The sequence below is a fragment of the Physcomitrium patens genome, chromosome 8 (assembly GCF_059467195.1).
Source record: "Physcomitrium patens ecotype Gransden chromosome 8, ASM5946719v1, whole genome shotgun sequence".
Classification (NCBI taxonomy): Eukaryota; Viridiplantae; Streptophyta; class Bryopsida; order Funariales; family Funariaceae; genus Physcomitrium; species Physcomitrium patens.
In genome coordinates, this window is record NC_143417.1 from 2,345,971 (window position 1) to 2,490,149 (window position 144,179).

The following is a 144,179-nucleotide window of genomic DNA, read 5'->3' on the forward strand; positions in this document are numbered from 1 at the left end:
TGTGATTTCTTGCTCAAGATGGCTCCAAAGTGTTCCATAGCTGCTCCTTTTTCACTGCACGCGTGAGGTAGTACTTCCACACATTTTAGTTAGAGGAACCTAAAAGCTTGACTTCATCGGGAATTGGATTGTTTTTGTTCATTTTGAAGGAAGACTAGCGGTAGATAATGCAAGATATATATTCACAAGGGTTCTATGATAGGACACTACTACAGATATATGTGAGGTGATCGAGAGAATGAGGAGTCAGAGGTTCTGACTAGTAGTAGTACAGTTTCACAAGCTCTGATACCATGATGAAATAGAACTAATGTGTCATATATTGATAAGAAAATACACGTCTTACACGTGAACTAACACTTGATTCTGTGGTTACAACAAGATGAATAGTAATTGGTTCCTAGTGAAACTACTTAGAGGTAAAAGCTAACTTTGTTAACATCCAATGCTTTCCAAAATTATGTGCTCGAATTGGCAATCCCATGCATGTGCCGCTACTTCCATCGATCCTCGCTTCGCAATTGACAACCTTGCCGCAGAGGTTTGCCACAGGGATTTGCCGTTGACTGTCGTGTCGTGATCTTGCGTCAGCGGCGGCGGTTATTACGACGCTCCATCGCCACAGTACATTGTTAGCTCACAATGAGGCTGGGATGGCCTAAACGATCTATTATGGTTAAATGATGCAATGTATTTGTTTGCAATAGAGAACTCTAAACGTGATCCCATTTGGAACTTTGAAGTTGGAATTATTCTAATCAAGAATATATTATATATCCATGTATAAAAGGTTATTACTTGGAAAATAGCCGTTGAAAGATTTTGATTATTAATCCAAGACATTAATTTTTTTTTTAAATATCACAACTATGATTTAATTAAATTAGTTATTTTTCTTAGACAAGGACCAAAGTCATTACAATTAGTGACTTGATTGGATTGTATAAAGGAGAAGATAGTTGGTAGCCATTTTTTATCTTCCAAATCTTATTGGACTGTGCAATAGAAAAAGATAGAAAATTTTAAAATCTTTCTAACTAAAAAAATCTTAAAGAATCTAATTTGAATGCAAGATATATGTATTCTTATCAAAATTACTTGTGTTAATATCATTTTCTAACACGAAGTAAAGATTGGATCTTCAAATTCTATTAACTTCTAGTATTAGATTGTAGCATAGTAAGCTAATCAAATTTATATATATATATATATATATATATTCATCTTCTTTAATTCTATTGAGTTATAAATATATATATATATATATATATATATATCAGTCTTTTTATTACCAAAATTGTGAAATTTTTAAAAAAATACCAAAAAAATTAATAATAAAAGAAAATTAAAAAATAGAATTATATTTTTGATCTCCAATATTAACTAAATTTTTTTAAAATACAGATCAAAAATTTTAAAATAGTTCTTTAAAGATTTTGGGACTATTAAGATGTAAAAAAGACTCCACAATGTCGCATCAACATATTACACAATTTTATTTTAAAATAGCCATGGAAAAACTATAGGTGATTTTTACACTACATCAAATCATTTCAGAAAAGGCCTTAGTTAAGTAAGTGATGTGAAAATGTTGTAAATATAAATTATGTATTTTTTATATTATATAATATCATGATTTTTTAAGAAGAGATTTGGGTCAATTTAAAAAAACACAATAGATTAATTTGAATATAATAAAGCTTATTATTACAAACTTGTAATTATAAATATAAAATTTTATTAATTTTTTATTTTAATATATTTTTTTTAATATAAATCATCTAATTTTTGTATATTTCATTATTTACCAAAATTATGATATAGAGACCTTAAGTCCAAAGTACCAAAAACTATTTCTTATAAATTTTAAAAAAGTATTTAGTTTTTAAACATTAATATAATAATACTACCAATAATAAATGTCTATAAAAATATTATTATTATTAATTATTATATTTTTTGAAAACACCCCATATTTTCCTTCTATGAGAAGAACAAGATCCTCCCTCCTTTCCTCCCCTTCTTTGGCATGACAAAATTGTTGTTTTTTCGGTCTCAGTAGACATGGAGTTTTTCCTCTTCAGCTTCTCCCAATTTTTTTGGCCCCTTTGTTGCTGCTCTCAATTGTAGTACAAGCACTATGGCTAGTGGTGGCAAGCTCTGTTCTCAGTCAAACTTGTTTTTTTCATGACAAATAACAAATTCCAGGATCAACAAATCCTAGGGCTTTGTTTTCCAAAACGTATATTCTCTCATGGACAATTATATGCTAAAATAATAATTTAATATATTTAAATTAATAATTTAATATATTTAAAGCTAAAATAATAATTTAATATATTTAAAATATATGTATATATATATATATATAGAGAGAGAGAGAGAGAGAGAGAGAGAGAGAGAGAATTATTGGTGAGTCATTGCAGTATCTGTGAATTGGTGGATGATACTTTTATAGTGACACTATAGTACCAAGGTTACACCAATCTCAATAGAACCAAGTTTTTTCTATTACTTAAGCAAATCAATTTTCATTTCTTCATATACTAAATGCTTGCGAGACTTATTGAAATTAACAATGTATCAAGTGCTATAATATAGACTATCAAACATCCAAGTTTTTTTACAATCTATGAATAAATTTATTTATTTTAATCTATTTCTACATACTCATATTATTTAAGTAATTATTTGAATAAAAATGTATATTTTTGATAATTAGACAAGAGAATCAATTCATAATTCTTATTTTGTTTTAGAAATGAATGGATAACTCTATTTTTTTTTGTTGTGCTTTAAAGATTATTGTTCATTTACCTTCAAACTACCATTCTTTGTTTTCTAATATTGATTTTTTTCTTAAACCAAATAGATTACATTTATTTATAGAAATTTATATTTAATATTAAAATTTATTGATTATTTTCTTCTAATTTGACTTGTTGATTTATTGAAGTCATCTATTATAGAAATAGAAGGAAAAATTATGTACGCTACTATTAATGTTTAAATTATACTTATAAAATAAAATAATTTAAATTCTTTAAAGAAGAATAATTTTAATATTTTATATTTTTTGAGAGAAATAATTTTATTTTTTTATAAATTAAAAAAATAAAATAATTGATATATAAAGAAATTAAAAATAAGAAGAAAAAACAATGAAAAGAAGAACAATAATCTTTATATAAAAAGAAGAGAAGAAGAGAAGACTTGGTATAAAAGAAATTTTAAAGAAAATTAGTATAAATAGGATTAAATAAAGAAAAGTTAGTATAAAAAGATATATTATTAGAAGTTAGCAAACCATGTGTTAAAAAAATAAGGTGGTTAAAACCACCTTAGGTAGTTAAAGTAATTAAAAATAAAGTAATTTTACTAAGTTCAAATAGTATTAAATAAAATTTACTATAAAATAACTATAAATAGCTATAAATTTATATTATATATTATAAGAGAATTTATAATAAAAAGTTTCTATTATGTCATTTCATTCCATAATAGACATTTTATTATGACATTCTATTATGACATTTCATTATTCTTCTTTGATTTATTAACAAATCATAAATATTATAATGAAGTTTTCATAAAGATCTTTAGATTTCTCAACACAAGAAGGAAAAAAAAATTACAAGACTAGAAAAATGATAAGATAAGATTCATCAAGTGAAAGATATGTTCTAATTCAAAGTAAGAAACATCAATGGACTACTTCAACTTTGACAAAGACATGAAAGAATATAAAGCAGAGATTAAAGAAAAAAGATGTCAAAGATGGGTTTAGAGTTTAATAACTAAATAATTAACCTTGACTTTGATATTATCTTCAATTCCAAAAACTTATATCAAAGCCACAACCATTAAAAGACAAAGTATGATCTTTATTAAGCATTGATGTGAAAAAAAAAGATAATTCATATGTAGAAATATAATAGGAATAACTTACAATTTTTAGGAGCAAAAATCTAGGTGTTTAGCTATACTTGACAAAAATAAGAATAGATTTGCAACTATTATAAATCTTTATGAGCTTGTTAACTTTCTTAGGATAGAAATTTCATGTATTACTATTATCAACCATAGAAGTATTATTCCTATATATATATGGAAGAAGTAAAAAATAAAATCCAATGTTTGTCTCAAAAAATTGTCGAATTGACCAAAGCAAGTAGATTAACTTTATATTTGAATTTTAAATGTCTTACTACTAAAAGTACAAGAAAGTTAAAGATTGGTATGCCTAAAAAATTTGATGAAATAAGATCAAAATTTTGAAGACTTTTTCAACAAGTTAAGTTCTATCTAAAATAATATCCTTCTCAATATCTTGATGGATTTATTCAAATTGGATATATAAATACACTTCTAGTTAAAAGTATTCTTTTTTGATTTATACTTTTGATAGAAAAGACTTCATGACTCATATATGATCTAAATTTATTCTTATATGTATTTAAGCTTCTTTTATAGAAAGTAATTGAAAAAAAGAAGCAAAGACCAAATTTCTATTTTTATAGTAAGAATCACAATCAACTACAAGATATGCTATTAAATTCCAAAATATTATTTATACTATGGATTAAAATAATAAATTCCTTATTAATCAATTTTAATATAAATTAAAATATAATATCAAGTATTTATTATTGATAATTTAAACAATATATTTATTATAAAGATTTATTGCTCAAGCCATTGTGTCTGACAATCAATTTTTTAAATAATGCCAAGAATAAACATTTGGATTTAAAAGAATACATCAAGTCATGATGATAATTTCTAAATTTTAAAAAATTATTTATTAAAGCCAAAATCTATACAAATTGATATAAAATATTTTAAACCTCTCACTAAGCAAAAAAAATTGAATGTTATTAAAGAAGATTGTACTTATATTATAGAAAATCTAAACATATTGCTCAATATTTTCCAAAGAAGCAATACAATTCCAAAATCAAGAGCATGATTATCCAAGAAGATAATGTATTAAAAAATAATTTTGTCTAACTATAATAAGAGTTGTGTAGTTAGAATCCTATGCAATACTAAGTGAAGGTTCAATTTTTTCTTCAAATCTTTTATCTTACTTTATAATAGACATCTATTTAGAACCAAAAATTTACAAAGTCTTTGTCTTATTAGATTTAGGAGCCTCAACTTGTTTTATACACAAAGACTTTATTAAGTAAAAAAAATATCTTTAATCAAGAAACTAAGCTTATACATGTAGAAGTTAAAGATGATTTTTTTATTATTTTTTAGAAATATTATCTATTAAATTATTCATATAAATATAGAAATTAATAGTCATAATAGCTTAATAATATTTAGTATTATTAGATCTCTTTTTAATCCAATTATTTTAGATTTTTTTTGGCTATAAAAGTATAAACCTTGAATAGATTGGATTTCTTATAATCTTAATTTTTTTTATAGTATAATCTAAATTTTTATTATGTAAATAGAAAGTCATAAGTCTAGTACAACCACAACCTTATTGGTAGGTGTAAGAGCTTTCATGCATAATACAAAAGAATAGTAATCTTTAGTTATTTATGTTACATCCATTTTTGATGGTAGAAAGTCTTTTAGTGGCATTTTAAGCCAATATATAGCTTATCAAGACATTTTTGACAAGAAGAAAGTAGATATTTTTTTGAAGCAATGTCAATATCACTGTTTAATTGATCTTTAAGAAAAACTTCAACCACCAATTGGACTAATCTAGCTTTTTACAAAATGAGTTGATTTTATTTAATGCATACAATCATAAGAATCTAGTAAAAAACTTATGCTATTCAAAATCTCTATCAAGAGCACCTATCCAATTTGTAAAAAAAAAAGATAGATTGATACATATAGAAATAAATTATCAAAGACTTAATAATATCAGCATTAAGAATAAATATTTTCTATTATTATTATCAAGAATTTTTAATTAATTTAATAATATATTATCTTCTTTGAGAATGCATGAGGCACTTGGCTATGGAAGATAAGCTAGAAATTGCAAAAAAAAGGTCCTAAAAACTTTAATAAAATCCTAAATAAATCTCATTTGAATCTTAATAATCTTAATTAAATTTTAATTAATTCTAAAAAAATATTTAAATTTTTCTAATAGAAATTTTTAAAAAATTATAAAGAAAAATTTTAAATATTTTTAAATAATGAAAATAAAATATTTAAAAAATAAAAAAATATCTTTAAATATACTATAGAAAGAAATCATGGGTAAATCTTAAGAAAATCCTAAATAAATCCTAAGAAAATATTTAATAAATTTTTAAAAAAAATAATTAAATTTTAACTAAATCTTGAAAAAAAATTAATCAAATCTTAAAAAATCATGATCAAATATCTATAGCAATCTTAAAATCCCAGTATCTATTAAAATTAAAAAGTAATTCAAATCATTTTAAAATAATATTTAAATAAAGATTCTTTTCTAACTTTATTCTTCAATTAAAAAAAAATCTAAAATTACAATATATGCATAATTTTATACTTTTGGATTTGATTTTGACCTTGATTTATAATAAATTCTCTTTAAATATAAATTTTTATTTTTTTAATGTAATAATTCTTATAAAATATTTTTAATTTTTTTTCTAAAGATGTCTTTATTAATATTTTTATTTACTTTGTATTATCTTATTTTTGGTTGTACAAAGTAAGTAGAAGCTCTTTTTACAAAAAGCACCATTAGCACTTAATATTTTTATTACCTTCCTATCTTTTATATAAATTTTACTACTATATTTTTTAATTAGAATCTTTTTAAATAAAATATATTCACCATATAGTTTATTTTATAAGAAAATAATGCATATAACCTTATCTTAAATACAATATTATTATATATACAAATGGATAACAAACTTCATCCAGTGGCTTTTCATTCAAAATATTTTTTAAGATTTTAGATCAATTACAAGATCCACAACATAAGATTCCTTTTATATGTGAATTCATTTCAAGAATAGCACTATTGTCAAGATAACACTTTAAGCTCAATAATTATTTATACAAATCATAAGAACCTCAAGTATTTTATATCAGCACACATTTAAAATTATTGACAAGTTCAATAGACCATGTGCTTATTAAGATTTAAATTCAAAATTACTTATTAATTAAAAAAATAAAAATATTTATAAGATTTTCTTTTAAAAAGTTCTTATTTTATATCAAATGATAAAAATATATTTTTTAATTAACAATAAATATCTTTTTTGAAGCTAGAGCAATTTCATCTTTGAACAATAAAATCAACATTGACTATTAATTCTATCTTTTTTAATCTAGTTAAATCAAAATATCATCACATCTTTTTATGCATAATATTAAGAATAATCTACCTAAATCTCATGATACTTCTAAATGTGAACTTAAAAATAATATTTTTTTTTTGAAGATTACTTATATATTTTAGAAAATAAAGCACAATTACATGCTCTGTAAACTTCTCATAATTTGCCAACTATAAGACATTTTGGATTCAACAAGATTTTAGAGTTACTATCAAGAGCTTTTTGATGGCTCCAAATATAGAGGGTAGTTAAAAATAACTTTGTACAATTATTTCATATTATTTTAAGATCAAAAATTCCTTTTCATCAAACTTATAGACTTCTTTAACCATTTTCTATACCAAAACAACCATGATCTTTTATTTCTATAGATTTTATTATAAATCTTTAAATTTTAATTTTATATGACTCTATATTTGTGATAATATATTATTTCATCAAGATAGCATGTTTTATGACATATACAAAATCTATCATATGTAAAAAAATAGCTAAATTTTTCCATGACAATATTTATTGCTATTATTGATTTTCAAAAAATATTATATTCGATAGAAGATTTCAATTTGTATCAAGGTTTTAGACAAAAAAAATTTAAGACATTAAAGATGAATATAAAAGTATCTTTGGCTTTCTATTGTTAAACTAATGGACAATCAATACAATTAAATTAAATTTTTGGAGCAGTATTTGAAATATACCATTAACTACCATGACGATAATTGAATAATTTTTTTGCCATTGGAAGTATTTGCCAATATTAATACAATACATTTTTTTACTTAATAAACACCTTTCTATGTTAATTATGATTATTATCTATAATTTGATAATTTTAAGTTCTAAAAAGTTCATGATCATGCAGCAAAAAATTTGGCCAATTATTTATTCGAGTTACATACAACAATGAAGGTAAAATTAAAGAAAGCTAAAAAAAGATATAAAATTAATACAAATACCTATTAAAAGGAACAACCTCCATTTTGTGTTGATGACAAGATATAGTTATTTTATCATAATATCAAGATGTCAAGGACAAAAATCACAAATTACCAAAGGATCAATACACTCTTTTGATATTAAAAAATAGTAGATATTTTTTAAAAAATAATATAATACTAAGATTATAATAATTATTTTCAAAAAAAAAATATTAAAAACTCATGAAATAAGACCAAAAATAAGACGACATTGATAAGAGTGAAGAAGGCTTTATTCTTGATTATATATATATAAGAGCTATGTAGCAACATTTTATAAGACTTTTAATACAATTTAATTTATAATAAATTTGTCTAATTTATAAGAGAAGTTTTGTACATGTAGGCCATATTGCACACTAATATCACAAGTCACCAACATATACAAGACATTGTCGTATTATATAAAATCTTGCTTTAAAATGCACTTGATATTTTTTTTAGAAGGTAAATTAAAAATTGAAATAATAAGATCCTAATTATTTTAAGAGAATCTTAAATAAGTTCCAATTAAAGTTTAATAATCCTAATCAAATCTTAATCAAATCCAAAAGAAGTCTTAAAAAAATTACAAAAGAAATATAAAGAAATTTAAAGAATTTTTAAAAACTTTACAAAAATATTATGAAAATTTTATAAAAATATTATGAAAAAAAAAATTAAAAAAACTCCTAAAAAAAATAAAAAAACAAAAAAATCAAAAAATACAAAAAATATAAATTTTAAACAAATCTTAATTAAGTCTTAATGTAATCTTTAAAAATTCTTAAAAAAATCTCAATCAAACTCTAAATAAATAAATAAAATCTTAATAATACCTTAAATAAATCCTAAATAAATTCTAATATAATCCTAAACATATCTTAATAAAATCTTAAATAAATCTTTAAAAAAATTTTAATTAAATTCAAATCAAATTCTAATAAAATCTTAATAAAATTCTAAGTGAATCCAATAAAATTCTAATATAATTATAATCAAAATCTAATAAATTTTTAAATAAATCCTAAATAAACTCTATTCAAATTTTAATAAATTTTCAATATAATCTATAACAAGGTATAGATAAGATATATATTTTGTTGGCATATAACGATAGATAGTTGGAATGATATTTGAGAAAATATGGAAGTTTATAGAATTGGGATTAGGTTAGTAGACTATATAGGATACATTATAGAATATTCTAAAAAAACTTAAGTAGATTGTTTAAGTAGGGCCTACCATGGAACCTTTTAAAAAGAGTTTAGGATGGTTATCTAAGTAAGATCCATCATCTAAGAATATTCTAAAAAGTCTAAGGTAGTAGAATAAAATATAAATATGACTAGCCAAGGTCTTTTGGAGTATCTGGTCAAGTATAGCTTTATACCTTTTTTCTTAGTAAAATTTGATTTTATATTTTTTTATTCAGTTCTATTCTATTTTAGTTTTGTTTGTTCAATTTTGTCTTTTGTATCCTATTCCCTTCAATTTTAATCAATTTTGTTCTAGTCTATTTTGTCTTACTTTGTGATGAGATTTTATATAGCTATAGATTATAAGAGTCTTAGATTCTCGAGAGAGATTGGTCCTATTTCATTTATATCAAAGCAAGTATTAGACTATTCTTTAGTAGTGTGTTGATAGTCATCATCTAGATTAAGATTAGTTATTGTCGTTATACTAAGTACTTTTTTGAGGCTACCACAAGCTACTCTTAAAAAGACAACCGAAAGGTGAGAAAATATTATAATAATGGAGTCTAATTGAAAATAACAACACGGAAGATAGATGGAGCAATCCTGGATGGAGGCTCAATTAAAACACCTCTTAGATCAGATAGCTACTTTATAAGGACAAATAGAAGCCTCTAGGATAAGGGAGTCAACATCTACTAGGCTAAAATTGAGTAAGTCTAGTACATACTTTGGGACTTCAAGGCAAGAAGATGCATGTCAATGGTTCTTCAACATGCGACAATACCTCCAACTATCTAAGGCAAATACCACTAAAGGAATTATGTATATAGTTAGGTATTTGAAAGATATGGCATCCATTTGGTGGAGACATTAAATTCAAAGCTATGGAGCTCAAGGTAGATTTTGTGCTTGGAAGAAATTTGAGACCGAGTTTAAGAATTAATTTTGATCTATGCATATGGTGAAGATAGCATACTATTAGTTGAAAAATCTTACACAATTTAGGTCACGGCAAGATTATGTCTTTTGATTCAAATCACTATGTCTCTAAATTGATAATGTTTTAGAGGTGAAGATGATGGATCAATATCTACGAGGTTTGAAACTTGAGATCTAATGAGAGGTGGAACTAAAAGATCCACAAATGTTTCAAGAAGCAATTAGGATTGCAAAGAGGGTTGATGATATAGATTTCAAAAATTGTGAAGCACAACCTATAGCACAAAGTCCTATGCTGCTATTTAATATTATAGCATAAAAATCAACACCAATAGAAATTAATGCCCTATAAGGATCATTGACACCACAAAGACAATAAATATTGGTGCAAAAGAAATTATATTTTTATTTTTGGGAGCCAAGCCATCAGATCAAAGGTTGTCCAAAATATCAAAATTCAAGTACCAATAAAATAAGACAGATTCATAGTCTCAAAATTCACAAAGTCAATAATAAGACAGAGCAGAGAAACGAGGCTCTATAGTAAAGGCGTTAAGGACCAATATTGAGAATAGCTATTGTTTCTCAATATAAGTAAAATATAGGTAAAAGTAGCTATATTGAAAAAAGCTACTTTTACTTATATTGCAAAAAAAGACTCTATAACAGATTTCAAGGATATGTTTTTTGATCATGATGTTTGAACTTTTGTACACTCTTGCAAGTCATATCAATAAAATTAAGCATGCAATGCAATGTCTCTTGGATCATTGTAGGCAATTCTACTACCTACGGCACATTGGGAGTAAGTGACTATAGATCTCATTATGTGTTTATCATAGACACCTTATAATCGTATTGCGGTTGCTATCTTTGTGGATTGACTATTGAAGCAACTTCACTTTACTATGATATACTCGGATATTGATGCCTCAACACTTGTATGGGTCTTCTTTAATATTGTCTTTTATCACTATAGATTAACTTGTGTCATTGTTTCAAATTGAGATCCATGCTTCACAAGAAGCTTTTGGTAAGCCTTGTTTAAGCTACTAGACAAATGACTTGCCATGTCTACAACCTTCTATTTTCAAACAGATAGACCAATAAAGCATGTAAATTGGACCTTTGAAGATATGTTATAGGTATTTATAGTAGGTCATAATAATGATTGGATGAATACTTGACGTCTTTGGAATTTGCTTATAATAATAGTATTCAAGTAAGTACTGATCATTCACCATTTTTTCTTAACATCAATTAACATCCAATTATGCCAAGAACTCTCTATTGTTTCATTAATACCAATAATTCAATAATGAAAGAGTTTATACAATGGCCTTACAAGAAGCATGACATCACCTCTTTACTACACAAAATTGACAAAAGTAATATGCAAATAACCACCAACAACACAAGACCTCCTAAGAGGGTGATTAGGTATTACTCTCTAATTCCAACTTATCACTTGCTACATCAACTCAAAATTGTAAACTGGCACGTCAATGGCTTAGACATTTTTACATTTCTGCAATGATTTCTAATGTCGTATATCATCTCGAGCTTTTGCCACATACTTGGATCTATTAAATCTTCCATATTTTGTAATTGAAAGAATTTTATACCAAGCCAAAGAGCTTTCCGGATCAACATCAATTACCATTACCACCAATTGTACTTGATAATCAACAAGAATATGAAGTAGACATCATTTTGGAGCATCACTACCTTTGTTGTGGTAGTAGACATCCACAACTTTAGTACCAAGTTTTTTGGAAAGGTTATTCCATTTATGATGCAACATGAGAACCTGCACAAAATCTCACCTATTACCAAGAGACAATTTGGAAATACCATGGGAAGTAAAACAAGGACGTTTTGCATTAGTAGAAGAGGATTAATTATTAGAAGGTATAGATAAGATATTTGTATTGTTGACACATAGAGATAGATAATTTGAACCATACTTGAAAAAATATAGAAGTTTTTAAAATTTGGATTAAGTTAATGGATTATATAAGATCTATTATAGAATATTCTAAAAAGAGCTTAGAGTAGTTATCTAAATAAGGCCCACCATAGAACCTTCTAAATAGAATTTAGGATGGTTATTTAAGAGAGGTCCATCATCTAAAAACATTCAAGAAAGTCCAAGGTAGTAGAAAAAAGTATGAATAGGACTGACCAGGGTCTTTTGGGGCATTTTGTCAGGTATGACTTCATACCTTTTTTCTTAGTAAAATTTGATTTTGTATCTTCTTGTTTAGTTTAATTTTTTTCTATTTTTATTTACTCAATTTTATCTTTTGTATTCTATTCTATTTAGTTTTGTTCAATTTTGTTTTGATCCATTTTTTCCTACATTATAATGAGATTTTATGTGGTTGTAGATTCGAAAGATCTTAGATTCTTAAAACAAACCAGTCTTGTTTCATAATCCTAAAAAAATCTTAAATAAATCTAATCAAATCCTTGTATAATTCTATAAAAATCTTAAATAAATTTTAATCATATCCTTATTAAATCCTAATAAAATCTTAAATCCTAAAAAAAATCTTAATCAATCTTATAGTAAATTAAAATCTCAACATATAAAAATTTAATTATACATTTTAATTAAAAAAAATTTATACCTCTTAATTATTTAATTAAAAATAAATACAAAGAATTTTAAAAAGTTCAAATTTGCTAAATAAAAGATAAACTCTATAATTTCTTTAGATATTGGTTGGAGACATTTTTCAACATTGATGTTGATTGCTTAGCACTAATATCTCTTGATTTTTACAATTATTGAAAATAAATTATATTATTAGTATGCAAGATTTTAATTCAATCTAATCAACAAATTGATTCAAATCTTAAAAATCTTCATTAGTCCTCTAAACTTTGATTCTTAAGATTTCAAAACTTTTAAATTTCATTAATTTTTAAATAAATTTTATGATTATGATTAATCTTGCAATATATATTCAATACAACAATAATCAACTAATCACAAAATTTTACTCACAAATCATCTATCACTTTCACAAAAAAATTCAAAATATAAATTCTTTATATTTTTTAAAAATCCAAAAGTCACTTAAAAATAATCATGACTTTGCAAAGCCTTTGAAAAGCCTTTATAAAGTCATTACAAACTTAAATTACTTAAAATCAATACTTAATAAATTTCTTCTAGCCTACTCTCAAACCTTGCTCTTTGATCAGCCAAAGAACCTCAGAATTGCTATGAGTGTGCAATTTTATACCTTAGGATTTGATTTCAATCTTGATTCATAAGTAGTCTTCTCTAAGTATCAATTCTTGGTTTTTAAAGATAATTTTTGCTACAAAATATTCTTAATTATTTTCTAAAAATATTTATATTTTTTCTTATTTATTTTATTTTCATGCATTTATGCTTGTACAAAGTAGGTAGAAGCCTATTTTGCAAGGACACAATATTAGAACTTACTAGGTTTACCACCTCTTTGACTATTATCTATATTTTTAAAGTAATTTGCTAAAATATTTTTAATTTAGCTTTTTTATAATACAATCATTTTTTTCTCTTTCACTTAATAATTATATTACAACATGACATCCATCTTCCATACATATGTACATCTCCTAATATATATATATCAATTATTCTTCAATATATTGATGTAGGATGTTCTTCAATTGAGTCAAATTCTTGGTCTTCAATTTACTCGTCTACTTCCATTTCAATATCACTTAATAGATTTTATTCTTCATCAAAATAAGTACATATGCTTCTTTATTTAAATAACTTGACTTGCTTATCTACTACAAATGCCTTCAATTTTGTTTTATAAAGTTCTTGTAACAACTATGTACCATTGTCATAGACTTTTATCATAACATATAATCTAAATAAATATTTATAATTTTTTTTAGTATATTATATTAGTGATCTAAACTATTATCATAGATTAAGACCCAATCACCTTCTTCAATTATCTTAGGCTATAGTTTTTGTGTTTTATTGAATCTTTCTTTATTTTTTTTCTTTATTGCTTTTAACTTTCCTTTTGCTACTTCAATATCCTTATATCTCCTTTCTAATTTTTGAATCTATAATGCTAAAAAAATATTTTATATTAAGATCATTCTTCTAAGGTAATATCCTCAATCTATGCACTATATCTTCTATTGGCATTATTGGCTTTTATCTAAATATTAATTCAAAAAATATGTAATATATCATTATACTATAAATTATGCAATCTATCCATAATACAAATAATAATAGCATATTTCATTAGTGTACTTTGTCATTACATGTCTTTATTAATGTCTTAATAATAAGTAAATTTTCATGTTCACTCTTTTTATTACCCTTTGGATTATATATTGTTGTCAAAAAAAATTAATTTCCATCCTATCTAAAAAAAATTGTTTTTTTTTAATCCAATTTATCTCTATTTGCAATGATTTTTCTAATACAATTATAGTAACAAATAATGTCTTTTAAAAAAAATGATCTATACTTTAGTACTTTTTATTTTTAATTTTCATTCTTCAATCATACTCTATAAATATTCTTATGCAAGTACCAAATACTTCATTAGTTTGAATCTTATAGATATTAGTACTAAATCCACCACCAACTTATAATGTAGTATAAAAGGATATGTTGGGTATAATCTATCTTGATGCCGAATATTAGTCTAAAGTTGAAAATTTTCATATGATCCTATAAATTCAGCCTCATCTTTGGACATGCCTTTCCACTAATACTTCTCCTTCAATTTAGAAAAAATTGCCCAAATTCCTCTATGCCATGCCTACAAACTCTCATGGAATTCTTTGATAATTTTTTTTTTAACTTCTAAACCACATATTATCTATTGTAGTATTTTTTTCCCTCTTCTTTGGATGCTTCCATAAATATTCACCATGTACAAAATACCCATAAGCCTTCTTACAAAAAAATTTAAATTTTTGATCTTTTCAACCATCCTATTGTTTTAATGTGTTTAGATACTTTCCAATATCTTTTCATTTACCTTCAAATAAATCTCTTATAAGTAATTCTAATAGTGTATTTAAACATAAACCTTCTTCTTTTAATAATGCATTAAGAAAAAAAATTGCACCTACATATTTCAAATCAATCATATCTTTTTTATCATGATACCTTATACTTGATAATATATCTACAATTAAAATATCTTTTCTTACAATATGCTTAAATTCTGAATTTATAGATTTGATAAATATTATCTACCTTAATATAGAAATATCAAATATTGAACTTATAATCATGTCTAATAAAGATATACAATCTATTTTTATAACTACTAAAATATCAATCAATTTTTTTTTTCATAGCTATTATTATACTTTATAGTTTTATTTTTTATTTTTGTATATCTATGGTTTTGTATTCAAAAACTTGATCTAAATCTTATTTTATATCTATTTTTATATTTACTATCTTATCTAAGTTTTCAAACTATTATAATTGGACTTACATCAAATATTAATATCACAAGCCTTTCACATTTATAATTCACTTCTTTCAAAAATAAAGGTGAAGAAAGATTTATTTTATTTTTTTTATCAATAAAAATTTTATATTTATCCTAAGTAATCCATATAGTAGATCTACTACATGTGCAAAATGAAGTATCTATATGATAAAAAATACATACACTTAAAAATCTTTTGACTTTTGTTGAGTTTGCTCATCCTTTTATTTTTTTAATTATATCATTTTTTTTTTCAATACTTAGCTTGCATCCATATGATCCATACATATATTCAACAATAAGAATACTTTATATTCCAAACATAGATTTTACATTGAACAAGGTCAAATGTACTTCTTTCAATTGTAGTACAATTTTTTCACAATCCAGAATATGATTTGCAATAAATATTTGACATCTATTTTAATTCAATATCTCATCTTTCTTTTTTTTTATATATCCTTTAATTGAAACATCACCTAAAAATGATATAATCTTTTTTGATATAAAATCCATTAATACTATATTCATTCCTTTTATCATATGAATCATTGAATTAATAGTCTCTTCAAGCAATTTATACATTTTAATTAAATCCAATAGAATCTTTATAATAATTAAATTTGTAATTTTTAATTCCAATTAAAATTGATTTTTTTTTAAACATAGATCATCTATTGAATAGATTGCTCTTTAAGCAAATTATTTTGTAAAAAATCATCAATAATTGGATTTAAATTCATATTTTTAATAGTAATTTTATTCACAAATTACATATCTTAAATAAATCTCATTCTTCGATTTTTTTTAATATAATGAACCACCAATTAGAATAAGGTGTGATAGATAGTTTCAAAATTCTTATTTTAATCTTTTCATTGAATAAGTCCACTAATTTTGATAAATATGCTCTTGATATTAGAATTAGTCATAAATTCCATGACTCATGAAGAATAGTAAAAATAACCATAGATGCTATAATAATTTGATTGATACATCCAATTTCATATGCTTCAAATAAAAAAGCCTTTTTATCTCATAAAAGCATGTCTTTAAAACATTTTTTCTCAAATTTTGTTAAAAATCATTTATATTCCACCATTAATCTATCTAATTTAGCATTTGTAAATTCATGCCTTATCTTTTTAGGATCTTTTAAATTTGATTGCATAGATGATCCACTCATCATTTCTTTACAATCAAATGGTAGTGATAAAGCCATTGATTTAACCTTCTTTATCATTGATTTATACTTAGTTTCAACATGAATCTCTTAGTCACTTGAAATTTCTATAATTCTTTAAATTTTATCATAAAATATTTTAGAACATACATTAATGATTTTATTTCTTCTTTTTAATTTATATTTTAATAAATTATTTAATTTTATTATAATATTTTAAAATTATATTTCTTCAAATATTACTGAAATAAATTCATTACAATCAATTCTCTGTTTTTTTTTTAAAGTTTTATTCAATATATTTAATATAACATTTATTCATTCTTTTTATCTTGTCAATAGTCTTAAATGACAATAGATAATTTTATATCAATCCAATAAGTCCAGTAAATAATAGCTTCTCTTTTAAACTAAGCAAGAGCCTTTTTGTTTAAATCATTGCAATCTTACTTTATAATGGTATGTAGTTGAAATCCTCAAGGTCTTCAAATTTTTCATTTGATAATGGCTATTCTTTTAATTTATAGAAATTTTTTTAATTTTTATAAACAATTAAAAACTTAACTTCTTTCTTTTCATCTTGGTTTTTTATCCTTGCATAAGCTAAATCATCATTCATAATATTTTTTCCCATTTGTGTGGCAGTAATATATGGTTGTTCTAATATAATAAAATATTTAGACCTATCTTATACAAAGAAATTTTGTTTATAAATAACATCTTTTGTCATCATCTTGATATTTGAACAAGCTCCATATAAATCTTTTTTTGAATTACTTGTTGATCTTATTATCTATCCATATTTAGTATCAATAGATTATTTTCTATTTTTATATAATTCTTTTGATATCAAATTGATTTTAGAACCATGATCAATCATGCTACAATTGATTCTTCTAATTTTTTTAATTTTATTCAAGTTTTAATAGTAGCTTTTGTCCTATAATTTTGAAAATAATGACTAACGTTTGAATTGCATCTTTTCTTTTGTAAATCTAACTCATAAAACATTTCCAAAAAATTGCATCTCAATCACTTCATTTAAATTTTTTCTATTATCTTTATTTTTTTTACATTTGATGTCATAATATCTCTTAAATTTTTTTTTCTTTATAAAGTCAATAATAACTTCATAAAAATTTTAGTTTGTAATTCTTAGAAATTCACCAACTATAAATTTAAAATTTTTATCTAAAATCTATTCTTTTAATATCCTTTGTAAATCTATAGTGGCCTCAATTTTAATTATATTTTATAAGTAGGAGCCTTTATCTTTTGATTTTCAATTTTCTATTTATTTATAGAAATATTCTCCATTATTCTCTTGTATATAAGATTTTTTTAGTGTTGTTCTTTCTCTTCTCTTTTAATTTTTTTTTATAGCCCTTCATAATTTTCATCTCTCATATGTTTTTTCTTCTATTAATGCTTTATGATAACTCCTTGTCATATGAGCATGAAAAAATTAACTATCTATTGGATTCTTCCATTTAATAATTAATTGAATATTGTTGCCAAAATGTTCAAGTTTATTTCTTATAAATTTTTAAATTACAGCATAATTCATTGCATTTGACCACAAGAAACTAGATTCTTCCTAAAATTTAAGATTTTTCTTAAGCATTTTTTTTGGATTTGCTTCCATCTAATATATTGATGCTTCACTGCTTGAGATTGTATGTACTTTAAATGCATCCCTTATAAATACCTTCATTCTTTCTTTTTCAAAGTTTGTTTCTATTTTTATTCTACTTTCTTTTAAGTATATTATACCATCTTTGAAAAAAAATAACCCCTTTGCATAGTACTTTTGTAAAATCCTTACACTCTCTTCTTAAATGATCTATGCCATCATACTACATGCATCTATATACTACATCTTCTATTGGTCCCAATTTTTTTCTTGTTAATATTCTTAATGATTGACCTTTTTTTTCAAGTTTTGCATATTTTATTAGCAAATCTCTCATTTAACATATGAATTTATCAATGTTCATTTCTCATTTCTTTAATGTAGCTATGAAGCTTGAATCATACATATAGGATGGATAATAGGTATTTTTATCTTAGCTGCTTACAATAGTCTTTAAATATCCATCCTATCTTTTTTTCCTATCTCTTTTTGTAGCCAATTCTATTATCTCTTCTACTTCCTTCCAATTTATTATTCATTCTTCATCTTCTTATTTAAATTTAAGCAAAAAAATTAACTTCTCTCATAACTTTCTATCAATGGCTTAAAGAAAAAACTCTACTTTCATTCGATCTAATAATTGTCTCTCTTTCTTTAATAAATAAGAATATTTTCTTTCAAACTCCTTCAATAATTTTGTTGTTTGAAGATCCTTCTTAAATCTTTCAATCCAATCAAAGAATGACTTCTTTGTAACATAGTTACTATCTTCTAAAAAAATTCATTCTTCAATGCTTAAGAAAATTTCTTCCATGAACCTCTTATATGTCCTATGATAGACTTGGCATGATTTCTTATTTTTAGAACAAAAGCTAATTCAAATAATTAAACCATCTTTTTCTTAAAAATATACTGTAATTTTATTTTTTTATTATAACAACTTAAATACTTTGTAATATTCTTCTTTTTAAAATATCCAATTTTATCTACAACCGCTTATAAAGCTTTATTTGACACACTTTCTTTGTAATATTTAATTTTTTGTTATTATATAAAAAAGGCAAAGGCTTTAATCATATTTGTAGAGTTAGGATCAAAATACATACCATGCCTTCTACTAATAGCTTCTCTTCCAATTCTATTCAAAGCTTTAATTTAAGTACCACCCAAAGCTTAATTTTCAATTTTCATGTCTTTCTTCTCCATAATTCAAACAAACAAAGAAAAAAAAAACAAAACACCTTCTACCTCAAGCATTTCATGTCAAATTCACCAAATGTATTGTATTATGTGAAGTCTTGCTTGAAAATAAACCAAGCACTTATTTATAGAAGGTAAACAAGGAATTTCAACAAAAATATCTTAAAATTTTAATAGAATAAAAATAAATTCTAATTAAATCTTTAAATTTCTAATCAAATCTTAGTATAATTGAAATGAAGTTTCTTTAAAAATTATAAAAGAAATATGAAGAAATTTTAAAGAATTTTTTAAAAAATCTTAAAGAACTTTACAAAAAAATTCTAAAGATATAATAAAATAAAATTTAAAGAAATAATACAAAAAAAATATTAAAAATATTAAAAATAAAAATTCTAATATAATCCTAAATAAATTCTAATAAAACCATAAATTTTTTTAAATAAATCCTAAATAAATCTTAATAAAATCCTAATCAAGTCCTAACCAAATCTTAAGACAAATAAAATCTTAAACATTAAAATTTCAACTATTGATTTTAACTTAAAATTTACACAGATTTTAATTTATTAATTAAAAACAAGAAAGAATTTTTGGAAGATGATCAAATATACCAAATTAGAGAAAATCTTCATAATTAGCTCAAGTATTGATTGGCTTCCTTTTCCAATCTTGATGTCAATCTTTCAATGCCAATATTTTTTTATTTTTTTATTTCTTTTAAAATTTTCAAAGCTATAGAAAAATAAGTTTTTATTTATGTGAAAAAATTTATATCAATCCAAACAAAAAATTGATGTAAATTTCAAAAATCTTCATTGATTTTTCAAACTCTAATTATCAAGACTCCAATAAACTTTAATTTCAAAAATTATTGACTAAGCTTTTTAATTAAGCTCAAACTTACAATATATATTTGACACAAAAATAATCATTTAATTTAAAAAAATTATCTGTAGATCTACTACCGCTCTCTCAAAAGTCTTCAAGGTATAAACCCTTTTTATTTCTCAAAAAAATAAAGTCACTACAAAACAATCCCAACTTTACAAAGCTTTTACAAAGTTATTACAAACTTAAATCAATCAAAATTAATGCTCAAATAATATTTCTTTTGCTTGCTCTTAAATTCTACTCTTTTATCAACTAAAAAATCTCAAAGTTTTTGTGAGAGTGTAGTTTTTTACTTTAGATTTTAACTTTGATCCTAGTTCACAAGAAGTCCTTTTTTATATTATTTTTTTATTTTTTAAAGTAGTTTTTGCTATAAATTATTCCTAATTTTTTTCTAAAGATGCTTAAATTAGTTATCTTTCTTATCTATTTTATTTTATTTATTTATAGCTATAAAAAAATAAATAGAATCTTATTTTGTAAATAAGTAATAGTAGTACTTACTAGTTTTACTAACTCTTGAACTATTATCTATACTTTTTAGATAATTTGCTATAAAAAATTTAATTAATATTTTATATAATAAAATATTTTTTTCTTTTATCTAATAGCTATATTATGACATAACATTGAATGAAGCATTGGAATTATCATAGCCTTCAAAATGACATAATAGAAATAAAGACCTTCAAGAACAACATATTCTTCCTCAAATAGATGGTGGGATACAATATATATGATATCATGACCTTGAAAGAAACTCTAGATTTTTGGTGATATTATTGGAGGTAAAAATCATACCTAATTATATTCTATTTGAAGGAAGTTATAAAGCCTCATTATAGATCAAATATCAAAGTGGTCTTCTTATCTTAGTATAGGATACTATCAATGGCATAGAAGACCTATCAAATACCTTCAAAGAGAAAAAAAAAAATATCACATTATGTAATGAATATAATTTGTCACATCTTTGGCTTCCTTAATATAAGATCATTGCTCTTTGTAGAACTTGGCGTAGAAAAAAAGACAATTCTATAAATATGCATAATTTTCTAAATAATAAAAATTAGATAGTAAATAAAAGTATGTAGATTTGATAATATTGTATAGACAAGCTTTTTAAAAGCTCCATAGGTTTAAATTTGACTTTATACGTATTTGTACATGATTGATAGGTTGAAAACTTATCTAACAAGTTAGCCATGTATTAGACATGTTGTAAAATTGTCTTGCAAGTTGGACATGTGTCAAAAGTTCTATAAAAAATTATCATGTAGCTCTTAGTTAGATAGTACATATGGAGGCAAGAATAAAACCTTCTCTATTCTTATCCATGTCTTTCTTGTTCTTAATCTTCTTTCAAGAATCTTTAATCTTCTTGTCTTTAGCAATAGCCATTATAATCTTAATATTATACTATTTTCGAGTGAATATCTATTCTATTCTAATAATACAAGAGTGCATCAACTATTGTATTCTTTGTGATTCATGTCCTTGACATCTTCTTATCTTTAGCAATAGCCATTCTAATTTTAATATTATATTATCTTTGAATAGTTTTTTATTTTATTTTTTTAATAGAAGAATATATTATCTTTTGGATTATTTGTGATTCATGTCCTTGACATGAGCATTGAAGTGTAAATTAAATTTTTTTAAATAGCAATATTAGAGCTTTGCAATCTAGATTGCTTGCTTCTACCTTGGTGGTTACATTGGTTTGTTTATCTAGACATGTTTAAATATCATCTTTAATTAATTACTAAAATTTAATGAAAATTAATCAATTAATTGGAAATCTAAGTTTATTAATTATTCATTTTAGAATAGAGTCAATTTTTATAATTTTAATTAATTTTTAAGGCATATTAATTTTTAAGAGATTAATTATTGGAGTAGAAACTATACATTATTTATATTTGATATAACAAGTTTAAATTTTAAATGTACATAAAAAAATATATTTTTTAAATTCATAGAATATCTCTTTCTATATATGTATATATACATATAATATTGGATATTAAATCAACCAAGTAATTATATATAAAAATTATTTTAATTTATGGATTTATATATACATAATTTATTTTCTTCTTAGTATAATATCTTTTGATTAGATTACAAATGTTTTTTAAACTTAAAATGATTCATTTATACCTACAAGAAAAAGAATAGATATAAATAAACACCTATTTGATTTGATAAATGAAAAATGTATTAAAAATATTTTGAATCTTTTATTTAAAAATAACTTCAAAAGTTTGGTTTTGTTACAATAAAATTCAAATAATTTTCTTGAAACATAATGTATTTTTTCATTGCAATATTTATTTATAAAACCATTTATTTATTTATTTTTATTTCAAATTTCAGATTTTTAGATTAGAAATTTTAAAAAATCATTAATTATAATGGAAATTATAATTTAAAACTTATAGTAACAATTATTGTTTAATATAAAAAAGGTAGAAAAATGAATAAGCTCCATATAATCTAAATTTTTACAATATCTACTTTCTAATTGTATTTTAGTTTTAAAATTTAAATTACTTCTCCATTTTAGAATATATTTTATGTTATCTTCATTACACTAATTAGTACTTTATATTTCTATTTATAGTTATTTTATAGAAGATTATTTTTATGCCTACGTCTACAATAGATTCTTAAAGTTATTTTTATAGCATTAATTTTGTTTTAAATAATTATAAATTTACATAAAGATATATCCTAAATTTGAAAAAAAATTGAAACATCAAAATTTATAAATATTTATTATTAATCTAATTTAAAAATGAATAAATAACACCCAAAAATATAGAATACCAAAACAAACAAAATAAAGTATATATTTCATTGAAAAATAACCGAGATATAAATTAGTAAAATAATTATATTTCTACTTGATTTGTGTTTTAAAATACAGTGATAAATAAGTATTATTGTGCATGTATTGAACATTACTTGATTATTCATGCTTCTGTGTAATATATAGATATTATGATTTTATTTATTATATCTATATATAGAGAGATACAATATTCATATCCATTTATTGATAAATTATCTAAAGAAAAAAATGAATTAAATTTCAAAAATTATAAAAAAAATATTCTACAATTGCAAATACACTTGTTGTTCATGTAATTATACCACACATAATAAGAAATCAATTGGGTCTTCAGATTAGTGGCTTGGATTCTGTTCCAACACTTTACTTTGTCAAGCATTGCATCATCCAATTTAATATATATACACACACATCTCCCTGTATGTAAAAACATAAAACAACAATAAACAAACAAATTGAGCTGTACCTCAAACAATGTGTGCACCGCATGCTAGCGTGGATCCAACGCTCACTAACTAATTCCAACACCCACAAATGCACATTACCACTGTGTATGGCAAACCCAAGATTCTACACAAGGTGATGTTTCTGAGATGGAATTCATTCATTACAGAGGCCAGGATGCACTCATTCACTTCCAAAGTTGTTAGAGTATCCAACACAATTTCTCATGCCATTTCACTTGAATCTCTGTTAACCCCCATTATTAGCAACCTATAGTTGTACAAAAAATGCATAGATTCCAATCCTCATTTTCCACAGACTTAATGCATAGTTGACATGGACTAAACTTCTAAGACTTCCCATGACCACAACATTAAGAATGAAAAATATATACAAGCATACATACATACATATGTTTCTGTACATTCACAAAATAATGAATGAAGTGAAGGTACCTTATAAAAAGGATGACGTCAGATGGGGATTCGGGAAACAAGGAGTCGGTTGTATCGCCGCCACATGGACCGCGGAATCCCGAAAATATAGGATCTGGCGGTGTCCGCAAAAGTCAGAAAAAGACAACCTTAGTCCTTTCACACAGCGACAAACGAGACAGAAGGGGGGGGGAGTGGGGTCGGAGTGGCCAACTAGGACAAACTGCCAGCTCGGCATGTCGAGGTGGCGCTGGTGGTGCGCACGAATCCGGGAGGAGCAGAGCCTGGAATGATCTCTTGATCCTTTTCTTGCTGCTCTTCTGACTCCCTCTGTTCACACCACCGACCTACCCCCTCCCTTCCCGCGGGGCTCTGTTCCAGCTTGGGCCCTACAGCTGCTTTCCTCGACCTCGTCCCCCCATGCCCGTGAGCTTCCCTCGTGGCACGTAGTCTGACTTGGCTCCTGACGTGGCATTCGACCTTGTTCTCGAAATATCTTCTTTGCTTTTTTACTTTTGCCGAAGCGTGACGTGGCGCTTGCCTGCTTGGCCTCGCCGTCCAACTGCAGTGTCTGTAAGAGCCACTTGCTTGGTCGTATTTTCTCTTTTTTTCACACGTTTGGAGGCTGTTGGCCGCTTTAGATTAAAAGATAGCAACAATGTGAGCTTCACATTCTGATGTATGTGCAGACATTGTTGCAGTTCAGTGTCCTTAATATTTTTAATATGGTTGGACAGTGGGATTTGTGGCTTCATATATTGTAATCCCACTGAATGTGTTGTTATTATTCCAGCTAATTACGTTGCTTTTTGTTCTGTATTTGATTCTAATATTCCGTCTATTAAAATTGTCATTTTTTAATCCTAGCATCTTTCTGGACATCCAAACTTTTTCCTACCTACATAGAAATTGGCACTAAGTTATTGCTGAAATTTAATGTTTAGGATTGTTTCTCTTCGTGGTAAGAAGTTTGGATCTAAAATAAAATAATTTTGGGATTCAAACATGGATTTTTCAAGTTATATTTCATCCGTGATGAGATCTCAAAGTAACTTGTGATATTTCAAAATATCACTTGATACTTCACCAAATCACCCACCTTACAAAGCAAGTGATTTTGAAATTGAAATGTTAAAAGAGATATGAGTGAAATATCAAAAACTACATTTCTTATCTCAGCTCTCTTCTCTATTTACTCTCTATACCATGGAAGTAGTAAGCTTGAATTAAACAATAATATCATAGGATAATAAAGTTTGAATTGTGATATTTTGAATTTGGAATTTTGAATGAAAATATCAATTATTGAATCCTAGTTATTGGATTATGCAAAAGTACTAAGTTAGAATCCTTTTATTACGGGGATTCAAACTTAAGATTTTTAAGTGATATTTTACTCATGATGATATTCCAAAGTATATTGTGATATTTCAAAATATCACTTACTACTTCATCAAATCACCCACTTGGTGAGGTAGATGATTTTAAAATCTAAATATCAAGTGATACTTCAAAAACTTAAAGATAGTAAAAAATTTGAACAATTGTATTTTGAGAGGTGATATTTTGAGTGACTATCAAGGACATGAATCTCAAAGAACTAAAATGTCAATATACTCTTGTGTCACTTGAAAAGTCTAGAAAATCACTCAAAGATGATATAATATTAAACTAGAATGACTATTGCCAAAGACAAGAAGATTACAAAGTCTTGAAACAATACAAAGGACTAAAAAGGCATTAATAAGAGCAAAGAAGGCTTCACTCTTACCTCCATATATACTTTTAACTAGGAGCTACATGGTGATGTCCTACAAGAACTCCAAATCATATTGACTTTGCAAGACACATATCTTAACTTGCAAGACAAGTTTTTTATATGTATGCCACATAGTTAGCTTGTTCCACAAGCTAACAACATGTGGTTAACTTGTTGACCAAGTTTCTAACCTACCAATCAACTACAAGCACATATAAAGTCAAAGCAATATCTATGAAACTTCTATGAAGTTTTTTTAAAAAATATTATGACATAAATCTATTTTTACTTACTTCTATTTAATCATATATGTAAATATTAAAATAAATATGTATATATGTGTTAGTGACATGTGATATTTGGTTTTCTAAAAACCTTAAGTTTGAATCTTGTTATTATAAATGATTAAAAAAAAAAAAAAAAAAAAAAAAAAAAACTTCAACATACATTGCCTTGTCTTGATTTAATTAGGATTTTATATTTTTTAGGATAATCTAATTTTAACAATCTTATTCCAATTCAGATCATTCTTGGTGAAGGATAAAATTTAATTTAAATGGATTCAATAGTAATAAAATTGAAATGATTTAGTGACAATATAAAAAATAAAATAAAATAAAATATTAATTAGAAGAATGAGTGAATGTATAAAAAAAACCTATTTGTTCCTTTAAACAAAAGTATATATTCAAAATTCATACTGTATCAATGTTTCTTGGAATAATGCAACATACAAATCAAATCAAATCTGCATCAATTAATTCCATTAATGAAAATACAAAGAGGATTGTGAAATCTTAAGAGTATATATACACACACACACACATGTATATATATATATATATATATATATTCATGTATACACATATACACATGCACACACTTTTTTGTGTGCTAGTAAGGAATCTGTGATCGTTAAATAGTGACCATTTTGATTGTAGTACAAGATATACCCTTGTATTTTCCATTCAACACTAAAAAGTTAAAAGTTAATTAATAATCTAAGTTCAGAATAGTGAATGCACAAGTTACACCTAACTTTAACTTCACAATCCCACTTCATGGTTTTAAAATCTGGAATTCATTAAGCCTTTACTGTGTTCCAAACATTATTGCATATTCAATTCCATAGCTTCAAAATTTATTTATTTTACTTCCTGTTCTTGTCATTGTTATTGTTCACAATTTGTACAAATATTCCACAATCACAAATCATATGCATAAAGGAAAACAAAACTGTGTGCCTTAAGAAAAACATATATATATATATATATATATATGTCCACATTGCAGCCTTTAAAGTACAAGAAAGAAGAAATTCACAATAAAACACAAAAATAAAAATAAAAATAACATTTAACCTCTGTAGAGGAATGATATTTGTAAGGTTAACATTTAACCTCTATATTAGTTCCTTTATTTTTGTATTGCATTGTTATTTCCTGTTCTAAAATTTAATAAAATGTAAACAACTCTTCACCAATTTGATAGGTCAATGTGCCTTTGGAACGTGAAACTACTCCATAGAAGAAAAATACAAAGCCATTACAAGTGCCTTTTTGATTGAAGAACACACCAACACACTTTTGAGCAACCCAACAATTGTTGATGTGCATTTGTTTGTCCTATTCATTCAAGCACATGTGGTTTGCTCTTGTATTCTCAGAGAATCTCAATCCTCATGCCTAGTCAGTCTTTTTGGGAATAACCACCAATTCATGCTCTTTTTCATCCAAGCATTGAATGTGAGTCTCAAAGAAACCTCACACAAAATCAGACCCTATTCTGAATAGGAAATCAAGTAAGTTACCTTAATAAACAACGATTGGGTACCCTAATTTTACATTGCTTGCAAACTCGACAAAAGTGTTATTTTTATAATGAAGAATGGTTGCTAGTTGTTGGCAGCAAAGTTTGCATACTTGCTTAAACTTTTTACTACATACAAAGATGGAATCTTATGGAGTTGGCCAGGATTGAACAAACCACAAGGCATTCTCATAAAAACTCTGTCTGGCTTTTCAAGGAAGCCCGAACTGGAGGAGCTTCTTTCTCATGGAGATCTAAGCATTGATGCCTTTTCTTCACATCTTTTGTCACTACCAATCTTGTGTGACAGCTGAACAAGCCCACATGGCATGACCCATTCCATGCAATCAAGCTGTCATTTTATTCAGTGAAACAGTTCCAGGCGGGTTTTACAGGCTGCCTAAACCAGCTATGTATAGAATTGATTTCAAAAACTCAATAGCAAACCATCATAACCCCTGACTAATTTCTACACTTTAAAGATGTAGGTACAACCTTGCATACCAACTTTTTGAAGATAAGTTCTAGAGTGTTTTATTATTTGTTTTACTCAAGTTGATTGTTATTACTCAAATAAGTGGGACAAGGAATACTCACTATAAAAATTTGTTTGGAAATCAAGGGGATGGTTACCCAACATGACAGCTTACTTGCAAGCACTTGCAGATGATCTCATTTGTTGGAAGTTCATTGTCTGTGAGAACAACATATGAAATCTCTGACCATCAAAATTAGGGTTTTGTCCATGCTTTCCAAAACAAATATCAAAAGCAAAAGGGTGAAAAGTGAGGATTTGGAAGTAGGCATCCCAAAGGATGACCTTGGGCATGGGGAAAGAATTGTGATACACTTTTACTTGTACAGATCTCAATTGAGTACCTATTTCTAGTGTGAAAGTGGCTCCAGGTTTAGGGTTTGCATTCCAGAATGAATGAAGCTTGCATTCAGGATCCAATGATTCAAGATGATAATGTTGGGCCCTGTTGGATTATGAAGGTTGAAATCCTTTTCTAATAACTGAGGGAAAGTGGAAAGATTTTGCAGTTTTGTAATTGAATGCAAATAGATAAACAGATTATTAATTTAGAGCTCTGTACAAGGTCCTAAAGATGGTCAAGCTTTGGTTGTGTGATTCAAAAAGAATGAGAATGGGAGCAAATGTAAGGAGAGATTAACATGCCTAACTTTTATCAATGAACTACATGTATTTTGAATGAAGTTTTTGAGAAATTAAATTTGAGATTTCATGCATTTTATGTAGAACTTACATGCATAGGAAGAAAATTGTTTACAGAGCAAAGTAGTACAAATTCACTTGTAGATATTTATAATAATAAAAATACATCCAATATGCAAGTGGACTTGAAAGTTTTACTTTAATGTTAAAAATACCATTAGTCATTCATTGCTTGTATATATAAAAACAAATAAATTAATAGCAATCAATGTGACTGTTAAAATTTGAAGTAGATGTAGTTGAAAGAACTTTATGTGTATAGTCACGGTTTGGAAGCCCATACTAGCCGATTTTAGAAGCTATATTAGAGATAAAGTTTACAAACAATTATATGTATTTATATGTATGTATATATATATATATGAATATACATTACTCTTCTAATATCTACCTAAAAATTGATAATTTAATAAATTTTATTTTAAATTACAAGCAAAATTATATGTTTATATTATTATAATTTAAAAGTTGTGGGTAGATTTTGATGTGTTATAATTGAGATAATAAGAATTTTTTTTAATTACAAAAGAAAAAGAAATTATAATAATATGTTTTAGTTAAAATTAAAATTACTAAGTAATACTGGAGTAATTTACACCAATAAACATTTAAAAAGATAAAATATTTTTCATTTTCAGAAATAAGTTTTTAAATTTTATCTTAAAAAAAATACTACATTTCAATAATTTTTAATCATTTTTTACAACATGCATGCAATTTAATAAATTTCAACTTTGATTGAAATGATTAAAATGTTGATATAGTTTACGGGTGATGTAGGTTTTTTTCCTTTTTCCAATGAAAGATCTAAAATTTAGAGTAAAAATATTGCACAACAGATAATATGAAAGTCAGAAAAAGAGAAAACGAAGGAAAAAAAGAGAATAAAGTGACATGCATTAAATTTTGATATTCATATTAAATATTTCATTTAGTTTTAAGAACTAAATTCAAATGGTTATATAAGTTAACATGTAAATTAATTAATTTGAATGATTAGCATGTATGCTTTATTTTCAAAAAATCACATTTATATCACACATGTCTTATTTTAGAGCATTTTACTTTCAACAAAACAACAAATATTACATCAAATACTGACATGTAGATATACACATAGAGGGTCTTTAAAGATTTTTAATCAGGCTTGTAATACATGCATGAGAGTTGAGATTCCAAGCAATCATGAGAGTTGAGAATCTAAACATAATATGAAATTTCTTATTATGTTTCAACCAATTTCAAAATTTTAAAAATCATGATTTTAATTATCAAAATATTAAAATATTAAATATTAACTTATCTTAGAAAATATTCTATTTCTAATTATTTGAATTTTTTTTAAAAATTAAATATACGATTCTATATAAATAAATATATATATATATATATGTATTTATAAAGTATCAATAAGATAATTGAATTATGTGTCTTGGCACTGATAGAGTTTTCTTGAAAGAATAGTACACGTTTATAAAAATAAAAATAAAACCCTATTTGTTTTTCTTGTTTATATAATAATAAAAATAATTTTATATTTAATTCACATATGTTGAAATTCCAATTAAAGAAGATTTATTGCCTTTAGATTATCTAAAAAAAATTAATCTACAAGAATATTAAAGATTAAAAAAATATATATATATATATATATATATATATATATATATATATAATATCAAATATCAAATGTTGTCTAATATATATATATATATATATATATGTTTGATATGACTTGGAACCTAGTATAAGACAGAATAGATGATTTTTTTGAAAAAAATATAAAAATAGTCTATATTAAAATATTATAAATATTTATAATTATCTACAAAGTCAATGAAGACAGTTTTTACTTTTAGCTTCCATCTATTATACGTATTTGTTTAATTTTGTATGTTTCTACCTAAAAAATCATTATAAGTAATATGCTTTACAAAGAACTTCTCTACTATAAACCATAAATTTTTATTAGTAATTAAACATCAGAAAATTAAACTTTGAGTACATTGATAATATAATAACTTCTCATATTTTAAGTTGGTATTGATTTAACTGAAATATAGCATTGGAACTATCATATAAATAAGAAATTGGAAGTATTCAATATATCTGTCCTATAGGTAGAATATATATATATATATATATATATATATATATATAATCCACTTCTACAGAGAAAAATGGATGAAATATACTTATTTATTAATTTATTTTAGTAAGAGAGTGTTGTTTGCCAGCTTGTATAATTTGTGAATGTCTTTGATCACAACCAATAAATTCTTGCCAGTAGTGAGGAAGTCATTGATTGGTTGTTTACGTTGTTTCCTAATGGTTGAGTTTATTTGACTTATCTTATTGTTATTGACATTTTAAATCATCAAACTAAAACCTGGACACGTGTCAAAATTTATGAAAACGTGGAAATAGAAGTTTAATATAACAAAGTATGAAGAAACTTTTGTAGCATCTTATGCAGAAAAATCTTGAGAAATCCATTTGTTTGAGAAAAGAGAAAGGAAAACGAAAAGAATGTAGTTCATCCACTTGATGTGCCTCAAACAACGGAAATATAAAAATAACAACAAAAAATTAAATGAAGTGAAAAAGTAAACAAACAAACAAACGAACGAACAAATAGAGTGACTAACAAAACAAACAAATCAAAACACACAAAATAATAATAATAATAAAATAACAGCAACAATGACAATTGAATGTGGGTCCACTTCGAGTTTCAAGAGACTGCTTGAAAAATGTCCCAACCCATCAGCATTTGAAAATAACAATAAAAAAATAGTAATAATTTTGATCATTTCAATAATGAAGTTGTAACCCCAAATGCTCCCAAAACAACAAAGAATCATCACCCTCCAATTACTTTTCAGGGCTCTCTTCAACGACAAGAGTGGAACAGGTGATGACCTTACACAATGGTATTTTATTTTATTTTATTTTATTCATCCACAAATAGTTGTTGGGCAATTTCAACATTTATTTATTTTATTTTTTTGGTCTGCCAACAAAATTTGTAACTTAGAGTTAAGGGGCAAAGGGAGTAGAGAGCAAGGAGCCTTAGAGCGAGGAGAAAGCAAAGTGGAGAGAGGGCAAGGCAAGAGGGGTTAGCCAAGGAGGTGGGCTAAGGCCAATACTTGTAGCATAACACAAACAAAGCACAATTAGTTGTCTACCATGTTGGTGGCTTCATCAAATTTGGAACCACCCTTACTCAACTCTAAACCCCAACCATTGAACCATTGGTTCCACCTAATGAACTTGGGACAAAATTTTATATTATTTAAACCAGTTTGTTGGATTTGCCCACGATATTGCCGTGTGTTGCTCTTAGAGAGCGGGTGGTTAGCGGGCTAGGCAAAATTGACAAAGGTACTGCGGATAGATGAGCCAATACTAGTACTGTGGTAAAAATGTAAGTTCAACACCTATTCTACCAAAGTGTTCGTCATCATTCTGCATGTCTTTTTGTATCCAAACCAATATATGTATATATATATATATATACATATACATAAGAGCTTGCTAAATGACAGTTAAGTCATGAGTTTGTATAAGTATGTTTACAATTATAAGGATTTGGCCATTGTTTATCATATTACTAAGTAAAATTTGATTACAATGACATGATGTTAATATAGTTTGTTTTAATATAATGACAATTTTTTTTGCAAAATAAGTGATTCTGATCAAGTAGAAGTTTTGGTCTGGGATTTCTGGTAAATTAGAATTCAGAATATAATTTGAGAATGAATTTCTTTTCAGTGATTTCATGTATAAATTTTTATGGTTTATTTTTTAGAATTTCATGATTTTCATTAAACAAGAATTGAATCCCTTTCTGAAAAATTCAATCAACGAATTTCAAGAACAGACACCAATTTGCTTTTATTTTATTCAGTTTATTGTATAGTATTTTTATTTTATTTTTATTTTATTTTTATTTTTTTGTGTTTTTTTAAAATAAAGTACTGGCATACTTCGCATTCATGTAACTTCCATAAATGAAAAAAGTGTGTAACATATATAAATATATATATATATATATATATACACACACACACACACAACAAAGTGTAGGTTACATGGTGATGAAATTCATGACATTAAGTCGCCGAGCATCGATGACGGTAACACTGCCTTGGGGCACCAGTAGCAACGACGCCACCATCGTGGTCTTCTTCGAGGCACTCCTCGATCAGATCATGCAGGCACTCTTTGTTTCTCATACACACCCACACACATGACACAACACCTCAAGAATAACAAGCTAAATCACGGGAAAAAGAGTCAGAGAACACACACAAAAAATCTAGACAACTTGGGATGGCACGCTGTGGCCACCAATGAGCCAGCGATGCGGCGTGCCTCCCCCTGCGTTGCTGTGTTTGGGCAGCGCGCCTACATCGTCGGAGCTCTATCCTTCTTAATTCAGATCCCGATCAGTCTCGACCTCGCCATGGCGATGAATCTGAGCTTGTGGCACCATGTTTCTGAAACGAGGCGCACTCGCACGCGAGGGCCCCGATCACAAGCCTCAGGCGCAGGATTCGTCATAGTGGAGCCTGGGTGATCGGTGTCCCGGCATGGGATCGAGACATGACTGCAACTAGACGACGCGGCTGGGCACACGATTGATCGGTTAATCAACAGTGGAAGCTCAATGATCGGCAGGCTTCAGTGGATTAGAGCCCTGTTCGTGGGTTGGCACTCCCCGGCAACGTCGTCCACGAGGGCTCCACTTTCGAAATGGTGCGCTAGGAAAATTTAGCGCGGAGGATCCCGTTTGGAATAATTCAGGGGCTAGTTGGCATGTCGTGCCTGCACCTGCACTTCCCGTGGGGGATTCCAGCCAGACGAAGGGAAGATATGCTGGAATGTTTCTGCATCGGTTAAATTTAGCAGCCTCTGGGACTCCGATGCAGCGTGACAACGGTGGCGATGCAATCTGCGCCCGTCCCCGCAGGCTCCCTAATTGGCCGCGATCCAAGTTCTTTGTCATGCCTTCATTCTCCACCGTTCAGTAATGCAGATTGAAGCCCGCCGATTCCCCGAGCAAGGGCCTGTATATATCCTGCCCCGCCCCGCTATTGGCTGCGTATACCGGCTCCCAGTTGTAGGGTGGATAGAATTTGACGAAATAGTGCAGACACGCCACTGTTTCATGCACAGAGACAAGAGCTGTTTCCGTCACGCTGTCCTTTCATTCCTCAAATAGGCCTCTGGACAGCTAAAATCCAACGAACACGAAACAGGTGCCCGAGTTAAACTGTATTATATTCGTGCGACGTTAACGACAAACCAGCTTCTGTTCAAAGAGGAAGGAAAATAATAGAGCTAGAGAGAGTGATAGACAGTGCTGGTAAGACCGGCGGGTTTGTTTTCGCGACCAATATACTTTTCTGGGCAGGGCTCATTAATGGTTCAAACGCTGCTGTGTTTCGAGAGAATTAGACAGCAATGGAAATGTCGACCCGCTCTGCAACGGAGTTAACTGCCATCTTTCTCCACGAAGACATGTGTGAAACTCCGTATTAAATCGAACGGCGGTGCAGAAAGCGTCTCGCAAGCAAACAATGGAGCCAGGTCTGCCTCTTCGCAGATCGATGGGCCCCCCCGCGTCTGCACTGGTGACCGTCCATCGTTCCACCTGTCCGGAACAGAACCGCTTCGCACCCAGATAGCGTGCATCAATTCGAGCGTCGCCTTCACATTAGTCAGATCGGTTTTGTCATGTTTTTCAATTACGGAAATCGATTCCATGATTGAAGAGTTCCAATGCCTGCGAAACAGCTTTTTGTCAAGCCTTCAGCCTCAAAAGTCCCCACAAGCTTACGCGGAGTGCCGGGTCTGCGGCGATCAACAGCAGATGCTCAGAATGCCATTCCATGGAAGCAGCTAGAGATGCCGAAACCCGAGATTCTTTGTCCAAAAGAGACCACTCTCTCGGCACTGTCGCCCTCCAGCTTCGCCCACAAGCAACCTGATCCCGACTTGCCGCCAGTCCAGAGAAACTTTCCCCGGCTCTTCAGGAACGCCCAAAACATTATAAATTGAAAAATTCGACCATGCTACTAAGAGTCGGCATAGAGAGAACGTCGTCCGTGAGTACCGGTGGCCGTGCATTCTTCATTTCTGGGATTGTAGGCATGTGTTCGATTTTTGACCCTAGAAGTATTCGTGCATGCATGAGGAAGTATAAGAATTGTAATATATCAGACTGCTGATAGAAACTGTGATTCCATCGAGGATGTTCCTATTGGTTGCCTGTTACCTCAAGCAGCTCCGGTTATTCTTTCCTTTTCGTCATTGTCATTGTGAGTCAGTTTTCGCAAGGAAAGCATTCCACTATTGGGTTCTACAGGTGCTGGAATTGAGGGTTTCCTGTGGATGTAGAAAAATCCTATCTTTATCTTGAAAATAAATGAGTATTATACGTACATACTCTTTTGAATGTTCATTGTGTTCAAGTTTTGTTGATTTTTTGCACATTCATTATTTTATGGATTCCACATTATATTGGACTATTTTTTATTTTCTTACTTTCTCATTTTTTTACCAAGGTATCGGGTTAGTATATTCAATTTAGTCTTTTATATTTTATTGATTTTAGTATTTTATTTTATTTTTTATTTTTTTCCTAGAAAAGATTCTTTAGAGATATTCTGAATTTTATATGCGTTGAAATTAATGTTATGTGTTTTTAATAATAATAATCAATATAAATAATTTATGTATGTACTTTTTAAGCGAATCTTTGAATGAATGCAAATGACACACAAGACAACCTATGAAAACAAACGAAACAAATGTGTTTTCGTAGCATTTTTATGTTTTATTTTTGTTTATATCCAAAAAGTTGAGCATCCACTTTACAAACGAACACAACCAAACATCATCATTTATTTAGTTTATTTGTTTTAAATTATGTATTTGTAGCACTTAAAACAATCACTCACCATCATGGTTGAGTTACTACGCTGCTCAGCTTGACATTAAAAAAATAATAATAATAACAATAAATCAATCTATATAATATTGCAACATGGAGTGAAATCAAGTCACAAAAGTAGTCACACGGTTTTTCTATTTGTTTTTATCATCCACACATTCAATGAAAGGGAACACCACCAGCATACAGAATTCTGTTTACGATGCTCATTCACCCACACACGAAAGAACTAACGGATGGATTAATAAACACGCAGATGTATGAAACATGGACGATAATGTGAAGGATTGAGACTTGTGAAGCTCGCATGGCTCCATCGATGGAGGCCACAGCCAAGACCCATGACCGTCGTCATCGCCTCCTATGAATCACCGACACCTTCGCCAACACTCAAAATTAACACATTTACACACACATTGAATGCCCACCAACAAAAAACGAAGAATGATATAAGAGAATTCGAGGAAGAAATGCAAACATACAAACGAACAAATTCTGTGATGTGGGTCTGTGCAACAACTGCGTGCGGTGCGGTGCAGTGCATGATCTTCACAAACTTGCAATGAAGGAATTAGTTACGAGAGATTGGCCACCACGTGTTTGACCCATCGTCTGACTGCAGTTCGCAGCCCAGAAGGCTACTTTGATATCTTGTTTCGTTTTAGTCATATGTGGTTAGTTAATTTCGGTAACGGCGCAGCAATTGTTTTACCTGCTCAGAGGTGAGCTCCGAAGCCACCGCCCTTGGGGAGCTTGGCCTGAAGTGTGGGACCCGCGTGGGCTGGACACGTCGCAGGTGGCACTTGGTCCTATTTTTGCAGCGGCCCTTGCAGTACTTCAAACAAAAAGCAGACCTGGCATACATTAACGAAGACAAGCAGTGAAATGAAGAACGAGAGACCAAGGTGAGGAAGGATGTGAATGTGGCGCCTGACTGATTGTCCCACGGAGGAAGGAGAGATCCGAAGACCACGCCACCAAGGTAGTAGCTGCCCCTTCCGTGACCGTGCCTTGTCTGGTTCAAAACTCTACGGGTTTCGTATGAGAGACAGAGACCGGGAGAGAGAGAGAGAGAGCGAGAAACACACACATAGAGGAAGAGAGCATTTTGCTGCAGACCTCAGCTGTGCGTTGTGTGAGGTGCAGTGCTGCTGCTGCTGCCCCATTGAGTCCGAAGCCCTGTAGTGCGCGCGTGCCGTGTAGGGTTAGTCGTGCACTGCAGACTGGTCAAAGCAAACTACCACATGTTGGAAAGCCCTCGGTGTCTCGAAATGTGTGCCACCACGTTAGTCTTGGGGCTGAGCTACTAGAGGCGCGTGGTTCCGCTCCGTTGCGGGGTGCGAACTCCGTGTATTTACCCATTTCGCCGAAGCGTATTCTGGGAGCTGTTGGTGGGTGGTTGGGTGTGATGGTGATCATTCGTTGATTGTAGACCTAGCTTGGTCGTTCGAGAGCGCGACTTCGGGAAGAAAGCCGTTGAGAGCGCTGTAAGATAGAGTTCGGTAGAAGGGATTATTGATTGATGGGAGAGCGAAAGTGACGAGGGGAAGGGAAAGGACTGGAGAGATTGTGTTCATCAGAAGTGAGGGCGATTGATGCGTGTGCTGGATCGGTGTGGCCTGTTGGTGTTTGGAGGCAGAGTAGGGTACGGATTTGATGGTTTGGGACCCGTCTCGTCGCTCTATTGATCGGTAGCGTGGTTCTGGAGATCTTGAGCGAAGTTTTAATCAGACTGTGGCTTGAGAGTTGCGGAAGGGATTTGTATTTCTCATTATCTGATCGATTGTGGTGGAACTTGTAGTCTTCGAGATTAGCACCAGTTGGCTACGCGAAATTTGAAGGGACCGTCAAAAATCGAACTCGGTCCAGGGGAAGGCTAAACTATTGATTTAGAGGAATTCGTCGTGGTGGTGTGATCAAGAAAGGGCAGCTGGTAGTAGATAGTTGGCGCTTTCACCAGTTTGAGTAAAGTGGTGCCTCGTGGCATGCGCAATTAGATATCTGTTGTACATTTTTAGATGGAGAGCGCTAGTGTTGCCCGCTCGATGGTTGACCCGATTTCCCCCTGGAAGAACGTGATTTCTTTCATAAATGTGAAACGACTCCGGGTAGTCCTCGCTTCTAACTAAATCTCCTATCCCGCGAACTTGCTCTTTGCCGTCGCAAATAGTGTTAATTTCTAACGTGAAGACCGAGTGACTTCCAAGTGTGCCGCGAACAGAGTGAAACAGAGCATCGGTGCATCAGGTAGTAACGACAGAAACTTTCCTCTTGATCGCTGATCTCGGTGTCACAGTGCTCTATTCAGCAGCCTTGTATCAGCTCATGCCCCTGATTGGTGCCAAGGGATCTTCTGATCGCTGTCGCAAGGGCCTTTGTAGTCTGAATTTTTTCGTACTATCTATTGTATAGTCCATCCTTCTATTGACTAACCATGCGGTGGTTTTGCAGTGATACTGTCATTACAGCATCATCAATCATTAGAAGTACAAGAGGTTCGTCGCAGAGTGCTCTTGAGAAATTACTGTACTCCCACACACGGGATTATCGGCTCAGTAACGGTTATGGGAAATTTGAGGTGGCCATATTTTGATCCCGATTACGAGACAACCTTCTCCAGCTTCAACCCTCCCAAGTATGCTTTTTTCTTACACAATCCTTCATTCATATCTCAAACGTGTGTGCATGCGATTAGACCATCCTTTCCTGAATGTTGTACTGTCGAGGTGTGCACGTCAAACCAAGCCTCACATGCTTGTGTTTTGAATCCGCAGGGTGACAGTCGAAACTGAGGCTAATGAGAATGCCACTGTCGTGAAAGTGTACAGTGCCAACAGGCATGGCATACTGCTGAATGTTGTACAAGTGCTTACTGACCTTGATCTGACAATTACTAAGTCCGACATCTTTCACGACCTCGGATGGTTTATGGATGGTCAGTTTCTTCGTTCTTTGTGCGTTCTGTTTTTGGAAGTGTTTGATAGCTTCTTGCAAGACTCTTCGTCTTAGTCCCTTGTGGCTAATTAATTGTTTTGGACTTGCAGTATTCCACGTTGTCGATTCCAATGGAAACAAAACCTTGGACAAGCGTACCTGCGACCATATACTCAAGGTTCGTCATACTTTGCCTCACTCCTCTGCAGCCGCCATCTGTTTATGATTTCTCATCTTTCTCTCAAATCTTCCAGAAGTGCAACGGTCTGAGCTGTGATTTGTTTGTTGCAGTCACTTGGGTACAGGACTAGGAGAGAGAAATCATCGGCAGATCATCTGCGTCGTTCGACAGGCCTGACCTGCTCCGAGCACACAGTTATTGAACTAACAGGGCCTGATAGACCTGGTCTTCTGTCTGAAATATCTGCGGTTCTTACAAGGTTAGAGTGCAACGTGAACGGTGCGGAGGTATGGACTCACAATCAACGGGTGGCCTCCATCATTTACTTCAACGATATTAACACAGGTCGCCCCATCACGGCTCAGTCGAAGCTTGACCACATCAGGGGGCAGTTATCCAAGGTCATGAAAGGTGATCATGATGAAGAAGTGGCAAGATGTAAGATAGAATATGCGACCGAGATAACCCATGTAGAGAGACGGCTTCATCAGCTGATGTATGACGATAGAGTGAATGAAGTGCCACATGTTTCTGGAAACCCCCAGCAGAGGCCGGTGATCCAAATCAAGAGAAACGAGCGTGGGTATTCAGTCGTCAGCATTCAATGCAAGGACCGATCGAAGCTCTTGTTTGATATCGTCTGCACACTGACCGACATGCAGTATGTGATATACCACGCTTTGATCAACTCGCCAGGCCCTGAAACGTCCCAGGAGTTTTTCATTCGTCATGTGAACGGTTGTACGCTCGACACCGCAGACGCGGAGCACCTGAAAGTCTGTCTTGAGGCCGCCATCAACCGCAGGACCAGTGAGGTACTCAACTTTTCACTCTTCCTGAACAGAGTATCACTGCCCTTCGAGAAAAAAACATAAAAAAGGTTCTGAGGTTGATAATAGAACTAATACTTTTGACCTTCGAGTATGTCACCAATTTGTTCCATCCTTGTGTCTGGTGCTGTTGCACGCAAATACTTATGGGTCGTTGTCAATTGCAGGGTTTGAGGTTGGAGCTCTGCATGAGCGACCGAATAGGTCTCCTGTCAGACGTTACTAGATTGTTCCGCGAAAACGGACTTTCAGTTGCCCGTGCGGACATCACCACACGAGACGACAAGGCTGTGAATGTATTTTATGTGGTTGATGCGTCTGGCTCCCCTGTGAATATGAATGTTGTAGAAACTATGCGGAAGTCGTTGGGTCACTCAATCTTGGAAGTAAAGGGGCTTCCTCGACCAGAACCTGAGCTTCCAAGCTCTAAGCTTTCTCTTGGTGGTCTGTTCCGCAATTTCTATGGGCTCACCAATATGACCTGGCGGTCGACAGCAACGGTTTGAATATTCTATCGACAACCAATGAACTTAGTAGTGGGCTGGTCATTTACCACATAACAAGTAACAAGAGGTCAAATGCACCAGCAACTTCTGGTCATTTAGCTTTTGCAGGCTGCTTCAACTGCTGAAGTTACTCATCGTTTTCCCGGCTCATCTAATTCCAAACCCATCCATTATCCTTAAGAGTTAGAGGAGTTTCTGTACAGAAACACCAGGGGCAGCTATTAGAACACGAGAGATTCCTCCAAAGATATGAATGTACATAAATTCTATTTGAGACGTAGTGTTTGGAAGGGTCTGCGCATTAGAAAATTATTCTCTTTGTGTATACTGGACATTGGGTCCTCTCAGTTCATTTTACGCAAGCCTCTTTATGATGCCTTAACATTTGTTTCCACCTCCTTTGGCGTGTCGTTGATCGGTACTGTTTTCGATCCTCTCCCATGCTTGAGCTCTGCTATTCATTGCTAATTAATATTATGTGTGTACTGAAACTCGGGGTATCCGATCCGATCGACTGACACTGGTGGACTTTTTAAACTGTTCCTTCAAATCTCTTTTTAAAACATGTTTTAAGGAAATAAATAATGAAACAAAAACAATGACTGACAACTCACTGGAAAAGATAACATCTGACATGAGACCTCACTAGAAAAAGAATCGGGGCGGTTCGTATGTTATCTTATAAGAATGCCTGTGTTCCAACTACATTGGAATTTGAATACCTCCCAGCTGATGATACGGTTTTCAGTATTCTTAGGAAATTTAACATTTTCTTTCCCTAAAGATATTAACTCAAATACATGTTAACGTTATCAAGTAGTATCTTGCCCGTGTTTGTTGCAAACTTGCTAAACACTGTATCCCTCGTTGAATTAAAAATAAAATATCATGTCCATTTATTGTGAATAGTTGTGGGATCAGACTGTAATAATCGGTACTCACGTCTTGGTTTTCGAAGAGGTTCTCTAGGTGAACTTTCTTAAGAAACTCACCAACAACTAGACGGTTCTTCTACCGATGATGATGCGCAACTGTGGCTGAATGATGGAAGTGGTTGAAAAATGGGTCCCTCCAGAAATCAACAGGACAGCAATACAGTGTTGTACTATGTACAAGGATAAAATGGGTCAGCCACCAGCGTCAAGAACGATTGTTTTTTTGCTGTCCAAAAATTGAACACACAAATAAATAGGAGTAAATAAAAGGCAAACAGATCCAGATGGACGACGTGGACCCATGAACCAGTGCATCTGAATGGGTCATCCAACGCGTCCACCACCTCGTTGGTGCAGGCACCTCTTTTTTGCTTTCAGAAGCAGGAGGCTTCTCCATGCCACTCTGATACCATCTCATAGGCTTTAATCTATCACACCCTCTTCCCTGTGCAGCAGATAGAGGGCATAGCAAACACAGCAGCAACCCTCTTCTTTCTCACAAGTTCCACATCCTATGAACTAGGGTTGGCAGCCAGCTTGAGGCAAGCTTCTTGAGTCTCCTGCTGAGCAAGGAAAGCATGAATGCATCCCTTCCTCGTGGATATATGTAAATACGAAGTAAAAAACGGAAATGATTGTGAAGCTAGAGTCCTGCTTGATATGTTCCCGGTGGGAGTTATGGTTGGCAATTATTCCTCCCCTATCAACCTCTCCTTTACCCTCATTACCCATATTGAAGAAGCTCCAGTCGCCAGCATGCTCCTCACGGCATTCAATTGTGTGCGCAGACAAGAAGATCTGATCTGTGCAGCCCTGAGACACACGAATGTGCCGAAAGGTCAACAGATAGCACACGCAGTCGGTTCAAAGCTCTCAAAATTCTACGTGTGGTAACCTCGGCTTCAGTTTTCCACAGCGATCAAGTTTCGGTGCCAGAGAGAGGCTGTGCACAAGGGTGAGCGCCTCGACGTGCGCCTTGCAAAGATTAGCAAGCCGCCATGGCAGAAACCTCTCTTGACTGGATTCTGGGAGTGTATCTCACTGCAAGCCCTAGCTAGCAGATGATGAATGTCGTGAGCCCTGGCTCACGGGATAAACCTTAGAACACAATCCATGTTTGCTGAAAGCAGAATGAATATATGCATAGGTGCCCACATGGCAACATTGATTGAAATGACCAGCGCATGACTCGTTGGCACTTGAGAGATTCTCATGCTGTTTTTCAAATCATTCACGCTCAAATAATTTTGAAATATACAAAAAATATTTCTTTACATCACAATTGGAAGTTCGCATCGTCGAGAAACTACAAAAATAATGTATCTGAAACCTTACGCTTTTTCTCCTTGTTGCATGTCATTGTATTATGTAAGAAATCATGTAAAATATTATATTCTAGCATACATACCTATGTTTACACACACATGTATTGAAACTGAAATTGTACAATGACTGCAGTGAAAATGTGCTGTCAGTTGAGGATCGACACAACGTAAACCTCGTGATCCATCGGCAGCTCCTAGGTTTACCTTGCTGAATCGCTGGGAGTTGTCTGCGAAGGTTTGACGCCAGAGGCGAAGGCAGAGACACAAGTTAGACAGGTCACTAGGATGTGGGTACTTTTGTGTTGGGTGGCAGATGGCAACCTTCTCATGTGAAAATCCTTCAATAACGGACGAAAGATTTGGTATTCAAGGTGAAGGGGAGGATATGGCGGTTACACAGACGGTTCTAGCGTGTCTTATCCTGCAGATTCGGTTCACACTGGGTGAGACTGATTTTGTTGATTGCCATGTGTGTTGAAGCGCATTTGTAATGGTTTATAACTCTACCACGAGTTGTTCATCATAGATGCTGTCAAGACTTTCATTGTGCTTTGGGGGAAACAGTTGGGTTTTAATGCAGTCGTGCTAAAAGTGCACACGTATCATCGCTGAGTTTAGAGTTAGGGTGTCGAACTTGAGCCAGATTGGAGATCTAGAAATCTTTACTATGCTACATGATGCGCTGCTGTTCAAGCTCTAAAACCTAGTATTGATTGGCGTTGTAAGCAGAACGATCCATTCTCATCAATCGCGTGAATGCAGTGACTCTCTATTGAAACCTTATAATGAAAATAAAGAGACTCTGCCTCGACCTGATCGTAGCTCAATTTCAAGTTAGTTTTGAAAACTGCTACGTTATCAAACTAGCGAATTCACAGGGTTTTCAAAAAATTCTAGGGTTTGATTCAAGACTTCAAAACCTCTTCCTGGTATTGATTGATTTCAGTTGTGAGGTCCATTACAGGAGGGGAGTTGTACAATATATTACATGTACATATCCAGGAAAGTCTAAATCGGATTTAAAGATCGAATTTACCCTGGTCTAATTTTCATAGTAAATCGGTCGAAATCGTTGGAACTAATTCTCATTTCTGTGAAACGGCAATCGTGTTTCATCAGTATGGAAATGTTCAGAAAAGCATATCAACTGACTTGAAATCTTTCTAGTAAATTCCTATGCTTCTACCAATGTGTGTTACATGAGGAAGAAGACCTCTTCTCCTGATTGTATAGGATTTGAATGGGTCAGATTCCTTTTTGGCGTCCAGGTCCCTCTAATGATCTCCGATTATACTCAGATGAAAGCTTTGCATTTTCTGGATTACAACAATGGTTGCTTCGCTTGTACGCATGAATGACCAGTCGCAGACCAACGTGAAGCGTGAATTAACCTCGCTTTCTCACGTGGAAGATGAAAAAGTGATAGCGAACGTCTCCTCTACACCCCGTGAACCTCGAATTGAAGTACTAAACCTGAATTCTGGAGAATTTCTGAGATTTCTGCCGAAGTATGTGAATGCCCAAAGAGGAATAGAGCAATCGGACACTATTTGCTGAAGGAATTGCCAGCTCCCTGTAAGGCAATGAATGTTCTGTGTATCGCGTTTCAAAGAATCCAATCTGGCAGTGGCGATGTTCTTGAAAAAATAATATCAGGTAGTCTCTAAGGCTTCTGATCAACGTGGGGCACGAGAAAAACACACCGCAGGGTAATCTCAAAAACCTTGCAAAGTTGGTCGCGAATAGGAACAGAAACTCAGAACGTCCGGGAAGTGATGGCTACAAAGGGATGAAGTAGAAGCTCTTTCACTGTGGGTCGGTCCTCTGGACGCTTACGCAAACACTGGGATATGAAGTCCTTTGCTTTGTCACTCAGATGCTCAGGAATGGGTGGCAGGACCCCCTTCACTACATTGAAAACGAACCCATACTGAGGAAATTCCCACATCGTTTCCAATTAATACAATTTCGTCCAATGAATTGTGCACTTGCATCGCTTTAAGCTCGCACAAAAAGTAAAGATTCAAAAAGTAAAGAGTAGATATGAACTAGAACTCACCCCTTGGAATGCACCCCATGGCGGCTTGCCGTCTGCCATTTCAATCACAGTACACCCAAGGCTCCAGATATCCACGGGCAGCCCATAAGGGCGTTTACTGTGTTGTGGGGCCAAAATCTGGCAAGCAATTCCTTCGGTGTCAAAGTCCAACACATAAAATTCGCAGATCACCTCAAGAGGAGATTCACACACAGACCACGAAAAACACAATGAATTTTGGAGTAAGTTAGCAGAGTGCACTTGCTGAAGAGTGATTACCTCGGGAGCCATGTAATATGGGGAGCCCTTCACTGAACTGGCCATTGACTCCTTCATCTGAACACATCAAGGGATCTTCAGATTGAGCCTGCTTCATCACTGCTTCCATCGCCGTAAGCAATTTTAACATAATTGCAGATCTTTGTTCATTACTACACCATAGATTGGAGCTCTCCGAAGAAAAAGCTTGCGAGGTGTCTAGGTTTTGCTAAACTAACTAGGCATACTTTATAAACTTTGAAGAGGGCGAATTGCCACAACGCAAGAGGTGCGGAAGGTAAGAACCTGTTTGGCTAAACCGAAATCCGCTAGCTTCACTTGCCCATCAGAATCCACTAGGATGTTTGCGCACTTAATGTCCCTGCACGCAATTCAATGGTTTTAGAATTGAAGCTCTCAACACAGGTTCTCCTTACTCAAATCAGGCTCAACAAGTGCAGACCATCCGGGTGATGTAAAATAGAGAATGTCACCTATGCACTGTGTTCCTGGAATGCAGATATTCCAGCCCCTTGAGGATCTGGCGAGTGTATAACCTAATCAGCACTTCGTCAAACGCGTCAAACTTCTTCATGATCTTCTCAAGTGAGCCCATTTTCACAAGCTCCAGAAATATGCAGATGTTTCCGTCCTCCTGAATTTTTTTTAATTGCCACAACGTTTAATTGACCTGTGTTAGAAAAAACATCCCAAGAGACGGATTCCGACCTCGAAAGGTCCATTTTTACTGCAGATGCACAGAACAGATAAATACAGAAAGCCCCATGCATAGCCCTTTGAAGGTAGAATTGGATTTTGTAGAGCTTAGTACCGTGGTAGTGCCGTAGTACTGGACAATATTGGGATGCTTGAGTTTACTCAGCATCGCTACCTCCTGCCATGGATTACCCACACAATGACGTTGAAGGATGAGACTCGACAGTGGACCCAGAAATCATGCCACATTGCACGACGCAAAAGTATTTGATAGATTATGCGTTGCTGGATTAACCGAACCAGTGGCTGCTTACCTGGTGAATCTCAGAGGAAACGTTGTCAATACTGCTGACTTTCACGGCGAAGAAACTGCCATCGTCCCTGCTTTGCAACCATATTAGGATCAGAACAAGCTGCTTCCAATCATGCAATCAACTCCAAACGAAAGCCATGAAAATTAGATGTTAAGAGGTGTTCAGAGATGGCCTGCGAACCCACCTCACGACCAGCGTGATATCATCCTCAACCCAAAACAACTCTACTGCATTCTAATCTGCTAGCAACGTCATTAGCATTTTAACCACAAAGCTAAGCTCCTGAGAGAAGAAAAGGAGCTCACAAATTCCACCCTTCGTAGACAGAACCGAAGGAGCCACTGCCAATCAACTGGCCCATCTTCCATCTCTGAGGAGGTTTGGGCACATCTAGTCTTTCCAGATTCATGGCTGAGCTTGTTGCGTGATAAGGAGATGGTGGCGGGGTCAGTTTGTGCGGCCGAGGCGAAGCTGGTGGCGTCAGCTTGTGCCCCTGCGGTACCGTCTCCTGGTTGAACATCAATACCGGCGGTGCACGCGGTCGAGGAGACAATTTCTGCAACGGTGTTGCAGGCGCCGTGGCACATTGTCGCATTTTTCTGTCGAGTTCAGTCAAGTTAGGTGGCGATGGAAGCTTGCACGGCTTGCGACAGCCCTGATGACGAGGTGTAGATGGCTTCCCATGGCCACTTCTCGATCGCTCTCGTGGATTCCTCTGCGGAGTAGAATACGCGGAACCCTCGGCGGGGTTGTTTGCGATCAAATTGTACCCCGGATTACCATAATCCACCGTTATGCATTCCGATTGTGGTCGTATGGAGTGACGACGTCCTGAACCTCCGGCGGAGCTAGGATCCAATGCATTAGAGCTATCCCTTCTGTCTTGTGATGACAGAGAATGGTTACGAGTGGAGTTTGAATCTCGGCGTGGTGATGTAGGACTACTCGGCTCAGAAGCGTCAGAATCTAGTTGCAGGCACGGCCACACCCACATGGATCTTTTCTGAGACTTCAGGTAAGACGCCGCAATCTTCACTTGCTCCCTCCCATTTGCACTCGGTGCCTGCACCAACATGACCCTAAACAATGCGTCTATCCACTTCAAATAAAACAAAATCTCAGAGCATTGCTCAAGTCATTTTTGGTGTACCTTGTCTACAGGAGGTTGGATTTTTGTGAGTTGCGATTCAATTCGACGGGTTGGATATTTCGGTAGGGAGGATGTGTGCAATGGCGGCAGAGCTAGAGCAAGAAAATATGACTCCGGTCTCTTGCAGATGCTGTGATCAGGTGGTGGCTTCGATAGCGGCGTTGGCGTTGGAGTTGGTGGCGAGGCATCGTGAGGTTCGCCATTGCCCACCGCCGTCTTCTTCTTTTTCTTGAATATTTCTAGCAACTTCATCTACGAAGCAGAAAAAAAAAAAAAAAAAAAAAAAAAAAAAAAAAACGTAAGTTAGCTGCATTTTAGGTGAAATGAGACGCGTTTTTCCATCTTTGACGTGAATGTGTACATATCATTGCCCGCTCAAATTTTCAGGGAAAAAACTGTAGATCTGCGACATCGTTTGGCTGATTATACCCTCTGTTTCTCCAAGGGTTTTTAATAGGACAACAGCAGTGAAGTCTATGACTTGCTCCTCTCCCTTCTCAATCTCAAGCATGACGTTGCGAGTTACCTCGCCATGCCCAGGTTATTCAATCCTCAACAGTTAACTATGCTTTCAAAAACCAGCTACTTTCAGAATTTGGGTTGGCTGTGCAGTGGGTTTTGCTAAATCCTGACCCAAGAAGTCTCCTTACTCTTCCCCATGACCTCTTCGGTGCTCAGTTGATGCAACAGCTTCTGTTGTAATCAGAAGAGTGCAACGGCGACAAAATGTGGTGGGATCAGTAAAAAAAAACCTTGGCATTCGATCAGATGCAACAAACTCACGCTTCGGCAACGACACGCCCAGTTCGTATCCTCCACAATGGCTGCAATCAATCCAAGCAGGGCAACGCTCCATTCAAGACGCTCTCGCAAATTCTCCAGATTGTCCTGCTCCGACAAACGCCCCATTATTCACATCTTGAGCGGCAAAAAATCCCAAAGAAGACAAGCTTCTTCCTGTTGTACTACAAATCTCCGATCTCAGATTCGTCAGCCTCTCCAGCCTCTCCTCATAATCCCCGTAGTTGAATCGTTGTCATTCTCATCCCCCGCCTTCTCTTCCTACTCGCTCTGAACAAACAACGCTGCGAGCTCACTGACGAAAAACCTTATCTGCTTGTCAAAACACGCGCCACTTTTTTGAGGACGTTGACTTCGTTGGCAAAGGTTTCGTCTCCCGACCGTGTGCAAGGAAAAAACTAGCATCGATCGCCGATACCGACGTAACGGGGAATGAGGAAACAACTGTTGCAGGAAGCGAATGGAAAGACCAGGGAGGCGAGGAGGGTGATGCGACGGCAGCAAGTAGAGTTATCGTAGCTTTGAAATTTGTAACGGGGATGCCAAGTCCATGAACCAGGCTATCGATGCCGCTGATTCTAGTAGCAGATTCTCCCAGATTTCCACGACGGATGTTGGTGGTGGTGGGGTTTTTTTTAATTGATTTATTTATTTCACAAAGTGATTTCAACTGCATTAGAAAGCTGTCAGGTTGGAATATTGAAGCTTGACAGGAAGGCTTTGCGGTCTCCCCGAATTTCCTAAGTCAAAACAAGCGTGAACCCTCTTTTCCCTTGCGAATCATGAACTTTCCTAGTTCAACAAGTCTCTAATTCCTGTTTCTTAAACCGTGTGTCTTGCTGTACAAATGTATTTTTGACAGGTTGTTGAATTCGTGTTGTGTTTTATAACTTAGATTACCTGACGTCGTTGTTTCAAAAGTTACACCACACCAGATATTTTGTTTAGGATGAGGAATGAAGATTACCAAAAAAACCTAAACAGTCTTTACTGACTTTGTTGTACTTGCAACGTTGGTGACAGACCTTGCACTCTCTATGTTGTAAACACGAGTTTTACTTGTGCTGCACCCAGTATTTTAATATCCTGTTTTTTAATTATAATTTTTTCTTTTCGTAGAACGTTGAGAAGACAAGTTTTTCCTACTTGCTGCATGCTAAGAAACGATGGGGCTATCCCCGACGCTGAGGAAGGATACCAGATATTCACAGGTTCACAAATTTTTAAAGTAAAATTATCCTGCAGAATCTGGCCGCGGCTATCACTGATAACAAACAATGGCTTTCGAATCCGATGCAATAGAATAGCATTTTTCCTGGCCTTCCATGTTCAACAACAAATCATCTACAATGACTAGTGAAGTCAATGCAATTTTAGGGGGCCTAGGTTTCTTCTCATCAGCACACATGTACAAGTCCACTACGGCACAAAAACTCTTAGCCTCTTGAAATGAAAGGAAGCTAAAAAAATAAAATAAAATTGAAAAAAAAAATATATATATATATATATATATATATACATATACATATACTGAAAACAGTTTGTGTTTTTTCTTTCCCACTGAATTGTGGAATATATTCTACCCAGGGATATCTCAAAACCTTGGGCTCTTTATGCTATTAATAATTATATTTCCAATTGCTAAAATTGCCACCATATTATGGGCATGCTCTTGAACGGTCCTCTATGCATTAGTCTAATATCAGGGATCAGTCCTCAGATCATTACTGGATAGCATGTGGGATAATACTGAAAAGTCAAACTTGATTCCTGGGTTCAAGCGAGGCCACAATTTCTTGTCTAAACATGTGGAACCAAGGTCTAAGCATTAAACAGTGGTTCACAAGGTTTGAAAATACTCACCATATATTTTTTTCTGCTGGCATTGTATTCCCAATGCTCAGCCCCATTCTTCAAGTCCTACTTCCTTATGACTCAAGCCCACTTGCACTAGAAGTTGGGTTGAGCCTTGGGTTGAGATGTGTGAGTATTTTAGATTGAGTAGATTTATTAGATACTGTGGTACACCAAAGAGACATATCTATTGGTAATAGACACTCTTTTTGTATGTATGTATATGTATGTATATATATATATATATGCAAAAGAGGGTCTATTGCCAATAGATAATACATAATAATTTTGTTGTTTTATTTTTCTTGTGTTGTGTTTATTCAGAACAACACATGGATATGACTTTGACCTTTCTACAGTTGATCATAAGCATTTCATTTCATGTGAGTGTAATCTATTCTTTCTACAATGTCTTTTTTACACTTACACAATGACTTATCATCTAGTTTTTATTTCTTAACCTCATTTGTTACTCTTTGAATATAATTGTTCTTGTAGCAATACAACTTAAGAAGCGTAAAGCCCCTTTAAGAAATCTGTTTCATTATATAAACTTTCATTTTTTAAATTTACAAGGTATTTTGGATAGTATCAATTTTTTAAAAAAGATATTAAGTAAATTTGGTCTAATACATATTTACAAAAATAACTCTATTACGTAGCTATAATTTTTTTGTAGATGTAATTTAATTTTTAAAATATATTCTCTATAATGTGACTATTTTTAAATAAACTTTTACAAACCTTTAGCCACTAATTTATTTCCCAATTTTCTTCTACATAATTAGAATTTATTATAACTTAAGGAGAAATTTCCAATTTCATCTTTATTATATAATTTTTTTAATATCATATAAAAAAATAATGATAATAATTTAATGTTATTCATATTGACTAAATTTCTAATTTATTTCTTTTTACATTAGAAAAATATCAATGAGTTTTATTTTTGAAGTTGCTTTCTTCTATCCACATTGCTTTGACCTCCCTTCAAGTCAAAATTTAGTAACTTTCATCTTACATATTTATTTATTTAATTGGAACAAGTTTATTTTATAGACTTTGTTATAAGTCAATATTATCATTATATTATTACTAATACATTAACAACTATTCTAAAGATGAGCTACTGTTTTTACTTTTAGCTATACTTATTGGATGCTTTATTATATTATGTTGGTGCCTTAAATTAAAAAATTATCTGATATATGACCACCTTGTCTTTTTTATTATGCAACCATACCAACTTCTATTCTCTATGTCTAATTGTCTTTGATAATAATTATTCTTGCCAAGTATTTGGCATTAATTGAGACTTTATTTAGCTTAATTTTGGATCAAATGTCATCATTTAAAATATCTTAATCTCTATCATTAATAAAAATTTAATATATATTTTCTGATTTACCATATTTAGATTTATTTATATATATATATATATATATATATATATACATATTCTCCAATTATTATATTTTTACTTCTTATTTAATTTTTAAAATTTTTAAATTTAAAATTAAATTCATAAAATAAGAATGTATTTTTATTATTTATTTATTCGTATAGCCACAAAATCTAGTGGTATTCTTTTATTCCTACAATTCTATTTAAAGACATATACTAAGACCTTCAAAGAGTATTATTGACATGGACATTCCAAATTTTGATATTTACAAAAAAATTATTGCAATAATTACGAGATTAGTTGTAATAATTTATAATTATTTATTTTTAATATGTTTTTTTATTAAAAATTACTTCAAAAATGGCTTCTTTAAATGATATTGCTACTTTCATCATGTGAGAATTAATATTAATCTATACTAATTTACGTGTCCCAATGAATAGACCATTTCTGAAAGACTAAATTTATTTCTTTAAATTTATTAATTTTTTTTTTCATATATATTTTTATGTATACTTTAAAAAGATATCTAAACTTTTATTAATTTGAAAAGTTATAAGACTCTTATTTAAGAATTTTTTAAAGAATAAATTCTTCTTTTTATTCCAATAATGACAATAAATTCACCCTGCAAGATTTTACTAATTTTCTTACTTATTATGGCATACAATACTACTTTATAAATCCTTCGAATGTCGCTTAAAATAATATTATTTAAATAAAAAAAATTACTTTAGCTAAATTGGCTCAAAGTATGATCAAAGTAGGCTAAAAGTTACTAATATTAGAATTTTATTTTAGACTAATGCACTTTCCACCCCTTATTATCTATTCAATCTTTTCTTTACTACAACTTTAAAAATTTTAATTCAACATCAACTTTAGATTGTCTTATATCTCAAATTCTTACATTTTAGAATCTTTAGTTGTACAAATTATTTTTAAATTTTATAAAATCTCATACCAAAATTAATACTAAAAGTTTCTAATGTATCTTTGTTAACTATAGAAAACCATAAGAAATTTGAAAATATGGTTTATTTTATTAAAATATATATTATGTCTTTTTAAACAAGAATATTATCTTTTTTTTTTTTAAATAATTTTGTTATGTAACACTCTTCTAATAATTCTTCTTAAACTTCAAATAGTTAATTTAAACACACACACACATATATATATATATATATATATATATATATATTCTAGTGAACTATATTTATAGTCTTATCTTTTAATTTTTCTTAATTGTCTTTTTTGCCTCTCATGTTTTTTTGTCATATTATCTCTCTTTCTTTCTATTGCTCTCTCTCCTTTTCTACCTTCAATTTTAAGATTATTGTTTTTTTCAATTATGTGTTATGTTCATATATTTTTAATCATAAAAAATAAAAAATGTCTCTTCTTTGCTACTCTTGCAATATTTTGATGTGGAGCATAGAAACTAACTTAATTATGTAATAAAAACTTCTTTGTTTATACTTTTATTACTTAAGTCATCAAACCTACTTCAAATTTCAATGCTTCAGTTGTCTTAAATTTTTTTTCTATTGATTGATTTTTATTTTTTTATTTTTTTATTTTTTTAAAAAATTTATTGACATGGGATATCAATCATTTATCACCAAAACAAATAGAAAGGCTAGTCATCTCAAAGCTTGGTTTGATAATCATGTATTTTTTCATTTCAAACATGATTTTTTTTTTTTTTTTTTTTTTTTTTTTTCTTTTTTTACTTATTAAAATTACTTTATGACTTTAAAATTTCTAAATTTGAGGTATAAAGTTATTAATAATTATATTTTAATATATAATTTTTTTCAAACATACTTCTAATATTAATGTTTTTATTAACTATTCATATTTACATACCCTTTCACATAAACTATATTTTGATAATTGAATTTTTATATCCAATAATTGTATGAAATTGATATTTTAATGAATGGTTTTTTTATTATTCACAATCAAAACATTAAATACATATTAGATATATAAATATTATATAATTATTAAACTAAAATACTAATATTATTTAATAATAAGTATGTTTTATATATCACTTGATGCAATCAAATTGGTAATCCTTATGAAGTCAACATTAGATATTTATATATAAAAAAAGAAAACACCATGAGTTTTTCTCTACAGATCAAATTCCATACAAACATGCTATCAATAGTCTTTAATATTTGGTTACTTTTATAAAATATAATATAAAAATTCATGAATCATTTGGCCAAATTTATGGTCAATCTTACTCTAATACATTGGCTTGGAGTTAAACAAATACTTTTCTATATGCATTGAACTTCTATTCAAGATTTTATTTAATACAGCAACAATAATTTATTCACTCAATCTCTTACTTTAGCTAATTAATATGCACCAATTGAACCTACACTCATGATACTTATTGTTTGATGTTTGGTCAAAGCACATTAATTCTATGATTGGTCAAAGTACATTAATTTTTTATATTAATTTTTTGAGACAAAAAAATAGTTGAATAACTTCAGCTTGAGTGTGTCTCAAATACTACAATGTGGGCCAACATCTTTACCAAATCACTTTCCAAGGTTTAACACCAAGCTTGTTTCAATGGTATAAATGGTAGAGATATTTGAATACAAACTATCAATACAATATTTAATTTTATGCAGATTCAATCCAGTTGAAGACATACCAGTTGACAACAAACACTCTTCTAGAGTATAAAACTGTCGTCTGTTGTACTCATTTAATATATGACAACTATGCTCTCCTGTTCTCTTGTGCTGTACTTTAGTTTAGAACACAGAATGTAGACAGGTTAATTTACACAGTTCAGAAGTTATCGAAGTTCTGAGATCATATCCTACTTTGATTATTTAAACGACGCCGCCTTTCTTGACCCAAAAGATAAGTCATGCTACTCTCTAATCCTTGCAAAACTTTCTTGATCTCACGATAGGAAGTTTCCTTGGCAGCTTGGTCCATCTTCAGTAGCCTTAGCTTTTTCCAGGTTCCCCAATCTTTCTTCTGAACGTCCTTGTGACATGATACATGATGCTTTTGTTTGAGGTGATCTTTTAGAACAAACCCTTCGCAGGCAGCAACCTCCTTTCTCGAAGGCCTGAACAATAGAGATCACAAAAGCAATCCTCCAGCATTAAATTCTCAGGCGAACCTTGAAGAGTGAGGTCAAACAACGATAACAAGAGCCATGATTGTGGAGATTAAGCAGGACGTTAAGTTCTTGATTGAGCTGCATAGATTACAAATTCTGTCTGCATCTGTTACCTAGCAATTACATTCAAGCAAGAACATTGTAAACGAAAAAATTATGTAACATAACAGCATGTTTTTCAGTGTGTTTGTGTACTGTTCTTCCTCAAACGTTCAATACAGCACTTACACTTCAGAAGGTGCAGAGAAGCTTCGTTGCGCGGCCTGGGCCTGCTCCCGAAGAGATTTACTAAGCCTAAGCTTCTTACGACGATCACCTGGAAGTTCCCTTGTGAACTGTTTGGGCTTGGCAGTCCTCACCACAGAAGAATTTATGCGTAATTTTTGGGCTAAACTTGGCAGTGTATTGGAGTTGCCAGCATTGATCAACCTCCGGATCTCTCTTTGAATCAGCTCATATTCCAGCTTGGGTGGCGTCATTCCTCCGGTGCTGAAAACGCGATTCCCAGATTCCAACTCTCGCTGGACTTTACGCACCAGCTTCAGAATTCTGCCAGCTCCAATATCAGGGTCCAGCCTCAAATAAAGCTCTACCGTAACACGGGCCCATGCATCTTGTTAGTAAGCAAGAAGTGATTCAAAGCACCTCCCAAGCTTAAGAATTAAACGCAATTCGAACCTCTCCAGCGTTGTGTGTTGATGTGTACCTGATAAACAACCAAGCATCCAGCCAAGAGCAGCTTTCCGTCTGAGTACATCATTCTCTTCCTCAATGTGCTTTCGGGCTTTCTTCTCACGCCTCCCTACATTTTCATGCTCCTCTTCCTTCTTCTCAATAGTCCATTGCAGTTCTTCTACCATTAACTGCAGCTCCTGCCGCATTCAAGACCAAAGATGGCCCGCAGAGCTTTTCACACCCCATTATGAACGAAAACAATCATGTAAATATTCAAATTAAATTGCACCACACACTTCCTTAACTAACTATTCACTCTCTTTTTGTTTTGAAAATGAACTGTATTATTGGTTGTTTCCCTTATAGTTCTTGATTGGAATTGGTTCATTTTTGTAGCACATTTTTGTTCTCAAACTTCGAACAAGTTTTGTTTTGAAATCTGTAAAGCGTCTATGTGCGTCTAAATCTAGTAATATTCACCTTTAAATCTCACTCTCATAGCACAGACCAGTTGTGAATAATGACTTGCATTTCTTGTGCAATCTAACCTTGACTTTTCTATGGTCCTTCTTGGCGACCCTCTCTTTCTCCTTCATCTCGCTCTTCAAGACTTGCACCGCTTGAACGACGTAATGAGCATCCTCCTCTCGCTCCTGATCCTTTTCGAGGAGCTCAGCTACACGAGCCCTGCACAAAACAAGGAGTACCGGTTCTTATGACTAAACATGACCATCCCTAATTTTAAATTGAGATGACCTGAAAATCCTACCAAAAGTAACTGAAACGAAATCCCATATGGCATTAGCAAATAGTAGAGAAACCAAAATTACACTACTGACCATTGAGTCTTCTGAGTAACATTGCAAGTGTCCTGTTACAATTATTAAATTTCATTACCATCCGCTAACAAGAGAATTTCTCATGTTGAATGCCAAGTCTGCTCTAGTGGTTCCAGGTTTTTAGTTTTATGTTCTAGCTTCTCACTGGCCATACTACCTGCAGCCATGTGCCAATTCATGCCTGAGCTCCTCATTTTCCAATCTTAAATTTTTTTGTCTCTCCTCGTACTCCAACCTTTGGTATTCAAATGCAGATTCCATGGAATCCAAGTACTCAAGGAGCTCCGCACTTTTCTTCTCGTACTCGTCAATGATATCCTGGCGCAAACTTGCAACTTCCAACCGCTCCCGATCCAATGCGACTGATTTATCATAGACATGGCCCTGTGGGGCATTGGTCAAACAGCCTCAGTTTTACTCGAATGGAGAGATTTTCAGCACGTAGTTTTCAAGGTTCCCAGTCGTGCTCAAATCTAAAAGGTCAATAGTGTTGTCTGAGTTACTGAAAACTTTATGACTGCAATCATCTGAATTTATTACTGTCCTACGATGCCCACAAGAGGACAATAACATTACACTCGAGCTTATCTGTCGGTCACAAGTGTCATGAGGGAAATCAGACTGAAAGCCCATGTTGGTGCCCTCCTTGCTCGCTTCTCGCCTGTCATGCAGGTACAAGTCATATTTATCAATTTCACCTCTTGCTTTCCCCATCACCCTGAAGAGCACCTGTTCAAACAAACTTAGGTTCAACAACATAGGCAAATAATGACGTCCTTTAGTACATTAGATTTCCTTGTTCAAAATCATGTACTCCGGCAAGTAATCTAGGATAGGCAAGACCTAGGGCAAGACCCAGGGCAATAGAAGTGGAGACCATTCTAAGCTTAGAAAATTACATCCTATTCCGAATGGAAGCTTCTTTCATTCTAGAAGTGTACACATTAATTATGTTCATTGTGCATGAGAAGTTAATTCTCCTTTTTGTAAGAGCACATTTCAAAGGTGAACTGCCATCTCTCTGCAATATAACCTATGAATAAAATTTTGGGCCCGTGTTCAGGGACTCACAAAAATATTCGTCAAATGTCATTTATAAGTTGGACTGCTTGCATGGAAGCTTACAAATTAGTGTACCAGATTCGTTAATCCACCTTGGCATCGATGGCACTCATATAGATACGTCCTCTTACTGCTCCTATTGCCAAACGATTCAGCGGTAAGCAAGATGCGTGCACTCCGCGACCATCTGACAACCCTGCCGTCATCTCCAACATTCCTAAAGGTTTAGAAACCTCAGACTCACAACTCGATTGCTTCAAATGACGAAATGATTCACTAACAGCTCTGCAATTTGGAATTTCCTGTGGACTTCTCGTTTGGTCAGACATCTCCCTTTCAAAATGAAGTGAATGCGTTGTACCTGTTCAAGCGCTATTCAAAATCTGCTTGATTTAATATGCCATTTCTGCAACTGTGGACTCCAGTCATGAGATATATTGGGATGGATCAGCCGATTGACCAATCTTCACATCCTTGCATGCAGTTAGCGGAAACGGTGCAGCGAAATTAAAGAATGGGGCAAAGAAATTCGTCCCATCGGCGCCTGCAAATCATCTCGCTCTTCTCAAAGACCTCACGGTATTCAGCGCTTACCACAAAATTTTGAACCAAAAGCAAAGCACACTTCGAACGCAGCAGGTCTTTTGCTGACAGATACTGCCACCAGATCATCACAGCAACGGCGACCCAGAACACCATCCCATGCACCATTGCAGAAATTCGAAGAACGGGGTTCAGAGAGCCATAACTTACAAAAGCCCACTAACAAAAACTTCCCTTAACAGACCCAATTAAACTCCACGGGCGGTGCACAAGCGAGCTGGGAATGCAAATGCATCCGCAATGTTGGGACATGAGAGATTAATATGAAATCGACGACATGGGTATCGAAGTAGTGGTGAAATTGAAGCGAACCCAAGAAAATTATGATACAAGTAGGACGAGGGATTGAGCGAGAGGATGGTAGCGACGGCGAAGTTGGGCCAAGGAGGACGAAGAGCAGGAGTTTTCAGTTGAAGACCGGTAGGGCTTCCTTCAGCTGAAACCTGCGTGACCCCCTATGACCGCCCATAGGCCCATCACTGCGGACGCACACGTGGCTTCTATCAGTGAGGGCCACACCACTCTCGTAAAATGACCTCCTCACTCTGTAAAAACATTTAGTAAATCGTATATTACAATATTTATTCAGGTAAACCAGGTTCATTGATTTTTTAATGTTTTTTTTTTAAAAAAAACACATAAAACTCAAAATTAGATATTATTCACCAAGAATTACAGAAATATATTCTAATTGGTATATTATTTTTTTAAGAAATTATAAAAAATGAAAATAATATATTTAAATTAAGTGAAGAAGAAGAAGAAGAGATTACAAACACATAAAACTAGTTAAAAAAAAATTGTATGAAAGTAAAAAAAACAAATGTGACTAAGGAGATGCAATAAAAAAATAAATATTATCATGTTGGAAAGTAGCATAATATGTAAAAGTAATATGGAATTTTCTGAGAGTTTGGGTTGTAATTAAAAAAATATAAAAATAAAAATAAAATCCTTGTTTAATTTGTTTAAGTTTGTAGTTTAAGTTTTGTAATTAAAGATAGAAGTTGTAGGATTTATTGATAAGGAATTTAGAGTAGATATATTTAGGATAATATTTTGACTTCTAGGCATTCCCATATGGATGGATAAGGCAAGTTGATGGATGACTTCATTCCCATTGGTTGAAGGTCATGCCCAATGGACTTTAAGATGTTGTCCAAGACCATATTGGAGTTTGAGGCCACTTCAAGGTGGTCATTTGAAGTTTAAAGGTTAGGATTTGTTAGCTTGTTTTGAGGGCTACAATTTTCGTGCAAAAATCAAGGAATTCGGAGTTTTTATGAGAGCAAAATGGGTGCTTGAAGTTAGGGTCTTGAAATTATATCTATTGCCACTATTTTTGTAAATACAAGGAATTGAGTGAGAGCTTTTGGAGATCAAAAAGTGATGTTTAAAAGTTGACTTGAAGAACTACATTTTATGCAAAAGAATTGATAAATTCTAATTTGGAATGAAGGAGAAAGAGTTGTTGGAAGTCGGTGCTTGAAAACTAGAGTTTGTAAGTGAGTTTTTTTCATAGAGATTTTGGTTTGGAACATATCTTGAATTTTTGGATGAATTTTTGGCTCAAAATTTCTATAAGTGTAGATGACTATACTAAGAAACTATATATGAAATTTTATGATATTTGAATATTGGATTTTTGAGATATGGTAGATTTAGTACATTGGTGAATGGAAATTGTCCTGTTTAGCACCTACTTGAAATTAAGCAATATTTGAAGATCTAAAATAAATCTACAATAGTTTTTTTATTTTTTTATTTTTTTTATTGTAGAAGTAGTTAAAGGTATAAGTTAACTTGTAGAGAAGTTTGAGTTCAACTAGATAGTTAGATTTGAAGTTTTTAGATGATACAAATTTGGAAGGAATTTCTATAAGAGTAGAAGTGGTATTAGGATATCTAGACACATCTTGGGGACTCTTGTGCATCCAAGACTTGTATATTTGATGTAACTATCTTTACAAGGACAAGTTATAAATAAGATTTGTATTTTATAAATTTACAACTTGTTTGAGTAATTAATGTCAATCAAAAGTCCAATGCTTTCTTGATGTAAAATTCTTTCCATTATGACAACATGAAGTGTAACCATATGAAAAATAATTAAAACAATAAATAAATAAGTCTTATCTATATATATATATATATATATAATAATAATAATAAAAATAGTGGTCTTTGTGTATATATATTCATCTTAAAATATTATCCATTTATTTATTTATTTATTTATAACTTTATTAATTTTAAATCAAATAATAGTAAAATTGAGATACTTCTTATCAACTTCATGCATATTATTAATATCAAAAAGGATTTTTAAGGTTTTTTTTTAATATAAAAAATAATACTTTTAAAACATAAATTAATTATATTATATTTTAATAAAATTTTCTAATTATTCAAAAATAAATATCTAATAAAATTATTTTATAAAATTAAAATTAAATAATATTTTATAAATATTTTGAAAAAAATAAATTTTAATAATATTTAAATTTTTTATTTTTTAAAATTATCTATATATATATATATATATATATATGAATTGATAAAGCCACACTTCTCTTTGCTATCTCATAGGTCCTATTTCTATCTTCCATTTCCAATCCCATGTTTCCATCCTTCATTCCTAGCCTCTTTATTCATATTCCCATTTCAGGCCTTCTTGTTCCTATTCTTGTTTCTAGCTTGGGACGGGCCTTGCTTTATACTCCCTTCCTTTTTCTTTCTCCATTTGAGAAATAGCCAACCTGCAAAATCCATTTGTGCAAACATTAGAATGTTTTAAGTATTAATTTGGTTTATAAAGTTATGTTAGACAACCTTGTAGAAGTTTTATCATAGCTTGAATATTGGTATTGAAGCTTGTATAGAAGCTTTCATACAAGCTCCAATATTTTAAAGACACTTTAAAGTATTTTTGAGCAATTGTTAGAAATATTTTTAAATTATTTATCAGATATCTTTATTTTATTATTATTATTTGTTGTTGATGTGAATTATAAAAGAAAAAAGAAAAAACACATATACACATATAAATTCAAATAAATCAAATTTTTAAACATTGAGACTATAATATTTCAAATAAATAAATAAACATACAAATAAATGATATATCATAAAAGTAATATGTTTTGACTTCTATATGTATTTATATACATAATGTATACATTTTTATTTTCTATCTGAATTTATAATAATTGTATCACTTGACATTACCATTTCATATATATATATATATATATATATATATTTGTATGTATGTATGTATTTGTTGATATAATATATACATCTATACATGCATCACAATTTCACAAATAAATTTAATATCATTCATTTTGTTTAAGCAATAATAATATTACTTTAAAAGGTTATATTTTTGAATACAAAGGTACAAAAGTCTATACGTTTATAAAAAACAATCGAATTTATTTCAACAAATACACTATTGACTTACTTTGGATATATTTAATCCTTCATATGATGGTTTATTAAAATAAAAAACATTTAATTTGTAATTTTTGATTTAAAAGCCATAGATTGTTTTTTTGAAAACAATGATCATTTTAATAACATTTTTTTTGTGCAAAAATTTAACTAAAAATTGAATATTAAGTTTACTTTTAGCATTTAAAAAAATATTGAATGATGTCTTTCAAAAGCCAACTTCATTGCTTTTATTTTAACCGAATTTTATGCTTAGATGAAAGAAAAGAAAATCTATGAATTTTTGTGGGCCAAGACAAATCTTTAGTGATAGAAACTCACTTTTGAGGATGATTGTTTCAAAGTTATATTCAACACAATGGTGGATTTCTATTATTTTTTATAAAATGAGATAGTTTTAAGTGAAATAAATACAATGAAAGAAATTTTTAGATAAATCATGCTTCCATTGTTAAATCCCATGCATGTATTATCAATAGTTTTAATTATAAAATCATTGCACCATGCCTTGTTTTTTTAATGTTGTCATATTACATGTATTCTTGCTTGAGAATACATCAAGCATATAATTGTAGAAGGAAAGTAGAAATATAACAATAATCCTACTAAGTCTAATGGAGTCTTAAATAAACTTTAAGTTATCCTTAATAATCCTGATCAAACTTTAACCAATTCAAAGTAAATTTAAAAGAAGTTATAAAAAAATACAAAGAACTCATAAATTAATCTCAAAGAAATATAATAAAGAAATCCTTAAAAATATATAATAATAATTTTTAAAAAATATTATAATAAAAAATAAAATAAATAAAAAATAATTGTTTTAAATAATAAAAATAGAAATCTTAAATAAATCCTAAATTAATCCTAATAAAATCTTAATTTAATCTTAATTAATATCTTAATAAATCTTAACCAAATCTTAGATCAAATTCTAATTGAATCCTAATTAAAATCCTAATTAATCCTAATAAAATCTTAGAAAAAATCCTAATTGAAATTCTAATAAATCTTAATCAAATCCTAGATCAAATTCTAATAAAATTTTAAATTCCAACCAAACTCTAATGAAATCCTAGCAAAATCCTAAACCCTAGATAAAATCTAATGAAATTGTAGCAAATTCTAAATCCTAGATCAAATCTAATGAAACCCTAATAAACCTTAAATCCTAATTAAATTCTAAAACAACTCTTAAAAAATTCTAATCAAATCCTAGATCCTAAATCAATCCTCATCAATCCTTAATCAAATCCTAAATCTTAAATAAACTCTTAATAAATCCTATAACAAATTGAAAATTTAATAACTATTAATTGAATTATTGATTTTGACTCAAATTTGTAAACTTTGCAACAACTAAGTTAGCAACAAGTAAAACAAATTAGAAAAAAATCATACATAAGAAATAGACAATAATCCCTAAACTTTGCTCAAATATTGGTTAACCTCCTTCTCTAATCTTAATGTCAATATTCTCAAGCCACAATCTCTTATTTCACAATTCAATTAGTTGTAAATTTTTCACAATTGTTGGAAGTCAAGTTAGCTTCTTTTGAGCAAAATTGTATTTCAATCCAACTTGCAGATTGGCAGATATCTTAAAAACCTCACCAATCTTTTAAATCCCAATTTTTGAGACCATAACCCACAAAACTCTCATATGCTTCAATCTAACTACTTAATTGATTTCAAAATTTTCACACACATTTACAACAAGTACAATAACAAAATTTCAAATTTCGACTTGTAAATATGCTATAAAACTCACAAAATCCTGAAATTTATAAAATTATTCTTATTTCTCAAAATCCAAACCTACCAAATACATTACTAACTTTCAAAATCTCTCAAAACCTCAATATTAATTCAAATGACATGAAACCAACTCTCAAAAATCTCTTTTCAAGTCTACGCTCAAAATCCTATCTTGATTTGCAAAAGAACCTTTGAATTACCATAGATGTGCAGTTTTATGCCTTAGGATCTGATTTTGATCCAAGTTCATAACCTATCCTCTTCAAGTATCAATTTTTGGTAATTTGAGGTAATTTTTGCATAAAACTATTTTTAACACTCTTTTAAAGATATTTATATTATTTATTTATTTTATTTATTTTGATTTGAGGCTTTTATGCTCCTACAATGTAAATAGAAGCTCTTTCTACAAAAGGCAGCATTAAGACTAAACTTTTTACTATCTTTCTATGATTTATTCTTATTTTTCTACTACATCTTTCTACTAGGCTCTTCTATAATAACATCTATATTTTTATTTTTTACCATATAGTTGTGTTAACACTTAACAATGTTGTAATACTATCCAAATCATCCAAGTAACAATATCAATAATTTTCTTATTGTTTTTTTGTATTTTTTGTATTTTTTTTCATTACACATATTTTGAGCAACCAATATCTATAAAAGTATTTCCTACTAATTCCTATTTGAGCACAAATGAATTACAAATGTTGGGTATTTTGCAAATAGAGGAGGAAGGAAAGAAGGAGTATAAAGTGGGGCCTATTCCACGCTTAAAACATGGAAAATGAACAAAAGGATTAGAAATAAGGGATGAAAATGAAGGATGGGAATGAGGGACAAAAACAAGAGATGAGAACAAAAAATAGACATGGAATCATTCATGAGATGGCAAAGAAAGATGTGGCTTTAATAACTTCCTACATATACATACACATAAACATATATAGATATACCTCAAAACCAATATTGGTGATATTCTACACTTTGGAAAAAATTATATACAATTGAGATAATATAAACATATGTTAAATACTATTTTTAGTAAATAGTTGAAAATACTTATGTACACTTGTACCACAACTACTACAATTATGCAGTCATAGAATGCTTTTTGATGCCAACATGAGCTTTCATTAGAATGATGGTAATTGTAGTAACATTGTAGAAGATAATAGAAATGATGAAATCTATACACTAAAATGTACTCTCAAATACTTTTTGTACTTCTGTTAAACTAATATAAGTATATGTGTATAACTAGGTCTAATTTTAGTTGGCAATCTTTGTTAGTGACAACTTTTTATCTCCCTGTTTTAATATGAGTTATCTCCACCTCCTCCCAATGATCACCCACTTCAGCATGGATAAATTCTAGCGGGGCAACATAGTCTTCTGCTAATCTGTTAGTGAAACTCACCTTCAAATTTGCATGAAATCGCTGCATTCTTCATGTTTGTGCCATGCCGATCTCCGCAGCACATATGCCGACTTCAGTGGGACATGACAGCAGTGATCCAATCCGAGAATACAACGACAAGGTGGAGCATCTCACTGTAGCTGATGGGTGTCATCGAGGAGGATGTGCTTGGAGGTCTGCACGCAGACTTTCATTTGTTGGTATGTCGCACCAGGTTGATTTCGGTAGATCTCATGCACAGAATGATGGTAACTGGGTCACCGCAAGTTCGCGACTTGACGGTGTAGGCATCAACGTCAGTGACGCATTACGATTAACCGGTTGATGTTTTTATCCCACTGAGGTCAATTACGCGCTTGCCACACCTTAAAATTTGATGCGAAGATTTCTAGAATAAAAAAATTATGCGATGTAGTTCGCTGATTGCTTTTGAATGCAGGTGTTAACAGATGCATTTTATAAGGTCGTTTTACACCGAGAAACTGTGACCAGAACTCAAGCGCGGATTACCCTGGCGTATTTCTTCGATTCTTGAAGAGGAGTCGAGATTGTCTCCACCTGAACTCTCCCACAAATATTTCCCCACAGAAGTCAATTAGGAAGACTGCATCAATGCTTGAATGCGCGCAAATCCCAAAGCATCGCATTCAATCTACAACTGCGAGGAAAGATATCCACAATAGGTTGCAGCACGTAAGACCACATAAGCATCGTACCAAGCAGCCAAAATGTAGAATGAATGACTTGTAAGGACATAATTGAATTAGAAATTCACAGAATGGACAAATCAATGTGCCTCGCACTAAAACAGTGCGATGCTGGATCCAAAAAACAATGCTGACTCTGGACTCATGAAAAACCAAAGCTGAACCTGTTCAGTTCCGATAATTTTGTCCAACTCTGCACTGGAGATGGTCAAAGGAAACGCCACGGCGACTTGCAGGATCAAGTGACATAGGGTTCGAAGCCTTTTTCATAAAAAAAGGGGGTGAAGGCACTCGCATTTTGAGGTAAAACGTCTGACGAGAGCTTCTTGAACCATACGACATCAGTTGTATAAGGATACTGCACCACTTTTTCGGTACCCTCTCCATTATCCCAGTGTACATCCTCTGCTGACAAAATATGGTCCACTTCTTTCTTCAGCTCTTCCTTCTGCTCAGCGCTGAGAACTGCAACGTAACTCTTGCTGAGGACGCGTTGCCACACATCATCTTTCGTGTTCGACACAGAGTGGCTGACTTGCCGTTCATGAAATGGTAAATGGAACATTTTTGACACCACCTTCGCCATATCTGGCTCTACAAAGGGTCTCCGCCACAGCCCTAATCTGTACTGAGGACTACCAGCTTCGTGTTTCTCATAGGCACCACGTAACCTTGCAACCCAGGAAGTCCTCATGTCTTCCAGGTTCCAAATCATGACAACTGTTCCTTCCGGTTTCAACACGCGGTGCATCTCGGTCAATGCATCAACGTTTGCGAACCAGTGAAATGCCTGACGATGAAGATCGACACAAACACATCAGCCAGTGTCTTGGAAACCCTAGATTATTGTGTCCCAAATGCCCTCCAATCACCGTGAATACCTTTCAAATCAGAAAAGAGCTCGGATCCATACCTGTGCGATGAAGATGACATCCACGCTTGCATCTGGCAGTGGAATAGCAGTACCCGAGCCGTCGAGGATGGTAACGTTAGGACAAACGAGCTGAAACTCGCGGCGCATGCCAGGAGAGGGCTCAACAGCAACAATCTGACCAATGCCTAAAGGAAGAATTAGTCGCGTCCACTTTCCGGTACCCGCGGCTAGATCCAGCACCGAGAGACTCGAGGCTGTGGTGGGGTTACCAAGAGGAACCACAATTTCTTCCTTCACCATCTTTAACACAGCTGCTGGGTAGCTTGGTCGAGCCGATTCATAAATTCTCTGATCAGCATTGAAGCCTGAAGCTGCCAACGGATGCACTTCGCTAGCCATTGATTGCTGGGAGTGGCCCTCTGCCATACCTGACGTTGAAATTGAAATCCTGCAACGAAGAAAACCAACATCTAAGCAGATGATGACAGGTAAGAACCGCAGAGAAAGAACAAAGACCTTCAATTTCTGACCACTAGAAGATGACATAGATGGTCACAGGATTGTGCTCCGCGAAATAGACCACCCGGAACGACAGAACAGGACATATTTCGCAAGAAAAAAACAGAAACAAACAAGAACAATGTCCAAATTAGAGTTGAATTCCAGTCGACAACAGCTCTTCACACAAGACAAGCCAAGACCCATTCATGGGCATGAACCTCAAAAATTTTCCTCGCCACAAGCATCAAAACCATGGCTGAAATCCAAATGACAGGGAAAATCGACAAGACTATCTATCTATCTGAAACTCAAATTCAAACACCAAGCACGGTTTCAGTAACTTCGTTGAAAAAGGCAATCTAGGTTATGAAGATGGTACATGAAAGCCACCGAGCCAATTCTAGAATGATGTCTAACCAACGCAGCTAACACTGAAAAAATACAAAAAAAAAAAGATGCAAAGATGGAGCACACAATTGAAAGTTAGATTAGGAAGCTGTGTGAGAAGCTACCGGATGGGTCCAGATACCGGAACTGATTGCGTGAAAACACGGATGGACTTGCAGGACCGGATTGCATGACAACTCATGAAGCGGAGTCGATGGACACAGTTGCCGTTCACAACCATCGTCCAATACATATATCAATCCACCGCAGATGATACAATTGAGCAGAATGAGTGGATCCCCCCCTCAGTGCATGGCCGTGCTATTAAAGGCACTGGAAATACCACAATTTGCGGAGAATCTTCCAGCAGAGTACCGATCCTAGACCCCACAAACTTACCCAACTCACAGTTCTACACATCTGTCATCAAGATGGTGCGGACGAGGCATTGACACACACACACACATACTGCAAAGGCAGCGTCCACATCTCTTTCTGCAACAACAGCTTCCTCAGCTTATTAGGGTTTCTCATCTTTTCTTCATGGGTTTATCTTTTATTTCCTTCAATTTATCACCACCAAGAGTCCATTGTGTACCGTTTCTTGAAGAAAAGGTCCCTCATGACCGTTTTTGACAGACCGATTGCTAATCAATGTTAGTGTAAACTGGCAAGGATGTGGTTTGATTCTAAGGAATGTGGTTTATCATGTGCCTCAAAATTTATGTGAGTGTTATTAAATTTGATATGTGTCTATTTTTTAAAAGAAAAATTAAAACATTTTTTTTCTTTTATTAATTCTCACTCCAAAGTTATGGAATGATAATAAGTGTTTTAAAAATGATCAATGGATTCTCTTGATTTCTTTTTTTTATTTCAGCTTTTCTTTCAAATAGTGACATTAATATTGTGTGTATATATATATATATATATATATATTTATATTGTGATATTTTTTGTAAGGAATTTATGAAAGAAAAAAGATGTCAATATTTATAGATTTTTCCTAAATATGTTCATCATTAGATTATTATGCACAAATTTGTTTAATAAATCATTTTGGAAATAAGAAACAACATTTAGAAGAAAAGAAAAGTAAATATATAAATAGGTATATATGCTATTTTCTATCTTCATTATTTTTTGATCTACTTAGACCTTCTACAAGTATAGATTACAAATTGGAGAGAACCAATCAATATAGAATTATTTATAGATGTAATGATAAAAAGTCTAAAATTTTGTATAAATATTTATACCCTCTTCTCTTGTTTACTTCACTTTGCCCTCATTGTGACCCCCTCTCAATCATGTGTTTTTTCCTTACTTCAAATTGCTCAAATTTACACTTACATATACACCATGATATTCCTATACCACATGTAAGTAATGTGAGAGCGAAGAGCTACTACACTTGCATATATGTCGTAACATTGTTATGTTGTATGCAAACAATATTTTTATGTTATGACATAATTATATGGTGAAAGATAAAAATATGAGTTCTATTATAGAAGAACATAGTTAAAAGATATAGTAACAAAACATGATAATAGTTGGGGATATAATAAAATTTTTTAATGTTATTGTTGTTTTTTTTGTAAGAAAGGCTTTTATTTACTTTGTATGGCTATAAATAAGACAAATTAAAGTTGATAAGAAAAAAATAATCCTATGGGATCTTTAGGAGAAAGTTAAGACTTGTTTGTAGTAGAAATTACCTTAAGAAATCAAGTATTAATACTCAAAGAAGAGCAATATTGTCATGTAATACGACTAATGAATGAAAGAGAGAAGAAAACATTATATTATAGAAGATATTATTTTAAAATATTTTAGCAAATTATCCTAGAAATATAGATAATAGTCAAAAAGGTAGTAAAACTAAAAAGTATCAATGCTGCCTTTTTGCAAAATGGACTTCTACTTACTTTGTAGGGCCATAAATAAGGCAAAACAAAGTAGATTGGAAAAATAAATGACATAAGCATGTGTAGGAAGGATGTAAGAGTACATTTCAGCAAAAGTTACCATTAAAAACCAAGAATTGATACTTGGAGAGGATTGGTTGTCAACCTGGATCAAAATCAGACCCCAAGGCACAAAACCAAGCACCAATAGTGATGCAAGAGTTTTTTGGTAGATTGGAGAGTAGAATTTGAGAATAGATTTGAGGAGAGATTTTTTAGCATTGGATTTATGTCAATTCAATCAATATTGAGTTATTGAGGGATTTTCAAAGTTAATAATATTCTTGGTTGGTTTAGATTTTAAAAAATAAAAATGTATTTACAAATTTGAAGATTTCTTAAGTTTTGTAGTGTTGTATAGATGAATTTTGGGCAGTGTTTTGGTGTGCTAGTTGTGAATGTGTGTGCAAATTTTGAGGTCAATCAAAGACTTGGATCAAAGTGTGTGAAGGTTTTTGTGGGTTGAGATCTCAAAAATTGGAATTTTAGGATTAGTGAGTATTTCTAAGATCTTTAGTAATTTGTCAATTGGATTGAAGTGAAAAAAATTTATATAGATACTAGACTTAATTTTCAATATTTAAGTGAAATTTAAAATCAAATCAATGGTTCAATAAGGAGATATTTGGATAAGAAGTTTAGCATTTTCATTGGAATAAGAGGCCATTCAACACTCAATTGGATTATCTTGTATTTCTTTAAATTAATAAGTACGATTGATATCATTTTTCTTGTGCTTGTTTCTAATTAAGACATTAAGAAGTGTTCAAGTTTTGAATTGATATCAATAGTTTGATCATTAGTTTTTGATGTTCCATTTTGCTATAGGATTTGTTAAGAATTTATTTAAGATCTAAGATTTGATTAGGATTTGGTTTAGGATTTGGTCTAGGATTTGGTTAGGATGAGAGTTTGCTTAGGATTTGGTTTAGAACTTATATAGGATTTCTTTAAGATTTAGGATTTTATTGGAGTTTCATTAGGATTTCAGCTAGGATTTGGTTAAGATTTAATAAAGGTTATAATTAGAATTACATTAGAATTTTTATTTTGAATATTTTTTAAAATTCTTTATATTTCTTTTATAACATCTTTTAAATTTATTTGGATAGATTATAGTTTGATTAGATTATTAGGAATTACTTGAAGTTTATTTAAGGCTCTATTAAACTTAGTAGAATTATTGTTCCATTGTTACTTACCTTCCACAGCTAGGTACTTGATGCATTCTTAAGCAAGAATACATATAATACAATAGCAGTGTCATATGGCATGATTTTCTATTTTAAAATACATTGGATACCTAGATGTAGAGAATTTAGCTTTAACTTATTGGATAAGTTCCAATATGATATATATTCTTATTATAAAAGCTAAATAAATATAATGATATTAAAAGATATTCTATTAATAAAACTCTTTTATATTTAAATAGCTTCATACAAAAGGCTTTCTAAAATATCTAGAAATGTCCTAAAATCCTTTGCTATACCAACTTATGATTAAATTATTTGTTGATAAGCTTGATTTGATTAAGCTCAAAAAAAATCTATAATGTCCATCTTAAAAATCCATCTTTATATCATAATTTTTTTATAGCTCTCTATCTCCATTTTTAACAAGTATATGATGTCTTGGATCTCAAAAATCCACTTTACTTTGCATAAAATATCCAAATTGTACCAAAATCTTTTCAAAATGTTTTTCTTCCACAAAGATTTTTTTTTTCTAAACTTTAAAAATTTATATCTTTTAATCTATTTTTTAATTTTTTCTTAAATTTCTAGATAATTTAGACTTTCTTTTATGCTTTACCATAAAAAAAAAATGAATTGTAAATCTACTATCAATGTCACGGACCAAAAATACAAACAAGAAATCTAAACAAGAAGTTCAAGAAGAAATGACAAGAATTAGATTATCAGATGAGTACAAGAGTAACGCCAAGAGAATTGAGCTAGAGCTTCAAGAGATGCGTTGTCGAGACTGAAGAACTCTTTAGCCTCGACTCCTATATATACTACTGGCCTATGGTTCTAAGGAAGCACATCAAGAAGCTTCCCAAGAACTATGAAGCTTCTCGAGCAACTACCCAAGAGCTAGGAAGCTTCTCAAGTAACTTCCTAGAATCTACTAGAATATTCTAAGAATCTTCTAGAGCCTTCTAAGGGAATCTTTAGGGAATCTTCAAAGAATCTTTAAGGAATCTTTGAAGAATATTCTAAGAAAATATTTAAGGAATCTTTTGGAAGTTTCTAGAGACTTCTTTCTAGAAGGTTCTAGAAACTCGTCTCTAGAAAGGTCTAAAGACTATGTCCCTAACATCACCTCCTCCTTTAGCTTCGAGGTCTCCGAGAAGCAATGTTATCGTCAGTCAATACCAACGCAAGAAAATGAAGATCTGTCGCATAACCTCTGCTATGAACTCCAATTGTTGTTCACGAGGCAAGTGATTCAATGGTCCTTGAAGCCAACGGTAGTGGCCCACGCCTTCAACTTCTGACCAAGCATGAACCTCCGTGTCTTCATTGTGAAATTGTCCTCCAAACACTCCTTCTGGCTGACCATTGTAGGCAGGCTCGACCTCAAATACAATCACCAGCGATCTGTTGCTCGGAATCCTTCGACGTTGTCGTGGTGCAGGCGGTTCTTCATCTCGCGGTCGTCTTCGTGAGCTAGTTGCTTGAGATGACATGACAAGTGTAGTATCTTGGCTATCCATATTCAAAGGCTAAAACAATAAGAACAAACTTGGGCTACTAACAAAGTTCTACGCCATCTTGGAGAGAATGACTACATCAACTATGGATTTTGGTGGTGCTCTCTCCTCTTTTCTGTTTTCTGGATGAGCAAGCTTCAGTAAGAAGCTATCGTCGAACCGGCTTGGGTTTCTCAAGATATCGTTGATGAAACTCCTGTACTTTTTGTGGCGCATTCGCGAGATTTTCGGCCGGCTCCCATGTTCGTTCATTAATATCGTAACCGCTCCAATGCACAAAGTATTCTAATTTACCCCGTCTTTGCCGTGAATCCAGGACCTTTTCCACCTCGTATTCTTCGTGGTTCTCTATTTCTATGTTAGGTGGTGGACATTGTACTCTTCCAGGAAAAGACGATTCTCGATAAGGCTCCAACAAAGAAACATGAAAGACAGGATGTACCTTCATAGTAGCTGGTAACTCTAGACGATACGCTACAGGATTGATCTGCTTCTGGATAACAAATGGTCCCAATCTCCGATAGTCCAATTTGTCACATGGCCGCTTGGTCTTAATATTTCGTCGAAGTAGCCAAACTTTGTCTCCAATCGTGAATTTAGGTGCCTCATTCCGAAATTTGTCCGCGGACGCCTTGTAAGATTCTTGGGCAATTTGCAATTGAAGCTTCAATATAGTTTGAAGTTGCGAAAGCTCCTTCACCAATCCTTCAGCTGTCGGATTGTTAATCGTTGACGAACTCCATAAGTCAAGCTTCGGATGGTATCCATAATTGGAAAAGAATGGCGTTTGTTGAGTTGACGCATGAATGGTGTTGTTATATGCGAACTCGGCTAGCGGTAGATATGCGGCCCAATCATCTTGTTGATAGTTGATGGTGCAACGTAAATATTGCTCTAAAACTTGATTCACTCGTTTTGTTTGGCCGTCCATTTGAGGATGAAATGCCGAAGAAAGCTTGATATCCACCTTCAATATCTCAAAAAGAGATTTCCAAAACTTTGACACAAACTGGGTTCCTCGATCCGATACGATATCATCTAGTAGACCATGATATCGATACACATTATCAAGAAAGAGTCTTGTTGTGTCTTCGCTTGACGATGTCTTCTTGCAAGGGACAAAATGTGCCATCTTTGTAAGCCGATCTACGACAACAAAAATGCTGTCAAATGAATTCGATGGTGGTAGATCCGTAATAAAGTCCATGGAAATCGAAGACCATGGTCGGCGCGGAATAGGCAATGGCTGTAGAAGTCCATAAGGCCGATGTCGAGGGTTTTAAGATCTTGAACAAATGTCACAAGATACAACAAAATCTTTCACACCCTTCCACATTTGAGGCCACCAGAAATCGCGGGAAATAAGTTCCAAGGTCTTATTGAATCCAAAATGTCCTGCAGCTGAAAAGTCATGACGAGATTGAAGAACTCGGAGTCGTGTTGGCCCTTTTGGGATATACAACCGCTCTTCGAAATATACTAGATCTCCTTCCATCTTGAATTTATCATCACTAGCATGTTGCTTGATATCAAGGGCTAGAGAATCTTCAATGGTTGCGGCCCGTACCTGGTCGAGGAAGTCAGCATCAATTAGTACAATAGCTGCGTTGAGTCGAAATTTCTCTGGCTTCAACAATGTCGTGCACTGTTGATCAAATGCTGCATCTCCAGCCTTTGGCGCAAGATATGATCTCCTTGATAATGCATCGGACAACCCTTGTTGCTTCCCAGGCCGATAAGTAATAACAAAGTCGAACCTGGATAGCGACATACTCCACCGAGCTTGACGCCGATTCAAAACCCAAGCCGACATAAAATACTCCAAATTCTTGTGATCCGTATATACGTTCACTGGATGTGCAGTTCCTTCGAGAAAGTGGCGCCACTCTTGGAAAGAATCTACTATAGCAAAGAGTTTCTTATCGTGGATCTCATAGTTGATCTCAGCAGCAGAGAATTTTCGAGAATAGAACGCAACTGGATGGAGCTTCTCATCTACGCCCATCTGTGAAAGTACAGCTCCCAAAGCAAAATCCGAAGCATCTGTCTCCAAATAAAAGGCCTTTGTAAAGTCCGGATGTACCAAGATTGGAGCTGTAGTAAATACTATCTTCAAATCTTGAAATGCTTTTTCTGCGATAGGTCCCCATTCGAGCTTGTCCTTGCACGTTAACCGAGTGAGGGGGGCAGCAACTTGAGAATAATTCTTGATGAAGATCCGATAGTAGTTAGCAAATCCAAGAAAACATTGTACGTCCCTAACCGTCTTCGGAACTTCCCAAGACATGATTGCTTCCACCTTCTTTGGATCCATCTTCAATCCTTCCGTAGTTGCGATGAATCCCAAAAACTCCATCTCAGTTTGGTGAAATAAGCACTTCTCCAATTTGGCATAGAGTCCTCGCTCCCGTAGTTTTTTGAGTACTAGACAAACGTGCTTCTCATGTTCTTCCTCGTTCTTAGAAAATATCAAAATATCATCTAGATAGATGACAACAAAATCGTCTAGATGCTCTCGAAAGATGTCATTCATCATGTCTTGAAAGACCGCTGGAGCATTAGTAAGGCCAAATGGCATGACATTGTATTCAAAATGGCCATACCTTGTTCGAAAAGCTGTCTTCCATTCATCTCCTTCCTTAATTCGCACAAGGTTGTAAGCTCCCCTTAGGTCAATCTTTGTAAAGATCCTTGCACGCCCAAGTTGTTCTAGAAGATCAGAGATCAAAGGCAGTGGGTAGCGATTCTTTTTTGTCACCTTGTTGAGACCTCGATAGTCCACGCACATCCGTAGTGAGCCATCTTTCTTCTTCACAAATAAGATTGGTGCCCCAGTTGGCGACTTCGAATGATGGATGAAGTTCTTGGCTAGATTCTCGTCAATGTACTTTCGCAACTCAGTCAACTCCGTCTGCGACAAATTGTAGATTGGTCCAAAAGGTGGTTGTGCTCCTTCTTGCAATTCAATGGCACAGTCATAGGGTCGATGCTCTGGCAGCATATCAGCATTCTTCTTTTCAAAGACATCTTTGAATTCTTCATACTACTTTGGAATAACCAAAGTCGGAGTTGCATCTTCTCGAGTCGGAGTTGCGAAGATGACAAGAGGTGTATTTTGCTTGGCTTCCTTCATGAAAGCCCTTGCACCTATAAACAAGGATTTGTTTCTAGACATTATCTTGGCAGATTCCACCTTCAAGGAGTTTGTTGGAAATGTCACTTTCCGCAACTTCCAATCTATCAATGGATTATATCTATCAAGCCAAGATAGTCCCAAAATGATAGGACATGAAGGGATCTTGATAACATTAAACACAATATTGCTCTCATGGTTTTCAAGACGTACCTTCAATGGTTTAGTTTCATGAATAACATTGCCCGAAGACAATGGTCGTCCATCTATGACTTCTACATGGACAGGCTTAAGTTTCTTTACAAGAGAAATATTGTGAAGCTTGGCAAATTCTTCATCTATAAAGCAAGCGGATGCACCCGAGTCTAATAAAGCATCGACTTGTAGTTCTTGAATACCCAGATGTAAAGGTACCATAAAACAATCTGAAGGTTGAGCTGAGAGAAAGGGACCTTGATTAATTTTGGATGTTGAGATGTCCAGCCGTACGGTCCCTATTGTGGCTGGGCGTCCTTGTTTTCCTGCATGCTTGTACTCCTGAGTCTTGTTGTTTGAGGCTTCTGTTTCTTCCGACAATCTACAGCTTTATGGCCCGCTTCTCCGCAATATAAACACAAGTTTTGTTCAAACCGTCGCTTCCTTTCCTCAGCTGTGAGGGGTTTGAAACGTACCGCATCAATTTGCATGGGTTCAGGATCTGTGGAGTGATTCTCTGGACCTTTTGAAAATGTAGCAAATGCTCCATCATTTCTCCAGCCTGATCGTCTTTCTTGTCGTAATTCAAAGAGGCGGTTGTCACAAATAATTGCCTGAGATATAAGTTCTTTTAAAGTATCCGCTTTAGGCATGGTAATCAATAAGTTCTTGACATCATCTCTCAGTCCATATCCAAATCGTGTCATGAACGCCTTATCATTCCAATGAAGATCACATGTAAGCTGTTGAAATTCTGCAGCACAGATTGCAGCAGAACGTGATCCTTGTCGCAGATTTTGTATCTTTCTTTCAGCCACTCTTTCTCGATCGCTATCTCCAAACGCAGCAGTAAGTCTCTCTATGAAAGCCTCTAGGTCGTAAAATATTGGAGAATCTTTCTCCAATAGTGGAGCAAATCAAGAGCGAGCATTTCCTGATAGAAGAGTACCTATGAAAGCAACCTGGGTAAATCCATTCGGATAACGAGAAGGGTATAGGCGTAGGTAAAGCCGTACTTGTTGCACAAAACCTCGAAAGTTGGCTCTTGTCCCGTCAAACTTATCTGGCATACTCGCTTTTGGTTCTTTTGTACTAATCCTTGAAGTATCTATAGGGGTCGTATGTGACACATGTCTTGCTTCTCTCAGTCGAATAATCTCTTGTTGTAGGCTATGAATTTCGCGTCTAGCTTCTTCGGTCACTAGATCAATTTGAGGTTCTTTACTTGGATTGCGAAGAAATGCAATCTCCTTTCGTACACTATTCATAAGAGCTTGAAGATCTGCAAGAGTTGCCACTCTATTGTCTACTTGTGGAGATGCACTGTCTATGACCTGGTCTACTTCCATATTTAGAGAATAGATGGATTAAAATTTTGAGAGAAGAAGAAATTGCTAAGTCTCTTGGAGAAAATTGTAGCACTACTTGTCACTAAAACCTACTCGGAGAAAAGAAAAAAGAAAAACACTAAACGATTTCAGTTTTAGAGGAGGGTAATCCGCAACCTCTAAAAATGCCTCAATGCTTTCGAGAAGAGGGGTAATCCGCACTCTATGAAGAAGGCAAAGCTCTGAAATCGATGTTAACAGTCTTTTCTACTAGCTATGCTAAAAAAAGAGAAGGAATTAATATCAGTCCAAGAGAGGGTAATCCGCAACCCTTAGAACGCTCAAGTATCTCCAAGGAAAGGGGTAGTCCACTCTCTGCCTCAAAGAACTAAGCTCTGATATTAAGATAAAGGCAGTCTCGACAAACTGTCACGGACCAAAAATACAAACAAGAAATCTAAACAAGAAGTTCAAGAAGAAATGACAAGAATTAGATTATCAGATGAGTACAAGAGTAACGCCAAGAGAATTGAGCTAGAGCTTCAAGAGATGCGTTGTCGAGACTGAAGAACTCTTCAGCCTCGACTCCTATATATACTACTGGCCTATGGTTCTAAGGAAGCACATCAAGAAGCTTCCCAAGAACTATGAAGCTTCTCGAGCAACTACCCAAGAGCTAGGAAGCTTCTCAAGTAACTTCCTAGAATCTACTAGAATATTCTAAGAATCTTCTAGAGCCTTCTAAGGGAATCTTTAGGGAATCTTCAAAGAATCTTTAGGAAATCTTTGAAGAATATTCTAAGAGAATATTTAAGGAATCTTTTGGAAGTTTCTAGAGACTTCTTTCTAGAAGGTTCTAGAAACTTGTCTCTAGAAAGGTCTAAGGACTATGTCCCTAACAATCAATCATATGGCATCTTATAAATCCTAGCAAGTTCTCTAAACCCTAATTTATAAGCACCCAAATATTATTTTCTTTGTATCTCAAAAATCCAAAATTCAAATATTACAAAATTTATATATAAAGTTTGATAACATTATAATATATATTTTCAGAAATTTTTAGCTAAAATTTTATCAAATCACTCAAGATATAGCTTGAAATACAACCACTAATAAATCGGATCACTTATTGCCCTTAGATTACAAGTGCTGACTTCAACTTCTTATATCTCATATATTCTAACTTAGAATTTATTAACAAATATATATATAAAATATAGTCAAAAAATTGCTCACTTCAACTCTAATTTTGGATTCTTCATTACTTTTTGTATGCATGCATTTTGTCCAAAAGAGTGACAATAGGTATAAAACCAACTTTTTAACTTTGAGCCTCTATATCTTTCTCATGGAAACTCCAAATCATCCAAAATTTTCTCCAAAATCATAGCAAAAAATCTAAATTTTTTGACTCTAGCCTCTTAAATTCAAGTGGCCTCAATAAAATAATCCTAATTCCTCACAAGGCCTTAGACAGCCTCCTTGAAGTCCACTGGAGATGAATTTGGCCAATAAGAATCGAGATTTTCATCATTCATTTCCATTCATCCATATGATTGACTTAACTACTCTTTTTAAATTAAATTCCTTCTCCAATCTTTTTTCTAATAAGTTTTGTATAGTATGTGCCCTAAATACCAAATAAAAGAAATAAAACAAGATTTCAAGATTTAGAAATGTGTAATAAAGATAGATCTAAATATATAAAATTATTATGAATATAAAATCAACTTCAATAATAATCCTTTTAAACTAACTACTTCAAAGTAGTAATCTAACTACATTTTATAACTAATTAAAATCTAATAACGTGGCTCTCACCATATTATATAATAAATTATATATTAAATAGATATATTCATTATTTTCATATAGTAGCCAAACTACAATACAACATTAGTGTCATATTACGTGAAGTCTACTTGAAAATACATTGGATACAAAGTTTTGGAAGAAAAAATAAAACTTAAAATAAGATGATTCTAACAACTTTAATAGACTCTTAAAAAAAATTAATTAAATTATGACAATGTTAATTAACATTTAATTAAATCCAAAAGAATTATTAAGAACCTACAAAAAAAACATAAAGTAATCATAAATTAATCTTTAATGAAATTTATATAATAATAAAATATTTTAAAAATAATAAAAATAAAAATTCTAATTAAATCCTAATAAAATTCTAATATAATCCTCAACAAATCTTTAAAAAATTCTAAATCAATTTCAATCAAATTTTTAAATAAATCCTAATAAAATCTTAAATAAATTTTAATCAAATCTTTAAAAAATTCCTAATTAAATATTAAGAAAATTCTTAATCTTAATTCTAAATCAAATCTTAATAAAATTTTAAATCCTAACCTTAAAAATATCCCAATAAAATCCTAAATTCTAATAAAATCTTAATCAAATCCTAATCTCAGACAAATTTCAAAAAAATTCTAAATTCTAATTATATTCTATTAAGTCCTAAATAAATTTTAATCAAATACTTCACAAATTTTAATTAAATATTAAAAAAATTCTAAATCCTAATCTTAGACTAAATTTTAATCAAATCCTAAATCTAAAACAACCTCAATAACATTCAAAGTAAATTTTAATCAATTATTGTAGCTATTTGAAACCTCAATAAATATGAATTGAATTATAGGTCTTAATTAAAATTTTATTTAAACTTCAATTAATAAGTAATTAATAAATATGTAAAATTTGAAAAAAATCAAACTTATTAATTACAAAAACGACATCCAAAACATATTAGTTGTTGGTCGCCTTCCTCTCCAATTTAAATATTGATCTTTCAACAATAATTTTTCCTTGCTAATTCTTTCAAATGCTTCAAAATTTGGATTATGTTTAGATATTTAAGTCTTAATTATTTTCACTAAATTTTACTTTAATCCAATTAGAAAATATTATTAGATCTTATAATCACTCATTAATCCTAAATCTCAAATTTTTAAGACTACAAGCCATAAAAATAGTCATATGCTTTAATTTAATTACTTAATTGATCTTAAATTTTTCATATACAAGTAAAAAAAAAAAAACTTCCTAATTTTCACTTATACACATGCTATGAAATTTACAAAATCTTAAAATTTATAAACTCGTTTTTATTTCTTAAAATCCAAATCCACCAAATATATTATTAACTTTAAAAATCCTTCAAAATTTCAATATTAATTCAAATGATATGAAACCAATACTTAAAAATATCTTCTTAAGTTTGCTCTAAAATCCTACTCTTCAATTTGCAAAAGAATCCTAGAAACAATATAGATGCTTGGTTTTGTATCTCAAGGTCTGATTTCAATCCTAGTTGGCAATTGGTCCTCTTCGAGTATCAGTTCTTATTTTCTTGAACTATTTTTTATTAAAATCAATTCCTAACTTCTTCTTATATATGATTATATTCTTTATTTTTTAATCTACTTTATTTTTTCTTATTTATGGCTATACAAAGTAAGTAGAATTTATTTTCATAAAAAATTTTGATCGTGTGTATATATTCAAGTCTTAATTACTTTCTCTAAATTTTACTTCAATCCAACTGGTAAATATTATTAAATCTTATAATCACTCATTAATCCTAAATTTCAAATTTTCAAGACCATAATCCACAAAAATCTTCATATGCTTCAATCTAACATCTCAATTGATTTCAAATTTTTCATACAAGCACAACAAAAAATTGTCTAATTTTCATCCAAATATATACTATGAAACTCACAAAATCTTAAAATGTATAAACTTCTTTTTATTTCTCAAAATTCAAACTCATTGAATATATTATTAACTTAAAAAATCCTTAAAAATCTCAATACTAATTCAATGTTATGAAACCAACATTCAAAAATCTCTCTTCAAGTTTATTCTCAAATGCCATTCTTTAATTTATAAAAGAATATTAAAAATAATATAAAAGCTTGATTTTATACCTCAAGATCTAATTTCAATCTTAGTTGGTAATTAATCCCTTCTAAGTATCAATTCTTATTTTTTTGAGGTAATTTTTACTAAAATCAATTCTTAACTTCTTTTTACATATAGTGACTCAAAAAATTGTTTCAATATTAATATATTTTGAAAAGAATGGTGTATCACAGATGAATTATAGTGAATAATGACACAAGGTTTATATAATATATAACGTGTTCTTTTACAGCTATCAAATATACATAGCTCAGCTTGAAAAGAATCCATTAGGTAATTCTGGAGCTATGACCAATCCAATTTAGAACAATATTGAAACAGTTTTTTAAATGTGGTATCCAATTAAATATCAATACTTTGTAGAACCTTCTTTGACCTTGATAACTGCTTCCAACCTCCTAAGCATACTTTCTATTAATTTTTGGTACATAATTGCTTCAATATTATTCCATTCTACATCTATTCTTTTTCATAATTTCCAAACTTTCTTTGGTTTTATCTTCCAGGTGTTGAGCTAGCATTTCAGGTATTTCTAAAGATATTCAATGGAATTAAGATTAGAAGAATGAGAAGGCCAATCCATTACTTTAATCCCATGATGATCAAACTACTTCTATGTTAGTTTTTAATTATGCTTCGGGTTGTTATCTTACTGAAAAATCACCTCTTCCTTAAAAATATCAAATTCTTCAATGTTAGGAAGCAAGTTTTTTTAAGAATTTCCACAAATTGCTTGTCATCCATCCTCTCCTCAACTTCTACTATCATGCCAATCCTATTCCATTCCATATAATTCCATACCATTATATTTCCACCTCCATGCTTAACTATTTCTTGGATCTTCTTATCAAGCAAGAATTGTCCCTTTTGTTTCGACACCCACTTCCTACCATCTGACTCAAATCTATTAATTTTTGTCTCATCTGACCAAATAACCCTCTTTCAATCCTCCATATTCCATTCCTTATACTTCAAAGCAAAATCCAAGCATTATTTTTAATGGGAGATAGATAATAGTGGTTTTTTTTTTCTTCACCACAGCTTTCATATTCCATTTCTTGAAAATATTTTGAATGGTTTGAGTTGACACAAGATTATTAATAATATTAGTAAGGTTTTTAGCAATCTCAATAGTATTTTCACCATTTTTAGTGTTGATTTGGAAAATAATTGTCATTTCATCTACTACAGTGAGTTTCTTTAGTATGTCTAGTTTAAAGTTTTTTTTATTGAAAGTAATCTTTTTTGCTAGTCTAGAGATATTAGCTTTATTGCAACTAAGTTTAGAAGCAATTTGGCTATAAGATTTTTGAGAATGAAGAAGAGAAGAGGATGATATTTCTTAGAGAGAGTGGAGAATAAGTTTCATAGTTATTGAAAGAATTATCAAGGACACAAGAATGTAATAAAGAAATATTTCAAGATTAAAGACAAAGAATGAGATTGATAGCAAAAATGATTCTAAATACTTCTATTTATACTATAATTAAGGTTATAGTAGTCTATAGTATTTTCTATAGATGATTCTAGAAATCTAAAAAAGCTTCTAGAAGTCTAAAGAAGCTTTTAGAAGCCTATGGAACTTTCTAAAAGATTGTGGAAGATTCTACAAGTATCTAAAATATTCTAGAAATTTACAAAAGATTCTAGAAGGTCCTACAATGTGATAATTCGGAACATATCTGTGCCAAGAATTGTAATTAAGAATGGTGATTTTATATTAAAAATATTGCTAATAAGTATTAATGATGTCATTAAATTAGTAATAATATTTTCATAGTAAATTTGATGATGATAGAATGTTGTAATATTGAGTAATTGATAGAATCCAAAAATTAGACACCACACTCAAAAAATTATTTCAATACTACTCCAAATTAGATTGGTCTTAGCTCTCCAATTACCAAATGGATTCTTTTGAACTTGGATTCATTTTATAGCTATAAAAGAATAATTTATTTGCTATATAAACCGCATGTCATTATTCACTATAATTTATCTAAAATACACCGTTCTTTCTAAACTATGTCAATATTGAAATAATTTTTTGAGTCATTGTATGCTTATATTCTTTGTTTTTTTTAATCTACCTTGATTTGCCTTATTTATGGCCATACCTAGTAAATAGAATTTATTTTTATAGACATAATATTAATACTATAAGGTTTTCTTACTTACCTATTTTTATCTATATTTTTTAATTATATCTTTTTAATTAATCTCTTCTATAATAAAATATTTTTTTCTTATTTCACTTAATGGTTGTATTACTACATGACAATAGTTGTGAATTAGAGTTGAAATTAGACATCTTAGTACAAATTTATGCATCTACAATGATTTTAAGGTTTTTTGATTGATCAAAGAGCAAGTTCTCAAAGAAGATTAGAAAAAAAAATAAAAAAATAAAAAAAAATATATATATGATTTTGAGCAATTTGAGTTTATAATGAATTTATAAAAGCTTTGCAAAGATGGAGTTGTTTTGGAGTGACTTTAGATTTTTGAAAAATATAAAGAGTTTATACTTTAGAGAATTTTGTGAGATTAATAGATAATCTACTAGTAAAATTTTGTAATTGAGTGATTATTGATGTATTACTTGTGCATCATAAATTTTAATTTGATTGAATGGTTCTTTTGAAGGTTATAATAATTCATAAGTATTGGAGATTTTAGAAATTAGAGGTTAGAGAATTAATGAAGGTTTTTAAGATTTAAAAGAATCTATCAATTAGATTAATATAATATTATGGACACTAATATTAGACTTTATTTTCAACAATTTTTTAAATTTTGAGAGCTATTAGATGTTGAAATCAAGAGATATTAGTACTAGAATATTGACATCAAGATTGGAGAAGGATATTAGCCAACATCTAAGTAGATTATAAGATTTATCTTTTATTTGGTTTTTTTGATCCTTCTTAAATTATTTGTGCATGTTTTTAACTAAGTAATTGAAAAAAATAAAACTTTTGAGTTAAAATGTATGATTAAATTATTATTTATTGAGGTTTTAATTTACTATTGGATTTGGCTTAAGATTTCATTAGAATTAAATTTAAGATTTAGGATTTATTAGGATTTATTTTTATTTTTAAAAAAAAATTATAAGATTTGATTGAAATTTATTTAAAATTTATCTAAGATTTAACTAAGGTTTTTATTTTTAATATTATTTTAGGAATTTTTAATAATTTTTAAGGCTTATTTACGATTTTTTATGTTTATTTTATAAATTTTATAATTTTTTTGTAGATTCAATTAGGATTTAATTAATATTATTAAGATTTAATTAGATTTTATTTAAAATTCTATTAAATTTTTTAAGATCTTATTTTGGATTTTTCCAATTTTTCTTCTATAGCCAAGTTCTTGCTACATTTTGAAGCACGGCTTCATGTAATATGACAATGTGAGAGCAATAAGTTGTATATAATAGGTAATCCTATGTTTTTTTTTTTTTTTTTTTTTTTTTTCTTTGATTTTGAGACTTTTATGTTGGTTTTTTGTATTTTGAATATAGTATTTGAGATGATGTTTGGAAGACAAATAATAGACTTAATAAGCTCATTTTTGATATAGCCAATATAAGCGTATAAACTATCAAAAGATTTTCAATTTTTATTAGCACTAGATTTTATAGATACTATGACTTATAATGTCAATGTAGCAAAAGTCCAAATATTTTGTTAAAAACTTAGATTGTATATCATTCTTATGTTGATATGTACTTAATTTTAATTATTTTAATTTTTTATCTTTGATATTTTGGTTGTAAAAATAAAGATTAATAAAAAAAATAATCTATTACATTAATCTATAATGTGTTACATCTATTTTATTAACAACTATAAAAAATTCATCTTTATTTTGATGTATTATTCTCAAGGACATGAATTTGAAAGAACTAAAAAATCAATAAATTCTTGTGTCACTTGAAAAGATTAAAAAATCAATCAATGATGGCATAATATCAAACTAGAATGGCTATTGTCAAAGATAAGAAGACTAAAAAGTCTTGAAATGAGACTAAAAAGGCATTAAGAGTAAAGAAGGCTTCACTCTTATCTCTATATATACTATCTAGCTAGGAATTGTATGGCAATATTCTATAGGATCTCCAACACATGTCCAATTTGTAAAACATGTGTTTTAACATGTAAGATAAGTATTCTTTATGCACACCATATTCTTAGCTTATATCACAAGCTATTTATATGTGTGACACATGGTTAATTTATTGACCTAGTTTTTTTATTTAAATAAATGTGTATGTCCATGATATTATTTTGTCTTTTAGAGACATATTTTATAAGAAGTGATCATCATATATTAAAGAAGTGTAAGATGTAACAAATTATATTTGTCACATACTATGAGTTAAAATTAACCCTCCTAGATGGGATGGCTTAAATTCCTATCACAAGTTAATTAAATTAAATTTCTTAAGTTGAATGATAAATAACTACATATTATTTTATTTTATTTTTTAAGTCTAAAAATCTAATTGACTTTTTTCTAAAATAATAAAATAACATTAAAATTTAAAGATCAATAATTAAAGCAAGAATAAAAGTTAAATTTTAAATCAAATATAAAGTAATGTAAGGATTAAAAGTTGAAGGTAAAAAATTAAATTAAAATAAAATAGCATAGGATTAAAAGTTTTAAATCAAAAATAAATTAAAAATTAAAAATAAAATTAAAAATAAATAACATAAAGATTAAAAGTTAAAAATAAAAAAATAAATTTAAGGTTAAAAGTGAAGTAAAAATTGAAATAATATAAGATTAAAAATTGAAGGTAGAAAGATAATTGAAATTTAAAAATTAATAAATAATTACTAAGATGAGGTAAAAGGTTTAATTAATGTAATATTAATTAAAGATAATAAGATAATTGAAGAATTAATCCAAAAATTCATGTACTAAAAAGTGTAATTACAAGGTGATTAGGAAAGAAAAGCTTATCTTTATCATATCGAATTGAAGTAGCAATCCCTTATCAATTGAAAATCCGTCAAAATCCTCTTTGTCTTTTATGTTTGTGAATTCCTTTTTTTTTTCTTTTTTTTTGTGTGTTTGTTTGTATTAAACCTTTACTTGGATAAATTTATGAATTTATAAATTTTTGAAATATTCTATTATGCGATTTTTGAAATGTGATTTTTAAAAAGAATGGTTTTCTAATTTCTTTAAATATATATATATATAGATTTTAAAAATTAAAAATTAATTTAAAGAAGGATAATATTAAACTTTTAAAATATTATATTAGGAGTGGCTAATTCACTCACTTCTAAAAAAAATAAAAACAACAAATTAACATTCTTATCAAACTACCAAGGATATGAATTTCAAAGAACTAAAAGATCAATAAATTCTTGTGTCACTCAAAAAGACTAAAAAATCATTTAATAATTGCATAATATTAAACTAAAATTGCTATTTTCAAAGATAAGAAGTCTAAAAAGTCTTGAAATGAGACTAAGAATTAAAAAGTATTGACAAGAATGAGGAAGGCTTCACTCTTGCCTCTATATATACTATCTAACTAGGAGCTATATGGCAATGTTCTATAAGACCTCCAACATGTGTCCAATTTGTAAAAAAAATTGTCTTAACATGCAAAGCAAGTTTTCTTTAAGCATGCTATATTATTAACTTATACAACTAGCTATCCATATATGTGACACTATCAAGGACATGAATCTTAAAGAAAGAAATCCTTAATATATTCTCGTATGACTCAAAAGAACTAAAAAATCACTCAAAGATGATATAGTATTAAATTATAATAATTATAGCCAAAGATAAGAAGACTATAAAGACTTGAAACATGACTAAAGACTAGAAAGGTGTTGACAAGAGTGAAGAAGGCTTCACTCTTGCCTCCATATATACTTTTAACTAAGAGCTACGCATTGATGTTCTATAGGACCTCCAAAATGTGAAAACTTTACAAGATACATATTTTAACTTGTAAAGTAAGTTTGCTATATGTACGCCATATAATTAGCTTATTTCACAAGGAATCAACTTGAGGTTAACTTGTTGACCAAGTTTCTAATCTATCAATTAACTACAAACACATGTAAAGTCAAAGCACCATCAATGAAGCTTTTAAGAAGCTTATCTAAAAAATATCATGAAATAAATCTATTTTTATCTACTTCTACTTAATCATTTAAGTAAATATTATAGTAAATATGTATGTCCATGACAAACACATGGCTAACTTGTTGAACAAGTTTTTAACCTACCAATCAATTATAAACATATATAAAGTCAAATATGCATCTATAAAGCTTCTAAAAAGCTTTGTCATAAGATAATATCAAATCTATCTACATGTATCTTCTACCTAGCACTTCTTATCCAGATAAATATGTATGTCCATAATAAATATTTAAACAATGTAGAAAGCAAATTAAATCCTCAATTAATCTTCTCAAGTTATATTTATTTTTCATCACCAAAGATATGTAATGAAGGTCATAAATTTAAATATAGTATACAATAAAAAGTTTCTTATATAAATAAATAAAATTTTATTATATTATCCATATATTGATTTAATTTAGTATTAAAATTTCTTAAGTCATTTATTTTTTTTGAATTTATTAGCATTTGATTAAGATATTTATATTTAATTTATTTGATAAAACTCCTATCATTATTTATATAGAAGTGTCATAATTGTTTTTTTTTAATTAGAAATTTAATTTACAGCAAGCATGTAGCCCTTTGTTGAATTCATTGCAAAGTATGGACTTTTTATAAGTTGATTAATTCAATTATATTATTGAATTAATAAATTATTAAGAAAATACAAAGAATTAGAAAAATAAGCTAATAAGCTTTATAAGAGAAGTTGATAATTTTAACATAGTAGTTTCATGGCATATCACATTCATAAAATAATTTCAATAGTTGGTATTATAATATTTGAATAGAAATCAATGTGCAAATATTTGCAAATCACTTGGTCATAGTAATAAAGTATTTGAAGACTTAAGAGCTTTTAGCAATAAAAGAAGTGTTATATTGAGGATATACATATTGATAAAAAAATGTGCACAACAATAGTGGTGTAAAGGAAGTATCTCTTAAATAAAAAATAAAGAAATATTTAGAAGGTTATTGTGGAACTTGAAGACTTATTATAATGTAGGAATTGTTTTATTTTCAAAAGATTGGCCAAAAAATTTGAAGACATTACACCATTATCATTTGATATTTCTAGCTATGAAAAAGTTAAACATGATAGTGAAGAATTTTACAAAAGATTTTATTATATGAGTAAATGTGTGCAATTTAAAGATCATGAATTACCAAACTATTTATTAGTAAGATTGAAGGACTTATAGCATATAAAAGATGGTGAGCTTAATTTTTTTAGAAGTATCAAGTGATATCATAAGTTTAGAGCTTGTAAAAATTATAAATAAAGATAATTTTGAAATTTTTTATGAATTGAAGTAATTTAGAATTTCAAGTGCAACAAAAATAATGGATGTTGATTTGAATGATATGTTTATGAAAAAAGTGGATATCTTAGCTAGTTCAAATTATCTCAACTTAATCAAATATTATTGTGTTGCAAAAGTAATGCAAAAGTACTTTTATATTTAAGATATATATTTTAATGAATGTTTCCACAAACTTCTAATTTATATTCTTTATTTTGAATATATATATATATATATATATATATATATTTATATCTATATATACATTTATATCTATATATACATTTATAAAGTTTTATAGATTTTTTCAATAAAAATAATTAAATATGTCATATTACACCTCCTAATCATACTCCATAAAGTATCTATGAAACTTCCTTCAAGTTACTTAGCCTAGCTCCTTGATCATGAATTTTTATTAGGAGTAGAATATTGTGGATTATAAATTACAAACAATCTGCAGAATAGGATTAGATATGTAAGAGTCTCATTGTGATACGCAATCAAGCTTACATGTTGTAGTTTACAATTTAAAAAAATAAAGTTTAACAATCAACAATTTTTTTTATTTTAAGTTCAATTGTTTTAAGTTGTTGCTACCATCACATCATTGTTTATCACAAAAGATTTTAAACACACCTTAAAAATTTTAAACACATGTAAAATCACTTTTTTGAGGTGAGTTTGTTACTATCTATATAATAAAGAAGCTTATGTATAAGACAAAGAGACAAATAAGCCTTCTCATTGGCCAAAATTAAAGAAATTGTTAACCAAGGGAAATCCTTGCCTATTCTATAGAAAGACCTCCAATTTACTATTTGTAAGCAAAAATTTACGCGCCTAATGGCATGGATTTCAGCTAGTTTCATACAATTATCCATTGCTTTAAAACACCTGCACTTAAGCCACCAAAGCAACATTTCACATCCCCCCCTTTGGATAAAACAAAATGACAATAATCAATCTAAAATGCAATTTTATTTCAGAAAAATTGTACAATTTGCACGGAATGTGGAAACAGACATCCAACTAGTCCTAAAATGTTTCATTAACAAAACAAATGTCACAGGATGTTTCATTGATGAACCAAGTATTTACCCTACAAAGAAGTGCCCTCTTCTGAACTGGTCCAACACCACTTAAAAAATACCATTTCACATAAAAGTTGTTTTAGAATAAAAAGCTATTGAAAAAGCCAAAAAGCTTAGACAGCCTCTCATTGACCCAGACTCTTTAATATCCAAAACCCGCCATCTGCCAGCCCGTGAAATGGCAGCTCCAGTCAGTGAGCGCGTGCCCGTTGAGCGTTCCCAGCCAGCCACCAGAATCTAGCTCCGTCTTCTCATTGGTTCCCACAGCCACGTCGCGGTTCCTACCCCGTTCTACGGTCGGAGCCTTCCTCACACCATCCCCTAGACGGCGACCAGAGGGACTAAGATAATGGTGACACAGGGGAGGTGTTCGGGGGCCGAGAGGTGGCGTCGACGAGGCTCCTCATCACTCGCACCGCCGAATATTGGTCGTTAATCTGCGTGTTCTGGCGAGGGCGGCCCAGCTTTTGCCTCGCAGGAATCCTCATCACGCACCCGTTCGAGCTCGACGTCGAATTTCGCTGATCTCCCAGTTAGGTTTTTTGCTCTTTGGTGGGTGGGTAAAACCTCTTGGTAAGAAAAAGGAGCTGCACGCCGCGGATTCATGCTCAATTTTTACGCCTCAGAGTGACGCTCCGCTCTTCGGCTGGTTGGGTTTCTAGACAAGAGGTGCGTCCTGGTGTGTTGAATAGCTGTTGTTACGTTTTCCGCATGAGATGTGCTGTTCTTCGTGATTTTTTTGCAGTTTTGGGTTAGCGTGGTGTGGGAATTTAGGGTTCGATGTTGTTGTGGGGAGTTGATTTTTTTGTGGGCAGTGGATCAGAAGTTTTTGAATGAGGTGCGAGGGGTTGTGTGCACGGCACCCTTGCGAGCGACACATTTTTTTTGTGTATGGGTTTTGAGCAATTGCTCTGTGTGGGTAATAAGAGAGGATGCTTGGGATTTTGTGGTGAAAGCCAGGGGAGGTAATAGTTGATGAAGATGGATGGGGAAGTGTGGGACATTTGAAAGAGTTTTAGAGGGATCCTGGGTAGAGTAGTAGCGGAGGTGGAAATTTTTGAAGCTGAACTTGTGGATTTGTGGTAGAAGGTCATGGCGACGGCAGTGGCAGCCGGGTCGCAGGCGAGTGTGGTGGCAGTGCAGTGGAGAGGCAAGGTGGGGAAATCCGGATGGGGAGGAGCATGCGGGAGTGGCCCAATGTCGACGTATATTTCACGTAGTGTGTGGAGAACTAACGGCCCTAGAAAGCAATTGAATGGTATTAGAGTGCGGCGCGTGACGAGATGTGAAGCTTCGGGTAGGGGTTTCGATAGTCAGGTTAGTCGAATGGCAGAAGAAGCACGTCGAAGCGCTGGCAAGGCAGCTCGTGCGTTTGGCGAAAAAGCTGACCAGGTTTTTGAAGACGTTAAGCGCAAGGCCGTCGATTTCCAAGAGAAAAATGATGTACAGGGCAAGGTACAGTTTAATCTTCATTTAGGTTCACTTTTTTTTTTTTTTTTTTTTTTTTTTTTTCTTTCCTCAAATCAATTTGGGAGTTTTTGTGCGATCGTAATTTACATATTCGCTCATGTATGTACTGTTATTAATTCCTTCGTCCTAGAATGCGATATTGAAATTTTTGAATTGGCCTCCCCATAGTTGATTTGTTATTTTAAATTACACACTTGGCCTATTGTTCTTTCATGCAACTACACGTCTTTTTTTTTAAAATAAAAATAAATTGGCACCTTACAGCAGCACAGGGGACTAGTAAGAAGTAAATAATTTATAAAGGTTGTTTACAGCTCAATATTTAGTATGAATGAAAAGGATTTCACGCATGCAAACAAATTATTCTAGATCGGAATTGCTACTCGAAGGCTCATGAAGCTGTGCAACTTCCTTGGCAAGGTGGTCTTGTTTCCATTTCGTTTGCTTAAACTGTAAATTAGGAACTGTTCATTGCTCTTACCTATTGATAGGCGATTGACTGAGCTGTGAAATTTTTTGTGCAGGCCCGGCGAGCGGTAAAAACTGTTAACTTAAAGTTTGAAGAGTTTGCGTATGATTTCAATAAACAATTGGGAAAGTGGGACCGACAGTATCGAGTTACAGAAAAGGCGCAGCAGGTGAAAGAATATGCGACTGAGCAAGCTCAGAATGTGGATAGGCAATTCGGGATACGGCAGAAGGCTCGTAACGCAACAACAGATTTCCGTCTCAAGTTTCCAACTGTATGTCTTTTCATTACCCCTTACTCCTGGCACTGTTTTAAATTTTTTTATTCATCTGCACACTACCTTTCCTTTGAAATACAGTGGGCAATACAATACCCAAAATATGAAATCATAATCTCTGTCAGTGCACCCTTGAATGAAGCATAAGTCGTTCACTGCTGTCAGGCATACTGAACGTGGATACGGTTGTGATCTGCAGTATCGAAGACAATTTACTACTTTCTTGGAGACTCCGTTTGGCAAGACTGTTGTGGTAAACTCCAGTTCTAAACTCCTGAATGTGTATGTGCGTGAAGAGCTGACAGGATTAATGTATCGGATTCTTGTGACATTCTCGCGTGCACATATTCAAGTCCTGGTCACAAGACTTTCAGCCAACTTGGATTGTGTCACTGCTTAACACTTCACTGATGCAACAGCCTTCTAACGATTACCCTCGTGTTCATTTTGCAGAGTCTTTTCCTGGTATGGTTTATTGTGTCTGGGTGGGCTTTCAGAATCTTTTTCTTCTCGCTTTGGTTTCTACCATTCGCAGGTCCGTTCCTTTTAGGAACAATCTCGAAGGCTGCAGTTGTTGAGGTTAGTTTTGACACCTTTTGTATGTTCAATCTGTTGCGCTGAATGGAGTTTCATACGGTAGAAGTTCTAAATCATTAGATTATGATAATGTACTAAACATTGTACCCAATTAGATTAGTGGGTGGTTTTTGTCTTCCTAAAAGGTAAAAATTATGCAAGCTACTGTTAAAGGCAGAATTGACAACATATAGACAGCATCCTAATGCTATTGCATGTGTTGGTTGACTACCAGGGGGCTTGTCCGAATTGTGGGGCTCGCTACGTTGGAGGGCGAAGTCAAGTGGTAACCTGTCAACGATGCAGAGGAGTGGTGTGGCAACCACGACAAGATTTTTCAAGGGAAGGGTTCTCCAAGGAAGACAAGAGTGATCCAACCATCATTGATGTCGATATTGACACCGACTAGTCCCTTTTCAATGCAGTGTTTTCGGATTAAAAAAACAACTGATTTTCCTGTATCAAAGATTTTTGTATCATTACTTGGTGACTTTGCGCTTGGAAATAACTCGAGTAACGCTCTCAGGATGTGAGCATGACATACTTCGTAGATGAGCAATCCAAGTTGCACGGTGTGCACTATTATATAGAGTGAGGAGTATTCACACGTTATCGGAGAAATTCAATATGACGGTTATTGCTACCAGATCCTATCGTCACTTCTTTTTTTTCTATATTTGTGTACTGATTAATGTTTATTTCCTCGTGAGAAAATGCATTTTATTGAAACAGTTGTCACTTTGAATTTCCATTTAACATTTTACTTTTCCAGTGATAAAGTCAATTATAGTACATATCATGGGATTGGTGTAAGCCTCGATAGCAAGCACTAATTAAAATTGATGATGGAAGAAAGATCCTATTAACAAGAAGAGAAGCTCAAATATACTACGCTACTGTCAAAAAATCAACGTTACAAAGAGATGAAGACACAACGGCATCGGTACTTAAAATTAATCAGATGCTTGAGCTTCTCCTTCAGAAGCTTTGCTATACTCTTCCTCGTCAGCTGATAATGAAAAAGGTAGAGCTTGGAAAGCACTGAACGCCTCTTCTCGTGACAGGAAACCTAAGATTTGTGCCCCTGGAGAGTCATCTTTATTTGAGTAGTATCCAGTGCGGTCACTAATGACCGTGAGCAAAGTTGTGTTGGGTTGTAGGAGCATGGTGATGGCTTTGTTGACTGGGGTTGCAGCGGTCACTGAAGGTGGTGGAACTCTCATGATGTCTCCAACACGAGCAGTCAACTGCATTACAGATACGAATCATTTTGGATCAGTGATCAGAAAATCAATATATGAACCACCTATGCTTGTTTCAGCAATTCAAGTGCTCTCATCACAATTCGAAAGGAACATGCGTTTCATAAAACAGCAGACATACAACATTTCAAACCGTCTTAAATGCAAAACAATCTGTTTGAATGAATGACGATGAGAAATAATCGGTGAGTACCTGGTTGCAGTCTGCTGCGTAGATAACACCAACACAAGTGCCTCGTTTGTCGATAACAGGAATGGAGTTCCTATCGAAGAATCTAATCGCTACTGTACCAATTACATCGTCAACTGATAGTGGTCTAATTTCCTCAAAAGGAATCATCAAATTTTCTACTATGTCATGTTGTGATACCTGCACATAATGAGAAAGAGAACGAAAACCACGTTAAATCGGTCCATACACCAATGCTTGAAAAGGACGAGAAACAAATTAATTACATACACCCAGAAAGAAAAAAGAAAAAGAAAAAAAGAGGTCAAATGCATCACTAAAACCTACTTCAATTATATCATTCTTCGCTAAATCATCGTTCCTGCATATGCAGAGAGGAACAAAAGGCACAAAAATACTCACTCCTGGCTTTAGCTTGTAAGGGCTAAAAATATCCTCGTTGAACCTGGTTAAGGCCTGCAGACGAACAACAGCCTGATACCAGTGTCAATCTCATCAGTGTCCCCTCGTTCATTCCTCATCCGGTCTAGGACATCAAAGTACATGAAAACAATGTTCGATTATGATTAATCCAAAGAATACGAAGAATGATTTGAAGATCCAAAAAGAGTGTTTCGCTTGTAAGTGCGTCCAATCGTAAGAAAGATGATAGACGAATAATCATCGAGAGGATTATGCAAAAGTGTGATGCTACTGACCATGTAGGCACGCTTGCTCAGAGGTATTCCCTTCTTCAAACCAACCATATTTTTCAATGTTTGTTTCGCTTCATTTAACTGCAGACACAGTGCAAAAGAGGCTGTCGTGAGATTTAGCCCACACTTTCACTGCTAAGTGTAACAATCGAGAAAGGAAAAGAATTCGATGAGCCCAAGACAATCGCCCGATACTCCAGTAACTGTAGCTGATCTACCTTGCCAGCATTCACAGCAGCTTCTATGTAAAGCTCATCTGCCTCAGCACGATCTTCTGCCCACACGTGACCTCCTGCTTCAGCAACCATTCGTGACCGAAGTGATCCCACTGATTCCAAGTCTCCCCTCTCAGCAAATGCCCTCATCAGTGTTAAGAACACATGAGCTCGTGGCTTCAGCTGCGGATCTTGCTTTGCACTGTTTTGCATCTCTTCCATATATATCCGTCCTTCTGTAATTAAAATACCGAATATGAGCCCTAAGCTTTGGGGGGAGTAGACCTCGCAGCAAGGCAAACTACGGATGAAAACAATACAAAGAGGCACAACATATGACGAGTACAAGACTTTTGCATAAAAATACTTTTTGTGAACGGATTTGTCGCCTGCGCGGACTTCAATTCAGATTCATATTCCCTAGAATTTCTTCTTCTTAGCTATGTTTCAAAAAAAGTGAACGTGGAGACTAACGTTGAGGTGATCCAGCTGCAATGCAGGCATCAACAATTGCAGTGTAGGCAACTCGATCTAAGACACACGTTGGAGTTATTTTCATTTCTTCCACCATGTCGATTATACCTTGCAAATCCTTTGCATCTGCTAACCCCTGCAACAGTTATTCATAAAGCTTATTGTTAGAAACTTGGTGATGTTGTGACGAAATTAATATTTGTAACGGTTACCACACAAACAATACACTATTTTCAAGCTAACAGTCATACTCCCAGCAAGGTGGCTTGTGCGACCTGCAATGCATTGTGGTTGAAAGAGCATAGTATTACACGGCAACTTAGACACAATGAGAAGTTACTTGATACGAGGGAAGGAAGAGAAATAAATAGATTAGAAACACTTCCAGTTACTATAAGTTGTGCCGAACATGTCATTCAATGCAGGATTGAGAATCTAGGACTTCAATATAATAATGTAACAATACCCGTAGGAGAGTTGTGTAAGTGACAACATCCGGCAGCAGCCTTGACGTGTTCAATCTCTTAGCTTCCTCCTGCCCAGACATTTAAATAAGAGCTTTCAGGTATTGAAAAGCTTACACAAAGTTCACAGAATAGGAGAATTATTTGCACGATGACTCCAGCTTTATCAAGGTCCCCAAGTCGCAAATAAGTCTAAGATTTCTAGAAATATTTCTATGGATTGGACCCAAATTTAAAATATACTTGCCAGAACGGGATCAAGTTGATCCACTTCATGAGTTCATTATCTGCACGAGACTAGCGAAAAGCATAACGATTTTCCAACAATTAGCAGCAGATCAGCCAAAACCTACACCCGACATCAAGATAGAGGTGTAACCCAAATTTGAGTACAAACCTTCATGGCTGAAAGTAGTTGCAAAGCTCTTCTGAGATCACCACCACGCACACATGCTAAAATAAGGGAATTAAAAGTCACCCGCTGCGGCTGTAGATTGTGTGAGCGCATCTCATCCATCAGCTTTAACGCCTCAAGTGGATTATCTGATCGTGAATAGCCCTACGAGATGACAGCAGAACAGATGTCACTCTTTCGGGAGACATTTACTTTACAGGAACATTCGTTTATCAAATCTTCTTTCAGAAAAAAGGCCACAATGATCGTTGTATTAATTGCATTACCAAGACACTAGAGCATCTTGACAACTTTCTTCAATCACTTACGCAAAAGGTATGAGAAGAACGCACCTTAATCAGCAAGTTAAACGTAAGAGTAGTGAGGCCCGTCTTCCTAACTGAAGATCTATATCGGAGAAGGACACCTCTGGCTCGAAGTGCATCCCCTGTAAACTCAACCGAAGTTATCCTCATAAGAACCAGGCTTCATTTCATTTATACTCCTGCTGCTAATAAGCAAAACAAATAAGTAATAAGAAGTTCTGAACCCTTCTCCAGTTGTACTAATCAGTATAATGGAGACGATCGCAGATAGATGCATAAGTACCATTAATCACCGAGCGTAAAAGTTGAAAACCGTCTACATAAAATGAAAAGTACTTTCTTTTTATGTGCAGGAGCATGTCGCTTTCGGCTAAGCGTATTCTGGAGTGGTATCATCCTTAGTGCACATGATTATCATAGTGATAAGTCAATTTATATTCGATAGAAGTATGACATGTCAAGGAATAGAAACCGACCTGCATGAGCGCATGCATTGACCAACGTATTGAGATGAACGTCTGTCAGCTCCACATGTCGCCCCGGAGCTCTTCCTGATTCTAACAATTCTACAAGGTCAAAAGCTTCATCTAGCCGTCGTGCCTCCCCCAAACCCTGTAAGAAACGATCTGTATGTGAGAAATCCACCAAAACGGTCCGATCAACAAAAATATTTCACAACTGAAGTTGAGATAAGCATAAATCCTGCCAATCAAACTTACACCAACAGCGCTTATTGAAACACATCATCGATTTATTCGTCCTCAGTATAATTCTGGTAATAATTTCTGCAATTAGTTAGGACAAGTTACCTTCAAAAGTGTCCCATACGTGACATTGTCCACGCCACAACCACCGGGCTCCACCATTTCATCATAGAGAGCTAAAGCACGGTCAATGTCCTTACACGCAACACACGCCATCACGGCTGCATTCATAATGATGTGATTCAGCTGGCCATGCTCTTGCTTTGCAACCTCTAACTCCTCAAAAACCTGGAAAATAAAGTACGTAGCAGGACTTGTGAGATCACACCATACACAGTAAATGTTCCTTAAAGCGTCATACGACGTACACTTTGTGGACGATGCAGCATAAACTTTCCGTAACAACACCCATATTCCTGTTGCGAAAAGAGGAATATTTCCAAACATGACTCATAAAAACATCATTGTCAACATTTCAAAATGAACTCATACTCAAAAAGTCAAATCCAAATGGCTAGAAACATTACGAGATCAAGCTGACGCCGCGCGCTTAGCTCCATAATCCTACGAGTTAACTCACGCAATTTGAATTCTTTCTTCCTCCAAAATGGGAAAGTCTTCTCATTTTCGTTGCTATCAGCACTCACAAATTCACCTGGAAGCTGATCCCGTCCCATTATTTCCAACTCTTTCCTCTTCCTCACCTGAATCATGTGAAAGCAATGTTATTTTTTTATTACTGCTCTCAAACTCAGTTATGATTAATTAAAGACCTCAGCTTCCAACCTGGTACCACAGTATTACCAATCTGTCCAGTGATAGTTCAACCGGACAACTTAACAGATGGAAACCTACAGAACTTTCGATCAGAAACTGACTACTGGAGAAGTACCAGATTCTGAACTAACTCGATTCTATAATAGGAGAAAATGAAATTTAGAACACACAAAACTTCACTTGCGGATACAGTTTACAGAATGATCATGCAGGGAAACCAGACTAAAAATTGAAAAAAAATTGTGCAACACCACAAACCAAGTGAATCCTCAGATGGGAAAAGATGTGAGATATTTTTGTACCTGAGCAAGAAGTTCCAACTGCGTTTCATAAGGCTTGATCTCCTTCGGCGGCTTGCGCCGTTTCCTCGGGCTTCTAGTAGGGCTTGAAAGTTTAGGAGGCCTTGGAGGGTCAGGGATTCTTGAGGTACTAGGCATATCAGGAATTTCTTCTTCCCAGTCACCTACCACACAAACATTATCAGTTAGTGCATTGAAACTACATTGAATACTAGCCTCTGCAACCTGTAAGCAATCTCTACCTGCAAGACAGTAAAAATCCTCGACGCCTGATTGTAGAATGAAAGACCACTTTAGGACGCATCAAGAAACACTGACAGATGCGAATTTGCGTAACGTAATAGTCCGCTGGTAACATCTAATGAGAGGCAAAGTAGTAAACTGAAGTCAGGTCTGGCACAAACCGGTGCTGATGGAGTATGACGCGCGAGGGCGGAGAGATTGAGCATGTCGGGGCTTCGACGTCGAAATTTGACCAGTTATCACATTCCAAGAACAAATTCCAGAGGTCATCAGAGCCGTCGCCATCGTTCCAGTTGCTATCTGGCGTTCAAACAATTCCTAATCCAAATACTCTACGCCAAAACAGGGAACAAATTTCAATGAGTTACTAGTTTCCCTCTAAGTCTCAAGGTTTAACATGCTGTAATCTCAAAACACGTTACATGATTCACTAATTTAGAACACCTTCATAAGTTTAAGAGACAAAGAATTCAGTAAACTATCAAGATCTCAAAAACCTAAAGACAGCCTCTATCTCTCCCAACTTTTTTCTGCCGACCCCACAATAGACACAATTCGCCCAAGCCACGGATGCAGTAATGCCAAAACACACAGCACCAACTCCTTCCCACACTGGAAGGAAATTCTCAATCAAATAACTTCAAAACCTAGAACGTTTCTAGTTATCTCTAGGACGACTACATAAACGAAGGAACAACCTTCATCTACATTACAGCAACGAGAAGACCATGACTATCTTCTGTGAGTAGCAACTACGAATAAATGATAAAATTTTTAATTAAATTAAATTAAAAAAAAAAAAAAAAAACTATGCAGTACACGTGAAAAGCTGATATGCTGGCATTAACACTGGCAACCGCATAACTCTCTCAAAAATTTGACATTCCAACAGAGATAAAATCGAGAGAGGCTCTGTATCGGATACAGAACAGTCTCCGAATCAATCACCGGCACTCGGCACTCTCCTCACCTGTTCCCTTCAGCTCAAAACCCTGCAAAGCAACATTGCCACCGCTCCAACCAAACTTCCGAGATGCGACACAAAAAGCCACGCCACTCCACCCTAACCCGAGGAGCTCCCCACTCAACGGGAGCCACGAGAGCTTATCAAAGCTGCACCGCGGACCATCACTTATTACTTAGGAACGCATGCGCTTGAAGCACCACCGGTGAATCATCGTCGTCTGAAACGCACCCCGCGAGCACAAACAGACGACCCCTGCGAATTCAATTCGTAGGTGCAGAAATGGCCGAGGCGGGGCTCGCTGTGTGCCCGCCTCAGGCCTGTCTCCGAAAAGTGGATATTGGCTCAACAGAATGAATGACATTCATCCTATTGGATGTGGCTTGGGCATCCCAATCCAAACAATCCGGGGTGGTCCAATTGCGTGATGTATATAGGTTCCAAATCTGTGGAAGCTATTGGAGGGCAAGGTGGATCGTGGTCGTCTCGTCGGACGAACGTTGCGGTTATCGTCGATGTTTTCGAAGTATCGTTCGTTTGCTCGTGAAAGTCCTGAACTGCTTTCGTAAACTAATTCCATTACTCAATGTCATAGTTGAAACAGCCAACCAATTTTTTTCCTTTTATTTCGTTTCACTTTGGTGGTCTAGTTTTTAGCATACAAGTTATCCAAGAATTACTTGCCAACTTATGTCTGGTTTATATCTTCAGTACAAAAACCAATGGGGATAAATCAATGGAATAAACAAGAGGAGACAAAAACCATCTCTAATTGGTTGCATATATCATTGTTCTTATCAAAGGTGAAGCAAAAGTGAAGCAATAACTCAACTTTCAATCAATCAGAGATCAAAATTTGCAAGTTGATGTTGGAGATTGTTAAGAGTAGCACTGTAAGATCACTAGGCATGGAACTTGGAAGCTCTCAATCATAATTTTGAGTAAATATTTTTTGTGGCCAATAGCAAGGGTTTCCACTAGTATATAATTATTTAAGGACATGATTCTTATCCATTCAACAATTTTTTTAATAAGTTTGTATTCTATTTTTAAATCCAAAAATTACATATTACACCACATTATTATTTTTTTGTACTTGATGACATAAAAATGATCATATTATATATATATATATATATATATATATATATTTAGAAAAAATTAAATAATTAATATGTAAGTAATTTTTATAATCAAAATTATTTAAAATTATACATGTTTCTAAATAGTTTAAAATAATAGTCAAAATTATTTTTAAGTGTTTATACAAATTTAATGTTATATAGTTAAGAATACTAATCAATGTTATATAGTTTAGAATACTAGTCAATGTTATTCTAAAGATTGTTTCTAATTATATTTTTAATTTTACAAAAAGTTTTAAAGAAAATTATTTTTAATAGATACAAATGAATATGACATTATTAATGGATGCATATGTTTATCCATATTATTGGTCTATTAAAATCTTTAAATATAGTTATATTTCTAATAATTTATTTATTTAAATAAATAAATTTATAATTCTAATTATTAACAAATATCATACAAAAATCTTGCTAATTTTGAAATATTTTCATCTTCTTGTCATATAGTTAATTTTAAAAAATTATATTATATCTTAGAATTTATTTATCTCAACTTTCTAAAATTTTGATGCCACATATAATTTTTTTTTTAATTTTTCTAAGACACCAATGTTTAAGATTTTTTATTAATATATATTTTTAAGAAATATATATAATTAAATTACTACTTCTATATCTTGAATAATTTTTTTATTATGTGTATAAGTTGGAAATTATATTCTAAAGATTTTTACAAAAAAAAAACAAAAAAACAAAAAAACAAAAAAAAAAAAAAAAAAAAACAAATACAAACAAACAAACAAACAAACAAACAAACAAACAAACAAAAACAAAAACTTCTGTAAAAACTTTGACATGAGCTTTTAAGAAGTTTAACTTCAAAAATAAGAGAAGTTATTTAAAAGCATTGATTCTATAAATAGTTCTTTATATCATTAAAATTTTATCTAATATACATCTTAAAGATAAAATAAATAAAAATAAAAAACAAATTGGTCTTGATAAATTAGTTTAATAAATACTACTTCTATGTATTTTTAAAAAATAGTTAACAAATATTTTGTCTAATAGATTTAATAAAATAATAAAATATCAATATCTAAAAACTACCCAATCATTATCTTTGTATAGAAAGTTATTTTTTTAATAATATCTTAAAAAAAGTGCCTATTATAAAATATTTTAAAATTTTAAAAAATAGTTAGTTATGTCTAGATAATTTATTCTAATAAAAATTTAAAATTATTTATATAATTTTATATCTACTTTGTTCATATCTAATGTGTATTAAATACTTATATTTTCTACTATTATTTCAAAATTATCTAAAGGTTGTGATTTAAGTAGAATAGAATTTACACATTATATTATCTTGTTTAAAATTATATTTAATATTAAATTTAGAGTCTCTAAATTCTCATTAGACCTATCTTGATGGTTATACAATATTAAATAGAAGTTATAATATAGAATTTGTTTTTTCTTCTAAAGTTTTAACATTAGATTTTTAGCTATTTTATATTTTATTAAATAAATATTCTTAGATGTCTTTATTTAAAAACCATAAAAAAATCTTTAAATACCTATATTTATGTAACTTATGTCTAATTTATAAATTCTTTTTTTTCAAACATTAAATTACTTAATCTTTTCTACTATTATTTTAATGATTTTTTTGATACTCACATCTTGTAGATTTGAATATAATTTTTTTTGTGATTCCATTATTTAGTTATTTCTTATTCCTTATCTTAATCTTAATAGAATTTTTTATTATAGATTATTTTATAAATTCAAAAAAAATATTTTATCTTCTTTTATAATAATTATAACTTATTCTAGGTGTACATTTTCTCCTAATAAGTAACCTTTGAATCTTTAATAATAAATTAATAAATTAACTAATTAATTAATTTTTATAAATAGATATTCTAAAATAAATTTATATGATTTGAATAAATAGTTTTATTAACAAATTATTACAAATTAGATTAAAGAACTCATACAAGATTATAATAAGATAATAGAATATAAAATTCTTATTACAAAGCAATGCAATACAAGAACAAGAACAAGACTAGAAGGTCCAAATTAGATAACAAGACATGTATTGTCAAGACAAAAAAGTCCCTCGATCTTTATGCCTACATATGTTAGAAATTAAGAAGCTTCAAGATAACTTTCTATAGAAGTCTTTGCCTCTAGGGCATCCTAAGATACTTTTTAAAGAACTTTTTTATTAATTTGATATAAAGGTATCTTGAAAATCTTCTCTTATGACTTCCTAGTTTGTTTGGAAGTCAAGCAACCTAAAGAACCTTCTATAAAAATATTTTGAAATCTTTTACAACCTTTCAATATCTTTTAGATTCTTCTAAGAGCTTTTTAGATCTTTTAGAATCTTCTAAAACCTTTCTTAAATGAATATCTATGACATCACTTCCTCGTTTTAGCTCTAAGTTTTTTAAAGAAAAATAAAACTGAAATTTTTCATAAGTAAAGAAAATCAAATGGTTTGTACAACATATTTTATTTGTCTTTATCTAATCAAAAGTCTCATTGATCCTTATAATTAAGAATCATGATAAATATCCTTTGTTTAATATTAAACTAGAACTTTTGTATCTTTATTATGGAAAAATCATTTCAACACTACTTTTAGACAATCCTTATAATTATGTTCTACTTTAATAATAATTACTATCAATTTTTTACTATATATTTTATAATTTCTTTGTGATTTGGATAATTCTTCTTTTTAAGATTGATAACATAAACTACTTCATTGAGATGGTCTACCTTCTAGGTGTCATTTTCTTCACTATCTATAATTGAATTATCAATCTTAAATAAAGAAAAATTATTAAACTCAATGTAAAATTATATATATATATATATATTATTTTGAATTTTTTCCAAGTAATTTATTATTTTTTTTAAAAAGAAGCTTTAAAAGCATTGTATTCATTCTTCTAGATTAGATATTATGGCAAATATAACTTGACAATAATTACACATGTTATTATTTTTGATTTTGAAGGATGTTGTTGATGAAATTTCTATATTCTTTTAGACACATTGACTAAATTATGGATTGGCTCTCATATTTATTTATTAATAATATAATTACACCTATAAACAAAGTATTCCTATTATATTTGCTTTGTTTTTAAATTAAGTACTTTTTTGACCTCATATTATTTATAATTATCTATTTTAATGCAAGATAGTGGTACTCTTACTCTTTTGAATATGCTTTATTTTTTATAATATTCCAAAAAAAAGCATAGAAAATAAGATATATTTTCATAGATGTTGATAGTTTGAAATAATAAGAAATAAGATTAATTTAATTTTGAATAAAATATGGCCCTTACCTTTGATAGTCCAATTTGTTACATTTTTTATTAGTACTTATATTGCACCAGAGTAGCTACTTTTTATTACCAACATCAAAAGAAGGTTGTTTTCTTTTAAAAAAAATATTTCTTTTTTAATATTATTTTTTATTTTTTCTACTTAAAGTTTCATAGTTGAATTTAGTTTTATAAATTTTATAGTAAATTTTATAGTTGCTAGAGTATCATATTTAAAAAATAATATTATATCCAATTTTGATTATTATCCATAATTAGAAAATTTAGTAAATAATAGATAAAAATTTCAATCATCATATTGATAGTTAATGGTATATTTTGGATATTTTTTTATAATTTAATTCACTTACTCTATTTGGCCACTTATTTATAAATAGAATGGTAAAAATAACTTAATATTTATATAAAGGATTTTAAATATTTGTTTTTAAAACTTAGATACAAATTAGAATCTTTAATCTCATATGATATCATTTGATAAGCAATAATATCAATAGACTTTATCAATAAAAAATATAGTTATTTTTTCATCTATGAATTTTTATTTGTAAGGAATAAAATCTGCCATCTAAATAAATTGGTCAAAAATCACAAATATGACATCAAAAGAGTTAGATAGTGGAAATTTTTTAATAAAATTTAAGAAAATAAAAGATTAAATTTCATTGGAAAAAAGTGGTAGTTGAAGAAGTTTGTATTGACTATGTTAAGGATTCTTTGCTTTAAAACATATACCACATAAAAGTATAAATTTCTTAATAATATTCTATGTTTTTGGCTACCAAAAATCTTTAAAAATAATAGTTTCAAACATCTTATTAAATCATAAAATTCCAAAAATAGAAAAGTTGTGACATAATTATAAGATACAAGTATCTGCTTGTTTTTCAAAAATATACAGATATTCTTCAAAGTAAAAGAAGTTGACTTCAAACTTAAATTTGTTAGAAGCACATTGAATGTTATTAGCATGTTGTCCAATATTAAAGACAAGAAGGTGTATAGTCAATATTATTTGAATTTGATTAGGAAGTAAAGAAATCCATTGTAATTAATACATCATTCTCAAATACACAATTGCATAGATTTTAAGTTTTTTATTTATTATTATCCATATGCTTATTTCTTTTGGCACAAAGTATAATTGCTTTGACAAAATATTGTCATGAACATATACATTTATCCCAATAGTTACTTATATGATTAAGTAGAAGTAAGTAAATATAAATTAATCTCATAAAGTCTTCTAAAAAAGCTTTCTAAAAGCTTCATAGATGCAATTTTGACTTTAGATATATTTATAAGATAGAAACTTGGCCAACAAGTTAACCATATGTTGTAGGACAAGTTAACTTTGTGTAATAGCATATGGAACAAGCTAACTTTGTGGCGCATACATAGATAATTTACTTTGCAAGTTAAGATATGTGGCTAGCAAAGTCAACATGTTTTAGAAGTCTAAAAGAATATTGCCATGTAGCTTTTAGTTAAGAGTATATATTGAGGTAAGAATAAAGCCTTTTTTACTCTTATCAATGTCTTTCTAGTCCTTAATTTTGTTTCAAGACTTTCTAATCTTCTTGTTTTTGCTAATAAACATTCTAGTTTAATATTATATTATTTTAGAGTGACTTTTTAGTTCCTTTTAGTGGCACAAGAGTATATTGAGGATTTTTTTTTTCAAGATTCATCTCCTTCACAATTTAACAAGACTACTAATATATTATTTTTTTCTTGTTTTAGAAGTGAGTGAATTATCCCACTTTTATTATTGTATTTTGAAGGTTGTGGACTATCAATCTTTAAAGAAAAAAACTTATTTTTTAACACTTAACTTTTTTTTAAGAAAATAAGATTATCATTCTTTGTAAAAAAAATTATTAGAGGTTGCGGATTATCTTCTTCTAATTTTATTTTTTAGATTTGTTTCAGTTGTCTATGGAAGAAAAGATTATGGATACTACTTCTAGCAAAAGTGAAAATAGATTTAAAACTATGTGGATCTTCACGAGCTTGTCAACATTCTTAGGGTAGAAATTTCATACATCACCAATGTCAACTATGAAAGCACTACTTCTATACATATAGAAAAAGTCTAGAGTGTATGTCAAGAAGTTGTGCAACTAAAAAAAACAAGTCAATCAGCCTTACAATCAAATTCTGTAGGTTTGCTTCTACAAGCTTAAGAAAGGCAAGAATTAATATGCATGAGAAGTTTGATGGAATAAGATAAAAATTACAAAGATTTTTACAAGTTAAGCTCTACCTAAGGTTATACCTTTTTTAATACACAAATGGATTTACTTAAGTTGGCTTCATAAGTGCACTTCTATCTGGAAGTGCTCTTTCTTAATTTTCACCTTTAATGAAAAAGGATTTACAACTTCTTTATGATTTAAATTCATGTTTAAAATTATTTACGACTACATTGAGAGAAAGTGATAAAAAACGAGTAGCAATGATCAAACTCTTATCTTTATAATAAGGATCATGATTAACCATCACATATGCTACTAAATTCCAAAATCTAGCCTGCGACGTGGAGTAGAATGACAAAACACTTATCAATCAATTTTGATATGAGTATAAAGATAGCGTCAAAGATTTATTATTAACAATGTCAAAAGTAAAATCTTTGGAAAAATTTATTGCTCAAGCTATTGTATGTGACAATCAATTATTTGAAAGGCGTCAAGAACGAAGACTTGGCTAGAGAGGAATAAATTAAGTAATGGCGGTAGTTCTCAAGTTTTTAAAAATATATTCATCAAGGCCGGAATCAATGCAAATTCATACAATATATTTTAAAACCTCTCACGGAGCACGAAAAGATTCAATGTCGCTAAGAGGGTTTGTGTTTATATTGTAGAAAAGTTAAGATTACTGCTCAATATTGTCCAAAGAAACAACGTAATTAAAAAATGAGGAGCATAATTACCAAAAAAGATAATGTGTTGAAAAACAAGTTTTTTCAACTATAATAGGGACTATGCAGGTAGAATCATGTGCAATATCTAATAAAGGTCTTAATCTCTCCTTTGATCCTTCACCTTGTTTTATAATAAATGTGTGTTTAGGACCTAAAAATCACAAAGTCTTTGCCTTATTAGATTCAAATGCCTCAACTTATTTTATAGATGAAGATTTTGTCAAAAATCAAAAAATACTTTTAGTCAAGAAAACTAAACCCGTACATGTAGAAGTCATATATAGTCATTTATTATCTTTTGGAAATATTATCCATGAGACCATTCCTTTAGATGTAGCAATTAAAGTTTATAATATTATAGTAATATTTAATATAATAAGATCTTTCTCCAATCTGATTATTTTAGGATTATCATGGCTAAAAGAATATAACCCTCAAATAGATTGGATTTTTTGTAATCTTAACTTTTTTCATAGTATAATCTAAGATTGAGTTAGTGAAGTAGAAGTACATAAGTCTAGTACATCCAAATCTTTATTAGTAGGTGAAAGAGCTTTCATGCATGCTGCAAAAAGAAGATCATCTTTTGCTATATATGTTACATCCATTTTTAATGGTGAAAAAATATCAAGTGATATTCTTAGCCAATATCAAGAATTCCAAGTTATTTTTTAAAAGAAGAATGTAAATATTCTTTTAAAGCCTTGACTTTATGATTATTCAATTGATCTAGAAGAAAGAGCTCAACTATAATTTGAACCAATCAACAACTTATCGCAAAATGAGTTGGCTACAGTAAAGGAGTATATTGATAAGAATTTGGCAAAGAACTTCATACACCATTTTAAATCTCCAGTCGGGGCTCCTATCATATTTGTGAAGAAAAAAGATAGATTTTTAGGAATGTGTGTGGATTATCAAGGACTTAATAAGATCACCATCAAAATTAGATATCCTTTATCTTTGATTTCAGGACTCCTTGATCAATTCAATTAAGCAAAGATCTATACAAAAATAGATCTATGAGCAGCTTAAAACTTAGTTTGTATCAAAGAAGGAGATGAATGAAAGACTGCTTTTTGAACTAGGTATGGATATTTTGAATATAATGTTATGCCTTTTTGACTCACAAATGCACTAGCTGCTTTTCAAAATCTTATAAATGATATTTTTTGTAAATTTTTAGATGATTTTGTTGTTTGTTATTTAGATGAAATTTTAATCTACTCTAAGAATATAGAAAAATATGAACTTCATATTTGTTGCATGTTAAAAAAATAAGAGATACAAGATTATATGCCAAATTAAAAAAGTGTGTATTTTGCACTACTCAAGTTGATTTTTTGAGATACATCATTTCTAATGAAGGCCTTATGATGGATCCTAAGAAGGTCATAGATTAAAAGATTCTAAGAAGAGTATGAGATATGCAATGCTTTTTAGGCTTTCCTAATTACTACTAAATCTTCATCAAGAACTTTACTCAAGTTATAGCTCTACTTATAAGTTTGACTTGTAAAAATAATCTTGAATAGAATAAAGAAGTAGAAGCATCATTTGATGCTTTAAAGAAAGAATTTACTTTTGCACCAATCTTGTATCGTGCTGATTTCTCCAAGGTATATTTTTATAAAAATAGAGGCATCAGACTTTGTTATAGATGTTGTGTTGTCACAAATGTGAATAGATGACAAACTCTACTCAGTAGCTTTCCATTCCAAGGAATTTTTAGCTATCGAGATTAATTATGAAATCCATGATAAAAAATTCCTTGCAATTGTTGATTCATTTTAAAAATGGCATCATTATTTAGAAGTCACTTCAAGTCCAGTCATCATATACACGGATTATAAGAATCTAGAGTATTTCATATCAATATGTATTTAGATTTTTCATCAAGTCCATTGGAGTATGTCTTTATCTAGATTTAGTTTCAAGATCACTTTGTACAATCATGGAATATTTGTTCAAGATCCAAAATTCTTTGCCATCAATCTTATGGACTTCTTTAACCATTATTGATTCTATAATAATTATGGTCTTCTATTTCTATAGATTTTATTACAGATCTTTCAATCTCAGATTCATATGTTTCTATATTTATAATCGTAGATCACTTCATCAAAATGGCATATTTTCTACTATATACAAAATCTATTTCAGGTGAAGAAACATCTAAGTTTTTTATTGATAATATGTATCACTATCATAGATTGCTAAAAAATATTATAACAAATAAAGGGACTCAATTTATATCAAGATTCTAAAGAACTCTATTCAAGATTTTAAAGGTAAATATAAAGCTTTCTTTGGCTTTTTATTTTCAAATTGATGAGCAAAATAAAATTGATGAATTAAGTTTTAAAGCAGTATTTAAGATTTATCATCAATCATCATTAAGATGATTTGACAACTCTCTTGCCATTGACAAAGTTTACATATAATAATTTGATATATTCTTCTACTCAATAAATACCTTTCTTTGCCAATTATGGTTGTCATCTACGACTTGATACTTTTGACTTTTCAAAAGTTGATAATCCTATAGCAAAAGATTTAGCAAATCATTTGTCAGAGTTACATGCAAAAATAAAAACACAATTAAAAGAAGTTCAAGAATGACAAAAGTCCAACACAGATGCCTAATACAAGGAGCAATCAAAATTCAATATAGGTGATAAGATATACTTACTTTGTCATAATATCAAGATTATTCATCTTTGTGATAAGTTAGACTATCGTAGGCTGAAATCTTTTCCTAATTATAAACAAATCAATCTTATTGCTTATTGATTACATCTATCGAAGTCTATGACCCCTGTATTTCATGTGTTCCTTCTTGAGTCCTATAAGATAGTGCATATCTTGGGAAGAAGACAAATGCCACCTCTTGTTATAGAAGTAGACAATAATCAAGACTAGAAGGTGGAAGAAGTCTTAGACTGAAGGTAGCACTGAAATAGATTGGAATACCTTGTTCATTGGTGTGTCACGGCCATAATCATGTAAGCTAATAATTACATATAGAAATAGGTAGAAGTAAATAAAAGTAGGTAAAAGTAAGTTAATTCTATAATATTTAGTATGGAAGCTTCCTAGAAACTTCTTAGATGCTGCTTTGACTTCATAGGTGTCTTTAATTGACTTTTTGGATTAGAAACGTGGTCAACAAGTTGGCCATGTGCCACACATGTTGTTAGCTTAAAGATCAAGCTAACTATGTGGCCTACACATAGAAAAACTTGCCTTGTAAGTCAAGGCATGTGCCCTACAAAGTCAACACATATTGGAGGTCCTATAGAATGTTGCCACGTAGCTCTTAGTTAGATAGTATATATAGAGACAAGAGTGAAGGCTTCTTCACTCTTGTCAACTCCTTTCTTGCTTCTAGTCTATTTCAAGGGTCTCTAGTTTTCTTGTCTTTTGGCAATAGCCATTCCAGTTTCTCTTTCAATATGTATACTTGTTTATATATATTTTGTTACCTCTCTTTGAGTGAATGCTCACTTGTTTGAATTATTTTTTTCATCGAGTTCTTGTCCTTGATAGATTGACAAGAGTTTACTTACAATATAAGAGCTTTGTTTTTCTTGAGTAAGAGAGGATTACCCCTTTCTCTTGACAAGACATAAGTATATTAGAAGTTTGTGGATTACTATCACGGACACAAAATACAGACTTGAAATCTAACAAGAAGTTCAAGAAGAAGTGGCAGAACTAGATTAAACAGATGAGTACAAGAACAACACCAGAAAGGTGAGCTAGAACTCCAAGAGATGTGTTGTCGAGATTGAAGAACTCATCAGCCTCGATCCCTATATATACTCCTACTTAGGAAGCTTCTCGAGCTACTTCTATTAACTAAGAAGCTTCTAGAAAGTTCCAGAGGCTTCTTTTCTAGAAGCTTCTAGAAACTTCTCTTCTAGAAGGTTCCAGAGACTTCCTTTCTAGAAGCTTCTAGAAACTTCTCTCTAAAAGGTTCTAGAGGCTTCTCTTCTAGAAGGTTTCAGAGGCTTGTTTTCTAGAAGGTTCTAAAAACTTCCCTCTAGAAAGTTCTAAAGAATATGTCCCTAACATCACCCCCTCCTTTAGCTTCGAGGTCTCTGAGAAGCAATGTTGTTGATCAGTACCAACCCAAGAAAATGAAGATCTGTCGCATAACTTCTGCTATGAACTCCAACTGTTATTCACGAGGCTAGTGGTTCATCGACCCTTGAAGCCAACGGTAGTGGCCCATGCCTTCGACTTCTGACCAAGCATGAACTCCCCTGTCCTCATTGTGAAATTATCTTGCAAACACGCCTTCTGGCTGACCATCGTAAGCAGGCTCGATCTCAAATACGATCACCAGTGATCGGTTACTCGGTATTCTCCGTCGTTGTCGTGGTACATGTAGTTCTTCATCTTGGGGTCGCCTTCGTGAGCTATTCGGTTACGATACTCTGACTGGCATAGTATCTTTCTCTTGGCTATCCATATCAAAAGACCAAACTACGATCTATCTTGGAGAAAATAACTACATCAACTACAAATTTTGCTGGTGCTCTCCCCTTTTTTTATATTGTTGGGAGAACAAGCTTTAGAAAGAAGCTATCGTCGAATTGATTTAGGTTTATCAGGATGTCGTTGATGAAACTCCTGTACCTTTTGTGGCGCATTCGCAAGATTTTTAGCTGGCTCCCACGTTTGCTCATTAATGTCATAGCCGCACCAATGAACAAGATATTCTAACTTTCTCCACCTTCGCCGTGAATCCAATATCTTTTCATCCTCGTATTCTTCGTGGTTCTTGATTTCAATACTAGGTGGCGGACATTGCACTCTTTCAGGAAAAGATGACTCTCGATAAGGTTCTAACAGAGAAACATGAAAGACTGGATGTACCTTCATAGAGGCCGGTAATTCCAGCCGGTATGCCACTGGATTAATTTGCTTCTGGATGATAAATGGTCCCAATCTTCGATAGTCCAACTTTCACTGGATGATGTCTTCTTACAAGGAACAAAGTGTGCCATCTTCGTAAGCCGATCTACCACGACAAAGATGCTGTCAAATGAGTTTGATGATGGCAAGTCCGTGATGAAGTCCATAGAAATTGAAGACCATGGTCGACGTGGAATTGGCAATGGCTGTAGAAGTCCATAAGGGCGATGCCGAGGATTCTTAGATCTTGAACAGATGTCACAAGAGAGGACAAAATCTTTCACATCCTTCCACATTTGGGGCCACCAAAAATCTCGAGAAATAAGCTCCAAGGTCTTGTTGAATCCAAAATGTCTCGCAGCTGGAAAATCATGGCGAGATTGAAGAACTCGGAGTCGTGCTAGTCCTTTTGGAATGTACAATCGCTCTTCAAAGTATAAAAGATCTCCCTCCACCTTGAACTTGTCGTCATTGGTACGTTGCTTGATATCAATGGCTACTAAATCTTTAATGGTCATAGCACGTACCTAGTTTAGGAAGTCAGCATCAAATGATACAATAGTAGCACAAAGTTGAAATCTCTCTGGCTTCAATAACGTTGTACATTATTGATCAAACGCTGCTTCTCCAACCTTTGGTGCAAGATACGATCTCCTTGATAAAGCATCGGATAGTCCTTGCTGCCTTCCAGGTCGATAAGTGATAACAAAATCGAATCTAGATAGCGACATATTCCACCGAGCTTGACGCCGATTTAAAACTCGAGCCGTCATGAAATACTCCAAATTCTTGTGATCCGTATATACGGTTATTGGATGTGCAGCTCCTTCAAGAAAGTGACGCCATTCTTCGAAAGAATCCACTATAGCAAGAAGTTCCTTATCGTGGATCTCATAATTGATTTCAGCAGCAGAGAACTTCCGAGAATAGAATGTAACTGGATGGAGCTTCTTATCTTCACTCATTTGTGAAAGCACAGCTCCCAAAGCAAAATCTGAAGCATCAGTTTCTAAATAGAAGGCCTTTGTAAAGTCTGGATGTACCAAAATTGGAGCTGTAGTAAATGCTGTCTTTAAATCTTGAAACGCCTTCTCCACCAAAGGTCCCCATTCCAACTTATCTTTGCATGTTAATCGAGTGAGAGGAGCAGCAACTTGAGAATAATTCTTGATGAAGATCCGATAGAAGTTAGCAAAACCAAGAAAGCATTGTACGTCTCTAACCATCTTTGGAACCTCCCAAGACAAGATTGCTTCTACTTTCTTAGGGTCCATCTTCAAACCTTCTGTACTCGCAATGAACTCCAAAAATTCCATCTCCGTCTGGTGAAATAAACACTTTTCTAATTTGGCATATAGTCCTCGCTTGCGTAGTTTCTCCAAGACCAAACGAACATGCTCCTCATGCTCTTCCTCGTTTTTAGAGAATATTAGAATATCGTCCAAGTAGATGACAACAAAATCATCGAGGTGTTCTCGAAAGATGTCATTCATCATATGTTGGAAAACCGCTGGAGTATTGGTAAGACCAAAAGGCATGACATTATATTCGAAATGACCATACCTTGTACGGAATGCTGTCTTCCACTCATCTCTTTCCTTGATTCGTACGAGATTATAAGCTCCCCTTAGATCAATTTTTGTAAAGATCTTCGCACGTCCAAGTTGTTCTAAGAGACTAGAAATCAAGGGTAATGGGTAACGATTTTTCTTTGTTACCTTGTTGAGGCCTCGATAGTCCACACACATCTGTAATGATCCATCTTTCTTCTTCACAAATAAGATGGGTGCTCCAGCTGATGATTTTGAATGATGAATGAAGTTCTTGGCTAGATTCTCGTCCATGTACTTTCGTAACTCTATCAACTCGGTTTGCGATAGATTGTAGATTGGGCCAAAAGGTGGTTGTGCTCTTCTTGCAAGTCTATGGCACAATCATATGGTCGGTGTTCCGGTAGTATATCGGCGTTCTTCTTTTGAAACACATCTTCAAAATCTTTATATTGCTCCGATATACTTGTTGTTGAGATCTTCTCCTCGGTAGTTGGAGCCACATAAATGACAAATGGAGTGCCTTCCTTAGATGATCTTATAAACGCTCTTGCTCCAATGAATAAGGATTTCTTTTTTCGAGGTTTTTTACTAGGTTTTTTCTTGGGTGGTTTTGTGGGAAAAGTCATCTTTCGCAACCTCCAATCTATCAATGGATTATGTTTTTTCAACCAAGAAAGACCAAGAATAATAGGATTTGATGGGATTCTAATAATATTAAAAATGATATGACTACTATGGTCTTTAAACGTTACTTCTATAGGTTTTGATTCATGGGTGATACTACCAGACAATAAAGGTCGTCCATCTATGACCTCAACATGAACAGGTTTTGATTTTTGTACTAAAAGAATCTTATGACGCTTTGTAAATTCTTCGTCTAAAAAACAAGCAGATGCTCCTGAGTCTAGTAGTGCTAAGGTTCTCAGTTTTTGAGGGCCGATAAACAGAGGGATTGTAAAACAAAGTGCAGGTTGGGCAGAAAGAAAGGAACTTGATTGTTGTTGGGATATTTTATTGTCCAGCCGCACGGTTCCTACTGTGGCTGGGCATCCTCGTTTTCCTGAACAAATACTCCCCTAGTCTTGACTATGCCTCGATTTTGCTTTTTGGGGCAGTTTCCGACTTTGTGGCCTTCTCCACCGCAATACAAGGATAAATTTTCCTCCATACGTCGCTTTTTTTCTTTTATAGTAAGAGATTTGATACATACCGCATCAATTTGCATGTCTTCCACCTCTGAATGCGAATTCACACTGCTTGTCGACATAGTTGGAGCATGGCGAATTGTATGTTGTCTTGAGCGTTGGTCTTGGCGACGTTGGAATATGCGATTATTGCACTTCACAGCTTGGCTAATGGCTTCATTGAGCGTTCGTGGATCAGGAAGAGTTAACAGCAAATCCTTCACATCATCTCTTAAACCCCAATAGAATTGACTCATCAACGCTTCTTCATCCCAATTGATGTCGCATACTAATTGCCTGAAATTCGAAGCATAGATTGATGTAGAACGCATCCCTTGTCATAGTGACCGGATCTTTGTTGTAGCCCATCGAATCTTATCGTGTTCACCAAATGCTTCCGCAAATGCTTCCAAAAAGGTTTCAAAGTTGTTTAATATGGATGATCGTTTCTCAAACAAAGGAGCAAACCATGATAGAGCTTATCTCGTAAGTAAGGTTTCAATAAGCCCAACACGTGACTCCTCTGTTGGATATCGTTTGGGCTGTAAAATTGTTATCAACTTGATTTGATTGACGAATCCTCGAAACTTGGAACGTATTCCATCAAACTTATCTGGAAGGCTAACTCGAGGCTCCTTATATTGTAGAACTAGTGGTTCTTGTCGAACCTGAGGTAAAGTTGTTTCTCCAAGTGCCGAAATTTGAGGCTAGTGTAGTTTAGATTGTGCTATCTCAAATACTCCATCATTATGAAGCCTTGCCACCACTCCTTCAATCTCTGCAATTCTTTGTGATAATGTAGCGAGGGCATTCATAATAGCATCTAACTTAGACTCCGAACTTTCTGTCATACTAATGTCTTGACCTCCGGCCATTCTAAAAGAAGGACAAAAATGACCCTATAAGAGGCAATATTGGTTTATAGGAGGGTAATCCACAACCTATAAAATGCCTTAAGAATTTCAAGAAGAGGGATAATCCACTCTCTCCAAGAAGAATAAGACTCTAATATTGTAACAGAAGAAGTATCAGTTTAGAGGAGGGTAATCCGCAACCTCAAAAAAATGCTAGTATACCTTCAAGTAGAGGAGTAATCCACACTCTACTAAGAAAGAACTAGCTCTGATATCTCAAGTTAGTGTAGTCTCCACAAACTGTCACGGACACAAAATACAGACTTGAAATCTAACAAGAAGTTCAAGAAGAAGTGGCAGAACTAGATTAAACAGATGAGTACAAGAACAACACCAGAAAGGTGAGCTAGAACTCCAAGAGATGTGTTGTCGAGACTGAAGAACTCTTCAGCCTCGATCCCTATATATACTCCTACTTAGGAAGCTTCTCGAGCTACTTCTATTAACTAGGAAGCTTCTAGAAAGTTCCAGAGGCTTCTTTTCTAGAAGCTTCTAGAAAGTTCCAGAGGCTTCTTTTCTAGAAGCTTCTAGAAACTTCTCTTCTAGAAGGTTCCAGAGACTTCCTTTCTAGAAGCTTCTAGAAACTTCTCTCTAAAAGGTTCTAGAGGCTTCTCTTCTAGAAGGTTTCAGAGGCTTGTTTTTTAGAAGGTTCTAGAAACTTCTCTCTAAAAGGTTCTAGAGGCTTCTCTTCTAGAAGATTTCAGAGGCTTGTTTTTTAGAAGGTTCTAGAAACTTCTCTCTAAAAAGTTCTAAGGAATATGTCCCTAACAATTACCCACTTCTAAACTGATATTGTTCTTAGTATCTTCTTTGTTATCAAGTCTTTTCTTTTTTTTTTGTCTTGAGCAATATCAGACAAATTTTTCTTCTTAGTATCATTATGACAGAGCTTGTTGAAATGAAGAGTGCAATGGCACAAATGTAAGAACAATTGAGGGAGTTAATGCTTGCGATGCAACAACTCAATTCACCAACATAAGAAAGAACAAGAATAGCAGAAAGTAGAGATATAGAGATGATCGGAGCTGCTTCAACATCTGCACCAAATCACATTCCTTCTCCAATTGTACAACACCCTGTAAGCACTAGAGAAACAAGAATTACTTTACCCGAAAAATTTGATGGTACAAGATTAAAGTTTCGAGGATTCATCAATCAAGTACAATTGGTAATTGATCTTCAACCGCAAAGCTATCCAATTCCAGGATCACAAGTCAGGTTTATTGGCACTCTACTTTCTGGTTCTACATCATCGTAGTTTTCGTCTTTTCTTGAACAACGAAATCCAATATTGGATAATTTGGAAGCTTTTTTGGCGGAGTTTCGATCTATGTATGGTGAACACGATGCAACTCGTGTTACAACAAATAAGATCCGAATTCTGCGACAAAGAAATCGCTCAGTAACAGTGTATGCTTCACAATTTCGACAACTTACAATTGACATCAAGTGGGATGATGCTGCACTCATCAGTCAATTTCTTTATGAATTCCAATACGAAGTAAAGAAATTGATGCTCAACTTACCTGATCCTCAAACTTTGAGTCAAGCAATCGATTTTGCGGTAAAATGTGACAATCAACTTTTTGAATTTCGATTCGAGAGTCGTACACGGAAACCTCAACGTTATTACTCAATGGCAACATCAACATCTTTGCCAAACGTACATTCGGAAGTAGAAGACATGCAAATTGACGCGGTACGTTTTAAACCCCTAACTGAGCAAGAAAAGATTCGTCGTCGTCAAGAAGGATTATGTTTATACTGCGGAGAACCTAAGCACACTGCTCAACATTGTCCAAAGAAACAACGTAACTATAAAATGAGGGGTACGGCGGTCAAAGAAGACAACATGTCGGAAAACGGATTCGTCCAGCTACAATAGGGACCGTGCAGCTGGAACCTTGTACAATTCCTAATGAAGGTCCTATCCTCTCCTCAGAACCCTCTTCTTGTTTTATAATAGAATTATATTTAGGACCTAAGTATTACAAAGCCTTTGCTTTATTAGATTCGGGAGCCTCAGCATGTTTTTTAGATGAACAATTTGTTAAAAGTCATAAAATACCTTTTGTACAGAAAACTAAATCCATACATGTAGAAGTCATTGATGGCCGTCCTTTGTCTTCTGGAGATGTCACTCATGAAACTCGCCCTATAAAAGTAACAATAAATGGTCATGTTAGCTACATAGCTTTTAACATAATTAAATCCCCGTCCAATCCAATTATTTTAGGTTTATCCTGGCTAGAAAAATATAACCCTCGAATAGATTGGAATTCTTATAAACTTGACTTTTTTCCAAAGTATTATTAATAGTTCTACCAAGCAAGTAAAAAGTTATAAATCTAATATAGTAAAACCCGTACTTGTAGGTGCAAAAGCATTTATATACGTAGCAAAAGAAGGATCAACTTTTGCTATTTATGCTGCACCTATTTTTGAAAGCGTAAAGACTTCAAGTGGCATTCGAAGTCAATATCAGGATTATCAAGACATTTTTGAGAAAAAGAATGCAGATATTCTTCCTGAGCATCGCTTATATGATTGTTCAATCGACCTCAAGGAAGGAACTCAGCCACCATTTGGACCAATTTACAGTTTATCGCAAGATGAGTTGGCCGAACTCAAGACATATATTGACGAGAATTTAGCGAAGAATTTCATATGCCATTCAAAATCTCCAGCAGGAGCTCCAATTCTATTCGTAAAGAAAAAAGATGGATCTTTGCGAATGTGTGTTGACTATCGAGGATTCAACAAGATCACAATCAAGAAAAGGTATCCATTATCTTTGATATCAGGACTCCTTGACCAGTTGAATCAAGCTAAGATTTATACAAAAATAGATCTAAGAGGAGCATATAATCTAGTACAAATCAAGGAAGGAGATGAATAGAAGACTGTGTTTCGAACCAGGTACGGAAATTTTGAATATAATGTCATGCCTTTTAGACTCACGAATGCACCAGCTGCTTTTCAACATCTCATGAATGATGTATTTTGTGAATTCTTAGACAATTTTGTCGTCTGCTATCTAAACGATATCCTGATCTATTCTAAGAACATCGAAGAATATGAAATATATATTCGTCAAGTATTACAAAAATTTAGAGATGCAGGATTGTACGCCAAGATGGAAAAGTGTGTATTTTACACTACTCAAGTTGACTTTTTAGGATACATCATTTCAAATGATGGTCTCATGATGGATTCTAAGAAAGTCCAGACAATCATGGATTGGAAGATTCCAAGGACAGTAAGAGATGTCCAATGTTTCTTGGGATTTGCCAATTACTATCGGATCTTCATCAAAGACTTTTCACGAGTTGCAGCTCCACTTACACGCTTGACCAATAAAGATAAATTCTAATGGAATCAAGAAGCGGAAGCAGCATTTGAAGCCTTGAAGACATCGTTTGTATCTGCACCAATCTTATATCGTGTTGACTTTTCCAAGGCATTTTTTATGGAAACAGACGCATCAGATTTTGCCTTGGGTGCAGTTTTGTCACAAATGGGAACAGATGACAAAATTCATCCGATAGCTTTTCATTCAAGAAAATTCTCAGCAGCCGAGATCAATTATGAGATCCACGATAAAAAACTGCTTGCAATCGTGGATTCCTTTCAAGAATGGCGTCATTATCTAGAAGGCACTTCTAGTCCAGTCACTGTGTATACAGATCACAAGAACCTCGAGTATTTCATATCAGCATGCGTGTTGAATCGTCGTCAAGCTTATTGGAGTATGTCTTTGTCAAGATTCGAATTCATTATCACTTATCGGCCAAGAAAACAACAAGGTTTGTCCGATGCATTATCTAGACGTTCTTATTTTGCACCAAAAGAAGGAGATGCAGCTTTTCAGCAACAAAGAACGGTCCTCTTGAAACAGGAGCAATTTCATCTCCGAGCAATGAAATCAACATTGACTGTTGATTCAACTTTTCTCAAGCAAATCCAGTCTAGTATGTCCTTAGACCCTCTTGTTCATGATATTGAGAATAATTCTTTCAAGTCTCATGATTCTTCTAAGTTCGAGTTCAAGAATAATCTATTATATTTTGAAGGACGCCTATATGTTCCAGAAGGAGAAGCACGTTTACGTGTTCTTCAAGCACGTCATGATTTTCCAATAGCTGGATACTTTGGATATAATAAGACTGTGGAACTCATATCAAGAGATTTTTGGTGGCCACAAATGTGGAAGTCAGTGAAAGACTTTGTACAATCATGTAATATTTGTTCAAGATCAAAAACACCTCGTCATCGACCTTACGGACTTCTTCAGCCATTACCTATACCAGAACAACCATGGTCTTTTGTTTCTATGGATTTCATCACAGATCTTCCAAGCTCAAGATCTTATAATTCTATATTTGTGATAGTAGATCATTTCACCAAGATGGCACATTTTGTGCCGTGTACAAAATCTGTCACAGGTGAAAAAACAGCTAAACTTTTCATTGATAATATCTATCGCTATCATGGATTACCTAAAGATATCATATCGGATAGGGGAACTCAATTTGTGTCGAGATTTTGGAGGATCCTTTTCAAGATTTTAAAAGTGGACATAAAGCTATCTTTGGCTTTCTATCCTCAAACTGATGGACAAACAGAGCGTGTAAACCAAGTCTTGGAGCAGTATTAAAGGTGTACCATCAACTACCAACAAGATGATTGGACAACCCTTCTGCCATTGGCAGAGTTTGCTTATAATAATACGGTACATTCCTCCACGCAACAAACACCTTTCTTTGCCAATTATGGCTATCATCCACGACTTGATGCTTTTGATTTTTCAAAAGTTGATAATCCTACAGCAGAAGATATGGCAAATCGGTTGTCAGAGTTACATGCAATAATGAATGCGCAATTGATGGAAGCTCAAGAACGACAAAAGATAAATGCAGATGTATATCGCAAGGAGCAACCACAACTCAACGTGGGTGATAAGGTATGGCTACTTTGTCGTAATATCAAGACCACTCGTCCTTGCGACAAGTTGGACTATCAAAGGCTATGACCATTTTCTATTTCTGCACAAATCAATCCAGTTGCATTTTGTTTACATCTATCGAAGACAATGAAAATCCATCCAGTATTCCACGTATCTCTTCTTGAATCATACAAGATAGTGGACATACCAAGAAGACGACAAGCTCCACCTCCTCCTATAGAAGTAGACAATAATGAAGAGTTTGAAGTAGAAGAAGTCTTAGATTCAAGGCGGCGTTGAAATAAAATAGAATATCTTGTCCATTGGTATGGATATGATATTAGTGAATGCACATGGGAGCCAATGAAGAATCTTGCAAATGCAGCAAAGGCGGTGGAGGCTTTTCATCGACGACATCTATCAAAATCAAGATGAAAACCATCTTTATAAAAGAAACAACATCTAGACAAGATAAAATTCTACTTTCAATTCTTGTTTGTAGCTTCGTTGTAGTAGTGGTGCTCAGGAGATGGAGAACCAATAACCAATGGATTTAACTCAAGTGCCTTCATTTGCTGACCTGCCGGACGAGACATTACGATTGTCACAACCTTCAAGACGACGCAATCGAGATGAAGCTCTTCAAGAACGACATGTTCTTCCTCGAATAGATGGTGAGATACAACGCGTTTGGTATCACAATTTGGGAAGGGACTCCCAATGTTTGGTGATTTTGCTAGAGGTAGGAACAACTCCTGATGGTGTTCTAAATATTCTATTCGAAGGAAGTTACGAAGGCCTCAACAATGATCAAATAATTGGGTGGTCTTCCCGCCCTGGTATGGGACACTATCGATGGTTGAGAGGCCCTATCAATCATCTTCGAAGAGAACAGAGATCAGAGTATGTGGCGAATACAATTCGTCGCATCATAGATTTCTTCAACATATGATGACCGCTCCTCGTGGAACTCGTCCCTAGAAGGGGGGGGTAATGTCACGGCCATAATCATGTAAGCTAATAATTACATATAGAAATAGGTAGAAGTAAATAAAAGTAGGTAAAAGTAAGTTAATTCTATAATATTTAGTATGGAAGCTTCCTAGAAACTTCTTAGATGCTGCTTTGACTTCATAGGTGTCTTTAATTGACTTTTTGGATTAGAAACGTGGTCAACAAGTTGGCCATGTGCCACACATGTTGTTAGCTTAAAGATCAAGCTAACTATGTGGCCTACACATAGAAAAACTTGCCTTGTAAGTCAAGGCATGTGCCCTACAAAGTCAACACATATTGGAGGTCCTATAGAATGTTGCCACGTAGCTCTTAGTTAGATAGTATATATAGAGACAAGAGTGAAGGCTTCTTCACTCTTGTCAACTCCTTTCTTGCTTCTAGTCTATTTCAAGGGTCTCTAGTTTTCTTGTCTTTTGGCAATAGCCATTCCAGTTTCTCTTTCAATATGTATACTTGTTTATATATATTTTGTTACCTCTCTTTGAGTGAATGCTCACTTGTTTGAATTGTGTTTTTCATCGAGTTCTTGTCCTTGACATGGTGTAGATATGATATAAGTGAATGCACATAAAAGCCATCAAAGAATCATCAATTGGAAATCTATCAAAATTCTTTTTTAGCTCCTACATATGTAAGTTTTTTATATACTGATCCTTCATGTAGGTGAATTCCTATCCCTCAATATTTTGTAATATTCTAGTATGCGATAGTTGAGATATGATTTTTTAAAATTAGCCTCCTGAATTACTAGGGCAGCAAACCTCCTTGCACTTAAAAATTCACTAAAGATTCATAAAAGCTTTAAAATTTTTAACTTAAAATATCTTCAAAATTAAACTTTAAGATGCCTTTTTTGTAATATTTTTTACAAAAAAATCTTCAACAAGCACTACACTATAAAATTCCAAAGCTAACTCTAATGTATTGCTTTTGTATCAGCTGGCAATGGATCCCATCTTTTTTAAGAATTTATTGAAAATTTATAAAAGATTCAAACATTCTAATAAAAATTATACTAAAAATAAGACTTTAGAATTCAATCAATACCAAAAATAACTTAAAAAGAAAGATAGAGATCATTGAGCAATGATTTTTTGAAGTTGGCAGTTCTTCGAGGCCGCTACAATGCACCCTTCTTCACTTGAAATTCTGCCAATAATTCATTAAAGCTCCAAATTATACATACTTGGCATCTTTAAAAAAACTAGTAACTAAAAGAAGGTATTCATAAAACATTGCAAGAAAAAAATACAACTAAAAAAATGGAGAAGCAAAAACCGAAGCAATTACAAAATAGAAGGGATTTTTATTGAATTAGAAAAAAAAAAAAAAAAAAAAGAAAGAAAGAGAGAGAGGGCTTGGAAAACCAAGCCACTTTTATACAATTGAGTGGAGGCTCAAAGGAAGGTCGCCACATCTCCACCTTTGATTTCCAAGACCCCTAATTTAGATCAAGGGGTTTCAATAATTTTAGGCCTAAATTGGATTTAAGGCTAGAAATACCACAATTCAAAAATTAATACCTTTTGGCAAAAATAACATCACTTATGTATCCAAAATACATTTTTACCTAAGTTTGACTATTCAAAAGCTCAACTCCAAGTCCTAAATTATTAATACCAATTAATTTGTTAATCTAGTTATAAATTTCAACTATAATTTTAATTCTAAGTATCCTAATTAGGAGATCAGCAAGGATTCTTACTATCAAAGCCTTCATGATCACTATTCTTCAAATTGAACTCCATTAAGTACAAACTCTTGGAAATTACAATTTTTAATTTTAATTTGGCCTTAAATTAATACGCTTTTGATTTTTGATTTATTTATTTTTTTTCCATTCTTTAACTCCAAATAGTAATAAAAATCACTCTGAAAGGAAATTCTACCATAAAAATAGCTCATCTCTATCTTCTAAAGATCATCATTAATTTAACAATAAGATTTTATAAATTTTAATCCATTTAAATTGCAAAACGGAATTTGAACTTCAAAGTTTTGAAATTAATTAGGAAGATAGAGCAATTAGATTTGAAGAGTTTTTTAACCACAGTCAAATTAGGAATTAGCCTTAGAGTTGAAAATTAACATTCTGGATGAATTCAAGATATAATTTCTAAGAATTAAAAGAAAAATTCTACTAAAATTTTAATTTTAGTAATAAAAGAGGATTTAAACCAAATAAAAAAAAATCATAGACCTTCTAAAATTACTGTTTTAGAATTTTTAAAAATCACTCAATCTAATAATTAAAAGCATCTACCTAATTAATAATTTAAAACTATAATTCAAGTCATAATAAACTAAAAGACTAATTAAATCTATAAATTAATTATATCAATATTAAAATTAGTAAAAATATGTTAAAAATCAAAAAAGTAATTATAACTAATCATTGGAGGTTTTAATTGTCTTCATAAATGTCGCAAATAAAGGACCATCTTTTGCTTTATATGCTTCGTTTATTGTTGATGGTGAAAAAATATCAAGTAGTATTCCTAACCAATATCAAGATTTCTAAGACGTTTTTGAAAAGAAGAATGCAAATATTCTTCCAAAGTATCGTCCTTATGATTATTCCATTGATCTTCAAGAAAGAATTCAACCACCATTTGGATCAATCTATAGCCTATCACAAAATGAGTTGGTTGCACTTAAAGAGTACATTGATGAGAACTTGGTTAAAAACTTTATATGCCATTTTAAATCTCTAACTGCCACTCTTATCTTATTTGTGAAGAAAAAAGATAGATCTTTGTAAATGTGTATGGATTATCGAGGACTTAATAAGATTGCTATCAAGAATAAGTATCTTCTACCTTTTATTTCAAGTCTTTTTGATCAACTAAATCAAGCAAAGATCTGTACAAAAATAGATCTATTATTTGGATGACATTTTAATCTATTCTAAGAACATAGAAGAGCATAAAGTTCATGTTTGTCATGTGTTACAAAAACTAAGAGATGTAAGATTATATGGAAAGATGAAAAAGTGTGTATTCTACAATACTTAAGTTGACTTTTTGGGATATATTATTTCTAATAAAGGCCATATGATGGATCCAAAGAAGGTCCAAAATATCATAAATTAGAAGATTTCAATAATAATAAGAAATGTGTAATGCTTTTTGAGCTTTGCCAATTATTACCAAATCTTTATCAAGAACTTTTTTCAAGTTGTAGCTCCACTTATATGTTTGATTTGTAAAGAAAAACTTAGATAGAATAAAGAAGCCAAAGTATAATTTGTTGTTATAAAGAAAGAATTTATTTTTAAATCAATTTTATATTGCATCGGCTTTTTTAAGGCATTTTTTATAGAAATAGTTACATCAGACTTTGCTTTGGCTATAGTATTGTCACAAATAGAAATAGATGACAAATTCCATCTAGTAGCTTTTTATTCTAGAAAATTATTAAAGGCCGAGATTAACTATGAGATCCACAACAAAGAACTTTTTATAATTATAGATTCATTTTAAAAATGACATTATTATCTATGAGGCCTTTTAAGTCCAGTCAGAGTATATATAGTTTACAAAAATCTCGAGTATTTTATATCAACACATATTTTCAATTGTCGCCAAGCCCGTTGGAAAATGTCATTATCAAGATTTGATTTTAAAATTATATATCAACTTAGAAAACAACAAGATTTATCAAATGTCCTTTCTAGACAGTCTTATCTTGTACCAAAAGAAGGAAACATATCTTTTGATCAACAAAAAATAATTCTATTGAAGCCAGTGTATTTTCATCTTTGAGCAATGAAATCAACATTGACTATTGAATCGACCTTTGTCAAATAAATTCAATTAAGTATATTCTTTGATTATATTGTTCATGATATTAAGAATCTTTTTTCTAAGTCTAATGATGTTTCAAAGTTTGAGTTCAAAAACAACCTACTCTACTTTGAAAGATGCCTATATGTTCCAAAAAGAGAAGCATATTTATGTGATCTTCAAGCACATCATGGCTTTTCAGCAGTAGGACATTTTGGATACAATAAGACTTTAGAGCTTATATCTAGAGATTTTTGGTGGCCACAAATGTAGAAGGTGGTAAAAGACTTAATCTAGTCATGTGACATTTGTTCAAGATCAAAAAGTCCTTATCATTGATCCTATAGACTTCTCTAACCATTGCTTATATTCAAACAACCAATGTCTTTTATTTCTATAGATTTTATTACTAATCTTCTAAGTTCAAATTCATATGATTCTATATTCATAATTATAGATTACTTCATAAAAATAGCACATTTTGTACTATGTATAAAATCTATTTTAGGTGAAGAAACAACCAAGGTTTTCATGGATAATATCTATTACTATTATGGATTTTCAAAGGATATTATATCAAATATGGGGACTCAATTTGTATCAAGATTTTGGAAAATCCTATTCAAGATTCTAAATATGAATATAAAGCTTTCTCAACTTTTTATCTTCAAATTGATGGGCAAACAAAACAGATGAATCAAGTTTTGGAATAGTATTGGAGGTTTACTATCAATTATCATCAAGATGACTTGACAACTCTTTTGCCATTCGTAAAGTTTGCATACAATAATTTGATATATTCTTCTACTCAATAAATACATTTTCTTGACAATTATGGTTATTACCTATGACTTGATACATTTGACTTTTTAAATATTGATAAATCTACGACAAAAGATTTAGCAAATCATTTGTTAGAGCTACATGCAAAGATAAAGACACAATTAAAAGAATCTCAAGAAAAATAAAAGACCAACTTAGATGTCTATTGCAAGGAGCAAACAAAATTCAACATAAGTAACAAAGTATGGTTATTTTGTCGCAATATGAAGACTATTTGTCTTTGTGATAAGTTAGACTATTGTAAGCTAGGACTTTTTCCTATTTGTAAACAAATCAATCCTGTTGCTTATCATTTATATCTATCAGAGTTTATGAAGATCCATCATATATTTCACGTGTGTCTTCTTTGTCACAGACATACACATGTAAGTCAGTAATTATATGTATAAATAGATAGAAGTACATAGAAGTACGTGAAAATAAATTAATTCTATAATATCTTTTAAGGAAGCTTCCTAAAAGCTGTATAGATGTTGCTTTCACTATATAGGTATCTAATATTGATTTTTAGATTAAAAACTTAGTCAACAAAATAACCATGTACTACACATGTTTGTAGCTTGAAGAATAAACTAATTATGTGACAAACATATAGAAAAACTTACCTTGTAAGTTAACGCATGTGTCTTATAAAGTCAACACATATTGGAGGTCCTATAGAATATCGCCACATAGCCCGTTGTCGTATTACGTGTTGTCTTGTTCGGGAATACACTGGGTATCTGGCTGTGGAAGGTATAGTTGTTTTTGCAGATAACAAGGAAACCCTAATAGATTTTATCCATATATGAAGAATATAATTGAAATATCAATTTCCAGGTATTTAAAAACACCCCTCATAGTCATTTTAACCATACTATATTCCAATTGCTTTATTTCTTATATAATTAAGTTGTTTTTGTTTTTCTTAACAAGTCCTAATCCTAGCCAGTGAGCTTTGACAAGCTGTAACTTTTGATCCAACCATCCACTTAGTGTGAAATTTTGCACCCAAATACCAGTATAAGCCTTCTATATGCTCAAAAAATTTCAGCCCAACCCAACTTACAGATTGCAAGAAAACGCCCAAGAACCGCACTAATGACACTCGGCCGCAACCTTGAAATTTGATGTAGAAACTCCAGAAGTGATTTCTCCTTTGTCAACTGTTAACTCCAACTCAAAATTGAATAGCCACTTGATCTCCAAATCTTCTATTACCAAGCCAAAAATTACGTCGATCCAACAAGTAGATCTTTAGATATCACAGAAATCCTATCCAACCCTAGACTGCCAACTTCCGACAACCCTTTGTACTAAAACCCAGATATCTCTTGATTGCATCGTTAGATTAATACAAATTTTTGTATACACTTAGCACATCCAACTATCCAGACAATACCAAATTTTGACCTATAGATGCTACACGACTTACACAAACCAATTGAGAATGCAAACCATCAATGTTTTATATAAAATCCGAAATACCAAAATAAACACTGACTTTGAGCAACGATTGCTCTCCCTTCACAAACCCTAATGAAACCAAACTAGTGACTTTGAAAAGAGCTTGAAGCTAGCTCTTTGATCCAAAAACCCCGATCTGAAAAAAAAAACCATTTCTTAACCTTTTTTCCCTTTAATCCTAATTCTCCCCTCTTTCAAATCCTAGCCTCTGAATTTCTTCAATCTTCTGTCTTGGATCCGGAATTGGCTCCTTCCGTCTTGGATCCGCGATTGACTCTCGCCATTAGAGCTTTTTCCTTTGTTTTTACCTTTAAGAGATCCTTTTACCGAAAACAACGTTCCCTGAAACGGCACAGAGAACAGGACAGCCTGAAACAGAATCGAAACCCCATAATCGGGACCACATTGAGTCGCTCGACCAATTCAGGTCTCATATTGGCTAAGAATCCAGTAGTAAGACCCGGATGTTCCCGTAATTGGATCAAATTGGTCCTTCACATCAGATTGGCTGAGGCCCGTAGTAAGACCTGGATTTTCTCGTAATTAGACTGCATTGGGTTGCCCGACCAATTCAGGTCTCATATTGGGTAAGAGGACCCGGATTGGATTCTTGAAATTGGATCCAATTGGCTCTTCAAACTAGGCTCACCCGTCGTGTGAATTGGTCCTTCCCTTCCTGCTGACTCCCGTTATTGGAATCGAACGAAGCATTTCAGTATGCCCCGGCTGACTGTAACGGAGTGACTGAACCTAGCCTCTCAATATTTGCACTGGAATCGGTCGTTGCTCCCAATATTCGAGGTAACTGAACATTAATAAAAATCCTCTTCCTTTATATTTTCACAGTATACTCATGTTACAACACAACACCGTAATTAGATAATATATATAAAGATAAGAGTGAAGCCTTCTTTACTCTCATCAACTCTTTTCTTGCTTCTAGTCCTATTTTAAGAATTTCAAGTTTTTTTGTCATTTAGTAATAAGCCATTCCAATTTCTTTTTAATATATGTACTTGTTTATTATTGTTTTGTCATTTTTTCTTTGACATGGATTTCATTGGTTTATGCATCATCTTTCAGTTCATGTGCTTGATAAATTGACAAGAGTACACTTATAATATCAAAGCTTTGTCTTATCTTGATTAAAAGTGGATTATCTCTTCTTCATAATAAGACATAAGCCTATTAGAAGTTGCAGATTATCATCTTTTAAATTGATATTATTTTTAGTATTTTCTTTGTCTTCAAGCCTTTTTTTCTACTTATCTTGAGTAGTATTAGTTATTTTTTTGAGTATTATTCTCGCAGAGCTTGTTGAAATGAAGAATGCAATGGCACAAATATAAGAGCAATTGAGAGAGTTGATGCTTGTGATGCATCAACTTAGCTCACCACCACAAGGATCAATAAGAATGATATGAAGTGAAGATATAGAGATGATTAGAGCTGCTTCAACATCTACACTAAATTATGTCCCTTCACCTACGATGGAACATCCTTCAAATATTAGAGAATCAAGCGTTGCCCTGCCCAAGAAGTTTCTTGGTACAAGATCCAAATTTCAAGGATTTATCAATTAAGTATAACTTGTGATTGAACTTCAACCTCAAAGCTATCAAATTCTAGGATCACAAGTTAGATTCATTGATATACTTCTTTCAAATTCAGCACTATCGTGGTTTTCATCTTTTCTTGAACAATGAGATCTAATATTGGATTATTTGGATGCATTTTTGGCAAAATTTTGGTCCATGTATGGAAAATATGATGTAATTCATGTTGCAACCAACAACATCTATATTTTGCTATAAGGCAATTGATTTGTAATATTATATATTTTACAGTTTTGACAACTAATATCAAATGAAATGATGCTACATTTATTAGGTAATTTCTCTATGATTACAATATGAAGTAAAAAAATTGATGCTCAACTTTTTTGATCTTTAAACATTGAGTCAAGCAATTGGCTTTGCTGTGAAGTACGATAATCAACTTTTTGAATTTTGATTTGAGATTCGTACAAGTGGGCCTCAACATTACTACAATTTGATGGCAATACCAACATCTCCTCAACACATACATTTATAAGTATAGGATATGCAAATTGATGCAGTATGTTTTAAATCTCTTATCAAGCAAGAAAAGACTTTTCACTATCAAGAAGGATTGTACTTATATTGTGGAGAACCTAAACACACTACTCAATATTATCCAAAGAAGTGACAAAACTACAAAATGAAGAGCATAGCTATCAAAGAAGATAATGTGTTAGAAAACAAATTTGTCCAACTACAATAAAGATAGTGCCACTAAAATCTTGTACAATTTCTAATGAAGGTCATATCTTCTTTTCTAAACCCTCTCTTTTTTTCTTAATAGATATGTATTTAGGATCTAATAATTATAAAGCATCTATCTTCATAGATTTAAGAGCCTCAGCTTCTTTCTTAGACATAGAATTTGTTAAAAGTCATAAAATATTGTTAGTCTAAAAAACTAAACATGTTCATGTAGAAGTCATAGATGGTTGTCCATTGTCTTTCAGAGATGTTATTCATAAAATACTTATAGATATAGCAATAAATGATCATAGTAGTTGAGTAATCTTAGTATAATTAGATCTCCTTTTAATCTAATTATTTTAGGTTTATCATGGTTAAAAAAATATAATCCTTACAAATTTTGGGTTTCTTCTATTCTTTATGTTTCTAAAAGTATAACTAAAAGTGAAATTAATCTAGTAGAAAGTCATAAATCTAGCACAATAAAACTTATATTTTTATATGCAAGAACTTTCTTGTATGCTACAAAAAAATGATCACCTTGTATTATTTATGCCACATCTATTTCTAATGATGCAAAGACTTCATATTGCATTCCCAGCCAATATCAAGAGTTTCAAGATGTATTTGAAAAGGAAAATGTGGATACTCTTCCTAAACATCATCCCTATGACTGCTCAATTGACCTTCAAGAAAGAGCACAATCGCTATTTGGATCAATTTATAGTTTATTACAAAATAAATTGGCTAAACTCAAAGAATATATTGAAGAAAATATGGCCAAGAATTTTATATGCCATTCCAAATTGCTAGAAGGAGCTCCAATCTTATTTGTGAAGAAAAAAGATGGATCATTATAGATAAGTGTTGATTATTGACGACTCAATAAGATCACCATCAAGAATAGGTACCTTCTATTATTAATATTCAGACTTCTCAATCAACTAAATCAAGCTAAGATCTATACAAAAATATATCTATAGAGAGCATATAATCTAATACGCATTAAAAAAGGAGATGAATAGAAAATTACATTTCGAACTAGATATGGACATTTTGAATAAAACATCATACCTTTTGGACTTACAAATACAGCAATAGCTTTTTAACATCCAATAAATAATATTTTTTGAGAATTTTTGGACGATTTTGTTATTTTTTATTTGGACATCTTGATCTATTCTAAAAATACAAATGAATATAAATTTCATGTTTGTTGTATATAACAATAATTAAGAGATGCGTGACTTTATGTCAAGTTAAAAAAGTATATATTTTAAACTAATCAAGTCAACTTCTTAGAATACATCATTTCAAATGATGGACTTATGATGGATCCTAAGAAAATTCAAACTATTATAGATTAGAAGATTCTAAAAACAGTAAGAGATGTCCAATACTTTTTGAACTTTGCTAACTATTATCGGATCTTTATCAAAGACTTTTCTCAAGTTGCAGCCTCTTTTACACATTTGACTTGCAAAGACAAACTAGGGTAGAGTAGAGAAGCTGAAGCATCTTTTGAAGCTTTGAAGTCAACTTTTATTTTTACACCAATCTTGTATCACATCAACTTTTCAAAGGTATTTTTTATAGAAACAAATGCATTAGACTTTGCTTTGGATGCTCCCTTATCACAAATGGTAATAGATAATAAACTTTATCTAATAGCTTTTCATTCCAAATTTTTTTCAACAACGGAGTTTAACTATAAAATCCACATCAAAGAACTTCTTGCAATCATGGATTCATTTCAAGAATGGCATCATCATCTAGAAGATACATCCAATCTAGTCACCAAATATACAAACCACAAGAATCTTGAATACTTCATGTTAGCACATGTTTTGAATCATTTTCAAGCCCGTTAGAACATGTCTTTATCAAGATTTGATTTCAAAATCACATATCGATCCAAAAAATAATAAGGTTTGTCAATCATCCTTTCTAGAAATTCTTATCTTATATCAAAAAAAAGAAATACATCTTTTAATCAATAAAGAATGATTGTCTTGAAATCAGAGTATTTTCATCTTCGAGTAATGAAATCAATATTGATTGTTGATTCTACCTTTGTGAAATAAATCCAATCAAGTATGTCTTATCATCTTCTTATTTACAATATCAAGAATCCTTCTTCTAAGTCCCAAGATACTTCTAATTTTGAGTTCAAAAACAACCTATTATATTTCCAAGGTCAATTATATATTCCAAAAGAAGAAGCACAACTACGTGTTCTTCAAGCACGTCACAACTTTCCAACAATAGGATATTTTGGATACAATAAGACTTTAGAGCTTATATCCAAAGATTTTTGGTGGCCACAAATATAAAAGGATATAAAAGACTTTGTTTAGTTATACGATATTTATTCAAATTCAAAAACTCCCTGCCATTGATCTTACGGACTTTTTTTTAATCATTTTCATTCTAGAACAACTATGGTATGACTTCAAAAGAAAAACCCTAATTCCTATTAAGGCCTCAAGAAGCCTTCTTGAATCCCATTAGGTATGGTCTTCCACCAGTAGGAATGAAGATTTCCATTCTTTGCCTTCATCCAACCATGCCTTGCTTTCATCCTTCCTAATAAGCCTCCTAGTAGTTAAGATTTTCTTCTTTAGGCTCTTATCTCCTCTCAAGGCTTCATATTAAACATTTAGGTTCTATAATTTTTTTAAATGTTATAATCAAAATAAATAAAACTCAAAATAAAGTTTTTTATATCCTCTCTCTCTTTAAATTAATCTATTAACCATTCTAACATATACCAAGACTTATGAATTTAATATATGTCCTAAATAATTTTTACATATGATAAGTAATTATAGTATGACATCCACCTCCTGCACATTCTCTGGCATGTGCCAACCTTACCATCTTTGTTCTCTTTATCTTTATCTCTTTCTATATCTTCTTCTTTATGTTCTTGGATCAAATATTGAAGTAAAAATTTTCCAAGGTCTTCTATTTGAAACTAGCAATTTCTTTTGTTGAAAGCCTTAATCTTCTTTCATGCTATTGGAATTCTAATAATAATTCCATCTAATTCATAAAATATATATTTTTTATTATATTACATTATTACAACTATATATGACTCAAACTATCTTTAAAAAAAATTCTTCTATATATTATATTAGTAGTTTAAAGTACCATTAAAAACCTCTATTCATATATCTTCCATGTTATTTGAAACTCTCAATATCTATTTTTGGCTGATAATAATAAATCATTTCTTCTAATCAAAAAGTCTCCTAGACATGATTTTTTTTTCAAAGTCATGAACAATCAAAGCTAAAATCATATCTTCAAGTTCTTCAAACTTCACATCTATCTAAAATAAATGATAATAATCCATCTTTCCTTCTTTACCACACTCGAAGTTGTAGTTATCACCATAAATAAGTACCTTTGTATCCTTGTGAACCATCTTTTCATTTGTTGTTTCTTCAACCATGAATTCTTCAATTTGGATGATTTGGGCTTTTTTTGTTAAGCCTTGTGCTCCTCTATATTCAAATTCACCTTGATTTTAGATACATGTATCCATAATAATACTTGTATTATTCATATTTATTCTAGCAAATATTTATTAAACTTCATTTTTTATTTTTCTATTAAAAAATTCTTTTATTTCTTCAACTTTCTCTTCTTGAGCCTTACTAGAGCCATTTTTTTTAATCATATTTATTCCTAAATAAATATATTTTAATACTCATAGCATCAATTGGATCATTCTACCCAGTCATTTTTTTGATAGCTTTTGCTATCTTAATCATGACTTCTATAGTTGGTAAAGAACTAATCTTAACTGCTTTTTTTTTCAACTATAATAGAATAAAACTCAGCTCCTTCTCCTTAAATGGCATTATTTTTTGATATTTGCTCTTCCACCAATTTTTTCATGCCACCTTTTCCAAAATAGTCTTTAAAGGCTCATCTAAGCCTATAAGTCTTATCGTGCCCTTTATGAAATATACAATACAATCTTTGATTACATCCTTATAGCTATCACACTCACCACATTTGTGGTTTAGATTTTCACACCACATACATTACTTTGTAAATCCCTTTGAGCCTTCAATTATCTTTAATGAGTTTGTAATCGGAGATTTCTTCAACTCAGTCATTTCCACCTTTAAATCCTATATGCCCTTAATCAATTCTTCAAGAATACCATCTTTGACAGTCTTGACTATCTTTTGAGGTGATACTTGATTCTGAGATATAGGTACTAGTTCCAACCTTCATATTAAACTATGAATCTTAATCTTCTGATGTTTAGTCAAAAGCTCCATTGGTTCTTTCACTAGCTTTCAATTATTTCTAAAACCAATGTCAAATGTATTGTCTGCTAAATAAAAGAGCAGCTTGTCTTCTAAGTATTCATTAGTTGGTTGTAAGAATAATCCAATTTTTTTTGTTTCCAAGAGCAGTCTCTCTTATTATAGTAATTATCAAAACTTAGCCTCAAATTTCCTAATTAATTCATTTGGAGCCATTTGATTTCCTCGTCTTTACTCAATCTACTCCAAAAAAGTCTATTTTATCATCATATCTAAGTCTTATTCAAAAAATTCATCTTTTAAAAGTTCTTCAAATTTGTTCCATAATATAGTCTCCATATGCAATTCAAACCTTAGTTTTTATACACCCACATACAATTTTCTTCATAATTCACAAATTAAAAACTCAAATTCTATAAAATATATATATATATATAGCTTTTTAGTATAATAATCTACCTTTTCTAAAAGATTTGAGCCAAAAATTCGTCCAAAAACTCAAGGTATGGATCCAATCATTTCTATTAATAAAATCACTTATTTACTACCTTTGATTTGGATGCATTGACATTAACTCTCTATAACTTCTTCATACAAACTCCAAATTCATCAAACAAAATAAATAAAAAATGTAGTCAAAGAAGTGCTCTCTCTAACCTTAATCGTTGATCCTTTGTTGTTCTTTGTAAATATATGTAATGTTCCAAAGAGTGATAATAGGTATGAAATTGACACCTTAATTTTGAGTGCCAATAAATCCTTCATAAAAACTCAAAATCATACAAAATTTGTACCTAATCTGTATCCAAAAACCTAAACTTGATGATCCTAGCCTCTAAAGCTTAAATGACTTCAAAAGAGAAACCTTAATCCCTAAAAAGGCCTCAAGAAGCCTCCTTGAAGTCCATTGGGCATGGCCTTCAATCAATAGGAATTATTATCTCCATTCCTTGCCTTCATCTAACCATGCCTTGCTTTCATCCTTCCTAATGAGCCTCCTACTAGTTAAGATTTTCTTCTTTAGACTCTAATCTCATCTCAAGGCTTCATATTAAATATTTAAGTTCTCAAATTTTTTTAAATACTATAATTAAAATAGATAAAACTTAAAATAAAGTTTTTTATATCCATTCTCTTTAAATTAGTCTATTGATCATTCTAACATACACTAAGAATTATGAACATATTATATAATCTAATTAATTTTTATATACTAAAGGTAATTACAATATGACAACAACTTGATACCTTTGACTTTTCAGAAGTTGATAATGCTACAACTGAAGATTTGGTAAATCATTTAGTAGAGTTACATGCAATAATGAAGGTGAACTTACAAGAAGCTCAAGAACAACAAAAGATCAATGCAGTTTCATACTATAATTGCTTATAGTATATAAAAATTAATTAAGACATATAATATGTTTGTAAGTCTTGATGTAGATTAAAGTGGTTAGTAAATAAATTCAAAAAGAATTGATATAGGAAAATTTATTTAGAGATTTATCTATTTTGATTATAGTATTTATATTATGTAAGATTTAGATATTTAGTATAAAACTTAAGAGAAGGTTGGAGTCTAAAGATAAAAGTCTAAACCATTAGGAGGCTTATTCGGAGGGATAAAAGCAAGGCATGGTTGGATGAAGGCAAGGAATGGAGACCTTCATTCCTACTGGTCAAAAGCCATGCCCAATGGGCTTCAAGGAGGCTATCTAAGGCCTTATTAGAGATTAGGGTTTCTCTTTCAAATTCATTCGAACTTTGGAGGCTAGGATCAGCAAGTTCAAGATTTTGGGTATAATTTGGATGAAGAATTTGTGTAATTTTGAGTATTTGTGAAGGAAATATAGGTGTTCAAAGTTAAGGTGGCAAATTTGTACCTATTATCACTCTTTGAAGCATAACATATGCGTATGGAGAACAATGAAAGATTGGCAACTAAAGTTGGAAAGAACACTTTCTTGACTACACTTTACATATATTTTTTGATGGATTTCAAGTCTAGATGAAGGAGTTATAGGATATTAAAGACAACACATGTAATTCAAAGGTAGTAAGTGAGTCATTTTGTTGATAGTAATGGTTGGAGCCATATCTTGAGTTTCGAGATGAATTTTTGGCTCAAAATTTCTATAAGTATGAGTTATTAAGTTAAAAAGCTATAGATCAAAGTTTCATCATATTTGAGTACTTATTTTGTGAGATATAAAGAAATTAGCACATAGGTGTATGTAAGCTAGGGTTTAAAGCTATTATTAGGATTTTAATGATATCTCAAGATCTGTAACGAATTTGTAGTTGAATTTTTTTGTGGTAGTTTTTGAAAAGATATCAATACTATATGTAAAATTTAGGATTTTTTGGATGGTCCGATCGTAAATTATGAGCTGTTGAAATTTAGAAAATATTTTTCATAAGGATATATAAGGTTTTAAAATACTTTATTATACATTTGGATGTTTTCTTTATACTTGGGCTTATGTATTGATGTAATTGCCCTAAAAGAGAATATATCATATATATAAACTTAGTACTTTTATATCTTAGACTTGATTGAGCATTTAGTGATAGCTAAAAGTGCAACGCTTTTTTGAGGCAAACTCTCTCTACTCCGACAGTGGATGTCTATCAAAAGAAACAACTACCATTCCATGTGGGAGACAAGGTATGGTTATTTTGTCCTAATGTCAAGACTACTCATCGTTTTGACAAATTGGACTATTGTGGGCTTTGACTATTTTCTATTTTTGTACAAATTAATCCAATTGCATATTGTTTATACCTACTAGAATCAATAAAAATCCATCCAGTATTCCACGTGTCTCTTCTTGAATCATACAAGACAGTAGACATACCAAGAAGAAGATAAGTACCACCTTCTATTTTAGAAATGGATAATAATGAAGAATTTGAAATAGAAGAAGTCTTGTACTTAAGGTAGTGCCAAAATAAGTTGGAATATCTTTTTCATTGATGCAGATATAATATTAATAAATGTGCATGAAAGCTAGCAAAGAAACTTGTAAATGCAATAAAGAAAGAAAAGGCTTTTCATTGAAAATATCAATCAAAATTAAGATGAAGACTTTTTCTATAAAAGAAACAAGTTCTAGGTAAGATAACATTCTACTTTCAATTCTTATTTGTAACTTCTTTGTATTTGTGATATTGAAGAGATGATAAATCAATAACCAATAGATTTGATTGAAGAACCATTGTTTTCTGACCTATCAGATGAGACATTGTAATTGTCACAACCTTGAAGATGATGCAATCGAGATGAAGATCCTTAAGAACAATATGTTTTCTCTCAAATAGATGGTGAGATACAATGCGTTTGATATGACGACCTTGGAGGAGATTCTTGATGGTTGGTAATTTTATTAGAGGTAGGAATAACTTTTGATGGTATTTCAAATGATTTATTTAAAGAAAGTTATAAAGGCCTCAATAATGACCAAATAACAAGGTGATCTTTCTGCCCTTGTATAGGACACTATTAATGGTTGAGAGGTCCTATCAACCATCTTAGAAGAAAACAAAGATTTGAGTATGTGGTAAATATAATTTGTTGTACCATAGATTTTCTCAACATATGACGACCGCTCTTCATGGAACTTGTTCCTAGAAGAAGGAATAATGTCATGGACATACACATATAAGTCAATAATTACTTATATAAATAGGTACAAGTAAATAGAATTAGATTAAAAAAAAATTAATTCTATAATATTTTTTAAGAAAGCTTCATAAAAGCTTTATAGACACTGCTTTGACCTTATAGGTATCCATTGTTGACTTTTAGGTTAGAAACTTGGTCAACAAGTTAATCATTTGCTATACATATTGGTAGTTTGAAGAATAAGCTAACTACGTGGTAAACATATAGAAAAACTTACTTTATAAGTTTAGGCATATATCCTAGAAAGTCAACACATATTAGAGGTCCTATAGAACATTGCCATATAGATGTGATGGATATACATATTTATCCTAATAATTATCTAGATAATAAGAATATATAGAAGTAAGTCTAAGTAGATAAATATGATAATATCTTGTAGAAAGCTTCTTACAAGCTTCATAGATATTGCTTTGCCTCTATACATATCTATAGGTGATTGGTAGGTTGAAAATTTGGCCAACAAGGAGGCCACATGTCAACATATTGACCACCTGTAATATAAGTTGGACATATGGTGTACACCTAAGAAACTTGCTTTCCAAATTAGACATGTGTCTTACAAGTCAGACATGTATTAGAGGTTCTATAGCATGTTGCCATGTATTCTTTAATTAAGTAGTAAATATAGGCATAAAAGTGAGGCCTTCTTCATTCTTGTCAATTCTTTTCTTGGTTTTTAGTCTAGTTTTAAGAGTCTTATGTTTTTTAGTCTTGATCAATAGCCATTCCAATTCTTCTTTGAATATATATACTTTCTCCTATTTTTTTACTTTCCTTTTGACACAGATTCCATGACTTCATGCATCTTCTATCAATTTGTATCCATAACAGATTCACAAGAGTGTACATACAATATCAGAGCTTTGTCTTTTCTTGATTAAAAGTGGATTATTCATCTTTTTTGATTAGACATAAGCAAATTAGAAGATGTGGATTATCCTCTTTTAAACTAATATTATTTCTGAAATTTTTTTTCTTGATTCTTGAGTATTGTATTTTGTGAGAATAGACACCTTGCTTTTTATTATGCTAGCATGGCAAAGCTTGATGAAATGAAGAGTGCAATGGCTCAAATGCAAGAGAAAATAAGAGAATTAATGCTTGTAGTGCATCAACTCAATCTACTACCACAAAAAGTAACAAGATTATCAGGCAATGAAGATATAGAGATGATTGAAGTTGCTTCAACATCTACATCAAGTCATACTACTACTCCTACAATGAAACATCATTCAAATTCAAAAGAACCAAAAATTGGATTGCCTAAGAAGTTTGATGGTACAAGATCTAAGTTTCGAAGATTCATCAATCAAGTACAATTGGCGATTGAATTACAACCTCAAAGTTATTCAACTCAAGGATCATAAGTCAAGTTTATTGGAACACTACTTTTAGATTCTATTTTATAATGGTTTTTATTATTTCTTGAATGACATGATCCAATATTAGATAATTTGAAAGCATTCTTAAAGAAGTTTCAATCTATGTATGGAGAACATGATGCAATCTATATTACAATCAATAAGAAATATATCTTGCAACAAGGCAATCAATCAATGATATTATATGCTTTATAATTTTCATAATTAGCAATAGATGTTAAGTGGAATGATACATCACTTATCAACCAATTTTTCTACAGATTATAATATGAAGTAAAGTAATTGATGCTAAATTTACTTGATCCTCAGACATTGAGTCAAGCAATTGTCTTTACTGTGAAATGTGATAATTGATTTTTTGGATTTTGATCTAAGAATTGTACACAAGAACCTCAACATTATTATAATACAATGATGACACCAACGACTTCTCAATCTAAGCATTTGGAAGTAGAAGACATGCAAATTGATGCAATATTTTTTAAACCTGTTACCATATAAGAAAAGACTCATTGTCATCAAGAAAGACTATATTTATATTGTGGAGAAGCTAAGTACACTGCTCAATATTATCCAAAGAAATGACACAACTACAAAATGAGGAGTAGTATTATGAAAGATGAAAACTTATCAAAAAAAAAATTTATCCAGTTACAATAGAGATCATGTAGCTATAACTTTGTACAGTTCCAAATGAAGGTCTTATTTTCTCCTCAGAATCCTCTCCTTGTTTTATAATAGATGTGTATTTAGGATCTAATAACCACAAAGCTTCTACCTTAATAGATTCAAGAGCCTCTATTTATTTTTTAGATGAAGAATTTGTTAAAAGTCATAATATACAATTAATACAAAAAACTAAATCCATATAGAAAGAAGTCATAGACAGTTGTCTCTTATCTTCTCGAGATATTACTCATGAAACATTTCCTATAGATGTAGTAATAAATAGTCATAATAGTTTCGTAATTTTTAATATAATTAGATTTTCTTCTAATTTAATTATTTTAGGTTTATCGTGGCTCAAAAAATATAGTCTTGTCATGGATTGGATTTTTCATAAACTTTACTTTTCTTCAAATATTATTGAGATTTTTTCTAATCGAATAGAAAGCCATGAGTCTAGTATATCCAAATCTGTATTTGTAGGTGCAAAAGCTTGTTTGCATGCTGCAAAAAAAAGATCATCTTTAGTTATTTATGCCACACCTATTTTAAATGATGGAAAGATTTGAAGTAAAATTCCAATTCAATATCAAGATTTTTAAGATGTCTTTGAAAAGAAGAATACAGATATTCTCCCAAAGCATCGTCCATATGATTATTTAATCAATCTTAAAGAAAAAACTCAGCCGCCATTTGATCCAATCTATAGTTTATTACAAAATGAATTAGTTAAACTGAAGAAGTATATTAATGAGAACTTTTTCAAGAATTTCATATGCCATTCAAAATCTCCTATAAGAGCTCCTATCTTATTTGTGAAGAAAAAAGATGGATCATTGTAAATGTATGTGGATTATCAAGGACTCAATAAGATTACCATCAAGAATAGTTATCCTCTACCTTTGATATTTGGACTTCTTAATCAATTAATTCAAGCTAAAATCTATACAAAAATAGATCTATGAGGAGTGCACAATGTGGTCTGCATTAAAAAAGGAGATGAATAGAAGACTAAATTTTGAACAAGGTGTCGACACTTTGAATATAAGATCATGCTTTTTGGACTCATGAATACACCAGTTGCTTTTCAACATCTTATGAATGATGTTTTTCATAAGTTTCTAAATGATTTTATTATCTATTACTTAGATGATATTTTAATCTACTCTAAAGATACAAAAGAACATAAAGTTCAAATTTGTCATATATTACAAAAACTTAGAGATGTAGGATTGTACGCCAAGATGGAAAAGTGTATATTATACAATACCTAAGTTGAATTCTTAGGATATATTATTTCAAACAATGGTCTAATGATGGATCCTATAAACGTTCACACAATCATGGATTGGAAGATTTCAAAAACAATAAGAGATGTATAATATTTTTTGGGATTTTTCAATTATTATTGGATCTTCATCAAGAACTTTTCTCAAGTTGCAACACCACTTACATGCTTAACTTGTAAAGACAAGCTCAAGTGGAGTAAAGAAGCAGAAGCATCATTTGAAGTTTTGAAAGAAGCTTTTATTTTTGTAGCAATCTTGCACCACGTCGACTTTTCTAAAGCATTTTTTATGGAGACAAATGCATTTGACTTTTCCTTGGATGTAGTCTTATCACAAATAAGAGCAAATAAAAAACTTCATGCAATAGCTTTTCATTCAAGAAAATTTTCACAAGCTGACATTAATTATGAAATCCACGATAAGAAACTTCTTGCAATCGTGGATTCTTTTTAAGAATGGCATTATTATTTAGAAGGCACTTCAAGTTTAGTCACTATTGTTATATTACATGCTATCTAGCTTGAGAATGCATTGGGCATCTGGCTGTAGAAGATAAGACGATGTTTTGCAAGTATCTAAGTAGTCTAGTAGGTTTCAACTATCTAAACACAAACTATATCAGATTTCAATGTAAAAGCTTAATCCCAATACAAAGTGCTTAGAACACTATTTTTAATAGCATTTGGATATTATAACTACAAAAATTTTTATTATTTGTTATTTCTACTTCTATTTTATTTTTTATTTTTTTATTTTTTTAAATCTTAATCCTAGATAGCGAGCCTTGGCAAGCTGTAATTCTCAATCTGATCGTCCGATTGTTGTGAGACTTCTACTACTAGTATCTTTATAAGTCTTTTAAATGCTCAAGAAGTTCAATCCAATCCAACTTACAGATTGCAAGAAAACATCGTAAATCTATGCTAAAGTCCCTTGACCGCCGTTTAAAAGATTGATGATGAACTTTAACTTGCAATATCTCCTTCTTTGACCATTAATTCTCATTCAAACTTTATGTGTAGCTCCATCTTTAAGTCCTCGACTTACCATGTCAAAATTCACCTTATTCCAGCTGGTAGACCTCAGATATTACAAAAATCCTAAACAACTCCAATATACCAACTTCTCATATCTCTTTATACTAATGATCAAATATCTTCTATCCGTACCATAAGATTAACACAAATTTTTGCATGCACTTAGTATATTCAATTATCTAGACACTTTTAAAATTTCAACTACAGATATCTCTCCAATTTCGTAAAACAATGAAGAATACTAGCCTTTATTTTATTATAAAAACTCAATTCATCAATACAAACACTGACTTTGAACAACGATTGTAAAGTCCTCCCAAACCTTATGAAATCCAATTCTACACCTTTCGAAGGAGCTTGAAGCTAGCTCTCCGACTCCTAAATCCCAATCTCCGAATGCCCCCTTCTTTTTTTTCTCCTCTCCTTTAACTCCATGAGGTCCTCTATTCTTCTGCCCTGGACTCCAAATTGGAACAACAGACCTGCCTCCATAGAATTCTTGCATCTAAGAAGATCTTTCCACAGAAAGAACGTTTCTCCAAAACTGCATAGAGAACAAAACAGCTTGAAATGGAATTGAAGCCTCCATATTTGGGACCTCATTGAGTTGCCCAACCAAGTCAAGTCTCATACTGGGTAAGAGGCCTATACTAGGACCTAGATTGGATGTCCCTGTAATTGGGTCAAATTGGCCCTTCACATCAAACTCACCTGAATATTGAATTGGTCCTTTCTTCTTTTGTCGACCCTTGATAAGAATGGCTCGGACTTATTCTATCCGATTTATTGGAGAATCTTGAGGACCTCAATTTATTCCCTCAATTTTTTCTTGACTTTGGATCTGCTGATTCCGATTATTGAAATTGAACAGAGCATTATATTGTTGATAAGTATGCCCCGACTACTTGCTATTTCCACACATTGGTGCGTAATTGTCATTAGCTCTAAGATTGGAACATTCACTAGCATAATCACTAATTTGTCTACAACGAAAACAACAAAGTGGTCGTCTTGCACTTCCATCAAGCATATTGGGTGTCTCCACTAGTATATACCTACTAGGCTTGTTTCACGTAGGGTTAGAAAATGATCTTGGTCATCCCATTGGTATAGAGGGTACTTGATTTGATGACGTCGGTGTCGTGTTGTAACACGAGTATACCGTGAAAATATAAAGAAAGGGGACTTTTATTAATATTCAGTTACCTCGAATATTGGGAGCAATAACCAATTCCAGTGCAAATACTGAGTGGCCAGGTTCAGTCACCCCGTTACAATTAGCCGGGGCATACTGAAATGCTCCATTCGATTCTAATAACGGGAGTCAGCAGAAAGGGAAAGGACCAATTCAACGACGGGTGAGCCTGGTTCGAAGAGCCAATTGGATCTAATTTTAAGACATCCAATCCAGATTCTCTTACCCAATATGAGACCTGAATTGGTCGAGCAACCCAATGCAGTCTAATTACAGGAAAATCCAGGTCTTACTATAGGCCTCTCAGCCAATCTGATGCAAAGGACCAATTTGATCCAATTACAGGAACATCTGGGTCTTACTACTGGACTCTTACCCAATATGAGACTTGAATTGGTCGAGCGACTCAATGTGGTCTCGATTACGAGGCTCCAATTCCGTTTCAGGCTGTTCCGTCCTTTGTGCCGTTCCGGGAACGTCCTTTCGGTAAAAGGATCTCTTAAAGGTAAAAACGGAGGAGAAAGCTCTGACGGCGAGAGCCAATTTTAGATCCAAGCTCTGATGGCGGGAGCCAATTTCAGATCTAAGATGGAAGATTGAAGAAATTCAGAATTAAGATTAAGAAATGAGAGGGGGGGAGAAGAAGTTTTTGGGGGGATTTTTTAGAAGGATCAGAGAGCTAGCTTCATGCTTTGGGCGGGGAAAAAAGACAGAGAATTGGATTTTTTTTTTTTTTGTTCATAGGGTTTTGAGAAGACTGAGGCAATCGTTGCTGAAGTCAATGTTGTAATGGTGAATCGAGATTTTTAATGAAGTGGATTTGATTACTCTTGACTGTTTTGTGAAATCGAGTTACGTTTGTGATGAAGAATTAAAAGAGTGTCTATAGGATTGAGTATGTGGAGTGAATGAAATTTATTGGGTTAATCTAACAAGACAATCAATAGATACAAGATCGTGAGTATAAAGCGATATCAAAGATTAGTAGTTTGGATTGTTCGAGGTTCTTTGTAATATCTAGAGACCTATCGGCTGGGACAAAAAGGACTTCGGCAAGCAGTCGAAGGGCATCTGTATAGATTTACGGTGTATTCTTGCAGTCGTTTATATTCCAACAGTCAATAACCGATAGACTGCTTGAATATTAGCGAATCTCCATACTACCTTCTACAGTCAGACGCCCTGCGCATTTTCGAGCAAGAAAGCACGTAATACGATAAAAGAGGTGAACCCGATGTGAAAACTTGAGGTGGAAGGTATTGGATTTTGTTTGATTTTATTTTTATTTTATAGAAAACGAAGATAAAAATTTTGAAGGATTTTTGGGAGGAGTTTTTGGTAGGGATTCTTCTAAAAGACAAGGTATGCACATGGATCCATCTATTGCTAGTATGTTTCAAGCCTTCTCATTATCAATGCAGCAACAGCAAAGCAATGATCGAAAGGAAGCTTTGGCAACCAAAGCATTGCAAGCAGTGGTCAATAAAATTGATCAATTTGATGGAAGGAATATTTCAAGGTATTTAAGATGTTATGTTCATGAAATGGAATTAAATCGGGTTTCTGAGAAGAAAATGGTTGAACTATTTGGACTTGCCACGATATCGGAGATAAGAGATCATATTACATCGATTACGGATCGTTATGGGAATTCATGGGAGG

The 144,179-nt window shown here is 32.0% G+C and overlaps 6 protein-coding genes and 1 long non-coding RNA gene across 30 annotated transcripts; 3 read left to right on the plus strand and 4 right to left on the minus strand.

Moving 5' to 3' along the window:
- The first annotated feature begins 37,147 nt into the window (after window positions 1–37,147).
- LOC112281990 (ACT domain-containing protein ACR3) lies at window positions 37,148–41,146 on the plus strand. 2 transcript variants are annotated; one of them, XM_024519059.3, is made up of 6 exons: window positions 37,148–37,295; window positions 38,765–38,948; window positions 39,088–39,248; window positions 39,358–39,425; window positions 39,539–40,243; window positions 40,426–41,146. In XM_024519059.3, the coding sequence occupies exons 1-6, from the start codon at window positions 37,235–37,237 to the stop codon at window positions 40,762–40,764; spliced, it is 1,518 nt and encodes a 505-aa protein (XP_024374827.1). In that variant the 5' UTR covers window positions 37,148–37,234; the 3' UTR covers window positions 40,765–41,146. The 2 variants fall into 2 exon arrangements, with proteins under 2 accessions (XP_024374827.1, XP_024374835.1); XM_024519067.3 differs by having other exon boundaries at window positions 37,216–38,560.
- Window positions 41,147–43,904: 2,758 nt separating this feature from the next.
- Window positions 43,905–48,680, minus strand: LOC112281955 (mitogen-activated protein kinase kinase kinase 3). 5 transcript variants are annotated; one of them, XR_002969732.3, is made up of 10 exons: window positions 48,285–48,560; window positions 47,502–47,753; window positions 46,657–47,414; window positions 46,352–46,418; window positions 46,153–46,215; window positions 45,815–45,975; window positions 45,627–45,702; window positions 45,342–45,440; window positions 45,084–45,200; window positions 43,905–44,954 (listed from the first exon to the last, which is right to left on the minus strand). XR_002969732.3 is itself a non-coding variant. In XM_024519043.3 (10 exons), exons 2-10 carry the CDS (start codon window positions 47,751–47,753, stop codon window positions 44,781–44,783), a joined length of 1,725 nt encoding a protein of 574 aa, XP_024374811.1. In that variant the 5' UTR covers window positions 48,254–48,680; the 3' UTR covers window positions 43,905–44,780. The 5 variants fall into 5 exon arrangements, 4 of the variants coding, with proteins under 4 accessions (XP_024374811.1, XP_024374802.1, XP_024374816.1 ...); XM_024519043.3 differs by having other exon boundaries at window positions 45,342–45,398; window positions 48,254–48,680; XM_024519034.3 differs by having other exon boundaries at window positions 45,342–45,398; window positions 48,285–48,573.
- LOC149988424 (uncharacterized) lies at window positions 47,225–47,960 on the plus strand. Its single transcript, XR_016504381.1, has 3 exons — window positions 47,225–47,366; window positions 47,629–47,695; window positions 47,889–47,960. It is a non-coding gene; the product is annotated as an uncharacterized LOC149988424 (long non-coding RNA).
- Window positions 48,681–54,107: 5,427 nt separating the features above from the next.
- Window positions 54,108–58,304, minus strand: LOC112281332 (uncharacterized). Of its 11 annotated transcripts, XM_090252326.1 has the most exons (9): window positions 57,901–58,303; window positions 57,668–57,718; window positions 57,399–57,502; window positions 56,821–56,973; window positions 56,402–56,628; window positions 55,954–56,092; window positions 55,437–55,602; window positions 54,959–55,319; window positions 54,108–54,676 (listed from the first exon to the last, which is right to left on the minus strand). In XM_090252326.1, exons 3-9 carry the CDS (start codon window positions 57,417–57,419, stop codon window positions 54,412–54,414), a joined length of 1,332 nt encoding a protein of 443 aa, XP_090108452.1. In that variant the 5' UTR covers window positions 57,420–57,502; window positions 57,668–57,718; window positions 57,901–58,303; the 3' UTR covers window positions 54,108–54,411. The 11 variants fall into 11 exon arrangements, with proteins under 11 accessions (XP_090108452.1, XP_090108454.1, XP_090108451.1 ...); XM_090252328.1 differs by having other exon boundaries at window positions 55,437–55,593; window positions 57,668–58,304; XM_090252325.1 differs by having other exon boundaries at window positions 57,399–57,442; window positions 57,668–58,303.
- Window positions 58,305–64,218: 5,914 nt separating this feature from the next.
- On the minus strand, window positions 64,219–67,526 carry LOC112291344 (putative methyltransferase-like C25B8.10). 7 transcript variants are annotated; one of them, XR_016504382.1, is made up of 4 exons: window positions 67,141–67,526; window positions 66,167–66,575; window positions 65,418–66,043; window positions 64,219–65,104 (listed from the first exon to the last, which is right to left on the minus strand). XR_016504382.1 is itself a non-coding variant. In XM_090252329.1 (3 exons), exons 1-3 carry the CDS (start codon window positions 67,205–67,207, stop codon window positions 65,492–65,494), a joined length of 1,011 nt encoding a protein of 336 aa, XP_090108455.1. In that variant the 5' UTR covers window positions 67,208–67,526; the 3' UTR covers window positions 64,219–65,491. The 7 variants fall into 7 exon arrangements, 4 of the variants coding, with proteins under 4 accessions (XP_090108455.1, XP_024394374.1, XP_090108456.1 ...); XR_016504383.1 differs by having other exon boundaries at window positions 67,158–67,470; XR_016504384.1 differs by having other exon boundaries at window positions 67,008–67,141.
- Window positions 67,527–89,266: 21,740 nt separating this feature from the next.
- Window positions 89,267–92,318, plus strand: LOC112285708 (uncharacterized). Of its 2 annotated transcripts, none has more exons than XM_024526726.3 (6): window positions 89,267–89,549; window positions 89,967–90,335; window positions 90,875–91,093; window positions 91,296–91,349; window positions 91,550–91,675; window positions 91,908–92,318. In XM_024526726.3, the coding sequence occupies exons 2-6, from the start codon at window positions 89,973–89,975 to the stop codon at window positions 92,079–92,081; spliced, it is 936 nt and encodes a 311-aa protein (XP_024382494.1). In that variant the 5' UTR covers window positions 89,267–89,549; window positions 89,967–89,972; the 3' UTR covers window positions 92,082–92,318. The 2 variants fall into 2 exon arrangements, with proteins under 2 accessions (XP_024382494.1, XP_024382493.1); XM_024526725.3 differs by having other exon boundaries at window positions 89,970–90,335.
- An 86-nt stretch (window positions 92,319–92,404) lies between these two features.
- On the minus strand, window positions 92,405–98,923 carry LOC112285707 (pentatricopeptide repeat-containing protein At5g10690). Of its 2 annotated transcripts, none has more exons than XM_024526724.3 (15): window positions 98,686–98,923; window positions 97,877–98,047; window positions 97,476–97,636; window positions 96,924–97,100; window positions 96,502–96,684; window positions 96,169–96,304; window positions 95,720–95,814; window positions 95,370–95,531; window positions 94,975–95,043; window positions 94,509–94,644; window positions 94,038–94,270; window positions 93,823–93,900; window positions 93,527–93,580; window positions 93,128–93,304; window positions 92,405–92,919 (listed from the first exon to the last, which is right to left on the minus strand). In XM_024526724.3, the coding sequence occupies exons 2-15, from the start codon at window positions 97,998–98,000 to the stop codon at window positions 92,626–92,628; spliced, it is 2,079 nt and encodes a 692-aa protein (XP_024382492.1). In that variant the 5' UTR covers window positions 98,001–98,047; window positions 98,686–98,923; the 3' UTR covers window positions 92,405–92,625. The 2 variants fall into 2 exon arrangements, with proteins under 2 accessions (XP_024382492.1, XP_024382491.1); XM_024526723.3 differs by having other exon boundaries at window positions 93,527–93,598.
- Between the last annotated feature and the right edge of the window lie 45,256 nt (window positions 98,924–144,179).

Bases quoted from the DNA above. Each gene is read 5' to 3' on its own strand.
- LOC112281990 (XM_024519059.3), top strand. From the start codon at position 37,235: ATGTGGCGCCTGACTGATTGTCCCACGGAGGAAGGAGAGATCCGAAGA. The intron at 39,249-39,357 runs GTCAGTTTCTTC...TTGGACTTGCAG, and splicing joins CCTCGGATGGTTTATGGATG to TATTCCACGTTGTCGATTCC. The intron at 40,244-40,425 runs GTACTCAACTTT...TGTCAATTGCAG, and splicing joins TCAACCGCAGGACCAGTGAG to GGTTTGAGGTTGGAGCTCTG.
- LOC112281955 (XM_024519034.3), bottom strand. From the start codon at position 48,410: ATGGGGCGTTTGTCGGAGCAGGACAATCTGGAGAATTTGCGAGAGCGT. The intron at 47,754-48,284 runs GTGAGTTTGTTG...TCTGCTTCGTAG, and splicing joins GGGCGTGTCGTTGCCGAAGC to ATGAAGTTGCTAGAAATATT. The intron at 45,201-45,341 runs GTAATCACTCTT...ATTGCTTGCCAG, and splicing joins CATATTACATGGCTCCCGAG to ATTTTGGCCCCACAACACAG.
- LOC112281332 (XM_090252326.1), bottom strand. From the start codon at position 57,419: ATGAGTGCCATCGATGCCAAG. The intron at 56,629-56,820 runs GTAATGTTATTG...AATGCCCCACAG, and splicing joins ACCGACAGATAAGCTCGAGT to GGCCATGTCTATGATAAATC. The intron at 54,677-54,958 runs GTAAGTGCTGTA...TCTATTGTTCAG, and splicing joins TTCTCTGCACCTTCTGAAGT to GCCTTCGAGAAAGGAGGTTG.
- LOC112291344 (XM_024538606.3), bottom strand. From the start codon at position 67,268: ATGTATTGGACGATGGTTGTGAACGGCAACTGTGTCCATCGACTCCGC. The intron at 66,576-67,140 runs GTAGCTTCTCAC...TCTTCGTTGCAG, and splicing joins CCGGTATCTGGACCCATCCG to GATTTCAATTTCAACGTCAG. The intron at 66,044-66,166 runs GTATGGATCCGA...CTTCATCGTCAG, and splicing joins ATGTCATCTTCATCGCACAG to GCATTTCACTGGTTCGCAAA.
- LOC112285708 (XM_024526726.3), top strand. From the start codon at position 89,973: ATGGCGACGGCAGTGGCAGCCGGGTCGCAGGCGAGTGTGGTGGCAGTG. The intron at 91,094-91,295 runs GTATGTCTTTTC...TGTGATCTGCAG, and splicing joins TCCGTCTCAAGTTTCCAACT to TATCGAAGACAATTTACTAC. The intron at 91,350-91,549 runs GTAAACTCCAGT...TTCATTTTGCAG, and splicing joins CGTTTGGCAAGACTGTTGTG to AGTCTTTTCCTGGTATGGTT.
- LOC112285707 (XM_024526723.3), bottom strand. From the start codon at position 98,000: ATGGCGACGGCTCTGATGACCTCTGGAATTTGTTCTTGGAATGTGATA. The intron at 95,044-95,369 runs GTTTGTACTCAA...ATGTCTGGGCAG, and splicing joins AACTACTTTCAGCCATGAAG to GAGGAAGCTAAGAGATTGAA. The intron at 93,599-93,822 runs GTCAGTAGCATC...CACTGGTATCAG, and splicing joins TGAGCAAGCGTGCCTACATG to GCTGTTGTTCGTCTGCAGGC.